Source organism: Toxorhynchites rutilus, chromosome 2 (assembly GCF_029784135.1).
Source record: "Toxorhynchites rutilus septentrionalis strain SRP chromosome 2, ASM2978413v1, whole genome shotgun sequence".
NCBI classification, from domain to species: Eukaryota; Metazoa; Arthropoda; class Insecta; order Diptera; family Culicidae; genus Toxorhynchites; species Toxorhynchites rutilus.
In genome coordinates, this window is record NC_073745.1 from 112530090 (window position 1) to 112674268 (window position 144179).

Below are 144179 nucleotides of genomic sequence, written 5' to 3' on the forward strand. Positions count from 1 at the left end.
TAGGGTTGCTAGTGAACATCGAAAATATCCTTACCTCTTCCCACTAACAACTAAAGGGTGTGTCACATCAAATTGCATCACGGAAAAAACGCTGTAGAAATTTAATTTTTAGGAATTATATCTTCAGCTCTCGCTTATAATCAGATAAGAGTGTATAGATCACGTTGGCCATGCTTCACTGTCAATTTTTCGTAAATTTGGAAAAATGTCGTCGAACGAAAAAGAGCGTCGTGAATTAATCTTGTGCACTCATTTCGAGAATCCGGAGTTGTCACATCGGGACATCGGTAAGATGCTGGGAATCGTCCAATCCACGGTCAGCAGAGTACTAAAACGATACTTCGAGAACCTAACCATCGACCGGAAGGTGAAGAACGGCAAAAATGGATGCTCCGTCAGTGAAAAAGATCACAAGCGCGTAGTTAAGCAGTTTAGACGTGATCCGAGAAGTTCGGTCCGGGATGTCGCCAATAAGCTTAATTTGTCAAGTTCATTCATCCAGCGGACCAAGCAGCGGGAGGGGCTGCGTACATACAAGGTTCAGAAGGCTCCTAACCGCGACGAAAGGCAAAACATGGTGGGGAAGACGCGAGCCCGGAAGCTGTACACCGAAATGCTGACGAAGCCGCATTGCCTGGTAATGGACGACGAAACCTACGTCAAAGCGGACTTTCGTCAGCTGCCGGGCCTGTTGTTCTTCTCCGCAGAGGACAAATTCAGCGTTCCGGAGGAGATTCGCAAGCAGAAACTATCCAAGTTTGCCAAAAAGTACATGGTGTGGCAAGCGATCTGCTCTTGCGGAAAGCGGAGCGCCCCCTTCGTGATGACCGGCACGGTAAACGGTCAGGTTTACCTTAAGGAGTGCCTACAGAAGCGCTTACTACCACTATTGAAGCAGCACGAGGGCCCGACCATCTTCTGGCCGGATCTCGCTTCGTGCCACTATTCAAAGGACGTGTTGGAGTGGTACGAAGCCAACGGGGTCACCTTCGTGCCAAAGGAAATAAACCCGCCCAACGCGCCGCAGCTTCGCCCAATAGAGAAATATTGGGCAATTATGAAGCAGGCCCTCCGGAAGAACCCAAAAGTTGTCAAATCGGAGGCGGACTTCAAGAGAAAATGGATTTCTGTTAAAAAAAACTATGGATGGGTTATACCTATGATATAACCGCAAGGTTGACGTAGGACTTCCGTTGGTGATCATTTGTGTTTTTTAAATTAGCAATAATCGCACTCCGAATGTTCCTCATTAGATAAACTATTGATTAAACTAGTGAATGAATGAAACAATTTACTAATTAAATTGCAAACAAATCCCTATTTAGGTCAATTCATGCATTATAGTAGTGGTTATCGCCGCAAATAGTTATCAACATTTTGCCTTATCATCTAACGGTATGCGTAAAAGTTCAGTGAGCTGGCGACATGAAGAGCCATGCAGTTCTGAATAACCGAGCCAAAGCGTTGCATTGCTACCCGCTTTTGTAGACCGTGTTGGCAAAACGCATTCCGGAGTGTAAAAATGCATGGGGGTATAAAAAGTACTGCCGAGATCTAGAATGCCGATTTTCCCAACTTATTGGTCTCGGAATCTGTGTTGGAAAAACTGTGTTTATGTACTCGCAGCTTGCATCTCATTTGCAATGCCAATTTCCCCAGGCTTCATGGTTCTGAAGTCTGTGTTAGGAGGGAAACATTCCGATTTGCAAAAACGCAAACGAGTACAAAAGTACCCGATGCTTGTATCTATTTTGAAATGCCGATTTCCCTTGGCTCCATGGTTTTGAAGTCTGTGTTAGGGAAACATTCTGATTTGCAAAAGCGCAAACGAGTACAAAAGTACCCGCTGCTTGTATCCATTTTGCAATGTCGATTTCCCCAGGCTTCATGGCTTTGAAGTATGTGTTAGGGAAACATTCCGATTTGAAAAAACGCAAACGAATACAAAAGTACCCGCTGCTTGCATCTATTTTGCCATGCCGGTTTCCCTTGGTTCCATGGTTTTGAAGTCTATATTAGGGAAACATTCCGATTTGTAAAAGCGCAAACGAATACAAAAGTACTCGCTACTTACATCTATTTTGCAATGGCATTTTCTCCAGACTCCATAGTTTTGAAGTCTGTGTTAGGGAAATATTCCGATTTGCAAAAGCGCAAACGAATACAAAAGTACCCGCTGCTAATATCCATTTTGCAATGCCGATTTCCCCAGGCTCCATGGTTTTAAAGTCTGTGTTAGGGAAACATCCATTCATTCCTGCGATGGTACCTCAATCGCTGTTTAATTATAACTGAGTGGATTTCCGAGCGGCGCTCGCTTATATACCGATTGGTGAGTTCAATAGCCTGTTTTGAAAGCAATTTTAAGGCTATTGAAACAAATTTTTGGATCAAAAAGTAACAAGTATATAACGCGTAGACATTTTATGTCTACAACCGAGATACAAGGTTTGTTTTAAATGAATCACGACTTTTGAATTTCTGCGGGTCACGTACAGTTTTTTGGGGTTAAAAAATAAATAATTAAATGCGACTTATATTCATCGTAAAATCGATCCATTTTACTCTCATGTAGTGATAAGAAAAAAATTAAAATCACATTTCTATTTCATGTTTAAAATACAAACCAAAATTCTCCTATTAAGACGTTGCAAAATTGAGTGTAAAGTTCAAGTTTTTCTTATAACGCGAATTGAAATCAGTTCAGAAATGTTAATAGATAACAAAAAATATTCTTCTAGTATTTGGTTGGCCCCCTTTGGCGTCCAGCACTTCCTGCACGCATCGAGGTGAGATTTCTGGTCACTGTAGACGGAAGTACCTCCCAGATCTCCATAATCGTCGTTTTGAGTTCCGCTTCGTTCCCTGAATTTTGATGGATGGATGATTCTTGATTTCCCACCATATATACTAAACAGTGTTCAAGTTCGGTGATTTCGGAGGTGTTTTGAGTTGATTGAGACATAATAGAGCAGGCGTTCCAACACCACGAAGTCAGTTTGCTTCGGGTCATTATTTTGTTAAAAGTAGTAATCACAAGGGAGACCGAATTTCTGAACGGGAGACTGCAGGTTACGTGTCAGGAAGATAAATTAAGCCATCTTGTCCATCGCCGAATCGATAAAAACCATGGCTCCAGTTCCAGAAACCGCCAATGTACCATGCATTATCTGACTACCACCGCCGTGTTTTACTGTGATAACCAAATGCTGAATCTGAAGCACCGATCCTGGTTTCCTCCACGCCATCTATCCTCCGTCCGATTCAAAGAGATTGGTTTTCATCTCATTCGTATAAAGGATCTTGTTCCAGTCGTTTTTTCATATTCATCTTTGAGATGAAAGACTTTTCACGGTCAACACGACCTCTCAGATTGTTCCTGTATGCTACTCTCCGGACAGTGTCTGTGTTGACAGGTCTTCGGCTACTTCGGTAGTCAAATAAGGAATGTTTGTTTCAGGGTTCTTTCAAAATGTTCGCACAATTACTCGTTCATCATCAGAAGAAGGATACTTTTGTGTCTTCTACTCGGGAGATTTTCAATGCTTCCTTCGTATTTCCACTTGTTTATTATTTTCTTTGCTGTACAGTGAATTCTTCCAAGTATAGCTGCTATTTCCTGCAGTGTCCTGCACGACAATTCATACTTATTATCATTGTACGCGTACACGTTTCTTTCCTCTAACTTGCCATTTTGATAAAAACATTTCGAGTCGAGAAAGTTTTCAACATTTCGAGTTTTGTTTGCAACTCAAACCATATCCATAAAACTAATTATTCAAACGTTATGAAATCGGTAAAAATCGTTTGAAAAATCGAGGTAAATCTATTATGTAGTATAGGTCCAAAATAATGAAAATGCAATGTCATAATCATTCAAATTCTCGAGTGCAAATGAAACAATGTCTTCTAGAGACAATATGTATTCAGACCGCTTGAAGTTCTCCAGAATTTGAAGTAAAAGTTGCTTTGTTGGTCAATTCATTCTATATATTTGTGGATTTTCTGCTTGGAAAAGCGAGCGAATGACGCTGAGACAAAAGCTCTACTTCTTTTGACGATAGTTAGAACTTTATGGAAATAATATCTCTCAGATTATTTCATAATGTCTTCAAAATGTCTTCACAAAATCAAATATATTCATAGTAAGTCATATGTCTTCAAAACAAAGACACGTCTTCAAACCTGGCGTCTCTGAACCTGTCATCACATGGTTCACGCACGCCAGCCACACGCCAAAACCACACTCACGACACGTCAGCCTGGTGTGAACACATCGTTAAGAACACATGATTAATCGTAAGCATCACACGCCCCACCCAAGCCACGCTGACGCCCCGCTGCAGTGAGAACACGGCCTTACAGTGACGGAAATTCTTCAGCGATAAAGCGCAAGAAAACGACAAACCTTCATTGCAATATATTGTACATAATGTTGTCAACCAAATGTTTATAAACACTCAGACGTAAACACAACAGCGCGCAAGCACACTGCACCGCGATTTCCAAAAAGTTGCTAGAAGTGGTTATCATTGTTTGATATTATTTGGAAATAAGGTAGAAGTTAGTAGTTGTTATTAGTGATCACAATACAGAAAAACATAAGATAACCACAATGGGCCGGAAATGCTGCGTTCCGGAATGCAACTCGAACTACGACGCGATACGGCGATTAGGACATGCGACTATCAGTACGTTTAAATTTCCCTACGATCCAGAAATTCGAGAGCGCTGGATAAAAGCGGTGAACAGATGCGTCGGATGGAGGCCAAGTCAGACGGCTAGCGTTTGTATTAATCATTTCCGGCCAGAAGATATATTGAAGTACGAAAAACCTGCCAAACTGAAACCTACCGCTGTGCCAACGATCCTTCGAAGAGATCAGAACTCGAATAACACACTGGTTAAACGTGGCAGACCAAAAAAGATCGAATCAATTATAGGAGAACAAGGCAGAGGTCCGCGTATAAATCATATCAAAACACCAGGTAGGGCACAGTTACGAGAACAATGTGTGAAACCGGTGGAAGGAATGATCCTTGGTTTTGAAAGCTTTGTTCAACGACTTTCCGAGAAAAACGACTTCGGCAATTGGCGCTATCATCGAGATCGTAACGTGGTACATTTTTATTACCTTCAAGATCAATCGAATGAAAATGCAATTCGAATAATAAACAGTATCAAAGTTTTCGATGATATGAGAATAAGTTTATTTCTAAAGGAAGTTAAACAGGCTGACAAAGCACTACGATGGGTGCTAGGAGATAATACAAAAATGTATCGTTGGTCACAGTTCGAGACAATTTTACTAAAATATGATGCAAAATCGTGTAGTATGGAAAATGAATATCCACAGAATGCAAACTTGATAGAAAACAAGGATAATTTACAATCTCGAATCGAGGAAGATGACGAAAATGGTTCTTGGCAGAAGTTGGATGTATCAGATAATGAAAGCTATATTACTACGAATGTGCAAGAGACGTTCAATACTAGAAAAGAAATTGAATTTTTAGTTGTACCATCAACTGAAGACTGTAACAACCAAGCAAAACATGAAAAGCAGAAAAAGAATCCTCTACATGGAATTGAAAAACGCGTGACTGCACAATCAGAACACAATGAACGAAGAGAAATGAAAGAAACGATTCGTTCTATAAAGAATACGAAACATAAATGTTTCATCTGTGATCTGGAACATGAATCAAACGAAGCTTTCGAACAGCACATCCCAGAACATATTCCAATGTTACCCTATCGCTGTGATCGCTGTGTCAATAATGAAGTCACCATAAAAACGTTAGCTTCTCTCAACAAACATTTCCTTATGCATCTGAAGCCGTTGAAGTGTGGACTCTGTGACGTGAGATTTTTAAGCTACGGCGCGCGATTGCTGCACGAACAAAATAATCACGAAAATAGCGGGCCTATATCGTGTGAAGTTTGCGGAAAAGCGTTGCGATCACGAAGGGGGTATCAACATCATTTGAAGGTATGTAACTATGAACTATGGACTAAGCATGTCATTTGCAGCAAACACATCATGAATTAAATATAACTATCCGTTGTATATTTTTCAGATACACATCAATCCGGAGGCGATGAAATGTCAACTCTGTCATAAGCAACTATCCTCCGAATACGAACTGAAATTGCATATGCGTATTCATACGAAGGAAAAACCAAACAAATGTCCTTTCTGCACAACTTCGTTCAACAGAATATCAAACTTGGTAGAGCATAAGCGTCGTTTTCATCATAAGTTTAAAACTAATGATGAGTCGCACAAGACTGAAGAAGTCCGCACCATGAAGAAAAAACCAATCCGAATGGTGAACTCGGTATCAATTACAAGTGGACAAATAGAATACCGTTGTAAAATTTGCGACGAACGAATGCAGACCCTATCAAGCTATCATTCACACATGAGAAAACATCGGAAACAATATCAGTGCAGTTATTGTGGCATTCGGTTTGGTCAACTAAGAGATTTCATCGATCATGAAAACACGCATACTGGCAAGCGTCCCTATCAGTGTGAGGTATGCTCGATGAAATTCCGCACTTCCTCCACGTATTACGGCCATCGAGCCGTTCACTCGAAGAAAAAATTCCCGTGCAAAGAGTGTGGTCAACGTTTCAGTCGGCTTCGGCATTTGGTCGTTCATTCCAAAATACATACCACGACGGAAAATGGATAGTCTTCATTCTCATTGTACAGTATGCAATGAATCTACGGTTCCAGTAAATCAGTAGAAATCAATTCTGTTACCGTATAGCCAATCTTATTCATATTTGACTAAAGCGACTTGCTGGATGGATATCCACAGAATGTAGCAAACCGTTTTTAGTGCACAAAACAAATATTCTAAGGCAATTAGGAGCAGAGAACACAAACACTGTTACGCCACAAATAAAGCTCCGTACCGCGGATTCAACTACAGAAATAAAATCGACCGATCATTTCATCATGTTCTTGTTTTTCTTGAACGATACTTTCTTTAACTAGTGGAATTTCGCCTGCAGGAATAATGGAAATTTGTTATAACTGGAGCAATGCGAAGCACGCCCTCAAAGGCATTGGAGGCTATTCTTCACCTTTGAATCAACATGTTCAGCTAGAGGCTAAGAAAAGCGCTCTAAAGCATAAAAGATAGAAAAAAAATACTAGACGGGGACAAAACTTTTCACTTGAGCATCCTGAATCTCTTACTCATTGGACCAGCCTCAAACCAGCCAATGATTGGATGGAACCTAGCACTAATTATGACATCCCATACAGGGTAATTGGGCTTTCTCGTTCAGTATGGGATGAAGGTGGTCCCAATGTTCGTAATGATTCAATCATGTTCTATACCGATGGGTCGAAAATGGGTAACAGAACAGGTGCTGGAGTGTAACTGTATTGGATGTCTGGTCATTGCGGTATAGAGGGAAATGAACAGGCAGATGAACTAGCAAGACGCGGCTCAAGCTCACCCTTCACTGGTCCAGAACCATTCTGTGGGATTTCTGATTGTTTGTTGAAGAGTGAGCTGAAGAAATGGGAAGGCCGGGAAGTGACGACCAACTGGATGGCTGTACAACTTAACCAGTCAAAAAAATGTATCAAGCCGATTATTAAAATTACTCAACAATTGCTGAGTCTTAAAAGAAAGTCTTCAGCACATCCACTGGGCTTATAACAGGACACTGTCCGAGTAAATACCATCTCAAAAACATAGGTTTAGTGCAAAATGATCACCCTTATTCCTGTTTACGACCGTTTTTGGCTTTCGTTCGACGGACTTGATTCGAACAATTTCGAAAAATACATTCTTGTTTTCGCACGAATCTGCTCGAACAAGACCATTTTCGAACCTAAACATGTTGAAGTAATCAGATGCAAGATTTCACGCATCACCCAAATTTCATGCAAAGTTTCATCAAAACAAGGATGAAAGTGTCACCCACACATGGACCGTTCGTTAATTGGACCAGAAAATCAACCCAATTATCGAATTTTACTTTCTAACTGGACTGTAAAACAGCTAGAGCAAAACTTCAAATTGAAGTTAACGTCTATTATTGATACATAACGGCTTTGCAGCCCAGTTAAGGCACATCCTGTTAAAGAGAAGTTTAATTGTAGATAGTCCAGTTAGCGAATGACTGCTGTATATGATGGGGTGACAAACATTCTGCGAGTTACTTATGGGTTGCAATTGTACAGCGAAAAATGATATCAATAATATTAGGCTGTCAAAAAAGTCCTGCGGTATTTCCGCGAGGTGTCGTTGTAAGCGCGTAGTTCTAGTTGTATTCATTGTATCGAGTCATACTAATAGCTTGTTGGAAATGTATTTTTGCGCGCTATAATATAGTCCTTGACAGTGTTTTGTTTGGTTAAGTCGTTCGTGAGTTATAGTGTTGCAAATATGGAGCAAAATAAAGAGAAAATCCGACATATTTTACAGTACTACTATGACAAAGGCAAAAATGCATCTCAAGCTGCCAATAAAATTTGTGCAGTTTATGGACCCGATACAGTTTCCATTTCCAGCGCACAACGATGGTTTCAACGTTTTCGTTCTGGTGTAGAGGTCGTCGAAGATGCGCCACGCTCCGGAAGGCCTGTCGTCGAAAATTGCGACAAAATCGCTGAATTAGCCGAGAAAGACCGGCATAATAGCAGCCGTAGCATCGGCCAAGAGCTGGGGATAAGTCATCAATCCGTTATTAACCATTTGAAGAAGCTTGGATTCACAAAGAAGCTCGATGTATGGGTGCCACACACATTGACGCAAAAAACATCTTTGACCGTATCGACGCATGTGAATCGCTGCTGAATCGCAACAAAATCGACCCGTTTCTGAAGCGGATGGTGACTGGCGATGAAAAGTGGGTCACTTACGACAACGTGAAGCGCAAACGGTCGTGGTCGAAGCCCGCTGAAGCGGCTCAGACGGTGGCCAAGCCCTCATTAACGGCCAGGAAGGTTCTGCTGTGTGTTTGATGGGATTGTCAAGGAATAATCTATTATGAGCTGCTTCCCTATGGCCAAACGCTCAATTCGAACCTGTACTGCCAACAACTGGACCGCTTGAAGGTAGCACTCATGAAGAAGAGGCCATCTTTGATAAACAGAGATCGCATTGTCTTCCATCAGGACAACGCCAGGCCACACACTTCTTAGGTGACGCGCAAGAAGCTCCGGGAGCTCGAATGGGAGGTTCTTTTGCATCCGCCGTATAGTCCGGACCTTGCACCAAGTGACTACCACCTGTTTTTTTCCATGGCGAACGAGCTAGGTAGTCAGAAGTTAGCCACAAAAGAGGCCTTTGAAAATTGTCTATCCGAGTTTTTTGCCAATAAGGAAGCGAGCTTCTATTACAGGGGTATTATGAAGTTGACATCTCGTTGGGAACAAGTCATCGAACAAAACGGCGCATATTTGACTTAAAACAGATGATTGTAACTAATTTTATGAACAAATGAAAATTCAAAAAAAATACCGCAGGACTTTTTTGACAGCCTAATATGAAGATGACAGCGATTATCATTCGAGGACTTACTGACATTACCGGCATCACAAGAATGAAACGAAATGTAATATTAATCATTTTCATGGCTCATATTCATAATTCTCAATGACTCATTTCATTCTATAATAAATTGTGCAGTAGAACCAACACGACTTGTGCTCGTATTATCCGAAAAACGTGAAAACTGATGTAACAAACGAACAGGATTCGCAAGAAAAAAGTTACGTTTGAAAGGCAAATGAAAAAACGTATTCGTACGGAAACTAGAATAAGCGTTTCATTCAAATTGTTCAATTTTCGAAAGTTCAAGTGAATGGATTTGATTCGTACGAAAACAAGAATACAAATGGGACATAATTTCGAATGTTTTCTATTCGTTCGAAAACAAGAATGAGGGTGGATATTTGTCGCTTTTTTAATGCCGAAAACGAAACCTCGGAACATTTGTTCTGCAATTGCGGAGCTCCGCTTGGATGGCACTAGCGTTCCCAGTGAAACTTTGGCCTTCTCAATGGAGGTATTACTTGTGTCATTTGTATTAGTAGTGCTTAGTTAAGATTTGAGAGTGGCAAGCTCTAGAATACGCGTAACCACAGTGCAATTCGGAAGAAATTTCTTTGACGAAAAATCCTCCGGTCAGAACGGGAATCGAACCCGGAGTTCTAACAAGACGCTTAAATACTTTGATATGGAGATGGTATTCATGGCTTCTCTTAAGAGTTCTATAATCTTAGCTTCAGAAAATAAGGAGTTATACCGTGGAAACTCCATGAGATCGTTCGCCATCCGTCATCAAGAAGCATGAGAATCGATTCGCTTGGAGAATCGCTGGAGAAATTCTAATAAAAACATCATGACGATTTATGCAACTATCCAGTCGTGCAACAAACGGAGAAACATCCAGAAGCTTCACCTGGAAAATGTTTTTGATCCATCCATTTTATAGTTACCACCCAAGACTATCGCGCAAGAAACCCAAAAGGGTCACGTTTTAAAATAATTCATTTCTGTAGCTTTTCTGCAAATAAATAAGTTCTTCAATTGTAAAATACTTTTTGGTTGTAAATTGCATCTATCTGAGGAAGTTACATACAAATTCACATTCAATGTAATGTAAATGTAATGTACTAATGCATGTAAATGGGCGCTCAGTGGACCATATTTTTGAGTTATTATAGAATAACTACGCCTACATGAAAATGGAGTTCTTGGAGAAATTTTTTTTGATGCCAAATGTCTTAAAATTGCATGAAACGTCGAGCTCTACTATCAACTCGAGAAAAAAAAATGTCAAAAATCGACATTCGCTCGAATCGCTTTTTCGATGAAAATGATCATCTCGATGAATCATATAGAACATCTTGCGAAATGTTGATTTACACGATAAAATACCCAATACAAAATATTAGCTCAATCGGACTTCATCGCAGACGTTAAAATTTATGTTTTTGGAAAAACCGAAAAATCACCGGAAATCGGAGGTTTAAAAAAAATTCGATGCTAAATGACTTTTAATTTTATTTCATTTATTCATCATTGTATGTCCCTGAGCGTCCGCGGGATAATCGGAGACCGCTCGAAACCGAACGGTGACTGTCTGCTGATAAGATGGCGAAAAATGTGCCAAGTGCCCAGCCCACTTGATCGCTAAACTCAAGGCGCCTCTATATATACCAGGTGAAACAATCATATGAAATGCACTTTCAGCCATATAGGAATTGCTGTCGGTATTGTTTACAAACAACATCAGAACGCTTCCGGCGGCTATCTACAAACTGCTACGACGCTTATTCGAACATTGCCTAATATGTTCGGCATTCGCGAATTTATGTGAAAAAGAAGGGATGATTTTGTGGAATTTCATTCTCATTTCCACTACTCTCGCATGTGAAAATGCAAAAATGGCGTATCCTAGCAATAACAAAACAAACAACCCCCGCTCCACAAACCGTAATCCCCTTCTTATTGAAGTGATGATGTTGCTTCACCTATTATACATTGATATTAGCGTCTTGGCTAAACTGACGATGCCCGTGTTGCCAGAACTGGACATGCCACACGATTAAAAACACATACATACTCGATACAGGTTCGTTATAACCGTAATTTGTGCGAGAGTGAGGGAGACAGAGAAATGTATGAAATTGCAGGTTACGGAGGCGTATGTTAAAATTGGAGAAGATCATCACAATCAATTTTCGAGGAAACCAAATCTGATATGAAGGTTGCCTTCGCTGCATCTCTCCGTAAGCTCAGCAAATCGAGTCCGATCAATTTACAACGATCCTCATAGCTTGATAGATTCAAAAGGTCACTCCAGGGCAAATTACGTAGAGCGAATCGGACGAATTTTTGCTGGATCGCCTCAATTCGATGGACACTATTTTGGTAGTCGGGAGACCATACTGTGCACGCATATTCAAGAGTAGACCGCACTAGAGCACAATAGAGAGCTTTGATACAATATGGGTCTTTGAACAGCTTGGTTATTAGGACGATACCAAGATCCTTGATAGTCATAAGACGGTTCAAAGAAATGTTGTGTATGTTATACGAAAAAATTACGGGCGATTGTTTCCGCTTGAACGATTTGTCTGAACACTTTACCGGATTTAAAACCATTCTATTTGTTTCGCACCATTCAGCAAAAACATCGAGTTGTTGCTGAAGAAATATCGCATCATCGTCACTATTGACTGTGTAGAACAATTCAAAACCGTCCGCATGTACAAGCTTATGACACTTTACACAAAAATTATTGCCACCCGAAAATAAGATGAAACGGTGTCGCCAATTTTCACTGACATCACACAGTCAGTAAGATATAACTGTAACCAGTTCAAAAGAAAACTACTAACTAATCCAATGCGTTGGAGTTTTGCGACGCCTATGTCATGATTTTTCGCTATTCAAACGTTCCAAAAGATTGGCGGATGACAAAAATGTCAGGCCTTTTAGGAACAAATCAATCGATAGCATAGAGGATAACATTAGATAAAAATTGCTTGGCTATCTCGATATCGCAGTCATTAAGAATGTTATCCCAGTTGATACTTGTGAAGAAACGATTAATTGAAGAAAAATTAGCTTTACGATAATCGTAGTAAGTTGACTCGATCGTTCCAACATAAACGAGTGGTGACGATTCAAGCAATTAAACAAGAAGCGCAGGGTGATGATAATATATCTCAACCCTCCTGTACTCGCGTGCAAAATCATAACACGTATACTCGCGCACGGTGTCACAGACCGAAAGTTGAAATTCTCTGTAATGTTGCTATTGCATATTTTCTAGGTTTTATTGGCTTCATTTGAAGAAGAGGGTATAATTGAATGAAAAAAAACTCTAGAAAATATATTTCTTCGTCTTTATTCAGTTTTAATAGTGCCTCCTCAAAAAAGTGTAATTTTCGATACTCCAACACAAATCTCGAAATTCGACTTTTTTTCTGTTATTAATCAAAGGTATTCAACTGAATATAATTCATGAAAGCATAAAAAGCTAGGAAATAACATAGAAACATATTAATCGATTGTGGTTTCCTTTGGGGTGAAAATCAGAAATTACCATAACTGCATGCTCGAGACAAACATATTTCATACTTTTCATGCAGTTGTAGCGTGTTTTTGGGTGTATTTTCGAAAATAAGAATGTATAACGACCTTCTAGATAGTTACAAGATGATAAAGGTTCTGGAATTTCAAGTTTTCATATTTCTAATATTCTTTGGGCCTGATTCTCGAATACACTTCACGGTGGAAACGAAATGAAACGTATCCGCGATGACAACGGTACGGTATCGACATCTGGATACGAGATTAGTTTCCCACTAAACTTATCATTATAATATCAAATTATCTTCAGATGAAATTTTTGTATGAGATTATTATATCACATGATGAAAACACAGTTTTCCACTCACATTGAATACCAGTTTTATACGAAGAAGTTAATTTTCATTAATGATTTTTTATTTGAAAAGTGCTCATTCTGCCTGAAAACTCATAATTATCTTCGACACTTCACTAACTCGTAAAACGTAGTTCAATGGCGTGTCGTTTATTTCGTTTCCACCGTGAAGTGTATTCGAGAATCAAGCCCTTTGTTCTCTGTGTTCTTGGTGAACTTAAAATTAAAAATGTTTTTTTCATGGGGCGCAAAAAGATAATATAAAAGGATTTCTAAGAACATCCTGCGACTTGTTTTCTTGTCGATATTGTTCAATCCATATATTATAAAAAAATATCCCCGAAGCTGTAACTATAAAAATGACCATAAGACACCGATTAGTTTTTAGTTTACAGTTTACAAATCTTCCACAAGTGCATCTCATTCATAATTGTATATATGTATGACCATTGTATTTAGCGGATAACTATACGAAAGTCAAACATTTGTATTTTTCTGTTAAACGTATGAATATAACAACAAATAATATATAAATCCGTTCAACCCGGTGACAAAAAACGTTTAAATCAAATAAAAATAGTCCGGTAATGATCTTATGCATTATATTCAATAAATATTCCACGCCACTAGCACTAATTTATACATTTTATTGGACAATACTCTAAAATAAAATAAAGGGTACTTGTCCAAAAAAGTTTCACCTATACTCGTGTCGGTGTGTAACCAGAAACGTTAAAAAAGTGGCACACGTCCTCTTTGTATCAACACATGCGGTACGTTAAACGATGACGAACAACGAATAACAAAGTTAGAGAGAATCGCAAAGTCGTAATATTGATATTTTCTGAGAAATGAATGAATTATTGATTTCTCGGTCTCACAGACCTCTGCGCGAGTATAAGAGTGTTTTCACTAAAGTGGAAGGAGCTTTGATCACTGTTATGTTGTGGACCATTTCTGAATTGATGAAGCATAGGTCGAGCATACGATTGTTATCGTTGAGGATTCCGTTCATTTAATTGCACGAAACGTCGAAAACGAATTTCAAACCCGATCTTATTCCGAAATAAAGTTGAATAATAACACTTTACTGAAGACAAATATCTATGTGATTGTCTTTGGTTTTAACAACGTGAAATATTGCATGAAACATTTCCATCACTGTCACTACGAATGTTTTGCTCCTCAACTTTATAATATTTTCAATTCTCGTCACAATAAATCAGAATATCAGTGTTTTTTTCGGTAGAAAAATAAAAGGCTTTTCTCTGCAACCATAGAACGGAGAGTCGAATATTAGTTTGTTGAAAAGCTCCACTTTAAACTAAATATCAACGACTGCGCGCTTATTACGGTGGAACACATTCTAGTGAAACCGGCCGGAGTTTCGCGATACCTTCCTATTTATTTCGAATGGATCTTCTACGTTGAATGTCTAGTAACAGATCGAAGGATCCTTGCAAAGTATCAGCCTGTCGGATCCAGACTTGTCTGAAAGGTAAAACTATCGGACAATTATGTGAATTTGAGATGTGTTTTGAAAATATTATATAACCTAACCTAAATCAGCTCAGCTGGTAAGATTCCGAGCATTGCAGTACGAATTTATATAGGCAATCCTGCGACGATGAAGGAATGTCTGCACTGGAAGTAGGCTCGGGATTATTATTCCTATGAATTCACTACAACAATTTCTTTCTGTTCTTTTCTTCATCGGTATTAAAAGTATTGCTTGAGAATTATTTTACTTAACCTTTCCGTCCTGTATCCAACAGAACACAATTTTGACGAAACCCGATGCTATGGAGTGTTGGAGGACATGCGCCAGTGTTGTTTGAAGTGGCACAAAGTATCGCTCTGTTGCTCCGGTATCAAACTGGACCGTGATTATTCTCTGGATCAGGCTGCCGCCGATCGAGAAAGGAAAGAAAAACTGAACAAATAGATACATATACATAACTGAACAAATAGATAAATATACTGGCAATGAACTACGATCCGCGCCGACGAGTTATTGCCCCCAAGCGTAACTGGATTCAACGCAACCCCCGACTGTTCACAAGCATCTTCATCTCATCTGCGCTGTTGGTCTTTTTCTCGAAACCCCTTTACGACGCGTTCCTGGCGGAACAAAGGCCTGCTAGCAGAGAGCTTCGTTCGATACGAATTGGTCCTAAGTAGAGAACGAATTTGGGTGGAAGGATGGAATCGGTGAAGAAGGCTAACCAGAGGTTGAAAAATTATCCTGCTTTGTTGGCCAAGTGTTCGGTTCCTGCTGCTGCTTATGCCGCTTGTGTAACCACGGATCTAAACGTTTCCCACAAGATGTGTGAGAAAGAGTTTCAGTTATTCAAAGAGTGTTTGCAAAAAGCAGCTAGTGAAATGAAGACAAAATTATGACTCTTTCCAAACATGAACAGTGTAATGAACAGGTAGCGAATGTGTGAGGTTCTACTAATCAATTTACATTATAGGTAGTTTTTACTAATGTTACACATCGGAGAAATATAATCATTAAATAGTGAGTCTCTTGATCTATTTTATTTCATTTTAATAGAAGTTGAAATTCGCACATTTCATTTTAGAGTCGACGACTTCAACCATGATGTCCTTCAAGAAGCACCTAATAATCAGCATTGCTATACGGATATTTCTCGTATACTACGGAGAAGTACAGGACAGTCTCTCAGATGTCCAATACACTGATGTCGACTATCGTGTAGTCACAGACGGAGCTAGTCATGTATTAAATTTGAACTCACCATTCAAAAGGCATACCTATCGGTATACCCCTCTACTAGCGTACTTGGTCCTACCAAATTTATTGATTCACCAAAGTTTCGGGAAATTTATCTTCTCTTTGTTTGATTTGTTGATTGGAGTTCTGATCAAATGGATTCTACTAGATTGCTACCGAGGAAACAAAATATCAATAGAAAAAAAGTTACTGAAACTGGAATCCCTAAACAATCGTAACAAATATCTTATCAAACGGAAAAACGAGATCCTGAACAGCAACAATGAATCGCTACCACCAAAATACATACGGATGACCGAACTGAGCGCCTATTTTTGGCTGTACAATCCACTTACGATGGTTATTGCAACCAGAGGAAACGGAGACTGCGTTTCTTGCTCGCTTGTGCTGATTGCTCTGTATTTCATGCTCAGGAATCAACAAACCATAGTTCAATACTTTCTGGCCGGAGTTTTCCTCGGTCTGTCGATCCATTTTCGCCTCTACCCAGTCGGATTCTGTTTAGCCTTCTTTTTGGCCACTTATGATAAACCTCTGGATACAGTCAAGGATTATGTACGAGCACTCTTCAAGCCGAACATACAGCAACTCGCGCTAGCTGTTGGAACCATTGTGGCACTCGCAGCATCAACAGCCTTCTTTTATTTCCTCTACGGATATCAGTTTATCTACGAGTCTATTCTGTATCACCTTGTCCGCAAGGATACCCGTCACAATTTCTCCCTTTACTTCTACCTACAATACCTAAGCTCTAACCACTCAGTTTCCCTGCTGGAGAAAATCTTCACATTCCTACCCCAACTGATCCTGATCGTGATGCTGACCGTCCGCTATGGCAAACATCGCCAAACCTTAGGCTTTTCGCTGTTTACCATCGCGTTTGTGATGGTTACCTACAATCCGGTGGTCACGTCGCAGTACTTTGTGTGGTTCCTATCGTTGCTGCCACTCAGCGTGAAGAACTTCAAGAACATTGGCATACGAAAGGCGGTTTTCATTCCCGTCATGTGGTGTATCTCCCAGGGTGGCTGGCTGCTGCCGGCCTATCTGCTCGAATACAAGGGTTGGAACACGTTTGAGTTTATCTGGATCCAGAGTATTGTGTTTTTCTTCTCCAACATATTGATTCTGCAAGTGTTAATCAGCAACTATGATGTGAGCTATAATTATAAAATTGACTGAGAGCTAGTTGAGGAAAAGGTTTTGTGAATAAAATATTTATAACTTATGTATTTCTTAAGAAACTTATGCTTTTTTTCATACAACAAAGAAAATGAATGTCGATTTCGTAAATAAGATTGTTAAGGTTATTTGAATTTTTTTGGACAACGCGAGCGATGACATATAGCAAAGATACGGGTATCTGTACAGAAAGATGCTAGCTTTAAAGGGTGTCCCACATCTAAATGCTGCAGAAAATTGACTAGTTGACCGATCCTTTTCAAACATTCAGACAATAAAATATAGCCCATTAGTGAACTTTTGACATATTTATTTCATTCAACTTCAATACCATAACCGTATGCTCGCACCTTACGCTTAGCATCACTCATAAGGTTCTATACAATGTCTGGCTGCAGCATCTTCTGTACAGATAACCGCTTTTTCATCATGTATCCCTTAGATTTGACCTCCTTGAGGTGCTTCCGTAGTGGTACCTGCACCATAATAGCCCAGTATTTTTCGATGGGACTTGAGCCCATGAGCAGATCGCTTGCATGTGTTCCTTGGCAAACTTTTAAATCTCTGCTTTCTCATTTACGCCGGAACATCAAACTTGTGCTGGCAGGTGGAGAACAGTAACTCCAGAAGCTGTTCCGATGGAAGAGTTGAGTCGGGAACTAATTGGGGTACAAATTGAAAATCGAAAATCGAGCACATCGTGAAAATTGTCTAATTTCAAACGCTTATTGCTCAGTCATTTCATGATAGATTGATGAAATTTTTGCGTCAATCGATTTCGGCACTCCATACCAATTTTTTATATCGAAGAAAATAATATATGTCATGAAACGAACTATCGAACAATTAAAAAATCTCAACCCCTATCCTAACGGATACCCACTTCTGATTGGTCGAAATTGACGACATATGCGGCGGATCCCTAACAGAGACATCAAAACCAAGCTGCCTGGGGGAAATCGGCATTGCAAATACATGATAGTTGGCAGAGCTTTTGTTCCCACCGAAATGTGTTCCCTAAAGCCGGGTTCAGACGGTGCGAGCAAGCATACGAGTCGGTCTAGTCAGTTACTGCAGTGCAGCTACTCACACCGTGTGAACACATCATGCCAGTTATTGTCATGTGTGATCCGGCGTGCGAGCTACTTCAAAGTTTTTTGAATTTACTCGCACTCGCATGCTTCAAAACGTCAAAAACAGAATTTAGCGTTCGAATCAGGGATGCCAAATGTAAAGAAATGTCTCTATTTTTAAGATATTTGAAAATATGCGAAGATATTTATAGACTTGAAAATTATTGGAAAAACAAATAAAACCCTCATAGTTTCTTAACGAAATCATTGTTATTCTGTTTTGCACGCTGGCGGGGCACGCTTTCTTTTTGAGATAGTTTTCTGGAGAATGTCTAATATAGAATCATTATCAGGCACAATTTTCATTCAAAATTCACTCACAACTTGCGAAAAAAAGTAAGGTTCTAAGAAACAGAATACATATTCGATTTAAAAAAGTACATTTTCATTCATTATTTTAATTTTTGACGCGTGTGAATAAAATTTTAAAAAGTCTTCTAGACTATCATTTAAAGCATCACATACTTCCGGAATTATCTTAGCTATGGATGCTTTCGAGATTCTAAAAAATATCGACAACAATCTGAACAATATTCCAGAAGAAAGGCATATCAATGTCATTTATATTATCACTCTTGCAGGTACAGCATCCTTCATGAGTGTATCTTGGCGTTGTATTTGTGGAGCAATTAAATTCAACAGTTTTTCCACTTGTTCAGGTGTTATTCTCAACACTGCTCTGTAATCTCTATAAAATTGTGTAATGATACATTCAACTGAAAACCTAAGATGAAAACTACCAATAAAGAAGTCGATTTCGGACCAATCATTTGACAAATTCGGACCTGATTGCTGTTTCTGACTATTTGATGGACATTTGAAAAATCGCCTGGCATCCCAGGTAAACCCGTGCCGTAGTATCTAGTTTCTCGCCAGCAGCTCACACTATGTGAACGGACAAGGCGAGTCAACCAATTGTCAAGCGAGTCCACCGGGTCAGTAGCTGCTCATTGTCAAGTCAGCTACTAGCAACGTATAAATGGGCCTTAACAGAGACATCAAAACCAAGCTGCATGAGGGAAATCTGCATTGCAAATAGAGATGTCTAAATTTCTCGTTTATTCGATTATCGATTAACCATGGGGCGGTTTTCAAATATTCGATTCATTCGAATAATAGTCTTTCAGTATTCGATTGATCGAGTGAATATTTATTTCTTGTAATCAAAATGAACAGACATTTATAATAAAAAAGTAACACTTACAGTTATATTAAATATAATTTTAAAATAAACATGATGCAGAATAATGATTTTTGTATATTAATGTATATTAATCAGTATATCAATAAATTTACCATTTCATGATTTTTTGCGGATGATTGAAAAAAGAGCACACCATGAAAATGATGCACAATATTTTCATTGCATCAACATACAATTTTTTTTGTTCAAAATTACCTGTTCTTCGAATGTTATTGATATAGCAGATTTGTTTGAAAATTTCTGCTCAAAAGAAGTTTACTTCTAGAATCAATTCCTTCTCCTTCTTCAATTCCGCCTTTTAACCCTGCAGACGCTGGATTCTTCTTCTCAGTCTCCTCCATCACCAGGGATTTTGTTCTTATGCTTCAACCGTAAATGGTTTAGCATATTCGATGAATTTCGACAAAACACCATGACGGTCAAACAAATTTTGCACTTTTTTTTTGAAAAAATGGTTCCCTTTTTCATTAATTGCGATTACTGTGATATTTTTTTTATCTAAAATATATATTTTTATTAAGGCTCATATGGCGTCAACCTGACGGGGCCGGGAGTTCAATATTTCGACAATGTTTGCCTTATAAATATGTTAGTAATATGTAACCGATTACTCGCGGTTGGCTCGAGGTTAGTATTACAAGTGTTTTCGTAATTGTGAAGTTGCTGTCTCCAATGCTCTGTACGTGTGCTCGACACGGGTTACTTCCTATTGGGATGCAGTTGACCATTAATCAGCAACGCCCCCTAGTCTGTACCCCATATCTAGCGTGGTGCGTTTTCTCGACTCAAGGAATCCAGGATAGAATGGTCACTAGCCAGCGCAATCATCAGCTCGTGTAGAGTTGTCATGAGCGGTACAACCTTTGGCTCTTGTTGAATGATCAGTGGACTGCACAACCTTTGGCCCGTGTATCTGTAAAGAGTTTGTGTAATTATTCGATGTATTCATATTTTAATTTTTCATTATTCGATACAAAATTACAGATATTCGATTATTTGAATTAATCGAACGATTAACCAACGTCTCTAATTGCAAATACATGAGAGTAGGGGCTTTTGTTCCCACCGAAATGTGTCCCCTAACAGAGACATTAAGACCAAATCATTATCGAAGAGTTCAATGTAATTCTTTATTCTTCAAACATATTCAAAATCAACAGATAGCCTACCGGAATCCTACGTCAACAATGCGGTAGTGTCTCGGACACAACTCTCTTGTGACTTTTTTTACAATGTTCGAAAAACTGACAGCGATAAAAATACAATATAAACAATACACTCTAAACTACTTCTATCCAAATTTTCAAAAGAAAATGCCCAATAGGTAATTTTCTACAACGATTTTCCGTGATGCAGGACCTGATTACGAACGCCACTTCACGGTGAAAACGAGATGAAGTGCATATAACCTAGCGTACAAATCGTTTCGTTTTCACCGTGAAGTGACGTTCGTGATCAGGCCCGAAATTCGATGTGGGACACCCTTTATTGGGTAGCTTACCTCACTTTATGACTCCTATTTCATACCCGAATCGATAACAGAAGACAAGACTTCAAATCTCATCTAATGACAATCTATGGTAACGTCATTCCGTTACTGTAGCCATCTCTCGTTGTTCACCGTGCAAAGTAATGGTCATTATGGTTTTAAGAGTATGGATGGTTTTAATAGCTGTAGCTGTAAATAGGGGTTCCATTCAATATCCGCCGATAACGGAACCTATGGAGTTCCAGGGTGTCACCCACGACGGAGACGAACAAAATAGTGGATAAAACGAAGTTTATTCAGGTGAACCATCATCACGTCAAGGGAATAAGCAGGATTCATTCACGAAATTATGGATGTGGCTCTTATCCGAGAGCCACAATGCTTTAATAATGCTAGTATTCGAGGAATCTACACAAAAATGTAGTCATCTCTATGGGCCTGATTCTCGAATACACTTCACGGTGGAAACGAAATAAACGGCACGCCATTGAACTACGTTTTACGAGTTAGTGAAGTGTCGAAGATAATGATGAGTTTTCAGGCAGAATGAGCACTTTTCAAATAAAAAATCATTAATGAAAATTAACCTCTTCGTATCAAACTGGTATTCAATGTGAGTGGAAAACTTTTGTTTTCTTCTTGTGATATAATAATCTCATACAAAAATTTCATCTGAAGATAATTTGATAATATAATGATAAATTTTCAAAATTTCAGATGAAATTTTTGTATGAGATTATTATATCACATGAAGAAAACAATGTTTTCAACTCACATTGAATACCAGTTTGATACGAAGAAGTTAATTTTCATTAATGATTTTTTATTTGAAAAGTGCTCATTATTATCTTCGACACTTCACTAACTCATAAAACGTAGTTCAATGGCGTGCCGTTTATTTCGTATCCACCGTGAAGTGTATTCGAGAATGAGGGCCACAAACTGCACCAAGAATAGCAATCCTTATACGGGATAACATTAGGTATTTACACATCACAGAATTGATCATATCGTGGCAATGCACTGCACTGCAAAAAAAAAACAAACAATTCTCGCGTAACTTTTGAAAAGGTCCAATGTAACATTTTCGTCAACTCGAGAAAAACGAAGTTGAAGACCCGAACATTAATCCGCGAATTGTCTTGAAAGGTATCGATCTCTATCATTACTTTCTCCACTAGCAGTCAAGAATAACTCTGAAAAACGAAACATAACTGTTGTTCTGTGATTTGAGCTTAAATTTGAAGCCTAGGAACGAAAAATGTTACATTGGACGTTTTGACTGCCGCGTTTGCACATTGGACATATTACGTTGCACGATGAGAATCTGAAACTAACTACTAAACAGCAATCCAAATATCAGCATTTCGATCTAAAGACAGATTATTGTTATTACTCACTCGTTGAATTACACTGAAATCGCTAACAACGCCCGTAAGAAACAAAAACTCAAAACGACCAAAGTACGACTTCGTGTTGTTTTGACTGCTTTGCTACTTCGGACGTTTCGAGCGTCGGTGGAAAGTGGCGTCTGAAATAACAGCCGAGTGCTTAAAATACGAATCTGCACATTGGATATTTTGACGTAGGACTACGTCTTTCATTTCTATACCGGGGTGTAAAATCAAAGTTTCGAAAACGAAAGCGTTACGCCGGAGACCGAGATTTTGAGTGTTAATAGCTCCTAAACAACTGAACGAAATGGTATGATAAACACTTCATTCGAAAGATAAAATGTCTACGCGTTATATACTTGTTACTTTTTGATCCAAAAACTTGTTTCAATAGTATTAAATTTGCTTTCAAAACATGCTATTGAAATCACCAATCGGTATATAAGCGAGCGCCGCTCGGAAATCCACTCAGTTCTAATTGAACAGCGATTGGAGCATGTTGTCGCTGTTGTGGTGAAGCTCTTCATTTATCATGAAAGCGCGGATGAACGGTGTCACCAAGAGCCTGTTTGTGCACCTTAGGCCAGAAGGGAATCCATCAGGAGGAGAGTGATGCTACAAACGGTTCCCCGGGAAGATCTCGAAGCAGCCGCTACACACACACACATACACGCACGGAATTCTTTCCGTTTGGATCGAGAAAGAACCGGAAAATAATCTGCCAGTTCCTCTAGGAATTTAAAAATACATTCGTGTGAAAGAGTTTATTTGAATGTTTTCTATCCATGTAACACTGTGACCAAATATGTTTCAATCAAGTGCTATTAACAGATGGTTATCGAGTTAGCATTAACCACTGGTGGGCTTCCAGTATCGAGGAAAATGTGGAAATATTTAATCGTTACTGAAAATAATCTGCCAGTTCCTCTGGGAATTTAAAATTACATTCATATGAAAGAGTTTATTTTAATGTTTTCTATCCATGTAACACTGTGACCAAATACATTAGGTTTTGTGATTTTTCAATCAATCGCAATCAACAGGATATCTTCTGAAGATTATTCTTCCCCATTAGTAGGATATTTCCGTATCCAATATTGGATGCATAAAACCTTGTGCCTCCAACGTAACGCTCTCGTTTTCGAAGTTCTCCAAATATTCATTCATTCAGAATGAATTCAGATTCAACTTCATACAAATGATCTCTAAATCAACGATAGTCCTACGTCACCCTTGCGGTTATACCATAGATATAACCCACTTCCTGTTTTTTGTATCGGCGATAAAAAGATGAAGAAGATAGATACACGAACGATTGTTTTTGTAATGCATTCAATGATCGAAAACTAATAGCGTGCATCCATTAACTCGACAAATTTACTTTTGTTAAATAGGACCTTTTCAAAAGTTAAGCGAGAATTCATCATAGGATGCAAATATTCGCACCTTCTCCCGACTCATGTCCAATCACTGTTCGTTATGCGGGCGCTACACGATTCGTCCAACGTTTCACTCGAATGTTGGACTCAAACATTTGACTCAATGAATCGACAAATATTGTGACGAATGTGCTGCTACACGATGAAGTGAATGTTCGCTTCAATGCAATCGGTCCAAACAATCGGCGAGTATTTGGATCGAATGTTTATTGTTTTTATTAACCATCAAAAACGTTAGGAAACTGGATGACGATGTAAGTATTAAAATTGCTGCCGTAGCAATTGTACTGATATCGGGCTGTAAATTAAAATTGCTTGAAATACACATTATTAAACTGCAATATTTTGTCGAATATATAAATCAATTTCATAGTTACTTCATCTAAAACTTGTAAACAAACCAATCTGTCAAAGATAAATCTGTCAAAGATCAAAGATTCGGACGAATCGTGTAGCGGTGTATCGAATGTCATCGAGCGTCGAATCAACGAATGGCAAAAATCCTTTGACTCGTGCCACTCGCGTTGGAAGGTAATCCACAACGAACGGATTACCTTCAAACGCGAATATTCGACGCTCGACATTGGAGGCTCATAGTTCGTCCATCGACTACACGATGCGTCAAACCAACGAGCGTCCAATATTCGGGGGTGTTCGTAGCATCGTGTGGCGCCGGCTTTAGATGCGCTACTCTTTCGTTTCTTGCCAGCAGCAAGCTTTGCGTCTGTGGCGAAGGTTATCACGACATCAAGCACGTTGTTTGGTCGTGTGATGTGTATCTTGTCGATCGAATTTAGAAAACTCCCTTCGGGCCCATGGAAGATAGCCGGTGAGAGATGTGTTGGCTCGGTTAGACCTTGATCACTTGTCCCAAATATATGCTTTTCTTGAAGCTATCGATCTTCGTGTGTGATTGTCCTCATATCCTTATACCCTCATTTTCTTCCTTTACGAACAAATTGGTCCGCTTGCTATACACAGTAGAATGAATTGAAATGTAAATACACAATAGATATACGAATAGATTAAAGAATTGACGTAATCATCAACATTGTAACAATTCCCTTGTATCCCATCCTTTTCCTGATAAAAATATGCCACCCTTCTAAACTCGAGTCCACCGCGAGTAATCGGTTTTCCACCTTACTATCCATAGAGCTAAGAAAATTGTTTATATATAGTTTTGAAAATATATTTAAGTATTCGGATTCTTTAAACTTATGTAACTGAGGCTGTAAAAATAAACGACTCCATTCGATTCTTTGTTTTAAACGCTTTAAACTGTTCAGTTCAATCGCCTCTAAGCAAAATAAACGTATTTATTGAAAAAATAATCATAGGATGCGACCATACGGTCTGGAGTAGTAGCGACATCAATGTTAGAGGTGAATGTTTGCTTGAATTTAATCTCAAATAATATTTACATTTTTAACCACGGAAACGGCCGAACTTTTGTTAACTCTATTAAACAAGAAGTTTTTGCAGTTCTAGACTATCAGGTATGATAAAAAATTGGCATGTGCAGTGGCGTTGACTGGGGGTGCGGATCACCCCCAGATAAACTTTTTCTAGGGGTGCAGAAATGCCCCTATATTAATCAATACTTCACCATTTGGCATACACCATATACAGATAGCAAAAAGAGAGGGGATGCAACTAGATACTTCCGGGTGCGAAAGCTCCGCTCTACGCAAAAAAAATAAGATCATTACATTTTTACTCCGTGTTTGAAGAACAAACAATTCAGAACCTCCCAGCGTACCAGCATAGACCGCTTCGCTTTGGCCTTCGCACCAACGAGAAAATCGCACCAGGAAAAGAAAGAAGGTCATCGCAATCTGATTTCCCTTAGCGAATGCAAATGCAAATGATTTTAATAGGCAGCGTCGCGGAATATACGGACGCGCCCGCAAACGAAACAACTAGAGCGTTCGCAACAACCCAGCAAACATTAAGTCGTATGAATAGCTACCCAGCAAACATTAAGTCGTATGAATAGCTATAATTGGAGGCGATATACATACAACCAAGACACATTTGTATGATATATGATGCAGATAACTAGCATACCCAGCAAACATTAAATCGTATAATTTTGCACGTGCCAAGTCTTACAAGAAATCCGAATAAATCATAATCGCATATAATATCAATCAAAGTATGTATCATGAATATTTGAAATCGCATAAAATGTAAAAACTCGATTTTATATACCATTATCAAATTAAGTCGCATATCGGTATAATAAACATCAATTTTATGATGTACATTGTCGTAAAATATATTTAATCCGCATCATATGCGTATATTACGCTGATGCAGTTTGTGTGTCGTATAAGCGTATAATTTAAATCGATTCAGTACTGTAGTAATTCGTGTTGCATGCTGAAGAAAATCATGAAACAGTAAATCATATTAGATCCTAATAAAGGGCATATTACATCATATTGAAATGTCAATGAAATGCTGATGCACTCGAAAGTTTTAACCGCTGTTGAATTAAATATCAGATAGCCGCGCGAGATAGCTGGTGGATGATAATCCAGACGACCGGAGTTCGAACCCATATCGGAGCAGTTTTCACCAAACATCAATCTGTGCCATTTTAAACATTCAATTCCACTCCCAACACAAGTCAATCAAACAATTATTATTTCTACAAACATAAATACTCATATATAAAAATGAGGCTATAATAAACATTTCACGAAAATATTTTGCGCCATTTGTTTTTTTTTCTATGTCTGTAATAAATCGTATATGAGTAGGGCACAAGTCGCTATTATAGCCGGTCAAAGTTGCATATTCATCCAAACAAATTCGGTAAGCATTTGCCATGTATGTATATGGCCTCCACTTTTGCATGCATATGCCAGTTAGGCGCATTATATGCCAACCAAATTTTAGGGCATATGATGATATATATACGCTTGTTGTGCGATTTAATGTTTGCTGGGTATACACACAAAAGTGGAGGCGATATACGTATATGCCATATTTTGTACGCATATAAAGCCGTATATAACGATATGCGATGCTTTTTGGACTGATATGCGATTTGATACGACAACGTTACCACTCAATCCATCGATGACATGGAAAATCGTGTTTTTGCATTTTATGCGATTTTAGATATATATGATCGATATTTTGATTGATATTTTATGCGATTGTGATTTGATACGAAATTATATGTGACTTATCATGTGCAAAGTTATACGATTTAATGTTTGCTGGGTATAATCGGAGGCGATATACATACAACCAAGACACATTTGTATGATATATGATGCATATAACTAGCATATACACGCAAAAGTGGAGGCGATATACGTATATGCCATATTTTGTACGCATATAAAGCCGTATATAACGATATGCGATGTTTTCTGGACTGATATGCGATTTGATCCGACAATATTACCACTCAATCCATTGATGACATGGAAAATCGTGTTTTTGCATTTTATGCGAGTTTAGATATACATGATGGATATTTTGATTGATATTTTATGCGATTGTGATTTGATACGAATTTATATGTAACTTATCATGTGCAAAGTTATACGATTTAATGTTTGCTGGGAATACCGATAGAACCAAGACGCCTATAAGTATATCCTAAGGTGGGCCAACTTGCTAAAACCACTTTTCAGCCATCTTGGAAGTCTACTGTGTTTTGTTTGTAAACAATACACAATACGCTTGTGCTCAAGCTCGCTTGTGATCAGTCTGTCTCTTTCACATTTCAAGCAAATAACTCCCCTTCTGCTTTCTTTCGTACTGTTTTCATATACCGCTCCCCTAACCAACTTAGTGACGAAACGGCCTCACCTTAGGATATACTTCTAGGCGCCTTGGATAGAACCACCGCCGGAAAAAAATTCTTTGCTTCGGCGCTCACAGCTTAGCAAGCTACCAGAGGCTCGCACAATACCCACAGCATACAACACTGTTATTTTATCACCACTAGCACTTCTTCCACTCGCGTAGTGGTTCTTCTTTTTCCTCATCGCCGCTTAAAATATACAAAGTTCGGACCACTCAACATATTTCTAAAGTAGTCACTAAACTCTCGTCCGGGTCAAGGAACTTTAACAAATACTTTTCGGACACATATTAGAAATGAGAAGACACGACCAAGGAAAATGAAGTGGAAGGTAAAACGTAATGTCAGAATTGCCGTTCGGACATATCCCGTAAGTTTGAATTTATTTACATAGATGGTATCCAAATGTAACCATACCAACGTAAGTAATAACATAAACAAATCCAAACCATTCCTCATACGTCTTTTCTAAATAGTGTAAATTACGAGCCACCTGTTAACTCCACCTTCTTGGACACGACTAGTTGTTATTCTTTTGATGACGTTTATTGTTAAGCGCAAGATGTATAGAAGTATTACTAAAGTGAGTCCCTAAGTGGTGCGGACTCAATCCACTTCATTTTCAAGCAAATTCATGCATTTTTTCAAGCGATTTCTTGCAATAAATTCTCAGACCACCAGAGATGCCAGATTTACATATATGTTTGTAAATTTACAGACATATCTGTAAAATACTTTTGACATGGGGCTATGTCTTTGATTTTTATATAGGGGGTTCACTCTACAAAAAATATAATGATTCATTAAGTGTTTTCAAACGCATAATACTCAAAATCGTTATTGTGACATATATTGTGTTATATACCATTAAACAGGAAATTTATCCAGTATTTTATTGCTTGAAATAAACAAATATAGCAAAACAATTTGACTATTAAAATGGTTATGTTTTTTCGATTGCACTAACCACTCGCTTTCCTCCCCGACGGCTACATTCGGGCGTTAGCTCACAATGTGAGTCGGGCGTATCACAAGCTATTCTCCATTTTCGAACAAACAGGCATTTATTGTTGGCAGAATCAATGAAAGTATAATCTTGGAAGATAGTTTTACTCTATTATCCTCAAAGTTCAATCAATTCGGGCTCAATTAACGTCTTTATCGTGTAGGTCTTGCTACTAACAATTTATGTGATTGTGGTCAAGGATTTCATAATATCGAGCATGTTGTTTGGTTACGTAAAAAATACAATAAATGAATTTAACTGGCTGATGATTCAGAAATTCGAAAGGGTACACTCACGCATATCAGATTATAACATCTTGAGTAGTCGCGATCGTAATATTATGTTCTCTATATATGTCTTCCTTAGAAGCTCGAATGCACTTGCCCATTCTCCTTTCCCTTTTCTATACTTAAGCAGAACTCAGCATCCAATGAGATCAGTTCACTACAGCAACTACACGAACTTCCCAAGAGAGCACCCAATAGGATACTCAATATACATCACCTGGCCATAATGTTATTACAACCCCCTACAAATAATGGTAACGTGACAACGAAGGAGTAAATGCTATTATTATCCTTAACACATTTTTGTAGTCATAGATTTACTTGGATTAGGCTTATATTTATGAAGATCTTAACTATTTAGACTTGTGTTTAAAAATGATAAATGATGATGTGCACATTATTGAATAGAATGTGGTTTTGGATTCTACCACGTTATCTCATCTAATCCGTAAAGGATACAAGTTCAGTTTCAGGGCTTCCATTTGGTGTATCCAAATAGAAAAAAATACAAATTTTGAACAATAAAAAAAATCAATTCAAATGCAATTACTACACACAAACACAGGCCTATGTCAAGATCCCGTCCGTGCCCCTAGGCTCAGACCCATCAATGTTTTATTTTTGTTGCAGACTTTTTGGATATAACAATATTTCACAGGTTTCTGAAAAATGAGAGGCTCTACCCAGCAAACATTAAATCGTATAATTATGCACGTGCCAAGTCTTACAAGAAATCCGAATAAATCATAATCGCATATAATATCAATCAAAGTATGCATCGTGTATATTTGAAATCGCATAAAATGTAAAAACTCGATTTTATATACCATTATCAAATTAAGTCGCAATTCGCAACATCAATTTTATGATGTACATTGTCGTAAAATATATTTAATCCGCATCATATGCGTATATTACGCTGATGCAGTTTGTGTGTCGTATAAGCGTATAATTTAAATCGATTCAGTACTGTAGTAAATCGTGTTGCATGCTGAAGAAAATCATGAAACAGTAAATCATATTAGATCCTAAGAAAGAACAGTTTACATCATATTTAAATGTCAATGAAATGCTGATGCACTCGAAAGTTTTAACCGCTGTTGAATTAAATTTCAGATAGCCGCGCGATACAGCTGGTGGATGATAATTCAGACGACCGGAGTTCGAACCCACATCGGAGCAGTTTTCACCAAACATCAATCTGTGCCATTTTAAACATTCATATTCTACTCCCAACACAAGTCAATCAAATAATTATTATTTCTACAAACATAAATACTCATATATAAAAATGGCGATTTGTGAGGCTATAATAAACATTTCACGAAAATATTTTGGGCCATTTGTTTTTGTTTCTATGTCTTTAATAAATCGTATATGAGTATGGCAAAAGTCGTATTTGGTGCTTTGACAATTCATGAATATATTCATACTAGATCGCAATTCAATTTCAACATAATCGCTATTATAGCCGGTCAAAGTTGCATATTCATCCAAACAAATTCGGTGAGCATTTGTCATGTATGTATATGGCCTCCACTTTTGCATGCATATGCCAACCAAATTTTAGGGCATATGATGTTATATATACGCTTGTTATGCGATTTAATGTTTGCTAGGTATTCATCAAATCACAATATTTTACTCACTGTATGACATTTTTCATAGTTTTAATACATAAAAAGTTTTTATATTCAGTTTATATCAATACACATGACGTTAGTCCTATTTTTTGAGTCATTCATTATCATTTTGCCGCCCGGCGTAACGACAGTGGTTATGTGCTCAAAATAGGTCGCACCGCAGTGATGTCGTGAGCATAGCATCGCTCAGTGGCCGATGACAGTACTTCGTATCTTTTGCATTCTGTTGGTGTTTTGTTCGGTAACAATAGCCTGTACACGTCCTTGTACACAAACCAAGTAAACCGAATTAGCGCTGCCGGCGCCCAGCAAATCATTTTCTAGCAAATATGCGGATGGCACATGTTGCTAATTTCCTTAAAAATGACTCTCCTAGAGGGGTATCTTTTGAGCAAACGACAATGAGTTGATTCTCAAAGCCCTAACTGAACATCTTTGAGAAATATTAAGATTGACTACATCCAAGCGATAACGGAGACCGTTTCTTTCCAGTCCTTAAGCATCCCTTCAACCTCGCACTGTTAGCCTATATCTATCTATATAAATAAAAATGGAGGCCAAATCTATTCGTAAGCGGAAAACCCGAAAAAGGGATGGTCCGATTTTAGCCTTTATTTTTTTGTATTCATCTCTTCCCGTAGATCAATATAGTGGAGAGCAAAATCGGAAAATTTTCGGAAAAATCTGAAGGAATGTCGGAAAATTGAATTCCCATATGACCGAAAATTACAGCGTGATAAGCGTTGTTAGTCCATTCGATATTTGCGCTAGCGAAGTTGATCTTTGTTCAAAAGTGGAAATGGTTTTTCAGGCAAAACAACGAATTCCCATATCTTCTATCTATCCATATATCTATATAAATAAAAATGGAAGGCCAAGTGTGTTGTTAATCGCCAATTCCGATTAAGGAAAGGTCCCTTTTGAGTCGTCCCGACATTTTGTTGTATTTGTTGTATTCTGCCCATAGAACAATGCTATGATAAGAAAAAGTTTAGGAATTCGTTTTAACGAATTCATATCAAAACAATAATGTTGTGTGGGACGAAGTTAGCCGGGTCAGCTAGTATACATACAGCCATTCCATGTCAAATCGATAAAGTGGTTCTCAATGGGAAACATGATTTTTCGGACCACCGGTTAACTTTGAAAAACTATATCTCAAAAATGAAAAAATATTGTCTCTGAAACCGAAATATGTCATGTAAAACATCCTCAGCTTTCTAGAAAAATATGAAAAAATATAGAACCCTCTAGTCCAAAGCCACGAAAACAGTAAAAAACAACTACAATCGATCATTACGAAAATAAAATCCATTTTTTTGCGAGTTCAATATTTTTTTAATAAAGAGCTAGCTAATTGGCTTCAATTAGATGTGTCGATAATCGGTTCAGTGGGGAAAAACAAAAGATTTTTCGGACCACCCTAAAATGGAAATGGTCATCCTAACGAAAAAATTAAAAAATACGGGTCTAATATTTTGCGATAAAGAACAAAACTACCACTTTTCATCATAATCTGAGAACCACTATATCGATTTGACATGGAATGGCTGTATATATGCAAAATACACATATACAAAGTATACAAGAATATACAAAAAACAATCTTACGTGCATTGCGATGTACAAAGTATTAATGAATCTGTGAGAATCAACGTTAAGAGACATTTCTACAGATCCGTAACTTTAACAGACATTTCCACATTTTTAACAGACTTTCACATATGTTTACAGATATTTTTTTAAAAATCATCTGGCATCTCTTCGTTCCACTTTTCATCGAATGTTTTCAAAACGCAGGAGTAAACATTTACGTGACTTTGACTTCGTTTGTTTTTATTTCGTTCGGAAAAATATTATACCTGGGAAAGTGGACATTAAAAATGCGTTACTCAGTGAAGGCTGCCTGAATACGAGTGAAACGTTTTTACAAACGCGTTCAGAAACGTTTTTACAGACGCGCTGGGTCGATTTTTGCGGAGATGACAAACTAGTTCCGAATAATGGTTCCCGTATCTGTGGAGTAAGTACGATATTTGAATTATTGAAAACCAAAAGTGTAGCAAACCTTTCGTACATATTTTCAGGATTATTTTGATACAAATACATCGTTACATTTCAACCGGAAAGGAAACCTCGTGAGAAACCGTAATGCCTTCTCCACTATTAAGCCGGTAGTTGACTCAGAAGATTAAGTCCATCATCAACACGAAGCGCAGATTGCTTCACCGTTACATTAATCACCAGCACTAGCGGATCATAATTACGTGGATTTCATTTGGCCAGCTTCATTAGCAAAGCTGTTTTCACCGACGTTAGAAAAAAAACGTCCCCAAAACATTTCACTATTGATATGTATGTATGTATCAAAACTCGCCAATGTCGAATTTGGCTCCCACATTAAAATCTTGGAGTGAACTAAGCGTTATTCGTAGGTTATGATATTATATCAAGTTCTGATGCCTTGCAATATGAGATGCTCTTTCAGAAATGCAATGGTCGATTAAACAATTGACGGAAAAATGTAATTCGTTCATCTTAAAAGTTTAATTATTTTTGCCTTTGATAACAATACCTTTTTTATAGTGTTGATTATCATAAGAAAAATAACACTCCTGATCGTTGGATCTTTTTTGACATTTCAATTGGATCTTTTTTGACAGCCGTTTTGATTCAGTCCGCACTACCTAGGTGAGTCCGTATCTTCAGTAAGTTGGCGAGGAGAGTGGTGAGAAGCGAGGAGTATGAGAGGGGATTGTTTACAAAAAAAAGCGGGAGGGGGATTGCTGATTCGTAAGTGCATACATACTGTCACAAGCGTTTGAAATTTTGTACCTTTCAATTTTCAAAGCGTTTGATTTTGTTAAGTATGCAAACTCTAGATATTCTCTGATATGCCCCCACTTTATGTACCGCTCATGCAACTGTCATTATTGACTTCCTGTTTATTTTCTCCTTTTGTCATTCCAAACGTAACCGCTAATAATAAAGCACGTTGTTAGTTTTTCTCTGAGTATACTCATCGTGTTCGTGTTTATTTATCCCGATCCGAAAGTCCATCCGCCGGATAATTTCAGGTTACGGTGCCCAGTAACGTTAACCGCGAGTGCTAAGTGAAATTATGGCAGATGAAGAGAAGACCGAGCGGTTTATGCTCCCGCTTTTCGACGGGTCAAACTTTACCGCATGGAAGTTCCGGATGCGTGTATTGTTGGAGGAGTATGATCTCCTCGAGTGCGTGGAATCGAAGGCCGCTGATTTGGAGGAACTGCAGGATGCAGTGGGCGATAGCAACGACGTAAAAATTGCGAAGCAGGCGAAGCGCGAGAAACGGGCGAAGAGGGACAAAAAGTGCAAATCATTGTTGGTGTCTCGCATACACGATTCCCAGTTGGAATACGTGCAGGAGAAGCGAACACCGAAGGAGATTTGGGACGCTTTGGTCCGCGTCTTCGAGCGGAAAAGCATCGCCAGCCGGATGCACTTAAAACGACAGATGCTATCGTTGCGGTTGGGAAACGGTTGCCTAAAAGATCATTTTCTCCGGTTCGATCGCCTGGTGAGGGAGTACCGAGGTACGGGCGCTACCATCGACGAAGTGGATGTGATTTGCCACTTGCTTGTAACGCTGGGGCCAGCTTATTCTACCGTTGTGACGGCACTGGAGACAATGCTAGAAGATAATTTGTCCCTCGAATTCGTTAAGTGCCGTCTCTTAGACGAAGAAATAAAGCAGTGCGGTGCAAGCGCAGGTGTAGAATTGTTCACACCAAAAGTAGAGGTGGCAGCTTTTTCGGGATCGAAGAAGAAAAGTGACAATAAGAAGAAGCCGTTTAAATGCTTTGGTTGTCACGAAGAAGGACACAAGCTTTCAGAGTGCCCGAAAAATAAGAAGAAGAATGCGACGCGTAAACAGTCGACTGCAAATTTGGCAGACGGTGAAGCAGTTTTGTTTGTGACTATGAGGAAAAGTGATGACGATGTCTGTCCGAATCGGCAACCAGTGCAGTGGTTCGTAGACTCCGGGTGCTCGGACCACTTGGTGAAGGACAAGGAACTGTTCGAAGAGTTGAAACCTCTGAAGAAGCCGGTGGAAATCGCGGTGGCGAAGGATGGCCAGTCACTCGTGGCACATCACTCCGGCACGGTAAAACTGCAGTCCGTCGTAAACGGTAAGCGAATTCCGTGTATTGTTACAAATGTGCTGTACGTTCCGTCGTTGCGGTTCAATCTTTTTTCGGTGCTGAACGTTGAAAAACGAGGAATGCGAGTTGTGTTTGAAAAGGGCCGAGTGAATATCTACAACGGGTCCGAAATCGTAGCTACTGGTGCGCGACGAGGTAAGCTATACGAGCTTGACCTATACCAGGTCGAAGATGGTAACTGTAAAAGTGGTTCGATGTTGGCGTGTGGTCGAATAACTAAAGGCCTAGAGCTGTGGCATCGTAGGTTTGGCCACTTGAACGTGAAGCAGCTTGAACAGCTTATTAATAAAGGCATGGTTGACGGTTTGCGCCCCGTGAATGGCAATTTATCGGACAAAGGTGAGGTGTTTTGTGAGCCGTGTATTGTCGCAAAACAAACGCGAAAACCATTTCCCCCGCGTGAAGGCAGACGATCATCGCGAATGTTGGAAGTTGTCCACTCCGATGTGTGTGGATCGGTGACACCGGTTGGTCGGAACGGTGAACGGTTTTCCGTAACATTCATTGACGATTGGAGTCATTTTGTAATGATTTTCCCGATGCAATCGAAAGACGAGGTGTTCGATCGGTTTGTGCATTATGAAGCGTTGGTCACAGCGAAATTTGGTTCGCGGATTTCTCGGTTCGTGTGTGATAACGGAGGGGAATATAAAAACAAGGCATTCCAATCGTTTTGCCGGAAAAAGGGAATTCAAATTCAGTGGACGGTTCCATATACCCCTGAGCTCAATGGAACCAGTGAACGGATGAACCGTACCGTCATCGAGAGGGCTCGTGCGATGCTTGAAGATGCTAAACTAGACAAGTCATTCTGGGTTCAGGCTGTTCAAACTGCTGCGTATCTAGTGAACAGATCACCTACTAGTGCGATTGATTCGGATAAGACGCCTTCTGAGCTTTGGGAAGGTAAGCGACCGGATGTATCCAAACTTCGGAAATTTGGATGTGCTGTTTATGTGCACGTTCCGCAGGAGCGCCGCAAGAAACTAGACGCGAAGGCGTGGAAGGGCTTTTTCGTGGGGTACGCGGTCAATGGGTATCTGGTGTGGGATCCTAATGAAGAATCGATCGTGGTGGCCCGCGATGTCGATTTTCTGGAGCAGCAGGCATTCGGAGAAAAGAATGCGAAGAAACCGAAAGCCAAGTCGAAAGGTGTGTCAGTGATTCGTGTCAGTGGACTAGAAATTGATAACAGTGAAAAACACGATGTGGTCGAGGCCGAGTCAAGAGCCGTGACCTTGGGTGAAGCGGACAGTGAATACGACGGAGAAGAACGTTTTACGAGTTGTTCCGAAGATGAAGATAGTGTTCCGGATGATGAAAATGAAAGTTTATCGGATGGGCGACCAACCTGAAACCGTAATGCGCCATCGTGGCATAGCGACTATGAAGTGGACTACGCCGGTTTCGCGTTGAATGCAGTGTCGTATGTTGAGAATCTACCGGAATCAGTGTCGGAACTACGGAAGAGAGAAGATTGGCCTTTATGGAAGAAGGCCATGCAAGAAGAGATGGACTCGTTGGCGAAAAATGAGACATGGACCTTAGTGAATCTTCCGAAGGGACGAAGTGCCGTGTCGTGTAAATGGGTTTTTAAAGTGAAGCAAAGCGACGAGAACGAGATACCAAGGTACAAGGTAAGATTGGTTGCCAGAGGGTTCAGCCAAAAGCACGGGTTTGATTACACCGAAACGTATTCTCCCGTTGCTCGGATGGATACGTTGCGTACGGTTTTGGCATTGGCGAATCACGAAGAATGGGTCGTCCATCAAATGGACGTTAAGACGGCCTTCCTCAACGGCGATCTATCTGAAGAAATCTACATGCGTCAACCGGAGGAGTTCAGCGAGGAGAACGGTCTCGTGTGCCGTTTAAATAAATCGTTATACGGATTGAAGCAGGCGGCAAGGTGGAACGACCGTTTTCATAAGTTCGTCGTGCGTTTGGGTTTCGTGAGAAGCCAGAACGATCTCTGTTTGTACCGCCAGGAATCAGGACGGAAGCAAGTCATCTTGGTCATCTACGTGGATGACGTACTTGTCGCTAGTGCGTCAGAGGAGCTGATCGGCAAAATCAAGGGCTGCCTCTCAACCGAATTCGAGATGACAGACGTTGGCGAAGTGAAGAATTTCCTCGGCATGCGGATTGACCGGAATCTGCGACAGAAGATAACACGTATCAGTCAGTGTCGCTACTTGGAGAACCTGCTAGACCGGTTCCAAATGCAGGACTGCCGACCAATCGCAACGCCGATGGAGCATCGGCTGAAGCTACCGAAGGGAATAGAGTCGAAGAAGACCGACAAACCGTACCGTGAGCTATTTGGCTGTGTCATGTATGTCGCACTGACGTCTCGGCCAGACTTAGCGGTTTCAGCGAACTATTTTAGCCAGTTCCAAGCGTGTCCTAACGAGGAACATTGGGTCCATCTTCGACGGGTCCTACGCTATATTAAAGGGACACTGGATCTCGGATTGGTCTTCCAGGACAGCGAAGCAGAGCCACTGCTGGAAGCGTTTACGGACGCCGACTGGGCGAATGATGTCACCGATCGCCGGTCTGTATCGGGCGCTCTCTTTAAGGTTTATGGTGCAACGGTCAGCTGGAGTGCGAAGAAGCAAGCTACAGTGTCTCTCTCGTCCACCGAGGCCGAGCTAATCGCGCTTTGTGCAGCTGCCTGTCATGGCCAGTGGATGGTCAGAATACTCGAAGATCTTGGATTCAAGCCGGTGGGACCGATTGCCTATTATGAGGACAATCAATCAACGATCAAGATCGCGTCGAACCCGAAGGATTCCGGACGTCTGAAACATCTGGATGTAAAGCATTTCTTCGTTCGTGAGTTGCTGGAGGCTAATCATATTTGGGTCGATTATGTTCCAACGTCGAAGCAACAAGCAGATTTTCTGACCAAGAGCCTCCCTGCACTAGCATTCAGGAAGTTTCGAGACTGCCTCGGACTAACAGATTGCAGCGTTTGAGCGGGCGTGTTAAGTATGCAAACTCTACAATATCTACGTCTCTGATATGCCCCCACTTTATGTACCGCTCATGCAACTGTCATTATTGACTTCCTGTTTATTTTCTCCTTTTGTCATTCCAAACGTAACCGCTATTAATAAAACACGTTGTTAGTTTTTCTCTGAGTATACTCATCGTGTTCGTGTTTATTTATCCCGATCCGAAAGTCCATCCGCCGGATAATTTCAGATTTTAACAAAAATAAACGTTTCTGGGTGTTTAACATTTTTATTTATTTGTTGTGCCTGGTGCTTGGGTGTTCATTTTTATAATTCTGTTTTACAAGCACTGATTTACGAGGTAAGTTGTTCAATATTCTAAGATGTGCACTATTTGGAAAGCTTATGTTTTCTTCATAGATGGCTTACTGTGCTGGTCATGGTTGCGGAACACCACGTTCGCAAAACAATAGAACAGCGCGAACTCGTCCAAATATACACCCAACATCCTTCATCACAGTTCATAGCCGCTTCATGATCACGAGGTACACCAAGCTTAGTTTTATTGCCAACAGACCTTAGTTCATTAGGCAGACGGTTAGGTTCAGAGAGCCAGCTAACATCATCGAATTCAACGCACTACAGGCATGGAGAACAATTAAGTTCTGGTAAATCGAAGCTATTTGACATTTTCCTACAATGTAAGTACTAATCAGCTTTTGTACACATTTTGTAGATGACGCACATCACACCGTTCAGCTCTTTCCAGTGCATCGGTTTTGCTGAATAAACTCAACCGCCTATCGAATATGCTTCAAGTAAAATACTTCACTACTTACCAGGGAAGACACAGATTTTTGTGTTTTAAATTCCATCTCTATTCCAATGAACCTGTTATATCTGTTCCAGTTGGAGCGTCTGATAGAATAAAAATCTTTTGGTAAGTATTTGGATCGGTAAACTGAGCAAATTTTAGATTTTTTTCTACTTGCAGTAGGAGCAGCCGAAAACTTGTCAAGACATACCACCAACATCTGGACAACACGAATTGTTCATCGCTACTTTATGAACACGAGCCACACAGCTAGGTTTTTTTTGCCAACAATCCGCAGTTCATGATGCAGACCATTAAAGACCCAGCTAGCATCATGCATTCTGAAGGGAAAACACAATCTAGTTTATGTAAATCAAAGCTCTTCGACATTTTCCCTACTTTTCCCACAATGTAAGCACTAATCAGTTATTGTACATATTTAGTAGATGCCGCTAGTTCCATTACTTTCGAACCAGCTAACGTCGCCAATGATCGTATCGCAACACGATGGTAAAGCAGCAGATTCATCCAACCCATAACCGTAGCGTGTACTTCAACAAATTTCCCAAGAAGCTCTCATGCTGCAACAAAGAATCAACGTGCAAATAGCCTGCTAACATAAACAAATTCGACGCACTTTTTCTTCTGTGAAAGCATTGAACCACTGCGACTACTATTTTGATCTATTGTGATTGTTCCGTCCAAGAAACGTACGGAAGGGAAAACGCATCCAATCGCAAGTACCACCCCTTCTCATTCGGCACGAAGCGAAGGAGAGTCAAAGAAGCCATCCGAACGCGCGAAGATCAGTCTATTTTCAACCGTAATGCAAGCCACATCAGTAGCAGCAAGTGCAGCAGCATAGTATCAACATCGATAGCAGCAACACTACCAGAAGAATAGTGGCGCATTCGCATGCGCATCAATGTATACAACTGTAAAAGTGTAAATAAGAAATGTGAGTGAATTCGAATATTAAATGATGTACAAAATGTAAATAGTAATTAACCATCATGTTTTCACTTCGCACTATTCAAACCCTTTCCAAAGCACATCCCAAAATGTTAGGGCTTTCACAGCACGGAGCGGAGCCACAGGGGCTCCCACCCGTCAAATAAAGCGTGAGGAACAGGAATGTTCCTTCCACGCACCCGTTGCCTCCATAAGTGGAGCAACATATCAAATTATAGTCCACCCCACAGTTCCCAGCAGACGGAACAGTGATGATTCAAGGCACTTATATAAAATGTAAATTGTCGCTATTCGATAATATCTTCCAATTTAAGCATTAATCATTTTTTAAAAATATTTTGTAGCTAACGCATGTTTCTTGCTACCGAATCTGCGATACATCCACCGCACAACCACAAGATATGCATCAACAAGTTCGCTCCCTTATGCCATGTCTTGGCGATTTCACCTTTAACTACAACATACTGGACTAGTCTTGAAGCGTTGGACATTCTTTTGACGTGGGACTACGCTAACCGGAAGATATAGGGGGTGAAATGGAAATCTAGGCACTGAACAAGTAGGGAAAAATGCAAGATTTGGAACGCTTATAACTCTAGCATTTCTCGATAGATCGCAAAGGTTTTTGCATCAATTGATAGGAAATATATCTACGCATCTATCATAACGAATAACATTTCATTTTTCATGAGATAAATAATTGAATAATTGTGAAATATCAAGCATTGTCAAAATGCACTATGTGCCCATTTTTGATTGGTCCATTTTGTGCTCCTCAAATCGTACCGACCAAAACGGGCAACCAGAGCAGCAGCGAAATAGAATGAAGAACGATTGGAAAGGAAAAAGAAAAAAAAGACGGGTGGGTAATGTCGGGGACATAACCGGAGTGACGTAGGACTATACAAAGGGGACAGCTTTTGCTAAATATATATTTCGAATATATTTTTTATTTTCTTCTCCTACGTGAATACCTACCTATCTACCTGAAAAATGGATTAGTTTACTGTTTACTTTTCATGAACATGTTGGGGGTTCTGAAAAGAACCTTTGGTGTTGTGTTTTTGCGTTTTTCTTACAAACTTGATTCTTGTTTTTTCTGAAGGCTTTGTACTTATTAAATGTTCAACGGCGGGCATCTTTCGGCCTATACACATATCGTACAATAAAAATGATGGCTGTGATAGGGAATGCATAGATGGTTATCAGCTCATTCACTATCATTTATTTCACTATTGAGCACATTACCGTACCTTAAACTGTGGTTTCGGAGACGAATGAATTGTAAGATTTGTAGTCTCCGCAAACAAAGTAAATAAAAATGAAAAAGAACTGAGGTTTTGGAGACGAACTCTACGATCTGTCGAGAAATAAACGAGCTAGAAGCGTTCTGAAAAACCAACAATAAATACAGGGACGGATGACCTTCGGATTAAAGTCCTTTAAAATAAGAACAGAGCAGCAGGAAATACATAGCTCATCATGTTGCTCCTTAGTTAATTTTCTATACAATGCAGATGTAACGTCAGTCAATTTTCAACATCAGTTATCAACCAAAGAAAGCAGTTCTTGCTACCGAGAAAATTCGTTAATGCCATGCTGCATACAATGTGTTGTAATTTGAAGCCACTTTTAATTCGGAAACCAAGCATGGGTTTGTGAAAACTGAATGATCAATTTAAAAGGCCCCAACCACCAATCAAGAACAAGCATAAACAAAATAAATCAGTTTATATTATATGTCATATTATGTCACTTTAGAATGCATTGGTATTGTGAATAACTTTTAATAACTTTTCTTTGAATGGTTTAATGGTCCTGAAAAGCGCGGTGTTTTACGGTGGCTGGTTTTGTCACTAAAGCAGTCTGTATAAACAAACTTTTTCCTTCATCTACCTGCTGCCGTTTTGCGATTGCGTTTGCCACTCGCTGAAACTAGTTGTTGCCTCCGAACCGAATGTGCTCTGTTCTGTAGGCGGGTTTTCTTATTGTCGTGAGCAGCTTTGCAAACCAACTCGAGCACTCCGGCGGCCGAAATTCTATAACCGCTATTAGGTATACTGGTGCTCCGGCACCAATCCGTTGCGATGTGATGTGAAATGATGCCATACATCCACACTGATTTACGGTTTGAAAGAGAATGATATATTTTTCAGCGGATCCGCGCGTTTTGTACTTTAGCGGTACACGCTCACAGGATAGAGACAAATCGGCAGACTCAGCCAAAGGGGCGTGCTCCCGTGGCCGAGTGGTTAGCGTCATAACTAACATGCCGGGTGTTCGGGTTCGATTCCCGTTCTGGTCGGGGGAATTTTTCGTCAAAGAAATTTCCTCCGACTTGCACTGTGATCACGCGTATTCTAGAGCTTGCCACTCAGAATGCATTCAAGGCGTGTTATTTGGCATAGAAATCTCAACTAAGTACTAATAAAAATGACGCAAGTAATACTACGTTGAGACGGCGAAGTTCCTCTGGGAACGTTAGTGCCATTGAAGAAGAAGAAGAAGAAGCCAAAGGGGCGAGTCCAACGAGACGAACGAAAGAGCGTTAAAAGGCAGCGATGGCAAAAAAATACATTCATTACGATTTGTTCGCTCGTTGGATTCACATGAAGGCTAAAAAGGGTCCTTTTCACAAAATTATCTTCAATCTCAAGAGTTTATTGTTTTGTTATCACTCGATATCCCCATCTTGTTCGGCTAAACTTTCTGTTTAGCGATTGCGTTTGCCACTCGCCACAGCTTTCACAGTTGGAAAATTTCTTCCCATCCAGCTTGTGAAATATTGTACAGTAAATTACATTCAATGGCACGTCGCATTACCACCACTCAGTGTCGGATTGGAGGTAATTTTAACCTGTAATTGAACATTTGCGATAACAGTGGTACAGTGTCGACTTTCAATGTGGGGTCATAATTTGGACCCCGAACTCTATGTTTACAAAAATGTCCGACTAAATATGTCGCATTACATGTCCGTCTAATTAGCTAAATGTCGAGATAAGTGTAAATTACTGTACTTTCAATCTGGAAACAATTTAAGAATTGGTGAAAATTGAATAATCAGGAAAGTCCCCAACTATCAATAAGCTCAGAACAACTGCCAAATTCACATACTCATCAGATCCTGGCAAACAAATTATGAGAAAATCAATTTGTGTTTTATTATTATTTTGGATATTATTTTAGAAAGCACTGTATTTCGTAAACTCTTTTTTGAAAGGTTTAATGGCCCTGATAAGCGCCTTGTTTTATGGAATGGTTCCAATTTAGAAAACTTTGTACTCGTGGTTTTGAAAAAACCATTTCGAACGCCCTCGATGCCGTCTTGTTCTGGATTTGCCACCAAAGTAAAAAGAAAACCTTTTTTCTTCTGCTACCTGCTGCCGTTTTGCGATTGCGTTTGCCACTCGCCACTCGCTGCAACTGCCTGTTGTCTTGATGTCCACCGAATGTGTTCTGATCCGAATGCAGTTTTTCTTATCGTCGCGAGCAGCTTTGCCAGCTAACTCGATCACTTCGGCGGCCGAAACTAAACACGGTTCGAGCGGGATTATTCCTTTCCCTTCACTTTTCCTCCTTTACCATGTCCAGACATGGCTGCTTGGTTGGTTTGTTGATGTGTTGTGATGCGAACTGATGTGGTGTATGGTTTGAATGAGAATGATCGTAACGGCAGCGGAGCGGGGATTTTTAAGCTGACTGGCTGGCTCGAGAATTACGCATGTGTGAGACTGCGACCAATGTTTCGTTCATTTTTTTTTCTTTTTCCTTTCCAATCGTGCTTCATTCTATTTCGCTGCTGCTCTGGTTGCCCGTTTTGGTCGGTACGATTTGAGGAGCACAAAATGGACCAATCAAAAATGGGCACATAGTGCATTTGGACAATGCTTGATATTTCACAATTATTCAATTATTTATCTCAAGAAAAATGAAATGTTATTTGTTATGATAAATGCGTAGATATATTTCCTATCAATTGATGCAAAAACCTTTGCGATCTATTGAGAAATGCCCGAGTTATAAGCGTTACAAATCTTGCATTTTTTCCTACTTGTTCAGTGCCTAGATTTCCATTTCACCCCCTATATCTTCCGGTTAGACGTAGTCCTACGTCAAAATGAACGAAACATTGGTCGCAGTCTCACACATGCGTAATTCTCGAGCCAGCCAGTCAGCTTAAAAATCCCCGCTCCGCTGCCGTAACGATCATTCTCATTCAAACCGTACACCACATCGGTTCGCATCACAACACATCAACAAACCAACCCAAGCAGCCATGTCTGGACATGGTAAAGGAGGAAAAGTAAAGGGAAAAGCAAAATCCCGCTCGAACCGTGTTGATCTGGAGTTCCCCGCAAGGGTAGCTAGGACGAGCGCGTTAGTACCAGTGCACCAGTCCACCTAGCCGGCGTTATATAGTTTCGGCCGCCGAAGTGATCGAGTTAGCTGGCAAAGCTGCTCGCGACGATAAGAAAACCCGCATTCGGAACAGAACACATTCGGTTCGGTGGACATCATGACAACAACAGGCAGTTGCAACGAGTGGCGAGTGGCAAACGCAATCGCAAAACGGCAGCTGGTAGCAGAAGAAAAAAGTTTGATCTTTATACAAACTGCTTTGGTGGCAAATCCAGAACAAGGCGGCATCGAGGGCGTTCGAAATGGCTTTTTTCAAAACCACGAGTACTAAGTTTTCTAAATTGGAACCATTCCATAAAGCAAGGCGCTTTTCAGAGCCATTAAACCTTCCAAGAAAGAGTTTAGGAAATACAGTTCAATGCTTTCTAAAACATTATCCAAAATAATAATAAAACACAAATTGATTTTTTCATAATTTGTTTGCCAGGATATGATGAGTATGTGAATTTGGCAGTTGTTCTGAGCTTATTGATAGTTGGGGACTTTCCTCATTATACAATTTTCATCAATTCTTAAATTGTTTCCAGATTGAAAGTACAGTAATTTATAATTAGTTCGACATTTAGCTAATTGGACGGACATGTAATGCGACTTATTTAGTTGGACATTTTTGTAAACATAGAGATCCAAATTATGACCCCACATTGAAAGTCGACACTGTACCACTGTCATCGCAAATGTTCAATTACAGGTTAAAATCGCCTCCAATGCGACACTGAGTGGCGCTTCGGCACGTCGCATTGAATGTAATTTACTGTACAACATGTCACAAAGCTGGATAGGAAGAAATTTTCCAACTGTGAAAGCTGTGGCGAGTGGCAACAAATCGCTAAACAGGAAGGTTTAGCCGAACAAAATGGGGATATCGAGTGATAACAAAACAATAAACTCTTTAGATTGAAGATAATTTTGTGATCCTGAAAAGGACCCTTTTTAGCCTGCATGTGAATCCAACGAGCGAACAAATCGTAATGAATGTATTTTTTTGCCATCGCTCCCTTTTAACGCTCATTCGTTCGTCTCGTTAGACTCGCCCCTCTGGCTGAGTCTGCCGATTTGTCTCTATCCTGTGAGTGTGTACCGCTAGAGTATAAAACACGCGGACCCCAAATAAATATCTTATTTTCTTTCAAACCGTAAACCCGTGTGGTTGTACGGCATCGGCATCGTGGACGTAACAAAGGAGGACAAGTTAAGGGAAAGGCAAAGTCTCACTCGAACCGTGCAAGTCTCCAGTTCCCTGTTGGTCGCATTCACTGATTGCTCCGCAAGGGTAACTAGGCCGAACGGATTGGTGCCGGAGCATCAGTATACCTAACAGCGATTATAGAGTTTCGGCCGTCGGAGTGCTCGAGTTGGCTTTCAAAGCTGCTCACGACAATCAGAAAACCCGCATCAAGAACAGAGCAGCTTCGGTTCGGCGCTCATCAAGGCAACAATTAGTTTCAGTGAGTGGCAAAGTGTTTCTCCGGCACGTCGCATTAAATGTAATTTACTGAACAACATGTCACAAGCTGAATGGGAAGAAATTTTCCAACTGTGAAAGCTGTGGCGAGTGGCAAACGCAAGAGCTAAACAGGAAGGTTTAGCCGAACAAGATGGGAATATCGAGTGATAACAAAAACACAACACCAAAGGTTCTTTTCAGAACCCCCAACATTTTCATAAAGAGTAAACAGTAAACTAATCCATTTTTCAGGTAGATAGGTAGGTATTCACGTAGGAGACGAAAATAAAACAATATATTTAAAATATATATTTAACAAAAGCTGTCTCCTTTGTATAGTCCTACGTCACTCCGGTTATGTCCCCGACATTACCCACCCGTCTTTTTTAGTTTATTACTGACCAATCGATCAATGTATTTATTTATTAATATAATTATGTTTATTTATTTATGATGTTTCGCAAAATACTGAAATAAATCAACATGTTGTTCATATATTTTTTACTTCAATTTGTGTGTGTAAAATTTGGAAATTGTATATCTCTGCTCTTTTCCATCTAAACAGCAGCTCAATTATAATTTTTGTTCATACCGCTAATTGTGTAGGTAGTCGTGGATAGGTAGGTTGTTCGCTTTCCAGTGATTACAAATGCAGTCTCCTTCATAGTCATCAGCATCACTTCCAGAAAGTCTGGAAGGATCTCCTGTGGCATGTAACCCAGCATGCCGCACATTCTATGCCGGCGATAAGCGAAGAACCACTTGAAATTGGAGAATTTCACAATGTCATTGTCCGTCAGTGGAATTTTCTCCGGTTTCAGAACGCGATGAAGACAGTTATTTGGGTAGGAATGAATAGTTCAGAGAAATAAAGGAAAAAAAATAGTTCAGAGCATCCGCACTCAGTGAAAATATTTTCTCGCTTTTATCTCCTCAGATAGTCCACCGGGGGATTGTTTCCAATAATGGTGCAAGCTGCGTCATTATTTGCGCATTCATGTGCATCCATTCGAAATGAAATACATATCCGCGGAGGTTTGGACGGATCTGTGGACGATTTTATTTACTAACTTTTTAACATCAGATACAATCGATACCATACCCGTAGCAAGGTTTTCTTCCACTGTTTTCTGAGTGCCGGTTTGGCCGCAGCTTGTCGTAGAGACTGAGTCTGAGTGTTATCTAGAATAACATTCACGCCGAGAGTAAATTTTTTGAATTTGTTCACAGACAATAAGGAGCATAACACTCTTTCCTTAAGTTTACCTCAAGTGAAACCGGCTCCATAGTAGTCCAGCTTATTTATGCTGGTATTTATGGTGCTGTTGTTGTAGATACCGAATTGCTAATCTGTCCAGACTGTACCTTTAAAATTATTATCCATATTATTTCCTCCAATTATATTATTAGTCGAAATGTTAACAATGTCGTTATTGTTAATTGATAAATTTCTCGAACAGTAAATAAGAAAAATAAGAAATTTATGGTATTATTAGAATGATAATGATTCAAGGATTATTATATCAACTTTAGAATATCGGTTGAAACTTTACAGTTTCAAACTCACATTTCGCTGTTTTACACTATTCGAAGGTGCGTTCGTTATCAGTTATCGTCACTGACAGTGCGATCGTTCGATTGTTCGATACATAGCCTATGACCCGGTGTACTAGGGGTGAGAGTAACGGCTCTCGGTAGTGAAGAGAGACATTGTGATATTGATAGGCGATCCACTGCATTCTTTGGTGTCATACTGAATGACCCTTTCGGTAGGGCGGCTGGTATCGAAGCTAGAGTGTTGTTCATGTTTGTATTACTTGGAGCCACAATCAAATTTTCTTTCATCATTACTGTTTCTACTTCTTCAATAGCACCAATTCAGTTTCTTCGTTGCGGAGTTCTTCCCGAAGTTTTCTCAAACGTTACTGATTCCAAACTTCTGCGACTATCAATTATGATAGGATATACTGGTCATCCTCATATTTGGACAGTCCTGTGGCTGGGGCAGCAATAGCAGCTGCGGCAGCAGTTCCATTGAACGAACGATCGGTAGCTTTAATTTATAGGAACACTATCTGGAATTTCTGAGTATGATTTGGACTCAGTACAGAGATGCAACACCCGTCTTCCGGGGATCGGAGAGGTATTGCCACATGTGGGTGGTGAGGTCACGGAGGTTGGAAGTGCCGGTGTAATCCAATGCAATATTTTCCGTTTAAACACGCAGATTCCGAGCCGTTACGAGGATTATTGTAAATAGGTAGAAGCTTCAAATAGATGCACCACTCGTTGTGAAACCAGGTATAGAAACGAATGTGAAGATGCCTGCAAGGTAAACAAATGTAAACATTACAAACCTTAACGAAGATGGCCAATAGCTACTTACTTCAACCGGGATTATATCTCCAATTTCCAGTGAATCTGTTTCTCTATCCGTGCTTGTGTCGTCGCGCGTCGAAAATGCCCGATAAATAAAATAAAGTTCAACGAGATCAATTTGTACTCACTGAAGAGACGTCTGTAATGCAAATGGCCGTATCGTATGGCAATTTGCTTATGAGAAGCGTATTGTGTTTTGTTTGTAAACAGAGCACAGTAGATTTTCAAGATGGCTGCAGAGTGGTTTTAGCCAAGGCGCCTAGAAGTATATACTAAGGTGGGCCAACTTGCTAAAACAACTCTTCAGCCATCTTGGAAGTCTACTGTGTTTTGTTTGTAAACAAAACACAATACGCTATTGCCGAAGCTCGCTCGTGATCAGTCTGTCTCTTTCACGCTACAAGCAAATAATTCCCCTTCTACTCTCTTCCGTGTTGTTTTCATATACCGCTCCCCTAACCAACTTAGTGACGAAACGGCCTCACCTAGTACCATAGACCCGTCTTGGTTTTAGCCAAGACGGGTCTATGGTACTAGGTGAGGCCGTTTCGTCACTAAGTTGGTTAGGGGAGCGGTATATGAAAACAGTACGGAAGAAAGCAGAAGGGGAATTATTTGCTTGTAGCGTGAAAGAGACAGACTGATCACGAGCGAGCTTCGCCACTAGTGTATTGTGTATTGTTTACAAACAAAACACAGTAGACTTCCAAGATGGCTGAAGAGTCGTTTTAGCAAGTTGGCCCACCTTAGGATATACTTCTAGGCGCCTTGGGTTTTAGCAGATTGGCCCACCTAGTAGTAATACTTCTATACATCTTGGTTAAGCGCAAGGAGCTGGAATTGCCAGGTGGTTCGTTTTCGACAGTCTGAGGATTAGGCATGGAAGATGCGAGAGGGGATGAAAAATGACAGCGACTATTTTTGTTTATAAACAAACCAGGTCCAATTTGTATGCTACATAGCGTTTCCTGCACACAATTACCTAGGCTGGGCCGGTTTCAATCGAACTAGCTATTGTGCCCACAACCCGTACGATCAGTTGAGTCTCTAGCTGAAGCAGCAGTCGCCGGGAAACGACATGCCTGGATATCCACAGCGTACCGCTGCGCTCACTCAATCGTAATGGGTCGTCAACGACTAAAGTGATCAAAGCGAATGGAACTAAGAGCAGTACGGTACAAGCCCGCCGGTTTCATATACCCACTAGCACAGCTCCCACAATCGCTGAATTACCAATCCCAGCAGCAACGGCAACAACCCTCAAGTCCCGTAAAACAGCAATGAAGACAATAACTTGCAGCAGTCACCGAAACACAACAATGATACCAACAGCGTAAACATGCAAATACATAGCGGTATGCACTCCTCGATTGCATGCCATTTGTAATCCTCTTTCTCGGAAACTCTAGCCGTTTATTTGGCCGCTGTCAATTCGAACTCAAGTAATGGCTGAACAGCAATTCTGACATAACGTTCCACCTTATTATACCGCCTTGGTTAAGCGTTGGTACACGCTGCATCCAAGATGTGTGGAATAAAGGTGTGACCGTGTCGTCAATAAGTGGGCGAGGGGAAACGGTATAAATATACAGAGGACTGTGGAAAGGGATTTGACTGCAAATAGAGATGTGTAAATTTTCGTTTATTCAATTGTCGATTAATCGTGGGGTCATTTTTAAATATTCGATTCATTCGAATAATTGTTTTTCAGTATTCGATTAACCGAGCGAATATTTATTTCTTGTAATCAAAAAGAACAGACATATTTGTAATAAAAAAGTATGATGTCATAATTTTAAAAGTTCCATTAAATATAATTTTGAAATAAACATGGTGCAGAATAATTGTTTTTGAATGAAATGGTATTTTAGTATATTGATAATTTTACCATTTCATGATTTTTTGAGGACGATTGAAAAAAAAAGTACGCAATGAGAATGATGCACAATATTATTATTGTACCAACATAAATTTTTTTCTGTTCAAAATTACCTGTTCTTTGAATTTTGAATGAAATAGCTGGTTTGTTTGAATATTTCTGCTTGGTTCTTATAGCTACTAGTTCAAAAAAGGTACATTTATAGAATCATTGATGGTATTTTTTCCTCGGCACGTTGAATTTGAATACTACTATTTTAGAACGGGAGCTGAGACCACCTTCTTTAAGTCCGCATTTTACTCCTGCAGACCCTGAATTCTTCTTCCCAGGAGGAGCTCCACCACCAGGGAATCATTTTTATGGTTCAACCGTAAATGATTTAGCATATCCGAAGAATTTCGACGAAACACCATGACGGTTAACACTCCTATACTCGCGCATAGGTCTGAGAGACCAAGAAATCAATAATTCGTTCATTGCGATTCATTGCGACTTTGCGATTCTCTCTAGCTTCGTCATTCGTTGTTCATCATCGTTTAGCGTATCGTATAAGTTGGTACGAAGGGGACGTATATCACTTTTTCACCACCTTCGGTCTGAGACACCGACGCGCGTACAGGAGTAACTTTTTTGGACAGGTGACTTTTTTTCCTATTTTAGAATATTGTTCAATGAAATGTATAAATAATGTCTGTGGCGTGGAATATTTATTAAATATAATGCATAATATCATTTTCGGACTATTCTTATTTGATTTTAGTCCTTTTGTCACCGGATTGAACGGATTCATATATTATTCGTCGATATACTCGTCGTTAGATTCATACGTGCAAAAGTAAAGTACAAATGTTTGACATTCGTATAGCTGTTCACTAAATATAATGGTCACGCATATACACGCTTGTGAAATAAATGCACTTGCGGAAGAATTGTAAACTGTAAATTATAAATTAATCGGTGGCTTATGGTTATTTTTACAGTTACAGCTTCGGGTTTTTTTTCTATAATATATGAGCTGAACAGTTCCTGAAGTTCCTAAAAATCCTTTTATATCATCTTTTTATGCCCCATCAAAAACAGGCATTAGGTTTTTGTTAACCAAGAACACAGAAACAAAGAATATTAGATATAGGAAAACTTGAAATTCCAGAAACCTTACAATCGAATAATTAACCGACGTCTCTAACTGCAAAACGCGGGAAAAATACCTCCATCACCGACCGACACCGAAAGTCGATTTATTCTCTTGAGCAGAAACATATAAGATAGAGTATATTACAAATCTAACTTTAACCGTAAAAAACTTACCTTTCAACTTTTCAATGCTCTTATTCCCACAAAAACAATACCACACACAAAGAGCAAAAAAAAAAAGATATTGCAAAATATTGCAGATTGTTTACAAAATCCAAGATGGCTGTCATACAAAATCCAAGATGGCTGAAGGCCTTTCTCATAAGTCGCGCTACCGTATTGTATCTATCGTGCGCTGCATCCAGAGTGGTCACAACAGCAAGGAGATCCGTAGACGCATTCAAGGTTCCCCTTAGATCGAATCGGGTGCGCCACCGCACGAAGTTGAAGCTGTACAAAACATTGATTAGGCCGATGGTTCTCTATGGGCTTGAAACGACCACATTGCTCGCTGATGACCTAAGCGCACTTGGAGTCTTTAAGCAAAAAATGTTGCGAACTATCTACGGACCGGACACGTCGCAAGGATACCCGACTACAATTTGGTTAAAAAGCACCTTATCAGCAACCCCACCGACACCAGGCACGATGGCACGATGGTTCGATCAGATCGAAAATGACTTGAGACGCCCATAGCTCTCGTCTGGTAGGTAAGGTAAGCAAAGATTTCATCAGAAAAAAATAGATCGACCGCATATAACAGATATTCCGAGTTCTCAACACGTCTCTGGTAAGCACATAGGATTGTCTCCTGTGGGCACCAAGGGCATTAAAAATGTGCTTTTTAGCGGCGCTTCATCTTCTTGAATGGCACTAACGTTTCTAGAAAAACTTCGCCGTCTCAACGTAGTATTACTTGCGTCATTTTTATTAGTACAGTAATTTGCATTTAATGCGACAGATAGCTAATTGGACAGACCTGTAACGCGACACGTTTATTTAGACATTTTTACTACATTTATAGTTCTTATAGTTTATAAAGGGTGTGTCACATCAAATTGCATCACGGAAAAAACGCTGTAGAAATTCGCCCAGTAGACCGATCCTTTTGAAAATATTAGACAGTAAAATAAAAACTATTAAACAACTTTTGGCATTTTCTTTTTATTCATACTTCGAGCCCAAGCCCGTATGCTCGCACCTTCCTCTTTACCCCGTCCATAAGGTTCTGTACAACGTCAGGTTGTAGTTTTTTTTGAACAGAAATCCATTTTCTCTTGAAGTCCGCCTCCGATTTGACAACTTTTGGGTTCTTCCGGAGGGCCTGCTTCATAATCGCCCAATATTTCTCTATTGGGCGAAGCTCCGGCGCGTTGGGCGGGTTCATTTCCTTTGGCACGAAGGTGGCTTCGTACCACACCAACACGTCCTTTGAATAGTGGCACGAAGCGAGATCCGGCCAGAAGATGGTCGGGCCCTCGTGCTGCTTCAATAGTGGTAGTAAGCGCTTCTGTAGGCACTCCTTAAGGTAAACCAGCCCGTTTACCGTGCCGGTCATCACGAAGGGGGCGCTTCGCTTTCCGCAAGAGCAGATCGCTTGCCACACCATGTACTTTTTGGCAAACTTAGATAGTTTCTGCTTGCGAATCTCCTCCGGAACGCTGAATTTGTCCTCTGCGGAGAAGAACAACAGGCTCGGCAGCTGACGAAAGTCCGTTTTGACGTAGGTTTCGTCGTCCATTACCAGGCAATGCGGCATCTTCAGCATTTCGGTGTACAGCTTCCGGGCTCGCGTCTTCCCCACCATGTTTTGCCTTTCGTCGCGGTTAGGAGCCTTCTGAACCTTGTATGTACGCAAGCCCTCCCGCTGCTTGGTCCGCTGGACGAATGAACTTGACAAATTCAGCTTATTGGCGACATCCCGGACCGAACTTCTCGGATCACGTCTAAACTGCTTAACTACGCGCTTGTGATCTTTTTCACTGACGGAGCATCCATTTTTGCCGTTCTTCACCTTCCGGTCGATGGTTAGGTTCTCGAAGTATCGTTTTAGTACTCTGCTGACCGTGGATTGGACGATTCCCAGCATCTTACCGATGTCCCGATGTGACAACTCCGGATTCTCGAAATAAGTGCACAGGATTAATTCACGACGCTCTTTTTCGTTCGACGACATTTTTCCAAATTTACGAAAAATTGACAGTGAAGCATGGCCAACGTGATCTATACACTCTTATCTGATTATAAGCGAAAGCTGAAGATATAATTCCGAAAAATTAAATTTCTACAGCGTTTTTTCCGTGATGCAATTTGATGTGACACACCCTTTAGTTCCCGTGAACGTAAACTTGAACAGGTGGTGGAATAGTACGATCATTTCACGGTGAACTACATTGCGAACAAACAACTCAAAAAATTGTGATAAATAGAATGATTTTGTTCACGTTTACGTTCATATTAAAAGTTCGGCAGCAGACGTGAAGTAAATAAACATCGATCTTCAATAAAGTAATTGGAATAAAATATACGGTTGTTCACGAATCAACCCGAAGATACGAAGTTTTTCAATGCGCGCAGAGATCCGATTGAATGAAATTGTATCCATATCAAAATTTTCATTGAAAACTCGAGAATTGCTCGAGAATTGAAAACTCGAGAACAGTTCACGGTGAAATAATTTTCAGAATGCCTTGGGACATTCGAACGTGAACATGAACGGGGAAATATTTTGACGTATATATTCACCACTGGTTTCACGTTCACGTTCACCGAAGTCGGTGAACTATGGTGAGTTCGCCAACATCTCGATTCCACGTTGGAAATTCAGAATCGTTGTGAAATATTGAATTATTCCACTTTTATCAATATGAATTGTGTTTAAACATGTTTTTCAACTAGAAAATGTTTCTTCCTATCGTTTCAAGATGTTTTCCTCGCGTTTTATATATGGACTGATGAATTATTAACAAAAAAAGTGTTTGTCCGCGTTCACGTTCACGAGAACTCTACCTTTAAGGTAGGTTTAGAGATCCCGTGAACGTGAACGCGGAGAAACACTTTTTTGTTAATAATTCATCAGTTCATACATAAAACGCGAGGAAAACATATTAAAACGATAGGAAGAAACATTTTCTAGTTCAAAAACATGTTTAAACACAATTCATATTGTTAAAAATGGATTAATTCAATATTTCACAACGATTCTGAATTTCCACCGTGGAATCGAGATGCTGGTGAACTCACCATAGTTCACCAACTTCGATGAACGTACGTGAAAACAGTGGTGAATATATACGTCAAAATATTTCCCCGTTCATGTTCACGTTCGAATGTCCCAAGGCATTCTGAAAATTATTTCACCGTGAATTGTAAAAGGATATGTTTAGCAATTCTCGAGTTTTCAATGAAAATTTCAATATGGATGCAGTTTCATTCAATCGGATCTCTGCACGGGTTGAAAAACTTCGTTGCTTCGGGTTGATTCGTAAACAACTGTATATTTTATACGAATTACTTTACTGAAGCTCGATGTTTTTTTACTTCACGTTTATTGGCGAACTTTTAATATGAAGGTGAACGTGAACAAAAACAATTTCGATTTTTTGAGTTGTTTTTTCGCAATGTAGTTCACCGTGAAATGATCATACTATTCCACCACCTGTTCGTGTTCACGTTCACGGGGACTCTAAACCAACCTTTAAGTGCGATTCATACACAACATCCACGTCACGTTCACGTCCCGTCACGACACGTTACGTCAATTATTCTACCATGAAATTCTTATGAAAACATTCATATACACCGGCAGTGTAACAACCCGTCAGCGACTGTCATCGAATACGACCGGCATAATTTGTAGAAAAGAATATTTGACGGAGACAGACGGTTCGTTGGGGTTTTGTCTAAGCTTTTGTTTTGATTATGATTGTATACTTTATGCCAACATATCTCTTAATTCCAAATTTCGGAGTCAAAATCGTTCGCGACTAGCTGAAAAAAATAGTCTATATATTATTATGGTTGAATAAGGGTCGGGACTACGCGGTTTAACCATTTAAATAATATAATTCAATGATTTTCATTGAATTTTTCTAAATTTAGTACTGGTTCTAGGCATGTTGATTCGAAAGAGGGCATTGCAATATAAAACTGTTGTAGGTGGCGACCATGAATAATATTAAATAAATCATTCGTTTGACATTTGACGTGACGGTGCTGCTGCAATCTAGACGGCATGTGTGAATTGGTCGAGACGGTGACGGAACGTAGACGTTCTTTTCCGTAACGTTCTATGTGAATCGCACATTACTGGGCAACAGTTCATATGAACATTTTACAAAGTTCAGTACGAACTGTGTAAGAAGACCACTGTGTCACTCCTTTGCGGGTAATTCGTCCCCTTGCTATAAATAGTAGAATAAGTTGAAATGTAAATACACTATAGATATACGAATAGATTTAAGAAATGAGTGTTCATCAACATTGTTACAATTTCCTTATATCCCATCCTTCTCCTAAAAATATGTCACCCTCCTAAACTCGAGTACACCGCGAGTAATCGGTTTTCCACCTTACTAACCATAGATCTAAGAAAATTGTTTATATATATAGTTTTAAAATTATATTTAAGAATTCGGCTCCTTTAAACTTAAGTAACTGAGCCTGTAAAAATAAACGAATTAATAAAAAAAAAACCACTGTGTCACAACCCCTCGGTGTTGTGTCGCTCCTCAGATATCCGTGCCCCCAGTCAAAACCGCACGCCCATGCCGTAGAATGATAGTTGGATAGGCGAACAACGAACTATTGGTTACAGAAAACATGAATAGATGTGATTTCCATGTGTAGAACGTGCAGTGCATTGTAGTTGAATTGCTTATTTCTAAATTTTCTAAAGTAAAACTAATTTCTTAAAACTATTGAGTATATCACAGTAAGAAAAATGAGTTAAAAATCGTTCGCCTATTGTAATCAAAATTTAAAATTCTATTTTAGATTATATATTAATTAAGACTATTGTTTGAGCTTAACCTAAAATTCTCATATACTACGAATCGAACAAAAGGTAAAAAGAATTATAATTTTGCTAATTAAAACCTTTAATTACGGAATATTAATCTCCTAGGACTAGTAGTAGAGTGAATATAGGAGTAAAGGAAGGGAAAACGGAGAAGAAAAACTAAACGTAAGTCACATGAAATATAAATTGTGAACGAAACTTATATTTTGTTTGTCACAGGATATTAAAATACACATTATTTGAAATCTCGGAACATCTTTATTCTTCTCCATCGGCGAAAAGTAACACACTGAATGAGCTGTGTATACAGTTCTGTTCAGAACGAACTGTGTACGGTGATCGGTTTATAAAAGGAATGCAATCGAACGAGTGATAGATGAATGGTGCTGCAAGGTAAATAGTCCTCAAATCAACGAATAGAAACAATCGATAGCTCCATGAAAAAACAAAAATAAGATGTCGATATTGTCGTTTTCATTCTAAAACGCAACGGGCCTGATTCTCGAATACACTACGAATACACTTCACGGTGGAAACGGAATGAAACGTATTCGCGATGACAACGGTACGGTGTCGACATCTGAATACGAGATTAGTTTCCCACTAAACTTATCATTGTAATATCAAAGTATCTTCAGATGAAATTTTTGTATGAGATTATTATAACACATAAAGAAAACAAAGTTTTCCATTCACATTGAATACCAGTTTGATACGAAGAAGTTAATTTTCATTAATGATTTTTTATTTGAAAAGTGCTCTTCTTCTTCTTCTTCAATGACACTAACGTTCCTAGAGGAACTTCGTCGTCTCAACGTAGTATTACTTGCGTCATTTTTATTAGTACTTAGTTGAGATTTCTATGCCAAATAACACGCCTTGAATGCATTCTGAGTGGCAAGCTCTAGAATACGCGTGATCACAGTGCAAGTCGGAGGAAATTTCTTTGACGAAAAATTCCCCCGACCAGAACGGGAATCGAACCCGAACACCCGGCATGTTAGTTATGACGCTAACCACTCGGCCAAGGGAGCACAACTACTTGAAAAGTGCTCATTCTGCCTGAAAACTCATCATTATCTTCGTCACTTCACTAACTCGTAAAACGTAGTTCAATGGCGTTCCGTTTATTTCGTTTCCACCGTGAAGTGTATTCGAGAATCAGACCCAACATTTCAAGACACGATGGTTTTTAAATTGGATTGTTTGATTATTTACCAAATAAAACTTTATTTTCGTATTTAGGATGAATATTTCAGTAATATGAAATGAAATACTAGCATACCATAAAAATACAATTGAAAGCGAAACGATTCAAACAGTCTTACTAAACTGTAAATAAATATTCGCGTCGCTGATATGAAATATTTTTTTATATTATATCATACCGTGCTCGATAATTTTGAGATAGACGTTCGCGTTTCGGTACAGCTTTGCTATAGCAGCTATTGCAAAACATCGTAAGAAAAGCAGCGCAAATCTAATTTTGCTGGAACAAAATAATCACGGTTCAAACTAAATTAAAATTTCAAAATCAAAGTTTGATTTTCTATTGTGCTATGATATTTTTCATAAAATTCGGACGAATAATGATTTGTTAACAAATAGCATTTTATGAATAAACATGACAGTCCTACATAACATCCCACACTTTTTTATACTTGCTTTGACATATCCCTATACTGTACGAAAGAGTGAGTGAACTGCTCAAAATAACTAATTATGTAACAAATAACTACTTAAGTGAACTGTTGGTCTTCGAACGGTTCATTAAGGTGTAGGTGGAAGGAAGGCATTGTGTGGCGCTTCACTGACACGAGTCATAGAATACATTTGAAAAATAGAATTGTAAGGGGTTGTACCGCATATTTACGACGTAGAACTACGCAATTTTATTATGCAATCCACTTGTTGATCACTTCGAATATTATTTAAGAATGTTTCGAAATTTTTGTAATAGATTATGTTCTTCGTTACAAATAAATTTGTTGATCGTTCTTTTACGTTTGATATGTAACCGTTCGGTTTCATAATTGAATGATCATATACACAATAGACACACTACAGCTACCACACACCACACTGTGAATAGTGCATCAGCATGTCAGCCCCCTGCTCATTAGCTCCGAAAAGCTAAGCTGGTTTGAGCTATTGTGTCTCCCCGTTTAAAGTGCGATTCATATACAACATCCACGTTACGTTCACGTTGCGTCAATTATTCTTCCAAGCAGTTGTTATGCAAACATTCACATTCACCGGCAATGGCAACTTCGACTTGCCGTTGCTGGTGTATGTGAATGCTTCAAAAGGAATTGCATGGAAGAATAAAGGCCCATTTATACGTTGCTAGTAGCTGGCTTCACAATGAGCAGCTACTGACCCGGTGAACTCGCTTGACAAATGGTTGACTCGCCTTGTCCGTTCACACAATGTGAGCTGCTGGCAAGAAACTAGATACTACGGCACAGGTTTTCCAGAGATGCCAGGCGGTTTTTCAAATGTCCATCAAATCGTCAGAAACAGCAATCAGATCCGAATTTGTCAGATGATTGATCCGAAATCGACTTCTTTATTGGCAGTTTTCGTCTTAGATTTTCAGTTGAATTTATCATTACACAATTTTATCGCTAAACACACACTGGCCGTGTTTAAAAATACTTTGTGCTGAATTTCTTTGAACTGAAGGTACTATCCGGAAAAAGCAGAAAGAAAAAAGGATTCGGTCCAGGAATTGGATGCAAAAAAAAGGAGCAACAAATACAATATTGAAGTAACTCTACGATGATGATCCCCGAGAGTACAGAGCAGTGTTGAGAATAACACCTGAAAAAGTGAAAAAAACTGTTGGATTTAATTGCTCCACAAATACAACGCAAGATACACTCATGAGGGATGCTATACCTACATAAGTGAAACTAGAAATGTTGTACCTTTCTTCTGGAATATCGTTCAGATTATTGTCGATATTTTTTTAGAATCTCGAAAGCATCCATAGCTAAAATAATTCCGAAAGTATGTAGTGCTACAAATGGCAGTCTAAAAGATTTTTCAAATTTTGAATTATTTCGCCTTGACAGCAGCTTCGTGTACCAATTTGTGAAATGAAAATGATAGTAGATTTGCAGGAGGAATGAATACGCCTCAAAAACTAAAATAATGAATGAAAATCTACTTTTTTAAATGGAATATGTATTCTGTTTTTTAGAACAATACTTTTTTTGGAAGTTGTGAGTGAATTTCGAATGAAAATTGTGCCCGATAATGATTTTATATTTAGAATCCCAAGAAAACTATCTCAAAAAGAAAACGTGCCCCACCAGCGTGCAAAACAAAATAAAATGAGTAAAAAAACTTTTTAAGTTAAACGGTTTATTTGTGATTAAACATAATAATGTACTAAAAGCTAGAGAAAATAATTAGGCAAGTTGCAGTTAGTAGTTATCACACCTCTCCTTCATTAGTCTAGGGCATTGATAAGACTAAAATAAAATAGTGGGACATATGATGAAATCACTAATTGTGGATAATGAAAATGAATGGATTTTATAATTTAAAAAGTTTTTGTTTACTCATTTTATTTTCTAGTTTTTAGTACATTATCTGTTTCATTAGAATATTTCTCTACAATAAAGGCATTGTACTGTATTCTATCAGTCAAAAAATTTCATTTGATACCGATATTGAGTAGATTGCAGAAAATACATAGTGTGTTCTCCAAGTCAAGTTCGTTGGTTTGATACACATATCTCAATCAACCTTTTTTTTTGAGATGATATGGAATCAGCGATTTTGAGCGGAGGCCAAATTGGATTTTTCAAGATAAGCAGTTTTAAAATGACAGCAGTTCCTATCCGGTCAGTTCCTATTGGTCAAATTTCTATTACTGTGGGACAATCCTACAGACATACATACATACATACGAACAGTTCAAGCTAAATAAAACCGTTTAATAAAGTATATTGCTATTTTGTGATTGCGGCCATCTTGGATTTTAATTTTTCATGATCTACTGTGATCTACTATTCAAGCCCTTTCATTTGATACCCATATTAATGGTGTTTTGACATAATATGTAGTCCGCCATTTGGTAGAATTTTGATGGATTTGCATTTTTCATAAATAACCGTGTTCTGCTAGTCAATCCCTTTCATTTGATACCCATTGTTACGGGGGTTTCGGAGGTTCTATTCAGCACGCGTTTTTATCAATGTATAGCGAGCTCAAAGCTGTATTTATTAAGAGAAACAATAATTAAACAAGAACTTTACATTATTAGGTTTTACCTACATTTGATCTCCTCGTTTTAAATTCAAAGCACGACAGGATGATTCAATTATTTAACAATTTGGGAATTCAACTTTATTTTGGGTTCTATCTCTACTCCTTTTTTGTGATTAGCAAAGAATGTGTGGTACGAGAGAAGTTTTCAGAATGACAGTGATGACAGCTAGCTGTCAATGATTGTCTGGGTGCGTCATGGAGTGGCACCGTCCGGATGCGCAGGTTCAGATCAAGTCATCAGTGGCGTAGTTTGCTTCCCCCCAACACCCATATTAATGAAGTTTTGGGAAACTATGTAGTCCGCCATTTAGTAGTGGCAGCCATCTTGGATTTGCATTTTTCTTAAAAAACTGTATTCTGCTAGTCAAGCCCTTTCATTTGATACCCATATTGATGGGGTTTTGGAAAACCCACATTGATGAGGTTTTGAGGAAGAAAGGGATCCGCCATTTTGTAGCGGCCTCTATCTTGGATTTACAAGATAATGAAATACGCAGTTTTGTAATGACTACAGAGATAAAGGTGTGTTCCAAATTTCAGATCAATCGGTCAACAAGAAGGGGGTCAAATTTCTACTAATGTGGGACATGTTACAAACATACAAACAGATTACAGGGCAAGCTAAATAAAACCGTTTAATAACAACGATTCCGCTTAGAAACTATGAGGGTTTTATTTGTTTTTTCAATAATTTTCAAGTCTATAATAATCTTCGCATATTTTCAAATATCTTAAAAATAGAGACATGTAAAGACAATGTAAAGATTTGGCATCCCTGATTCGAGCGCTAAATTCTGTTTTTGACGTTTTGAGGGATGCGAGTGCGAGTAAATTCAAAAAAATTTGAAGTAGCTCGCACGCCGAATCACACATGACACTAACTGGCATGATGTGTTCACACGGTGTGAGTAGCTGTACTGCAGTAACTGACTAGACCGACTCGTATGCTTACTCGCACCGTCTGAACCCGGCTTAATTGACGCAACGTGACGTGACGGAACGTGAACGTGACGTGGATGTTGTATGTGAATCGCACTTAAATGTTCTACACAAAGCTTTATGAGCAGGGTTCTCAACCATAAGCAGATGTCAAAACCTGACTGTCGGAGTTTGGTTTTTCCTGTTCATCCTGACAGAGACAGACTTGGCGGATTGCGATATCCGGTCTTTCTGTCTAGAGCTTTAATCGGGAGTAGAAATGCGCGTCGTGTGAAATTCAAAAGAGTAATTGTTCTTTGTGCTTTTTGTACTTATTAGTTTTAATAGTAGAAGTTTCGTTCTAGGTATAATATATGTGATAATCTATGTGTTGCATGTTAGATACCTACCTCAGAAATTAAATGATGTATTCGCCCGCAACCTGAAAAGAAAAAAGAATATAAAAAAAATACTTACCAGTGTAACGCAAACGTACCTAAAAATGTGTTTAAAAACCTGAAAGGTAGAATATTTAATAGAAAAGGTAAGAGAAGAGTACATTGAGCATGTGGTCAGCATATAGCGGTATTTCAATCCATTCTAACCTGAACTGTGCAGGTCTGCACAGTGGACCTTTTCTCTTTACACGCAAATTCGTGAACAGAACATCTGGACAGAAAGGAAAAGGACATCATCACAAGTCACAGAACACACGTGGATAGTAAAAGACGAACCACCGCCACCGAGGAATACTCGAAATCCCAACCCTAACCACATTGCTCAAAACTTGCGCAAATATAAAAGAAAGATGTGACGTCACAAGTAGGATTAGATTGAAATAGAAAAGTGAGGAGAAAATACACGTTCGAACACATATCAAACACTTATAATAAAACACATATACTTTCCTTCGAATTGACCTTCTTCGTTAGAGCTATCATTTCCCTATAACTCGAACTCAAAAAGGAGTTACCAAGCCTCGCCCGATACAGGGAGAAAGAGGGACCATCGTAGCCTTTGAGATCAGGTTAGGAGGAGGTTGAGGGCCCTTACACTGAGAAGTGTGTACAACTCATTATAACATTCCCATCAGCTCCCAACTGATGTCTAGTAGTTTACGGTGAGCGTTGGGGTAACGACCCTGCTGAATGAGCTAGTCGTGCATAAAGTAAAACCAAAATTACAGATGTGATGTCTAGGACTATCAAAATATGTGAACGGAAGAATTGTCAAACGATCATTGTATTCTACATTTCCCTCTAAAAATATTGCACATCTCATGTTTACGTAGTTCTCGAACCGCGAAAGTTCAATCACCTCTAGTATCTGAAATGACGATTTTCCCAGGCTTCTCATTTTAAAAGTATATTTTAGAGAAACATATTCCTGTCTGCACAACGACAAGCGAGTACAAAAGTACAAAACACCAAAAAATATCCCCGACTTGCATATATTTGCAAAGCGGATTCCCCAGGCACATTAATTTTGAAGTCCGTGTTAGGAAAACACAGCTCGGTGGGAACAAAAATACCCTCGACTTGCATGTATATTTGCAGAGCGAATTTCCACAGGTACATCGATTTAAAAGTCTGCGTTGGGGAAACCGTAAATCGGGCCAATCAAAACTTGGCAGTTAGGACGTTTAAATAACGCTTGACATTTTACACTTATTCAATTGTTCATCTCATGAAAAATCAGATTTTATTAATTGTGATAGACGCGTAGAAATATTTCCTATCAATTGATGCAAACATTATTCCGATCTGTTAAGAAATGTTCGAGTTATAAGCATTCGAAATACGGGTAGGGTCAGCACACAAATCGGCAGGACAAAGGTGTGGAAAAAAGGAAGTTCTTCCAGTTTTCATGAATTTAAACTGTTTAGAGATTAGCGAATTGTAATGTATAGCATATCAAACAAATCTTAGAGAATTTCCGATTCGATTGGTGTGCAAATCATGAGAATTCGTTCACAGTGAAAATAGTTATTAACGTTAACTTTATTTCATAAAAACGTGACCTGTTTTCTGATTTGGCACCTGTAGGCTGTTGGGAAACAAAACCGACACTCCCGGACAGATTGCAAGGTGGACAACACTCCGACGGCCAAGCACAAAACGACGGGACTTTTCGGATACCGCGTGGGCCGGTGTAAAAAACAGAGCACATAGAAAACACGTCGTTTATTTGTACGGTATGGTTTGTAACTGATATTATGTGAAACAAAGTTCATACAGTTGAAAGGTATGCATTTTTTCTTTTCGCCTCGCCACACTTTCGCCACGACATAGACTCGAGGGAAAGATATCGCACTTCTACACTCCTCCTCGATATCTTTAGCGGTTATCAGACTTCGTTAAGCCCAACATCTCCGAAAACTGCTTCTGTTTAACACAACCCAATGGCTTGGTCAGAATGTCGGCGATCATCGATTTCGACGGACAATATTCTACTGCTACGATGCCTTTCTCCGACAAATCCTTCGCGAAATGTAGACGAGTGTCAATGTGCTTTGATCGTCTTGAAGAACGGTCGATTGCGACGAAGTCGATACAGCTGATGTTATCTTCCAGCACAGTGGTCGGTCCCTCCTGTGTTTCCTCGAAATCCGCAAGTAGCTTTCGTAACCACAAAATTTCTCTGCAAGCCTCGGATAAGGCTATATATTCGGCCTCCATACTCGATAGAGACACTGAAGTTTGCTTGCGGCTGATCCATCCAATTGTCGCTTGCCCAAGCTGGAACACGTTTCCGGTGTTAGACTTGCGATCATCCGTATCACTACTCCAATCGGCGTCACTGTACCCGATTAACGTAAGTGACTCTTCTCTCTTGCTGATCAGTTGAAGTACGTAATCGCTGGTGGATACGAGATACCTAACCACTCTTTTCAACTCCACCCAATCTGCTTCCGTTGGAGCACTTACTCTCCTGCTCAAAATCGCAACGCTTGCTGATACATCTGGTCTTGTATTGACAGCCACGTAAAGCAACGCACCGATTAGACATTGATATTGTTTATTATCAGACATCACCTTGCTGCCTTCCCTGCTGCGGTAGTAGCCTGTATCTAGTGGAATTTTCGATCCTTTAGCACGGTCAAGATTAAAATGGTTAGCAACCCTCATAATATAACCTTGCTGATCCATCGAGTAATAGCCATTTAAATCTTTCCTGATCCTGATACTCAGGAAGTAACTAACGTCCCCCAGTGACGATAGAGTCAACTTTTTCTTCAGCTCATCCTCCAGTTTCGTTATTTCTTCCCTCGACTGACAGGCTACCAGAATATCGTCCACGTAAATAAGCAAATACATCAAACCATCAGGAGTTCGTTTCGTGTACAAACAAGGATCTGCACTTGATTGCTCGAAGTCCATCTCTTCGAGGATTCCACGAATCGTCTCATTCCACACTCGCGCTCCTTGCTTCAATCCGTAAAGACTGCGTTGTAGCTTACAGACCAGTCTCTCATCGCCAGATTGCTGGAAACCTCTTGGTTGCTGCATGTATAACTCCTCTTTCAATCGGCCGTGTAAGTATGCACCTTTAACGTCAAGATGATGGATCTTCATCTGCTTATGACCAGCTATAGTCAACAAAACCTTCAACGTAGTTTGAGCAGCTACTGGCGCGAAAACGGAATCGTAGTCTACTCCAAACTGTTGCGAGTATCCCTGGGCTACTAAGCGAGCCTTGTATCTGGTGACATTTCCAGCACTATCTTCCTTTTTCTTGAATACCCATTTGCTCCCGATCGGTTTCCGACCAGCGGGAAGCTCGACAAGCTTCCATGTATCATTCTGCATCAAATTGTCATACTCTTCTTTCATCGCTGCTTGCCATAAATCCCGCTCAGGTCCTTGAACAGCTTCATCATAACAGGTTGGCTCACCTTCAACAACCAAAGCCACATAATCGTGTAGTCTTCGCGGAAGTACTCCTCGCGTCGACCGTTTGTCACTATTCTGCATCTCGTCCGACGCTAAAACCTCTGCTCCATCTGCGACTCGTTCATCAGTTTGCTCTTGCTCTTCCAAATCATAAAATTCCACATCCGAATCGTGATCTGGAACCTGATGCTCCTCCTGAACGCATTTTTCTTCCTGAAGACCTGTCTCCTCCTGCAACGCTTCAGTTTCAGGCCAGTCAAAATCAGCTTCAGTTTCTCCCGATGCTTGGGATTTTGACTTTATCATGCGAGGGCTGTCCTCCAGTTCAATAAAGCGCGCGTCACGACTGATCGTGATTCTGTCCGTCTCAGGGTCAAGGAATCTAAATGCTTTACGATCCTCGCAATAGCCGACAAAAGTTAATTTTTGCGCTTTGCAGTCGAATTTATTTCTTTTAACTTCCGGAATATGTACATAGGCCGAACACCCGAACACTCGTAAATGACCTAGCTTTGGAACCTTTCCAAACCATTTCTCGTATGGTGTCTTGTCAACCACACGCGAAGGTAAACGATTCTGTACGTATGCAGCGGTCATAACCGCCTCACCCCAGTACTGCTTTCCGAGTCCTGCGTCGAGCAACATACATGTTGCCATCTCTTGCAACGTACGGTTTTTCCGCTCGGCTACACCGTTCTGCTGCGGGCTATAGGCAGCAGTGTACTGAGCTTGAATACCTTCCTGCTCGTAGAACGTCTTCAGTTCGTTGTTGACATATTCTCTGCCCCCGTCGGACCTAATTATACATGGAACTCTCCCGAATCGCGTCTTAACGTGAGCTACGTAACGTTTTATACAACCAGCTACATCTGATTTCCGTCGCAACAAACATACAACGGTATAGCGACTAAAATCGTCAATGAGGGTCATCAAGTACCTGCATCCTCCTGGGGTCACGTTGATCATCGGACCGCAAACATCCGTATGAATCAAGTCGAGTACTCTAGTGGCTCTGCTCTCAGATGTTTTGGGAAAAGAAGTACGTGAGAGCTTCCCTTTCAAACAGTCTTCGCAAACCTGCCGCAGACCGCAATCCTCCATCTTGAATCCGAAACTGAGATTACCTGCTTTCAGTTTCTCCAGCACTACCGGATCCCGATGTCCGAACCGCCGATGCCACACATGTTGGCAGTTTGATAAATGATGCTGCTCCTTGCTCATATTCGCATAGTCCACTGTTTTCAACACAAACAATTTTCCATTTAGTTCTCCCAACGCCACAGTTTTACCGGCGGTGCTCACTACCGAACATGATGACCCAACGAAGTTCACTTGAAAACCCTTCGTCGTCAGCTTACGCACCGAGATTAATCCACTGTCCAGCGCTGGTATGAAAATCACTTCCGTTAATTTAACTTTTTGCACATCACCGTCTTTATCCACGCATTTTATGAATCCTTCCCCGATTCCGCGCGACTTTGACACCGAGCCATCAGCGAGCACTACCTGCACTTGCTTGTTTTCATCCAATTTCGTAAAGAAAGCGCGATCGTTGGTCATATGACTCGAGCAGCCACTGTCAATGTACCAACATCCCTTTCGACGAGCACTCCCGACCGTAAAACAAATCGGAACATCCTTTTCAGCCGTTAGTTTGGCTTTCACATCACTTTTCTTCGCTGTTTGTTTTCCTGCCTTCGCACTCACTGGTTCCCCGTCACTCTTCTTCTGTTGTTGCAGCCACTGCCGGCAATCCTTTCGAAAGTGACCGGGCTTCTGACAGTGAAAACACAATCGTTTCTTCTGCCCACTCTGTTGCAGCTTCATGGCTTTTTCTCCCGACTCTGGATTCCGCTCAATTCGCCGTTGATATTCGTCCAACAACTTTTGCTTGACGAACGACATCGTCAGATCTGCCTCTGGCCGGCTTTCTAAAGCCGTAACTAAACCACCATATGAGTCCGGCAGACTCCGCAATATCATTGCAATCTGTAATGGTTCTTCGAGCGCCTGGCCCGCACACGCGAGACGAATAAAAAGCTCTTCGAGATCAAACAAATGTTTTTCTAAATCTTCACCGTCAGCCATGTTCAAGTTGCAAATTTTCTTCAGTAAAGACACTCGCGAAGTCATGGTAGTTTTCTCATGATATCGCTTCAAACAGTCCCACAGTTCCTTGGCGGATTTAGCATCCTTCACCAAATTCAGTTGGCTGTCTTCCACGTATAAAACAATTATCGCGTGACACTTCGAATCGTCTTTCTTCCACGCTTCCGTGACTGGCTCAGGTTTTGCACTGTCAATCACATACCACCGCTCTTCACGCTTCAAAAACATCTCCATTCTCGTCTTCCAAATCGAATAATTTTGATTATTCAACCGGGCGAACAAGTATTTCTCAGCCATCATCTCCTATTCACTGAAACGCACTGCAAGAAAATACTTTCACTGTGGACTAACTGTTCCCGTACAGCCACACAACCGAATGAAACACGCGCACACACGTCGAAATCGATTCACACCGTTTAACGTAACGTTGTTCGAGAATGTTCTTCGAGCTTCCGCTCACACACCGGGCAATCAATTTTGCTGTCTCACTAATACAGCCACCCGAGATCCGCTGCTGCCTTGCAGCGACGAACAGCACGCCAAGAAGAATCAAAATGGCTTCGCTCGAACAATCGAGAAAATTATTTTTCCAAATGGAATTTTCACTTCACTGTTTTTTCACCACCGAGCTGGGCCCATAACCTGTAGGCTGTTGGGAAACAAAACCGACACTCCCGGACAGATTGCAAGGTGGACAACACTCCGACGGCCAAGCACAAAACGACGGGACTTTTCGGATACCGCGTGGGCCGGTGTAAAAAACAGAGCACATAGAAAACACGTCGTTTATTTGTACGGTATGGTTTGTAACTGATATTATGTGAAACAAAGTTCATACAGTTGAAAGGTATGCATTTTTTCTTTTCGCCTCGCCACACTTTCGCCACGACATAGACTCGAGGGAAAGATATCGCACTTCTACAGCACCCTTCCTGAAAGACGTAGTTCTACGTCAAAATGCTAATTCCCTCAGGTACCTTCGTTTTGATGGATGTATTAGGGAAACCATAAATCGAGCTAATCAAAACGTGGCATTTAGGGCGTTTAAATAGCGCTTTACATTTTACAGTTATTCAACCACTTATATCAGGAAAAATAACATTTTATTAATTGCGATAGATGCGCAGAAATATTTTTGATGCAAATATCTTTTCGATCTATTAAGAAATGTTCGAATTATAAGCATTCTTTGGTAAAAGAAGTTGGCCCGGCTCATGAGTTGTTGAGTCTGATAGGTAGGAACAGGTGGAGTCGCTTCCCTGATGTCGGTGATTGGCACTAAAGTGGCGGAAATAGGCCGACGAAAAATAAGCGGAGATAAAAAAAAAAAAAAAAAAATTATAAGCATTCGAAATCTTTCATTCTTTCCTGCATGTTCTGTGTTAGTTTTCATTTTACCTCCCATATATCCCGGTTAGACGTAGTCCCACCTCAAAAATAGTGCTACAATATAGGGGAATAATGGGGAAAGTAAAACATCTGTCAGCGGATTAGATACTCTATATTCGGTTGGCAGTTCGACTACATTGTACAACAAAACATTTAACTAAGCTCCATGTTTGATTAAAACGTCCAAGAACATCAGCTACAGCAGTATCCATAGCTGACAACCATCGCAAATGCCCCAGATTGATTTAGGTTACTCCGCGAGCCATGTAGTGTCTTGTAGTGCGTCACAGCTGTCCGAACGACAGCTCGATTCACATGGATGGTGATAGGTTCGCTTAGATTTGCGTTGAATTGCCGTTACCTTGGTACGAGAAAAAAAAGTGAGTGATATGATCATTATAGTTTCAAAGTTCAATCGACTGCTGTACCATTTTCAGGTATCATAACATCTTCGCTATCTGCCACAGTTACACTGAATGATTTATTTCTATACTCATAGTCAATTTGCAACAATTTATCCTCCCCAAAGCACGGATCGTAGAAACCTGGAAGTTCGCTCTGGAACAAAAAAAATATGGTGTGATAAACGTTCAAACGATGAAACTATGCTCTCCACGACTTACCTTCGTGGAGCCGTACAACGTTAATCGGGAATCCTTCACCAGACACTGCAGCGGAATTTTCACATCGATCACGTTTTGTTTGTGCTGAATGAAACCCATCTCATCTCGTTGCTCGATGGATACTTTTTCGTTCTCGGTAAATTTGCCGTAAAGAGCCGTCACTATAATGAGACCTTTACGTTTCTGCTCCTCGTTGCGAACACGCTCGTACATAGCGCCCATCAGTGCAATTGCCGATTCCGCTTCACGTCGTTTTTCTGCCATCCTGTAACGAAATATAGTAAAGTCATATGAACAGCTTTTTTTTTATTGCATTTGATACGCACCGTGTGCGATTCGTTTCTTTTACTTTCTCAATATTTCGCTGTTTAGATGCCTCATTCATCGGATCAATTATGGTCTTCTTCAACACAAAGTACGTTAGAAGAGGCGTGATGGTGGCGTAGAATATCGCAGCTGGAATAATCTCCTCACTCAAATGTATGGGAAACAAGAAAGTCTGCGATGATCGTATGATTCTGAAATAAAACATGTTCTGCACGAATCATTCCTTAGGAACATACCAACACCCTTACTTGATTTTCAGAATTACTCCGGTGGGAACACCCATACTCACAGTAGCCATGACCGAACTGTATTTGGAGACCTTTTTCTCAGCGCCATATTCTGCTAGAAATCCGAAGGTTCCTCCCCTGAAAATAGTACTTAATAAACTAACAAGCCAAAGAGAACGTTCTAAATAAAATTTACTTCAATGCCACACGAAGTTTCATCTCCTGTTCAACCATTTTTCGCGTATAGCTGGCGGTAATGTAGCAATGCGGAATCCCTAATGTAGCACTTAAGTTATAGTGATACCTATCGGTATTATGTTCGATTGAGGTAGACATCGAACTCTGTAGGCCAGCGTTGTACGTCAAATAGCCGACCGTATGTTTGTCTAATTGCATTGCCAAAGCTAGAAAAAAAAGAATCCTAGATTATAATCCTCTCGATACGGCGGTTTCCCGCAACTTACTTCCAGCAATTCCAGGAATGATTGCATTTTGCCTAAAATTAACTGTCGTTCCTCCACTCAGGAATAGTCGATTGGTTAAATTGCGCGAACCCTTCAATCCAAGCACCGGTCCGCTACCTGCGCCACAGTCCACCTCGAACCAACCCTTGTTGATCAGTCTTCTCCCCGAAAGCATAAAGTTTCCACCACCTACCCCGTTTTGGAGGTGCAAATTGCCAGCCAGCATGACCGTGTCCGTTCGCGACATTGGCGCCTCAATCGATTGCGACATGCTCATCCCGGAAACTTCAATCGCCGGGAACAACCCACCCTCGTCGTAATCGTCCTCAGATTTGCTGAAAATTTCCGTCGCATTAATCTGCACCGTAAGATTTCCCCGCGGATTGGTTTTCTGCTGTAACCGCCGTTCTTCACGTTCTCTGGCGAGACGCTCGTATTCCTCGCGAATCTCAGCTGGCGTCCTCGTGCGGTGAACCAGTTCCCAGCCTTCCGCATGGAGGCCTTTATTTCCCAGCGAATCGTAGATTGCTCGCTGATGTGGATCCGAGAGTATCTCGTACGCTCGTTTTGTCCGGTTGAACATTGTTTCGGCCTTTCCCTTATTACTGACGTCGACATGCTTATCCGGGTGGTAGATCCGACTAAAATTTCTATAGGCACTGATGATTTCTTCCTGTGAGGCCTGCAAAATAAGTAAACACCGACAATAAAGTACCACATTTGGATACTCATGTAATCAAAGGTTTGGATTACGAAACCAAAAAAGGGATTCGCGAGAATGTGAATGAAAAATTTGCTCACATTGCGTGGCACGTTCAAAAACGCGTAGTAATCCTCCTCGACGTATTCCAGGTCCTCGTTGTCATCCATGTCGACGAATATTTTTACGCAAAACCTGCAAGAATGTTAGCTCACACTTCAGCAATATCACTCCCGATTGCTGGTGTGTTGCGTGTTTTCATTATTTACTACTTTTCAAATCGTTCTCCTGTGTGCGCCGAGGATGTTTTGTGTCAAAGTGGCATGCCCAGCGAGGTTGTGAAGCTGTGGGACGAAAACACTTTCTCGCATTCTACACATTTGCAACATTTCTCGCGTAACTTTTGAAAAGTTCCTATGTAACATTCACACCAACTCGAGAAAAACGAAGTTAAAGACCGGAACATTGTTCCGCGAATTGTTTCAAAAGGAATCGATTTATCACTTCTTTTACTACTAGCAGCCAATAATAACGTTGAAACCCCAATCGCAACTGTTGTAATGTGATTTTAGTTTGAAATTGAAGCCTCCGAGTGAAAAATGTTACATTGTACGTTTTAACTGACGGCTTTGTACATTGGACGAATTACGTTGCACAATGAAAATTTGAAAATAACTACTGAACAACGATCCAAACACTTGCACTTCGTACTAAAAGCAGATCTTTATTGTTATCACTCGTAGAATTGCACTAAAAACGGTATCTACACCCGAAAATAACAAAAACTCAAAATGTCCAAAGTGTGACTTCGTGTTGTTTTGATTTCTTTGTTACCGTCAAAGGAAAGTGGCGTCCGAGGTAACAGTTGAGTGCTTAAAATTAGAATCTGTACATTGGACATATTTTGTATCGGTGATAGAAAGGTGAAAAGGATAGATACTTGAACGGTTGTTTACGCAATGCGTTCAATGATTGAGAGCTAATGGTGTGCATCCATTAACTCGATTTTCATTTTTAACCTTTTCAAAAGTTACGCGAGATTAGCACTTTTTAATGGTTACTACGTTAGTAAAACACGTCTGGTTATGACTAGTTGTACAGACGGAATGAACATTTTATTTAAAATCTAATTCATGGCTTACTAATATCAACATCCCCTCCTTAACCATGAATTTGTTGAATTCCAAGATTCTTCACTGCTTCAGTATGACGGCCTACCGGAATGGGTTTGGTAAGAACATCCGCCTTCTGGAGCTCGGACTTCACGTGATGCAACGAGATCGCCTTGGATTCCAGTTGTTCGCGTACAAAGTGGTGCCTTAGATCGATGTGTTTGCTTCGAGGTGAATAACCGATCTCCTTTTCCGCCAAGCAGATTGCGCTTTGATTATCGCAGAAGATCGGGACAGTAACATCAATCTGAAACATCTCGTTGAGAAAAACCACGCCACCAAACAGCTTCCTGTGTTGCACCTGATAGAGCCATGTATTCCGCTTCAGTTGTGGACAAAGCCACTGTTGGTTGTCGCCTACAACTCCACGCCACTGATCCGCCACCGTACTGAAAGGTATACCCTGTGACAGAACGACGAGTTTCCAAATCCTTGCCCCAATCCGCGTCACTATATCCTTCGAACGATGGTTCAGCTTGCTTGTGGAAAGTCAGCTTCTTGGATTTTGTGCCCTTCAGGTACCGGAGAATTCTTTTAGCCGCTGCCCAGTGTATCTCGTTAGGATCACTGTTGAAACTGCTCACTGCGTTTACGGCATAAGCGATATCCGGCCGTGTGCAGTGCGCCAAAAACTGCAATCCTCCCACAAATTCACGAAACGGAACCTTTTCCATTTGTTGCTTCTGTTCTTCCATTCTTGGTCCTGCTTTCGTCAATCGCTGATGTGGGTCCATGGGTATCGACACTGTGTTGCAATTGGTCATGTTGAATTGCTCCAGTAGTTCCTCCACATACTTTTCTTGATCCAGCATAACAGCGTCCTTACTTCTAGTGATTCGCATGCCTAGAACCCGCTTGGCCTCTCCTAGGTCTTTCATGTGGAACTTCGTCATCAGTTGCTTCTTCACGGTGTCGATCCAATCTTGATCCGTCGAGAACAGCAAGAAATCGTCCACGTATACAGCGACCACCAGAATAGTATTTCCTTCGATCTTGAAGTATACGCACGGATCGAAGCTAGATCGCTTCAAACCCATACGCTTCAGCTCCGCATCCAATTTCGTGTTCCAGACACGACTCGCTTGCTTCAATCCATACAGAGCCTTCAGCAGACGACAAACTTTCTTCGGAGACTTCCTATCAACGAATCCTTCAGGTTGCTCCATATAGATTTCTTCGTCGGACAACTCTCCCTGAAGAAACGCTGTAACGGCATCCATTTGGTGTATACGCATATCCTGCTGCGCTGACAGTGCCAACAGAAATCGAATGCTTGCGAGTCTCACCACTGGTGAATACGTCTCGTTATAGTCGACTCCCTTGACTTGCGAGAACCTTTTGATGACGAGCCTTGCCTTATACTTCTGCACAGATCCGTCCGAGTTGAATTTCCGCTTGAAGACCCACTTGCACTTCAAAACTTTTCTTCCCGCTGGTAGCTCTGTTAACTTCCACGTCTTGTTGCTTCTCAACGCCTGCATCTCAGCTTTCATAGCCTCACGCCACAGCTCATGATCGTCGGCCTCCATTGCTTGACCGACCGTCTGCGGCTTGGTTTCCCGCTCATTGCCGATTACCTGAGATTCAACAAACGTTTCAGGAAGTACACTATAAGTCAAATCGAAATTATAGTACTTGCCTGGAATACGGCGCTCCCGCTCGCTGCGCCTGACAGCATATCGCTGCTCTTCTTGTTGCGAGGGGAGCGCAGGTGATGCTGTCCGAATTGTCTCGATACTATCATTCGCGCTGTCGTAATCCGTCTCGTCCTCCGATGACAGGTCTTTTTGATTTTCATCATTGCCTTCGGTGGAACCAGTTGGCAAGCCGATAGCTTCATTACCTTCAACGATCTCTTCACTCATTAATTCCATCATTTCATTCAAAGGTTCAGCTTCCGACATCTGCATGGCATTTCCGCTAGCTTCGCTCACGAAGACGACGTCACGAGACACAAATACTTTTCCAGTCCTAGGATTGAACACTCGCAGGCCCTTCGAATTCTCGGAATATCCAACAAATATGCCATCTTCGGATTTTGCATCCCACTTCAATCGCTTCGCCTTCGGAACATGGCACATTACTTTTGCTCCAAACACACGTAATTTGGACAGGTCTACATGACGTTAGACCAGCGATACTCAACCTGCGGCCCGGCAGTCCTTCTGGTTGGCCCATCTGGTGTGTATGAAGTTTGGAACTCATACACATAAGTACTTTTGCCTTGACATCATTGCAGACGAAAGAGAGGATACGGTTATTCACAATTAATGAAAAATTGCATTCTCTGCAGGTAAGGAAAAATTTTGAACGAAAATTGTCTCTGATAATTATTTTCTGTTCTAGATAAGATTGTTTTGCTGAAATGCAAGGAGATTTATTGAAAAATAGTTAAGTTAGGGCCAGGACTATGTCTTCTAAGTATTTAAACAACATCGAATAAAAATTTTCATTCTATTTTCAACAACTTACATTTGCTTTCGGGTCTGCTTATGACGAAATATGGGTTACTGATCGATATTGTTACGACAGACATGGTTCATGGCCGTGTGGTGATCTAAAACTTGTATAGCCTTGCATGGCGGATGGAAAATATACACTGCATTTTTTTATAAATTTCATCAACGACAAGACCGCAAGCCTTGGTGGATGTGCAATATATCAACGGAGAAATACTGTTTTTAATAAAAATTAACAATGCGTATGTATGTGTATGTATGTATGTGTAGATCGTTGGAACATTTAAACACACATACAGCACATAAGTTATTAAGTGGTCCAAAAAATCATTTTTTTCCACTTTTTCCCAAAAATGACAAATGAAAATTAATAACTTTTGAATCACTGAATCGATTTAGATGATCGACATATAAAATTGACCTAGCCTTTTATCAAAAAATATTTAACTTGCGAAAAAAATAATCATATTTTAGTAATTATTGATTGTAGTCGTTTTTTATTTTTTTATGACTTTGGACTAGAGGGCGCTATATTTTTTTATATTTTTTCTTGAAAGCTGAGGATTTTTTACACAACATATCTCGATATCAGGGTTGCTATTTTTTCGTTTTTTAGATATGGTTTTTAAAAAAATCATTTTTCCCCATTTGTCCAAAAATTACTTTCTGCAAAAAATCATAACATTTGAACTACTGAACCTATTTAGATGATCGATATATTAAATTGAAGCCAATAAGCAAAATTCACACTTGCGGGAAGATTGGATTCTAGTAGCATAGGTCTAGTTTAGTCACATATGAATATTGATCGAAGACTTAAAACATGTTAAATTTACAAAATTCTAACTTAAAAACGATAATTATAGCATCTCTGATATCGAGATATGTTAGATAAATAATCCTCAGCTTTCCAAAAAAAAAAAAATATATAGCGCTCCTATCTTTAACCGAGAAAACTATGAAAAAATAACTCAATCAATAATTACAAAAACAAAATTCAATTTTTTCGCAAAAGTAATATTTTTTCAAAGAAAAATAACTCGTAAGCTTAAATTTGATATGTCGATGATATGAATCGGTCCAATAGTTCGAAAGTTATAACTTTTTGTAGTGGGAAAAATGGGGAAAATTTGTTTTTCGAACCATCGATTAGTTTTGAAAAATCATATTTCAAAAACGAAAAAAATAGCATCTCTGATATCGAGATATTTTATTTAAAAAATACTCAGCTTTCAATCCATATTAAAGATAGGATCCATATTATATGCAAGGTAAATATTTCTCAATTAAAGCTCATTGGCTTAAATTTGATATGTCGATCATCTAAATCGGTTGAGTGGTTCGAAAGTTATAAATTTTTGAAAAAAGTCATTTTGGGAAAAAGTGGAAAAAATGATTTTTGGGATCACCCTAAAATGGAAATGGGCACCCTAATGACAAATTAAAAAAAAATACGAGTTTAATGTTTTGCGATAAAGGACAAAATTACCACTTTTGACGAAGATCTGAGAACCACTATATTAGTTTGGCATGGAATGGCTATATATATACAGAATACAATCTTACGTGCATCGTGATGTACAAAGTATTAATGAATATGTGAAAATTAACGTTGAAAGACATTTCTATAGATCTGCACACTTTTACAGACTTTTCCACATTTTTAACAGACATTCACATGTTTTTACAGACTTTTTTTAAAAATCATCTGGCAGTTCTTCCTTCCACTTTTTATCGAATATTTCCAAATCGCAGGAGTAAACATTTACGTGACTCTGACTTTGTTTGTTTTTATTACGTTCGGAAAAACGTTATGACAAAGAGAGGGGACATTAAAAATGCGTTGCTCAGTGAAAGGCTGAGATGCTCTTTCAGAGATGCAATGGTTAATTAAACAATTGACGGAAAAATGTAGTTCGTTCATTTTATAATTTTACTTATTTTTGCCCTTGACAACAATACCTTATTCATAGTGATGATTATCATAAGAAAAATAACACTCCTGATTGTTGGATCTCTTTTGACATTTCAATTGGATCTTTCTTGACAGCCGTTTTGATTCAGTCCGCACTACCTAGGTGGCAACTAAACTGTCACCCGTAGATGCGCGCAACAGCAATATAAACAAAACAACAATTTACGATTCAGATAGAACGTCACGGAAAGGATCATCCACGTACCGTCAACGTAACCATCAATTCACAGATGCAGTCTATGCTTGCAGCAGCATCGTTGCGTCAAATGTCGACGAATGAACTACCCAATCACCTTTGTTACGCGCGGCGAATAACGTGTAATGGCTCAAATCACTGTATTCTATAGGCGAATGGCGTGACTATAGTTTATCACTAGGTGAGATGCCTAGACAAAAATGTAAATGATGTACATTATGTACACGGCCACCCCAACACCCTCAATGAACACCGGGTAACCAACCTCGGACCGATCTTGGTCGAATGATGCTGACAGTTAAGGGGGCTTATCTGAGCCTCTGTTCATCATGAAGGTGCTTTTTGACAGATAGAGTTTGGTTTGGAATTTGTATAAACACTATTTTGTTTGTCACACTTCAATCATCAACAATGGTAAACAATATCAAACATCGAACATGGAAAAAATCGTCTGAAATAGTTAAGGTAACCTAACCAGTCGGTACAGGTTTGACGAACAGACCGAAAAAATATTTTAGGCATCCTATAACTGAATATTTGATTGTCGTGTTTTGCGTCGAATATATTTGATCAGTACACGTTGATAGAATTGTATCGGTCAAAAAGAGTGAAATTTTTGACTTCGGTCAAACCGTGTACAGTTATTTACATTTAAGGTGAAGGTGGAAGCTAGCCATTGTAGTAGTATAGGTAAACCCACGTGTAAAAATGGGGAAATAGTGTTTGTGAGAGAAGAGCAAAGCACACGTAAATAGATCAATTCACTTATCAGACTGTGTGACGCTTCATTGACACGAGTCTTTGAATACATTTGAAAAAAAAAATAACAATTCAATACTAAAGTAAAATGTATGAACGAAATGTTCCGATGAACAATTGCAAAAATAAATACATATAGAAGGTGCATTTGCAAATGAAGTGAAATTCTGATTATACGCGAGCGTAACATGGGCAAATTCATAACACATGCGAATTGGGGCTCTTTTGGTATTAACAAGTTCTTCCGCATAGTAACTCGATGTTGATAATTCCTTAATATTTTCCTTCATTGATCGTATTGTTTTCACATATTCACGTTGGAGAACCTTAACCCTTCTCTTCGTTGGCCGAAGCATTTTGATTGAACGTAATACTTTTCCGTTTACTGTTTTTGAAAGCATAGGCAGCTGTGGCAGTGTTCCGAGCTCTGCCATACAATTTTCTTACCCAATGTTAAAGTTGCTAAAACTTACATTATAGACCCATTAAACGTTGAAATAATAATTGTATTAATATCAACACAATTTTACTCTATTGATTTTCATGACATGAAACGCTATGACTAAGGAATAACATTTTATTGAGTGGTTTTTATAGCTGTTTCGATGATGTTGTCTGGCATCAGTGTCGAAAAAATAACGATGCTTTCACCAGTACAAACAAAACCATTGCCGAAGATTGAAAAATGAAAATTTAATTTTAAATTAATTTTAATATAAGCACTAACTCGAGTTTTCCGACGTTGTTCACTATACAGTGCGATAGCAGATGAAAATTTATTATCTTGTGAATAATCGATTAGAGTTTGGTTGATATTACTTGATGGGAAGTGTGCGAAAACGATCATTTTCTTCACACTGTTTCGCAAAATTATTGATTTTCGTGCGAGGGGTGAGGGAGGGAGATAAAAGAAATGAGCGCCATTGTGGCAGCCATATGTGGGTAGCTTCCACCTTCACCTTAATGCGATATGCCGAGGCATCACTGTAATTGGACATTGGCGATGAGAGTGGTATAGTGTCGACGTCTGGTGGCGACTTTCAATGTATTGCCATAATTTGGGCCCCGAGCTCGATGTGTACAAAAATGTCCAATTGGAGGTAAAACTGTCCAATTAAACGTGTCGCATTACAGGTCTGTCCCTGTCTGTCCATTAAGGCCATCTACACACTAGGCAACCTAAGTTGGAAAGCAACTTAACGAATATGACAAATAAGATGAGAGCATGTGTAATCAAATGAGAGCATACACACTAGGCAACTGGCAACTTAGGTCGGACCAACTTTTTCGATTCAACCTAGCATGTCGAGTCGCGCGCGATTTGTGTCGACAACTTTTTCGTTCAATTGCTGTTGACGTTTTGATTTCTGCGTTCATTGAATTTCAATATCTGTCAGTGGTGATGCAAAACAGTGTTTACAATATTGGCGCATCTGTTTCTATGAACGAACGAGATGTAAGTATTTTGCTACTTTGGTTTAGTTTATATATAATATATATTCGTTTGACGTTAGGAAATGCCATGAATATGCAAGTTCTCTTGATATACCGTCCGGAAAGAGTGCTGTATTGGTCAAGGATGCGTATAATATTGGAGATTGAGCAAGAAGCACAGAATCCGCTGGATGTGTTTTTTCCAAGTTAACAGCAATTGTTGCTGTCTGTTGTTATCAGCGAGCCGAAATAAGTATGTTAGGTAAATATGTCACCTTTAGCTTGATGCCGTCGGTTATAATAATGATTCAACAAATACCAACAGATAGCCTAAGATTGGATAATTCTGGTCAGATTTCCCGGGAAACCGTTATCATCCCTGATTCTCGATTGTACCATGTGCGAAGGTGTGGTCTGCGAATATGTGACCCCTAGGAGAATTTTTCATATTTAGCGTTAGTGTATACATAAATCATTCTTTAGAAGAATTGTTGAAAAATTTTCTGTTTTCTTTATATAATTCTTTTCGGCTGTATTTTTATTTCAATGATTTTTTTTATGTTTGTAAATATTGTTTGCTGGTTTGTGGTATTACTCCAACGAAAAATAAATATATACATCTATTTTTTAGAAATATTTAGAATTTAGAAAAAAAGCAGAACCCAAAAGAAATTCTGAAATCTATTGTACACACGAAGGAATATTAACACAACGGTACATTTTTAAAATAAAAATGGTATTATTGTTTGATATATGAGATGAAACACCTTCGAAAAAGTACATCCAGGAATGCCAGATAAGCAGATTTTTTTTCTGCTATAGTGTAAATTGTATTTCAAATGTGCCCTTTTGATTCTATTGTAGTTTTAAGAAGCCGCGTATGCATTCAATTTGATTCGATGATTTGTGAAATTAAGTTTTTATTTATTTTTTCTTTGCCTGGTGTCAAGAAAAATCCCAAGTAAAGTAGTTTTTTTCAAACCAATTTTTCATAATTTGCTCTCCGTATGATTTTTCCGGCAGTTAAATAAATGGCATCTCTGCCAGCGATTAGGCAGTTTATGATGACGGATAAAAACTTAACGAATTCATCGCGTTCGAGTTGTCTCAATGTGCAGAGCTGAGTTGGCGATGCGATTGACATCGCCAACATAGATCGGGTTGCTGTTGCCTAATGTGTAGACGGCCTAACAAAACGTCGCATTATTTTTCAATTTGCATCACCACAATTTCCGTGTTTCAAAGTATTGCAAATTTCCCTCGGTGTATTACAAAGGCTGTCAAAACATTAGCTGATGCTATCGGTCGAATCACGTTGTTTTGTTTTGCGCTGAGACGTTTAGCGCGGCGCGATCAATAGAAAATAACAATTAATTTGGAGACTGGGAACCAGGAGACCCTGAATATTCAGGTAAATTTCCCGTGTTTCGTTTATTTTTTATTGTCTTCATTCTTCAATACATATAAATTATTCTAGTGATTGCAACTTATTCGAGATCCATGTAAACTCCTATCAAAGTATCATCATTTCCATATCCTGCTTTTGTTGTCAGTCAAGCTTTCACGATTCTATCTGTTTTGAACCGAAATAACAATGGTGTGGTTTCCGGCGAGATGTGCATCACGCATTTGCAGCCCACTTCGTATGTAAATTTCGTCTGTGTTTCACGGATCATAATCAGAGATTGCTACACTTGGAGAAAATTCTAACAAAAAATTAAGTTCGCGTTCAATTTTCCTTGTCAAATGTGTTTCTGAATGACTGACCGTAAAAAGTTAACTAATGAAGAATTTCAACCCTTTTTCAGTTTATCAATCGTCGAAAAGGAGAATGAACAATTCGACACCCAAACCACCATCGAAGCATAATCTCGTCTGGATAGATCTAGAAATGACGGGGTTGGACTTGGAAAAACATCGAATAGTCGAAATTGCATGCTTAGTGACAAACAAGAACTTGGAAGTTGTCGAGCCAGGGAAAGATATTGTCATTCACCATCCAGAAGAAGTACTGCAGGAAATGACCGACTGGTGCCGAGATGTTCACACGCAAACGGGCCTTACTCAGGCGGTGCGAGATTCGAAGGTTGACATCGAAGAAGCTGAACGGATAGTGCTGGAATACGTTAAAAGACACTGTCCCGAAAGGAGTTGTCCTCTGGCAGGAAACACCATTTACATGGACAGGATGTTCCTCTATCGGTATATGCCGACATTGAACGAATATTTACACTATCGTGTGGTGGATGTCAGCTCAATGAAGGAACTTTGCAAACGTTGGAATGGTGAAATTTTTAGCAAAGCTCCCCCGAAATCTTTGAAACATCGTGCATTGCAGGATATCGAGGAGAGTATTGGGGAACTAAAATATTACAAACAATACATGTTCGCAACGCATTCGAATTGTTGAGAGAAAGTTTATCTGCTAGAAATCAAAATATCAACAATCAACAATATCTTAACGCCAGATTGAGGATTCTTTTTAGTATTTATATTCTCATAAACAATTATATTGTGTTAAAATCTGCACTAGAAAATTTATTTATGGTAGGCTCATCAACTATTCATGCAATCAATGGTATAAAATTACGAAGGAAAAATACTAAACAATTAGCTGGATATCGCAATTTTCTATGTTTATTTTACACATAACATCCAAATAAATATTAATGAACTTTACCAACTTATTCCCAAAATACAAGCCATACCAGATCTGTACTTCTGTCTAATTTGATCACCTACAGAAAGGTGAGCGCAGCGGCCAGCACACCAGAGATCAGCAGCATTGCGTAACCAGTGGAATAAACTTCCTTGATGGTCAAAAATTTGCCCATATCCCAGAACAGATGACGCACTCCATTGACCGCATGAAACGAGAATGGATAGGCCAGGGTGAATTTGAGTGCCATCAACGTTGGCGCATTGAGGCCTTCAAGCATGGTGAGGTAATGGGTGGCGTCGTGAGGCAAAGCCAAAGCGCCTAAACCCAACATCGCTGCGTATCCAGCCAAAGCCATACCGGTCATACGATGCGTGATGGAAAGCATGCTTGTCAATTGGGGAGCATAAATTGTCAGATGCGGCGATTGTGGGCGCTTCAAGCGAGCATTTCGATCATCATGTGATTCGCCCGGACGCTCATCCGACCGGACGACCTTCAGCACCACAGTTCGAACTCCATATAGCGGGGCAAAGCTGTTTTGTCCTTGCAGCAGTGTGCGTCCGCAGACATTTCTGTCAAATGATTTATATTGTTGTGAATTATGTAATCCTTGTATATGAGCAATAAAGGAACTAATTGGAATTTGTCCAGCCAAATATGTTTATTATGTACCTCAGAATGAATCCTGCCATTTTTCGGTATACTTGAGGTAAACAGTTTAAACACAACACTGTTTTTATCCAAAAAATTATTCGTTCAATCAACACGATTTTTCGTAAGTTGTCGAATGACAGAAGGACATTCATCAAGGCATACAAAACAAGGTCACAGATAGTCACTCACGACAGTGAACAACTGGTTCGAGTTTATACATAGACGTCATGACTATCTATTTGAACGTATCATATAAAAAATCCTTTACTTCCAGAATAAAATTATTTCATGCGTACAATAAATTGAATCGCCCGAACATGCCCATTCCCTGTGTCCACATACCACTAAAATTTCCGTTCTTCGAAGAATATTGTAGCTCAACTTATTGTAGTTTAAAATAGTAAGCATTTTTCATTATTAAAAAAAGGTTGAAAAATCGAACTTTTTTTTAGTGAGGAAGTGAAGTGGTCACCTGTGGGGGGCAAAGTGGTCACTCGCACATATAACGGTAGAAGAGATAGATTTATGCGTGTTTTCTTTGTCAGATTTGTTTAAATAATTATTGAAATAGTAGGTACATGTATGAAATGAGCTAGGCCTATTCAAACGTAGAAGGAAACATAACGTTTTTTAAAATGAGGCTTGATTTTGGTTGGGGTGGCATATTTTTCCTGGGTGAAAACCACAAAAGGGTCCCCTTTAAGAGCAGAAGGTGATAAGGTATATCAGCTTTTGAAAACAGAACATTGCCAGTAGTAATCCTTCACTGACCGCTTTGCCCCCCATACAACGAAATGCGAAATATGCGAAATAATCGCTGAAATAGAACAAAATATATATTCACCACCCTAGAACATGTGAACAGTGCTCCAAACTTTTGATTTGTCGCAAATATCAGGTCAAATAAAACAAATTTCACTAGAAATTCCTTAAATTCGAAACGCACAAAACTACGGCCGAATGGCTACCAAGAGAGCGTTTTTTGTTTTTATTTATGTCTTGGCATGCGACAGCTCCACTGCAGTACAGGGTGACTTAAAAGTCAAATTCTTCAAACATAAGATGAATATCAATACAGTGTCAATAGTCAATAGTTATACTACCAAGCAACCACATTACCCCCACTACCCCTACTATTAAAGTTCAAAGTAGTTGTTGACCAAGGCGCTTATATCAATGTATAACAGGTGAAACAACATCATCACTTCAATAAGAAGGGGATTACGGTTTGTGAAGCGAGGGTTGTTTGTTTTGTTATTGCTAGGATACGCCATTTTTGCATTTTTACATGCGAGAGTAGTGGAAATGAGAATGAAATTCTACAAAATCATCCCTTCTTTTTCACATAAATTCGCGAAAGCGGAACATAGTGGGCCTGATTGCGAACGTCACTTCATGGTGAAAACAGAATGGAATGCATACAAATTGCATACAATTCATTTCGTGAAGTGACGTTCGTGATAAGGCACAGTAGACATCGTTCGAATAAGCGTCGTAGCAGTTTCTAGAGAGCCGCCGGCAGCGTTCTGATGCTGTTTGTAAACAATACCGACAGCAATTCCAATATGGCTAAAAGTGCATTTCATATGATTGTTTCACCTGGTATGTATAGAGGCGTCTTGGTTGTTGACGATACCGATACAAATTGCGTAACCGCGCAAGTGCTATTTTCAGAATATATCACCTTATGATTGTTAACCGTGGGTATTTATTATTTTTGCAAATTGCTTCGAATTTTCTAAGCAAAATCAGGGGAATTCATCGAGGGGTTGTATCATTGATGATGTACTAGATTTCGTTGTATGATAAACATTATTTGGCTGAACAATTATTGCGCTCTGGGATTTTAATTATTTTTGTTCCGACTTTTTTGTAATTTTGTATTTTTGTTCCGACTGAAATGTGTTTGTCTAACACAGACTTCAAAACCAAGGTATCTGGGAAATCAGCTTTGCAAATAAATGCAAACTGTCATTAAATTTACTTGTATCGAAGAACATAATGTATCACAATGCATGAATTGATTTTACATGGTATTTATTCAAACTCTTTACTCACAAATATATTGAATTCAATTGAATTCGGAAATTGTCTCATTCACTCAAAAATTTAATCAACTCAAACAAATGATTGCTAAGCTCGGGTAGTCCCACGTCAACTTTGCGCTTATATCATAGATATAACCCACCCATTTTTTAACATCAATCCATATATATTCGCCATCACTACTTGTCGAGGATTTTCGTAGGAATATTTTATTGTTATGTTGCTCGAATTCATTCCTCCGAAATGTTTCAGCTTTCGTAAATATTCGGTCCCTACATGGTCATTAGGAACTGAGTAAACGCTTTGCACAAACCAGAGATCGAAATACTCGCTCGGTTGCGTGATACGTATTCAGTCAATCAATCTAGTTTTCGATGAGTCGTGTAATGTTGGAATTTTCATCTTCCTTTTCATCGAAAATTCTTTTTCAGAGAGAAAGAGATGTGGGACAATCTCTATCTCTGAAGTTCAACGAGAATGCTTTTTCGTCTCTCATTTAAAACTGAAATGTGGAGCAAAAAATCAAATCTGTATTTACCAACGTTAGCCTGTTTAGACAGCGTCTAAATGACCTGCATTTGGATTGCATCTGCTTTGTACAGATATTAACCCATATCTTGTTCACTTCACGATGAAACCCAATATTACTGTATTGTTTCATGTAATGTTTTCAGCTGTACTAAACAAGTGAAAACCCATTATCGGCATCAAAAGGTCACTGAAAATAAAATCATTTTTCGGCAATCATAACTCGCCGAAAAATGGAAATCAGCATTGCGTTTTTCGCGAAAATGGAGGTGAGAGTATAACATGCTCACCTTTTTTTTGTCTGTGGCTGGAAACGGATGTTTTTCCTCTCAAATCGGCGAGCATTTCGATCTCTGGCACAAACTACCCAGCAAACATTAAATCGCATAACAAGCGTATATATATAACATCATATGCCCTAAAATTTGGTTGGCATATAATGCGCCTAACTGGCATATGCATGCAAAAGTGGAGGCCATATACATACATGGCAAATGCTTACCGAATTTGTTGGATGAATATGCAACCTTGACCGGCTATAACAGCGATTATGTTGAAATTGAATTTCGATCTAATATGAATATATTCATGAATTGTCAAAGCACCAAATACGACTTTTGCCATACTCATATACGATTTATTACAGACATGAAAAAAACAACAAATGGCGCAAAATATTTTCGTGAAATGTTTATTATAGCCTCACGAATCGCCATTTTTATATATGAGTATTTATGTTTGTAGAAATTGATTGACTTGTGTTGGGAGTGGAATATGAATGTTTAAAATGGCACAGATTGATGTTTGGTGAAAACTGCTCCGATGTGGGTTCGAACTCCGGTCGTCTGGATTATAATCCACCAGCTATCTCGCGCGGCTATCTGAAATTTAATTCAACAGCGGTTAAGACTTTCGAGTGCATCAGCATTTCATTAACATTTCAATATGATGTTATATGTTCTTTATTAGGATATAATATGATTTACTGTTTCATGATTTTCTTCAGCATGCAACATGATTTACTACAGTACTGAATCGATTTAAATTATACGCTTATACGACACACAAACTGCATCAACGTAATATTCGCATATGATGCGGATTAAATATATTTTACGACAATGTACATCATAAAATTGATGTTTGTTATACCGAATTGCGACTTAATTTGATAATGGTATATAAAATCGAGTTTTTACATTTTATGCGATTTCAAATATACACGATACATACTTTGATTTATTCGGATTTCTTGTAAGACTTGGCACGTGCAAAATTATATATTTAATGTTTGCTGGGTAAATGAGCAATGTGGCCATTCAGTAGTTTTTTTTCTAAAGTAATTTTTAGATTGAAAGTGTTTAAACTCACCCAAATCGTTCATAATTCGTGAAAAACGAAACAAGAATGAAAAAAATTGGAGGATGGTGTCCAAGTGTCATGACAGCATTGTTAACGTTGGACTACGAACTTGTTGCATTTCACCCGCCTTTAATCCAATTATCACTTCCGATATTAAGCGAAATTTAATGATACATTGTTTAGTAGAATTTTTCGATGGCTCTGATTTGTAATTTTGTTGTAACTTCCCAGCAAACATTAAATCGCATAACAAGCGTATATATAACATCATATGCCCTAAAATTTGGTTGGCATATAATGCGCCTAACTGGCATATGCATGCAAAAGTGGAGGCCATATACATACATGGCAAATGCTTACCTAATTTGTTTGGATGAATATGCAACTTTGACCGGCTATAATAGCGATTATGTTGGAATTGAATTGCGATCTAATATGAATATATTCATGAATTGTCAAAGCACCAAAAACAACTTTTGCCATACTTATATACGATTTATTACAGACATAGAAAAAAACAAATGGCGCAAAATATTTTCGTGAAATGTTTATTACAACCTCACGAATCGCCATTTTTATATATGAGTATTTATGTTTGTAGAAATTGATTGACTTGTGTTGGGAGTGGAATATGAATGTTTAAAATGCCACAGATTGATGTTTGGTGGAAACTGCTCCGATGTGGGTTCGAACTCCGGTCGTCTGGATTATCATCCACCAGCTATCTCGCGCGGCTATCTGAAATTTAATTCAACAGCGGTTAAAACTTTCGATTGCATCATTGACATTTCAATATGATGTAATGTGTTCTTTATTAGGATCTAATATGATTTACTGTTTCATGATTTTCTTCAGCATGCAACACGATTTACTACAGTACTGAATCGATTTAAATTATACGCTTATACGACACACAAACTGCATCAGCGTAATATACGCATATGATGCGGATTAAATATATTTTACGACAATGTACATCATAAAACTGATGTTTATTATACCGAATTGCGACTTAATTTGATAATGGTATATAAAATCGAGTTTTTACATTTTATGCGATTTCAAATATACACGATACATACACTGAGAGAAATAATTAGTAATTATACGAATTTTTTGGTAAATACTACCAATCTATAGTCATTTTCGACCGTACTAATAAACACATATGTCAAGCAGAACCATGATTCGGAAGCCCAATATCGGCTACATTTTCTCGCCGAAAATGCACGTATCAGAATTATATCCACTCTTTTCTCACCAATTTTCAGATATGACAATATCCAAGCTTACTAATGTTATCGAGTAAAATATACTAATCTCTGGTAGGGATGCGGGTTTGTTGACAATATGTACAAAAAAATTGTACATTCTACTAATTTTGCATTACCAAATGTATTTAGTAGTTTTCGACCGAGGATTTTTCTAAGGGTACTTTGATTGATATTATGTGCGATTCTGATTTATTCGGATTTCTTGTAAGACTTGGCACGTGCAAAATTATACGATTTAATGTTTGCTGGGTTTATCGTAGCCTTCAAAAACAGATTCCAATTTTTATATTAAGTCTCAGCCTCAACATATAGCATTGTCTAATTGCTGTGAAAATGAAACTTAGAAAAAGAAAACCACTGTGTCAAATAATATATACATCTCGTCTGATGCAATGATACATACTATGCTTTTTTTCCTTTGTATATTTTATAGAGGCTTTCAACTTAAAAGTTCGCAACGAGACATGTGCGCTGACCTAAGAAACAAACGTAAATGTATGAAATTTTTGATTCAGAAAAAAAAACATATAATAGTGAGTTCATGACTATTTCCAAATTCTCAAAAACACAGCCGTCGAGAAGTCGACTGGCAATGGGAGAGAAGTATGATCTCAAGATATTTCCTTTCTTCCATCTAACATCATCTGTTGGTCTAAACACCAGTTCCATATATAGACAGTTGGGATATATAAGAAACATTAATCCAACCCATCTTCACAAAATTAAAAACACTACATTTCCTTGGTTCGACCAAAATAACAGTCGATGAAGACTGAAACACTCCTACACAGAATAACCTCTATGTTCTTGCAATGCGGCCCCATACCCGAGAGTTGTTTTTTTGCTAGATAGTCAGCAAACCTAACGGTGGGTTTAGACTAGGGATATATTCATGTGAAGAAATATGATGAGATTTATATAACGAATACATTCATGAATTCCTTCATGTGATTTCAACTCGTGATAAATGTACGACCCGTTCACATATGCATATATATATATATATATATATATAAATTATGCCGTGACTTAACTCGCGGTTTAAAAAAAACTTTTATTTAATTTCTAATTACCCTTTTTATTCGTTTATAACACTTTACATTCGGTTCATAAACCTTTATGCCCGTATTCAACTCGGCTACGCTCAAGACTAAATTCTATAATCGTATTACAAGGCTTAAATAGACTACATCTGCTGATCTCATTATTTCCGTCGGTGGTTCGAACCTGATCGAACCTTTGTTCGCGTCGTTCGATTGATTTCCGCGGCGTCGGCAAATGTTGGTTTACACGCGCGGTGTAACTTTGACGCCTCTGTCTGTTGCTATGGGTCTCGGCTGGGCTTTTGCTGACGTCTTGACTTCTGGGACGCCTTGGTCGGTCGGTTGTGGTGTAACGCCTCCCCCCTTAGATTCTCGTCCGTCCTCGGACGATCTTTCGAAAAGGACGAGACTCGGTAATGGTCCAACTTCTCCTTTTCCAATGGTTTGTTTAAGTTCCGTGGTGGTTCCAACATGGCTTCGAATTTCCAGAGTTGCTCTTTCCTTCGCTTTGAATCTTCTGTCGATGATATAAATGGTAAAAGAACAGATAATGATTAGCATGAGGAGGACTCCTCCTCCGATGGTTGTTGTCCTTTTTGAACGATGCAGGTCTAACTTTATGTCCTGCAGACTGTTAAGGTTTTCCAATTTGAGGTGGTTGATTTCATTATTCTCCTCTGTATAGTTTAATTGTATCAACTTATTTCCGTATATTGGGAGAAGGTATTCTTCACTATTTCCAAAAGTTACTTGGTTATTGAAGGTGATGTTCATCACTTTGATTGTACAGTTGTTTGTTTCGATGATTGTCGGGGTGTTGATCAGTCTGGAATTGTTGCATGAATCAGAGATCAATACATTTTTGTTTGTGTCAACAAGTATGACTCCTTTCTTAATTTCTTCGACACGGATGGGTTGTCTGACGGGTTTTATGATACATTTTGGTGTTTGGTGATTCAGAAGGTTATAGATGCAATCATCTTCGAGAAGGGTTGTAGCTTCGCAAATGTCGCAAAGTTCGCTTTGTCTGTAAATGATGTCTCCATGCTTTGCCACCAGTTTTACGTCTGTGCTGATTCGTGTACTGTTTATGTTGAGCGTCTGAATGTTGATCAGGTCGAACTCGTTGTCCCCGAGGATGGGTATTTTCACCAGTATTATAATTTCACCTTGGCTTACAATAACGCTTCCTGAGCTGTACTGGAATATTTGATCTAAATAGTCTAGCTTTAGCTTTTGAGCATTGAGTCTGTTGAAAATGTACTTCTTCTCTTCAAATGAAAATAAATTTCTGTTTAAAATGTTGAGTTTAGCAAACTCGATTTGTTCTTCAATATTTCCGAGAATCTGAATTATAGAGTCAAGGTTTACAATCATGTTGATATATTCCAAATCTGCTCTGGTTACCAAAGAATTGTTCCTCTGTTCCACAATCTGTTTATTGATCTTTTTGAGTACGTCTGTTATGTTATTAATTTTGTTTTGTATTTTTTCGTTAATGATTATTTGTCTTGATATAGATTTCGATAGTAAATTTTCCTGTTTCTCTAAAGTTCCCAAACTATGGTTTATAATTTCTAAATCGTCATTATCAGGGTTTCCTGCTATTAATTTTATTGCTGTTCCTAATGCGTTTACTAATGCTCTTTTACTTCTGTGGGAATACAAGCTCATCAATTTACCTTTTGAGTTTTGTATTTTGAAATCTAAAGTACTTCTTAAGTGGTCTATAACTTTAATATTTCCTGCGATTTTTTCAATGTAATTGATATTATGTTCGATAGAGTGGATATTAATCTTTTGGATAATTCTCTCGAATCCTATCCTAATCCTGACTTGTTTTAATTTTATGGCAATTATACCATTGTTGTGAGATAGATCTTTAAGTTTTGTGCAATTTATTATGACGATGCATGAAAATCTGCAACGAGAGTTAAATAATTGATTTATCGGTTATTTCTTTATTCTATTTTTGTGGATTTTAATATTATTGACGTCTTCAAATGTTAGTTCGTTGTTGTGTTTAATCGTTGTTATTTTAAACGGATCTTTGTCCTTTGTTAAACGTTGAGAGTTTTTTATGTATTTAATTTCGCCTGGTTGAAGATCTTCAGGTTTTTCGTTATTCATATTTTGTTGTTCGTATTTATCTTTTCGTCTATTTAGTTCGATTTTAACTGCAGATTGCAGGTTTTTAGATTTTTCAGATATTTCTTCCATATTCGTAGATCCAGAGTTATTAAAAATCAAATTTCGCGGTTGGGTTTTTATTACTGAGTGGAAACTATTATTGTAAATGTCGATGGCGATATTTACTTGCTCGTTTAATGTTAAATCTTTAAATTTTGCTTTGTTTGTGCGGAAGGTTTCAATTAAAGTGGAGTGGAAACGTTCCACGATACCATTTGAATTGGATCCACTTGCGAGGTGTATCTCTATATTGAGATCATTTAGGAATCCCATAAAGTCTATGGACCTGAAAGATGGCTCTTGGTCACTCACTATAGTTTGAGGTCTTCCAAAATTTCGAATGTGTTCGGTTATTGCGGTTTTGATATCAACTATTGTTCTTGTGCTTAATGGAATCGCGTTTGCAAATTTTGAAAATGAATCAACTATGGTGAGCCACTTTTGACCTTTTAGGAAGAAAATGTCAATGTGGACTCTGTCGAAAGGTTTCTGTCCAAATGTGCTTTTTCTAATTAGTTTGGGTGGATTTCTGTCATATTTGGCTTTTTTGCAAATATCACAGGAATCGACATAAATTTTGACCTTTCGATCGAGTTGCGGGAAAAAGTGTGTTTGTAGAATCTGGTTCCGGTTTTCTTTGATTCCTCTGTGTCCGTATTGGTGAATTCTTCTTATGATCTCGTCTTGCTCGACTTCCATTCTGATGTCCTCCAACATGGTCTCTGAAATAAATACTTTGTAAATAATATTTGAGGAAAAATGTTTTTTATACGTCTCCTGCACTAGTTGTGCTAATGAGATAGGTACTTTTATACAACTCAAACCCTTCGGATTCAGGGTCCGTTTCAACGTTTCAACTATGTCTTCTTCGGTGTATGTTCTTTTTACTATTGTGTGTCTGTGATATTTTGGAAAAATTTGTTCGTAGGCTGCAAGTTCTACATTTCCTATTTTGAATATGACTTGTGTCCGAAAAACGTTGATAGGTCTCTCAGTATACCGAATAAAGTAGTCATCACTCGTATCCGCTGAGTGTACTGTCGTTCCGTCACTTTCGTCGTCTGAAGGTTCGTTTCCTCGCTCAGAAGGTTCAACATTTAGGGAAAGCGATGATTGCGAGTGTGCGTTCAGGTGTTTTTCTATGTTTACGCGCGACAGCGCGTCGGCGACAACGTTTTGTTTTCCCGGTTTGTAGATTAGTTCGTAATCGAATTCCTCTAAAGCCAGCTTTCCTCTAATTATTCTGTGGTTAGCGTTCGTGAAAGAAAATGTTAGTGGTTGGTGGTCGGTGAACATTTTAAACTTTCTACCATAGAGGTATGGTCTGAAATGTTTCACTGCCCATACTATCGCGAGAAACTCCTTTTCGGTAGTGGAATATCGTTCTTCCGTTTTATTCAAAGTACGTGAGGCGTATGCGATGGGTCGGTCGTTACCTGCTGGCCCTTGTGACAACACTGCACCAATAGCGTGGTCACTCGCATCCGTTGTTAGTGAAAATTCTTTGCTAAAATCAGGGTAAATTAATACCGGGTCGATCGTCAGAAGTTGCTTACACTTTTCGAAGCATGTTACTACTTCTGGTGTAATTTCGAATTCAATATCCTTTCGGAGAAGTGCTGTTAACGGCTTTACAATTTTTGCGAAATCCTTAATAAATCGCCTGTAGTAGCCAAGCATTCCTAGGAATTGTCTCACTTCTTTTTCGCTTTTAGGTATTGGCCATTGCCTTATTGCATCAATTTTGTCGCTGTTTGGTCGTACTCCCTCTTCAGAGACTGTATGACCTAAAAATTGCGTTTCTTTCCTAAAGAACTCGCATTTGTCCAGCTGAATTTTTAGTCTTGCTTCTTTCAATTTTGCGAAGACTTGCGACAAATTTTTCAAGTGCTCTTGAAGCGAGCTGGAGAAGATGATGATATCGTCCATATAGACGAAACAACATACTCCTACTAAATCTCTCAGAATGCAATCCATGACTCTTTGAAAAGTCGCTGGGGCATTCTTCAAGCCAAATGGCATACGAGTAAACTCATATTTGCCACCGTTTACGGAAAAAGCAGTTTTTTCTGTATCTTCCTCCGCTAATTGAATTTGGTGGAAGCCAGAAACTAAATCGATTGTTGAAAAATATTTCGCCTTTCCTAATTTATCCAGAATATCCGTAATTTCTGGTATAGGGTATTTGTCATTAATTGTTTTCTCGTTTAGTTTTCGGTAATCGATCACTAAACGGAATTTTTTTCGTCCAGATGCATCGGACTTTTTAGGAACCACCCACACAGGTGACGTGTAAGGCGAGATTGACTCTTTTATGATTCCGTCTTTCAGCATCTTTTTAACTTGCTCCTGCACCTCGCTTTCGTACACGTAGGGGTACTTATACGATTTGGAGTGTATCGGAATACTGTCCACGGTGCGTATTTTATGTTTAATTTTATGGGTGAATGATAACTTATCACTTTCCACATATAAAACGTCGTTGTATTTCCTGATCAATTTCCTGAGGGTATATTTCTCCTCCTCATTCATATGATCGTCTCTTATGGTGTAATTTTCAGAGTCAACCTTTTTCGGTAGCTCTGTCAGCTCGAATGGGTCAACCTCTGTATCCAAGTCATTGCAAAGCTTGATCTCGTTCGAATTGATTTCCATCGATTTTTTTGTATAATTTTGCACTGCTACAAAGGCTGTGTTATTAGCACTTCTGTAGAGGCCTGGCAAGATAGAAAATTTTCCGTGAGGCTTTTCTTCCTCTATAAGAAAATCTCCATTTTTCTTGGTTTTCAATTTTATGAACTGATATTCTTGTTCATTTAAATTGATTTTATGTTTCTCGGGAAATCTCTTTTTCATTGCGAAAGTTTTTCTCCCGATCCTCAATGTATTTTTACTGACGTCGATTTTAGCATTTAAATTTCTCAATGACTCGTATCCGATGAGTCCATCGAAAAATTTATGAAATTTGAAAATGAAAAATTTCAGTTTTTTATTTATAAGAAATGGGTCGAAGGAAGCGGATTTATCGATTGTAAAGGTTCCCTTAATGTTGGTTACTTTTGAAATCGGTTCTGTTTTGCAGTTTTCTATGTTTACATGCTCGGGTGATATGTAATTTTTGTTCGCTCCTGTGTCGATCAAAAATTTCATCTCGCCTTTGGATGTTGCAATGGTGATGTAGGGAATAAAGTTATTATCGTTCATTATTTTTCTTTTTGTAGCGCCTCGGCCACGTGAAAATTTAGTTCATCGTTGACGAAATAATCGTCATCTTCCGAATCGAGGACGGATTCGTCCAGCTGTTCCGAAGTGTCAGGTTCTGTTTGATGATTTTTGCTGTGTTCTGCTGTTTCGTGGCTGTTAACCTCTGCCCGCGATTTCGCTGTCCTCATCGAGACATCGTCATCTGGCGGTGGAGCTCTAGCTTTGAATTTCGCAGACCCGTATGGTTTTTGATTATGCAAGTTATTGTTAGAATTTGAGGTGGATGGCTTCGCGTTAAAGTGATTGCCATTACTATTGGGGTTGGGAGACGGTTTCGAATTATGTGAACCGTTACTATTGTTGGATCTGATATTTTTATTTGTGTCAGATGGTTTTTGGTTTAACTTCTGCCTATATGCAGCGTTGGCATATTGTATGGTGATTGCATACGCTTCCTCCAGACTTTTAGGTCTGTAGCTTCGCACGTGCATAGACAATTCCTCTGTGAGCCCATCTATGAATCTAGTGAGAGTCATAAGGCTCACTAGATTATTTATTGCTCTTGTAGAGTTGTTATAATCATCCATTGTCGCTGCTGTGGATTTAATAGCAGTGTCTATGGTTTTGATTCGGTTGTAGTATTCAGTGATGGATTTTTTTCCTTGGTTTATATAAAACAACGATTGGATATGAGATGTCAAATCTCTCCTATCGCCGTATGAATTTAGAATAATTTCTTTGATTTCTGCCCAACTGTTCGGGTTGCCGGCAGCAATCAAAATTTCTTTGGCCTCTCCCACGATTTTATTCTTTACCGCTCTGACCAATTGGCTGTAGACCGGATCATCTCTGTATCTTTCAAAAAGATGCAGGGTGTTTTCGGCGTCTTCAAGCCATGCGTTTGTTTCCCGTTTGTTTCCGGAGAATGTTGGTAAATTCTTAATAGGATCCGGAGTTCTAAACTGCATAAACGGATCCTCCGCTTTTGCTTTAAGTGTTCTCAATTGCCCAATCAGTTCGTTCTGATTGTGAGTTAGGCTCCTTATGTGTTGGAGTAACCCTTGAATTGTTATTTCTTGTTGCGGAATTGGTGCATGATCATCCAATTCCGGGGCCAGAAGTTCCGGAGAAATCATTTGCTCCCGCTCGGCCATTTTAATAAATTTGTTTTTTCAAAAGAGTTTGTTCTTTTTTTTTTTAAAAAACAATCTTACGTACTTTATACGCGCGAGAAAATGTGTTGTTCTACACTTCACTTGTTAATGAATTAGTTATTCACTTTGTGATATATCAAGTGTCCGCTTACCACTGGTGGGGGCTCGCACTTCTGAATTAGTATTTTGTTGTGTTAGGTTTAGATAATTGTTCGTGTTTACTTACAGGAAGATTACTGCTTTCATCTCCTGGAGTCTGGGTAGGTTGAATCGGTTTCCTCGTAGATCGTTCGTTCCAGGTGGCGGGATTAGTTTTCCTAACGGCAGCGAGTCCTTGATTTTCGCTCAGGGGGTCCTCTCGCTTGTTCGTTTGGTTTCTTCAGTAGATGTAAACTTCTCCTCTTTAACTCGGTGGCGGTGCTTCCAGATATCCGCTCTATAAACACTACTCACTTCGTTGTACCACTTGGCCAATGACTGCGCCAATTATGCCGTGACTTAACTCGCGGTTTAAAAAAAACTTTTATTTAATTTCTAATTACCCTTTTTATTCGTTTATAACACTTTACATTCGGTTCATAAACCTTTATGCCCGTATTCAACTCGGCTACGCTCAAGACTAAATTCTATAATCGTATTACAAGGCTTAAATAGACTACATCTGCTGATCTCATTATTTCCGTCGGTGGTTCGAGCCTGATCGAACCTTTGTTCGCGTCGTTCGATTGATTTCCGCGGCGTCGGCAAATGTTGGTTTACACGCGCGGTGTAACTTTGACGCCTCTGTCTGTTGCTATGGGTCTCGGCTGGGCTTTTGCTGACGTCTTGACTTCTGGGACGCCTTGGTCGGTCGGTTGTGGTGTAACGTATATATATATATATATATATATATATATATATATATATATATATATATATATATATATATATATATATATATATATATATATATATATCTTGTGCCGTGGATATTTTCCCTCATTCTTTTTCGTTTCTCTCCGCAGACACACCTTTAATGCTAGTTGTTGACTTCTGATTGATGTGATGACATCGAAACGCAAAATTGCCGCTTGTGTGATTATTTTAAAAATGCTGGAGAGGAAGAAAACACGTTCTGTGTGGATTCGAGATTGGATTCTGAAACGTGAGAGATATGGTGCCTGCAGTCAGTTGATGTCTGAGCTCTATATCGAGGATCCAGCTCAGTTTTCCAACTTCCTGAGAGTCAACCCAACCAATTTTGAGAAGCTTATCTGTAGAATTGGTCCTTTGGTATCGAAACAAGATACCAGATTCAGAAAAGCTATTGATGTAACAACACGGCTTGCTGTTACATTGCGTTTCTTAGCAACAGGTGAGCAGAATTTTGCTGTATTATACTACTTAATGATAAATAATTACACATTATAATTTCAGGTGATTCATACGCTAGTTTGAGCTATTTGTTCAGGGTACCAAAATGTACAATTAGCATAATTGTTCCAGAAGTATGCAGAGCAATATATTCAGCACTGAAAGACGATTACATTAAGGTAATTTCTATATATATATATATATATATATATATATATATATATATATATATATATATATATATATATATATATATATATATATATATATATATATATATATATATATATATATATATATATATATATTTTTTTTTTTTTAATTAATTGTCGTCAGTTCTCACAGTTTCAGTTTATATATCAATCAACATTTGTGGCGAGGGTACGTTTTCATAATACTGCAAATGGTTTGATGAGTCGGTACGTCTATTTACGGAATTCGTATAGTTGCTACTTGTAGAAGCGGAAGCACTCTGCGTAAATGGTCTGAAGAGAGATTTCTCATCTCAGATGCAACGAATTTCCCGAAAACATCAAATTGATCCTCTTCTTCATTTAACGTTTGTAGAGCTTTTGTAGAATTGAATTGTCTGATGCGTCAATTTTCCGTTTCTTCCTGGGATTTTGGTCTCGAGATATTGGTGTTGAGTCAGGCGGGTTTATGTCCTCAGAATGTTGAAATATGTTATCGTTACAGCTAGCCTCCTCCAATGTAGAATACTAGTATAAATATAAGAAAATTAAATAAGTATTATATATTACCTAATAATTGACCAATCTCATGCCAACTCGACTGGTCTTTGGCAGCAAGATCTCAGGTTGCAGTGAAACGTTGTGAGTGTAGAGACATTGGTCATTTAAACAACTTTGCATACTTGAAATCTTCAAAAGAAGATTAGACTACTTTTTGAAAAGTGTCGAAACAATTTTCTTTATTTTTTACAAAAAATTATGACTCAAAACTATAACATCTACAAAACAAAACAAAACTAACATCAAACTACAACTATTTAAAGGATGAAATGTAGGAAATTGTTTATGTTTTCATTAAAAATATCAAACAAATTTAAAAAAAAAATATTGTCAAAATTAAAATTATTTTTTTCTCAAAAATATGTTTTTTCAAAAATCTGAAAAAATAGATATGAATAGCCCATTCAATTAACAACAGGTCACTCATACATCGGAAGATGAGTGCCTTTACAGAGAAAAAGTTTTTCTGACATACAACTTTTTTATGTTTTTTTTTTTTGAAAAATCACTATAAATGTTAAACTCGTAATATTTTTTATGTATAAAGAATCACTATTTACATGTTCTGCAAACTTTTTTCTATTTGAAAACATTTCAAGAACATGTCAAACACGAAAATTGACACACAAAAATGTTTTGAGCAAAAAAAAAAACAAAAGAGTCTCCATACAAAAATGCCTTATATGTATTCCAGAAATTATAAAATATAGGAAGTTGACGTCTTCGACAATAGTTCACATTTTAATAAGATTTAAAGCTTCATCGAACACACTATCTTGACTTTAAACAAAATTAGGATTAGTTGTAATTTTTGCAAAGAAAACATGAAAAAGTAGTACTTTTTCCCTGTAGAAGTGCCCATCTTCTGATGTATGGACGACTTGTTGAAAATTGTAAGGGAAATTCACATTTTTTTTGAGAATTTAAAATTTAATTGAAATTTAAATTTTAATTGAAAAAAAATTTAGGCAAGTAGGCAAGCAAAAAGTAGTCTAATTCTTCTTTGAATATTTCAAGTATGCGAAATTGCTCAAAAGACACATGTGTTTAAACCTACAACGTTTCACTGCTATCTGAGATGGTACTGCCAACTCCTAAGACGAGTTGGTATGAAATCCGTCAATTAAAATAAATACAAATATAGATAGTGTTAACTATTTCGTTTGTTTGTTTTTTTAGGTGCCGTCTACATCAGATGACTGGAACAATATCGCCCTCAAGTTTCATTCAAAATGGAACTTCCCCAAATGTTTAGGTGCTATCGATGGAAAACACATACTCGTCCAGGCGCCGGAGCATAGCGGAAGCTACTACTATAATTATAAGGGACAGCACAGTATTGTCTTGATGGCTAGTGTTGATGCGGAATACAAATTTACCATCATCACAGTTGGCAGCAATGGAAGAGTGTCAGATGGAGGTGTTTTCAGAGCTACCGGTGTTGCTGATTATATCAAGAATGCAGTAGTTGGTCTCGAGAAGATGCCTCTCCCAGGAAGAACATTATATGTCCCATATGTTTTCGTCTCAGATGACGCTTTTCCTCTGCAACCACACATAATGAAGCCATACCCATTCAATTGCCAGGGTTCTATGAGAATATTTAATTACAGACTTTCTAGAGCAAGGAGAATTGTTGAAAACGCATTTGGTATCATGTCGAGCGTGTTCAGGGTTCTAAGAAAACCACTTTTAATTACTCCTGAACGCGTTGAAGCAATAGTGTTAGCCACGTGCACTTTGCATAATTTCTTATTGTCAGGGAAATCTGCTACGAATGTATACGCTCCTGAGGGTACGTTTGATCGTGAAGCTTCAGAAACAGGCGAAATTATTCAGGGAACCTGGCGAAGTGAAAATATGCCAGCAGATAATTTGTTCCACTGGCACAACAAGGCAGCAATAATTACTCGAACAATGCTAAAGAAATACGGGAAGAGTTTAGAGAGTATTTTATAAGCAATCAGGGTGAAGTTCCATGGCAAAATAGATTTATATAGTTAAAAAAAAAACAAATATATGTGAAGAAATAATTAAAAATTTATTTTCGTTCTTATTACTCTTGATTTATATCCCTATGTATAGTCTCATGAACACTAGACTATTGCCCCAGATGGATGAGATATAGATTCTGATACATACACTCTTACATTTTTTTCATAGTAAATAGTCCAAGTTTAAATTAATATATTGAACAAAATCAGTGAAATACACATGTTATCACTCAAAGGTCATTATGATAATTACTTACGTACTTCACGAAAGCCTTTATAAACCAGCATGTGAGCAAAAAAACAACTAGCAATGTAATGTTACATTATTACATATAAAACGAAAGCTTGTGGCGGAATTCATACATGGGAATAAATAATAAAAATGATTAAATAGAAAAAATAATTCCAATCACAATAATCATCAATTTGTTTCTGAAAAAAAATAATAATAGTAATAATAATAGCAATTTCTTCTGTTACCATTGCTATATTTCCTATCGCTGGTCTGCAGTCAAATGATCCTTGCATAAATTTTAATGAATTGTGGTACGGCCACTGCGACACATACAATTCATCAGTGCCCTGGAGAGACTTTGTTGTTCTGCTCTTCTTCAATTCAGGATTAAATTGATTTCGCAGGTTGTGGAGCTTCTTCCGAATCGCTTCCACCGTTGTGTTGAATTTTTCAGTCATTTCTTTATAATCACTAATTTTCTTTAGCCTATCTTTATATTCAACACTGGTAACGTCCCACAGTTCGACTTTACTACAATATAAACATATCAGCTCTTCTATTTCTCCTTTCATCCACTCTTTTTTGTTGCTTTTATTGGCCATAATAACAAAAAACAAAAACACAACCCACGAAATAAAAACAAATCAAACAGCAAAATAACTAGACTCAACGATATCCGAATCAATATATATTCATTGTTTACATTTGCAAACAGAGAAAGAGAAAGAGCACGGATGGTCTCACTCTTTTTCGGTGATTTATTCACCAAAAGTAGACTGGCTGTCAACTTGAGCGAATTCTCACCAGTGAGAAATTCATCAGTGTTTACATCTACTGACGTTTTGCTTATATAATTGACTTCATATTTGTATGAGATATAAATTCAAGCCCGTTTACATCTATTTTCTAGTGAATAAATCCATCTATAGCTATAGATCTCCCTAGTCTAAACGTACCATTAGGGTGCTTTTGAGGAATACATGGGATGGGGATGGAAATGCCTTATTAATGTATCCAAGTAGGTTTGAATGGATTTGGCTACGTGAGACCGAGTGTTGTAATGCTGTAGAATCACTACAGCATAGCAATGCTCGACCACATTTTGCATTCTCGACCACATTTTCGGGTTCAATTCCCTTTTTGTCGAAGAAATTTCTTCGGATTTGCGTATTCTTTTTACTTTTTACTTTGCTTTTTACTCAGAATACATTCGAGGCATATTATTGACCATAGAAACCTTAACTAAGTACTAATAAAAAATGACGCTGTTTATATTACGTTGAGAGCGCGAAGTACCTCTAGGGTGAAACGTTAGTGCCATTGACGAAGATGAAAGACGGAAATTAGTTATGCATCTAAAATATAACCAAGGGGTCTTCGTAGCCTAATTGGTTGCGTGTCCGCTACTAAGCGAACGATCATTAGCTCATAACTCAGGGCCCCTCAACTGACCATCTTAGTGTGTTTTTCTAGCTACTATGTCCACGCAACAATCATCATGTGTCGGTAATCCCAGTCCCTTACCGCTCACATTTTCGGTCTGCTGCATCGGTAATTGGCACTATCAATAACGCAACAAAGGAAGCCTCGTATCAACAGTCCCGCTGTGAACAGCCCAACTATGAACATTCGAACAAAAGCAATATTCTTACGCCGAAAAAAAAGGTGACATGTGTTGTGCATCGATAGAATAGGAATTCTCTTGCGCCTAAACGGCTACTGCGTTTATAGATAAAACAAATGTTTATCGATAGATAGCGATACTCTTACACCTCAAAGTGGTAACAGTGTAATATACAACAAAAGTTATCTTAAGATAAAAATGTACACGAATGAATTCGGCTCTGTTACAGCTGAATTGCTAAGTGAGCCTAATGAAATAAACTGTTGGAAAATAAAAAAATATATAACCACCGTGTCCCCCAGTATCGTTTGGTATTCTTTAATGGCGGCTCTGTTTTAGAAGCGTACTATTTACAGACCAAGAAATCGTTATGATTCAATCAAAATGCAAATCATCAAAATCCATTCGCAACACATGAAGTTATGAATGCTAGAACTATTTCTTAAGCCATCACCGACCAACATATTTTTTCAACCTTGTTGAAGTTTAGTACACAAATTACGATAGTTCAAATTACGTTCAATTTTTCAATTGTTCGTTTTTCATTTCAAACGTTACGTTTCGAACATTAAAAACAATTCTATCGGTAAAATTGTGATGGGTTAACCCTTTCCCGTACAATATCGAGTCTCACTCATGGTTACTTGAATAACATAGGGCGCTAGAACGCTCAGCAGGCTAGTGAAATCATTTGATGTGTGACGTATTAAATAATACGGGAAGGAGTTAAATTGAAAATGCGATAATCATTAGATAATTATTCACGTGAAGAAATATTATGAAATTGCACCAACCGTTCGCACTAGCGTGATATTTATGTCCATGGATTCCTTCATGCAATTTGAGTTTATGATAAATGTACGACCCGTTTAAACACACACCTACTTATTTCGAGTTGTGCATCATCTTACCACTCAAAGAATCAGTAATGAAGGACCATTTGGAATTTTTTCATTGATTTCATCATTTTTTTTTTCTGAACCTTCTTATCGGTCATGACAACAAGTTGACCATCGATGACATAATCAAAATAAAAACACTTTGGATTTTCAAACGACCGTTGTTTACATCTAGTGAGCACAAACACGTTCAATTACCCATGAATTCGAGAAAGAAAGAGTGGATGAGTCGTCTCACTATTTTTCGGTGAATTCATTCATCTTAAGCAGAACTGCGGCCAACTTGAAGGATATCTCACCAATGAGAAATTCATCAGCGTAATAATATTCAGCGTTGCTGAATTTATTCTATTCATAGCAGAACATCACCCGTTTGCATCTATTTACATGTCAAAAAATCCATCTATAGCCATATATATCCCTAATGTATACGCACCATTAGGTTGGGAAGAACATATTCAGTTTTCGCGCGCGTTATCTCGCTTGCATAAATGCATAAATTAGGATTACGCAATATAATATTATAAAGATAAGACTTAGTACTAAACGGTGTATCTTTGTTCTAACTTGAAATATTATATGTTGAATAGTCTTTAATTTTATTTTCAATCTGGCATGATCAATCTAGATTCTAACCTTTGATATTCCTATCCCTCGACATTGGCGGCTGAAGTTTGTATTTTTACATCCCCTTTTTTTGTTTTCATTCGTGCTCCCTTCCATTTTCATTCGTACCAAAAACTGCGCTCGCTGTATTTATTTAGTACTGTTACAGTGTTTGGTTTGATTTTCGATGCTGAAGTATAAGAAAAACATTGATTAGCGTCACTAAGTTGCATCGACCTTTGAAAACTTATTCGATGATAACGGTTTGTCGCAAAAGATTTCGAAATTTTGAATGAGAGCTCAATCGGTCCACAGGATGATGACCAGGAGAAAATCGGAACACGAGTCACAGGTCGTGCAGCAGAAAAGGGAAGAGCCTGGAAATCAGTTGCATCAGCAGAACAGAGCGGAAGTGTCCGAGGCTTCAAAAACAGTCAGCCAAAGTCAGTGTTTCGCATTGTTCGCTTTCATATTATTACTGCTACGGAGCTCATTTGACTATTTGCCTTTTAGAATCAGTTCAACAGAAGAAAGCTTCACGAATCAACCAACGAAGAGTATCGGAAGCGGCACCAGGTGTACTGCAAAACGGTTCCCAACAGGCCAACAGTGTTCAAAATGGAATGGATACCGAAGGCATTCCGAAATTCAAAGGGTATCGTATTATAGAAATCGACCATTTTCTCCAGTGGGCAGCATATTCACAATTTATGCACTCCAAACACTGTCCGGGTGGGCTGTTAAAACCCTATCAGGAATATGTTAGTGGTTGCTATTCAACGTTCGCAATGAAGTGCAGCAAATGCTCGGCGATAATAACACGGTCTTCGGAAAACTATATACACCACAATAAACTAATGAACCGGCTAGTGAAGGGAACCGTTCAGATGGGTAAAGACTACGAAGAGATGGGCAGTTTTATGGAATCGCTGGAGATTCCATTTGTCACTAAGGAAGAATTCGGAACGATCAAATCCCAGATGCAGCTCAACTCTTCGCTAGAGGATCAATCTTCGTTGCAGAAGGCGGTGGAGGAACTGGAAATGGCATCGGTCGCTTCGAAGCGAAAACGACACGGAAGTTGCAAATATCATTACGAAGTTTTGAAAGTTTACTTGAACAAAAAAATGCGCAAGATAGAGGAAAATCTGCAGTTGTCGGTGAATGATTCCGTGGCATTAGCAGTAAATGCTCACTTGAAAAATGTCGCCCATGTACAATTACTGTAAGTGTTTAATCATAATTTTGAAGGAGACATCTATCTTCATTCAAAAATTTCAGATCCACTAGTCCCAGCAATCAAACTTCCGGTGGAAGCAGCACAAGCATGACCGTTACTAGTCAAACTAATCGATTCGGAGCGGGCTATTCGAATGGGCCTCCTCCAGCGAAGGGTACCACAGCTCATAACAATTAGGGATTCTGTCGATTTTCCTGACAGTTGTTTACCAGTGTATAAAGTCGGCATGTACAAACCACGTCTGTTAAAAGTGTTCATACGGATCAGGTATTTGTTGTTTTTATGTCTCCTTTTATTTGTGATCTCAACTAATTGATGTGTAAAATTCTGTCATCCCAATCGAGAATCCCAGTGTTACGTTTTAGATTTCACAATTCCTCAGGACATGCTTCCAAAAATACCTTTAGATTTTAAGAAAAAATGAAATGGAACGATTAAAATAAGTTATCGAGAAAGCATTTACTTTCGGTCCTGCCATACCTCGTTGTGTTGTAATGTAGTTACGGTATTGTAGACAGAACTAGACATTTAATAAAAAAAAACGTAGAGCAAAGAAATTATTTTATTTGATTGGATGATAATTTACCGTGGTTTTGAGTCGAATTTGTGATCACATCGCTGGATTTCTAAACACCACAAAAAATCAATAAACAAAACAAGATCATCAACGTCATCCAGAGAGATTGTACCATTGACTTAGTAATCATTTGTTTATATTGATTAAATTATTGATTGAATGAAACGCTTTTCGAATTAAATTGAATTGACCATATTTCCATTTTTTTTATCCCATCTGTTAATTATTTTAGGCTCATTTAGAAATTCAGCTGTAACAAAGCCGAATTTATTCGTGTACATTTTTATCTTGCCACAATTTGTTGTATATTACATAGGCTGACCAAATAGTTCCGGAATAAAAACGGGACACGTAAGCCAAAAAAACACAAAAACCTATTGCTTCTAAAAATATTATTAAGTAAATGAAACCGATAATGAAACCCAACAATTGAACTTTCTTGTGTTGACCCTAGGTGCCAATGAATGTATGGGAAAAAATCGACCCTCAAATTTCGAAAAATTACCCTATACAAAATGTTCACCACCTCGAAAAAACACCTTATACAAAATTTCAGCTCAATCGGACTTAAAGGAGAGTGGCGCAAAGCGGTCAAAGTTTGAGTTTTTTTAAAATCGAAAGATCACCCAAGGGGGGGGGGTAAACGAAATCGGAGTTTTCGAAAATAAAATTTGATGTCAAATGTCTTAAAATTAAAACGTCGAGATCGACTATCATCTTTGATTTCTATATAGAGGGTCACTCTACGAAAAATGTAACGTTTATTAAGAGTTTTCAAATGCATATTACACAGAATGGTTCTTATGATATATGTTATAATATGTACCATTAGATTTATCCAGCATTGTTTCGTCTGGGACATCAAGTCGAAATAATAAAACAAGTGAGCAATTTAACAAACAAAAGAGGTATGTTTTGCGAGCGGATGCGAAGGTAAAACATATATTATGCATTCTTCCTTTCAACCTCGTTAGCGTCTCACATTATCATGCCGGGTGTTCGGGTTCGTTTCTCATTCTGGTCGGGGGATTTTTTCGATAAAGAAATTTTCTTCGACTTGAACTGTGATCACGCGTATTCTAGAGTTTGCCTCTCGGAATACATTCAAGGTGTGTTATTCGGCTTAAGAAATCTCAACTAAGTATTAATAAATGACGCTAGTTGATGCATACGTTGAGACGGCAAAAGTTCCACAGGGAACGTTGACGCCATTCAAGAAGAATTCGATCTATTAAACAAATTAGCAAGACCTTTTTCGAATGTTGAAGTAATCAGATGCAAGATTTCATGCATCAACCAAATGTCATGCAAGATTTCATCAAAGGAACGAGGAAAGTGTCACCCATACATATATGACGGGATGACAAACATCTTAAGCCTGTCCTCCGGGTTGCGAAAACATTGGCAATTGCGAAAACTGATAGCAATACTAGGAGTAGGGCCCGAAATTTTCGACGGTGAAAAATGAAGACCGACTCTACTCCCAGTAGCTCCGCTTCGACTAAAGGGTGTGTCACATCAAATTGCATCACGGAAAATACGCTGTAGAAATTCGCCCAGTAGACCGATCCTTTTGAAAATTTTAGACAGTAAAATAAAAACTATTAAACAACTTTTGGCATTTTCTTTTTATTCATACTTCGAGCCCAAGCCCGTATGCTCGCACCTTCCTCTTTACCCCGTCCATAAGGTTCTGTACAACGTCAGGTTGTAGTTTTTTTTGAACAGAAATCCATTTTCTCTTGAAGTCCGCCTCCGGTTTGACAACTTTTGGGTTCTTCCGGAGGGCCTGCTTCATAATCGCCCAATATTTCTCTATTGGGCGAAGCTCCGGCGCGTTGGGCGGGTTCATTTCCTTTGGCACGAAGGTGACCCCGTTGGCTTCGTACCACTCCAACACGTCCTTTGAATAGTGGCACGAAGCGAGATCCGGCCAGAAGATGGTCGGGCCCTCGTGCTGCTTCAATAGTGGTAGTAAGCGCTTCTGTAGGCACTCCTTAAGGTAAACCTGCCCGTTTACCGTGCCGGTCATTACGAAGGGGCGCTCCGCTTTCCGCAAGAGCAGATCGCTTGCCACACCATGTACTTTTTGGCAAACTTGGATAGTTTCTGCTTGCGAATCTCCTCCGGAACGCTGAATTTGTCCTCTGCGGAGAAGAACAACAGGCCCGGCAGCTGACGAAAGTCCGCTTTGACGTAGGTTTCGTCGTCCATTACAAGGCAATGCGGCCTCGTCAGCATTTCGGTGTACAGCTTCCGGGCTCGCGTCTTCCCCACCATGTTTTGCCTTTCGTCGCGGTTAGGAGCCTTCTGAATCTTGTATGTACGCAGGCCCTCCCGCTGCTTGATCCGCTGGACGAATGAACTTGACAAATTCAGCTTATTGGCGACATCCCGGACCGAACTTCTCGGATCACGTCTAAACTGCTTAACTACGCGCTTGTGATCTTTTTCACTGACTGAGCATCCATTTCAGCCGTTCTTCACCTTCCGGTCGATGGTTAGGTTCTCGAAGTATCGTTTCAGTACTCTGCTGACCGTGGATTGGACGATTCCCAGCATCTTACCGATGTCCCGATGTGACAACTCCGGATTCTCGAAATGAGTGCACATGATTAATTCACGACGCTCTTTTTCGTTCGACGACATTTTTCCAAATTTACGAAAAATTGACAGTGAAGCATGGCCAACGTGATCTATACACTCTTATCTGATTATAAGCGAAAGCTGAAGATATAATTCCTAAAAATTAAATTTCTACAGCGTTTTTTCCGTGATGCAATTTGATGTGACACACCCTTTAGAGCTGCTTCGGCAGTCACCGCCAACAAAAAAATTAATTGACTAGCGTTGACTAGCGAGGATGACTGGTTATTTTAACTGATTCGACTAATGAATACAAATCTGCCTCTTCATTCAACTGATTTCAATCCACATTTCCATTTTCCCCTAACACTAATTTTGTACCCCCGTATGTAATCTTATTGTACGTCCATATAAAAAGGAACGAAAAATTGATTCCTGATGCAAAAAAGTAGTTACCCCATCAATGGACGGTGAAAAATTTCTCTATGTTCAAAGAAAAATTTTAACGCTTTCGCGTGAGTTCTGTTACATACTAATCTTTATTCAAAATTTGTACAATATATATACATGGTTCCTTAAACTAAGATTGACGAGGAATATCTCCTCTTTCTCTCTTGAAACCGATAACATATCGGTTTCGTTTAGATTATTCTATTTTCCTTTCCCTCTCTCCATCATAATCGTAACATGCAGTCTGAGACGGCTGCACTGTCCTAAACAAACACATTAAGTTTATAGCACCCCGTTGGTGCGCCTAGTGCTTATCGCGCTGCGCATGATGGAGAGGGTGATAATTGCATCTCAAGTGGTGCATATATATTTACATCTGTTTACAAGACGCAATCTGTATGCTGCGCCTTGTTTTAATTCAAACTAAGTTGTTGACTTTTTCCCTTTTGGGATTTATGATAACCAATAGCTTCGTTGGTGGGTTACAAGCATTTTAACTTAATTATACAACGTAGACAAATATTTGTGTTTGCCTTGGTCTTACATATAGTTTGTCCTCAACTTCGCTGGGGTCTTTTCTAAATATAATTTCAAAGATTGCTTATGTTATGGATCTGTCACTCGATCCGCGATAAGCCTCAGCTGACCGTAACATTCCGGACTCCGTAAATCTACTACATAGATTTACTCAATTATAGACAACTATCACGGTTTAAAATCATAGGAATACTTCTTGATTCTTCCTGAATTCTATTTAGCCGTATCATGTCTAATAACGAAGGCGGATCATCATTTCTTCTATTATTTGGTCTATTACTTCTTTTCTTTAGTTTTATGTATACATAAATTCCTACTACTATAATCATTGAAATAACAGTTATGGTACCTCCAAATGTATATACGTGTTTTTTTTGGATAAAATCGTCTTCAGGTGTTACTGTATCCTTTATATCTACCTTTTCATATGGATTTCTACTCGAGATAGTTGTATTCAAATTTTCATTTATGTTTGGTTTTTCTAGTACATATGGTAGTTTCTGTATAGGTTTAAAAAATACTCTAGCTTCTCCGTTATGTCCAGATATTTGGGCATAACGAATAGTTTTTTCTGTTAGGATCTTACAATCTGAGGACAGTTCTATGATCGCGTTCTTATAAGGCGGCGACATGGCTACATTATCGCAATGGATTATTATCTTGCTAGGGTCGCTCGTTGTGTACAATATAGAGTTGATCTTATTCATTTTTGTTAACATGGTGTATGGTTCTTCCATCGTCTTTGTTGAGCATTTTTGTTTTATCGTTTCATGAAGTAATGCTCCAGCTATGCAATCTGGAACTCTGGTTAATTCTGGTTGATTTACCACATAATGACTTTCATTAAGCTTTATTAAATTTCCATCTGGGTAAAAAAATTCATGTTTATTATTGATTGCTATTACATGGTGATCTATTTTTATAACACTTCCATTTTCAGGAATAGGGATTACATTGAATACTTCGAAGTTTTCCTTATTAATAATTACATTTTCCATTATTATATTTACTGTTCCATTTTCAATTTTAATGTTGTATTTAACTGAAAGTGGGCCTCTAAGGATTGAGTATCCTTCTGGTAATTGCTTCTTTATATTTTGAATTGCCTTTTGCATTTCATTCTCGGCTAATGGGTGAGTCTTAATTATCCTGTATTTTCGAGCTATGCCATCAATCAATTGCAAAGCTAACGTTGTGGTCTCAAAACATTTTCTTGCGAATATATTAGTTCTCTCTTCGGAATACCTTCCCTTCAAAGATAACATTCCTTCATTTAGGCTACGAATTCGTACGCTTAATTCATCTCCCATATTTTTGCTTCTTTGATTCAATAGTCTCATTGTTTGTGAGATATCATGAAGTTTTAGCAAAGACTGTACTTCGTCTTCCACATCATTACTCCCAAATAAAAGGTCTTTCAAAAACCCAAGTATTCCACGACTCCTCTTTGATCGTGATAAAAAATTTATTTCTTGTTTTGCATGGTTACATTGTCGTTCTATCGACATTACAAGTTCTGTCAAAGCGTTGTCTTGAGTTACATTCCCCATGAACTTCAAGGTTCTTTCTAGGTTCGAATGAATAGAGTCTAGCATAGAAATATCGTCGTTAGGAATTAAATTGTATACAATATTTGTCCTCCAAATTCCTCGCTTTACTATACATGACTCAAAATGATCAAACATTAAACCCCCTTCCTCAATAGGCTGGATGTTGACGGCATTTGTCAAATTCACCAATGCTAGAATTGCCATTGCGGTTACGATAGCCTTTTGTATCGTGCCGGTATATGATCTTATTTTACCTATGACTTTCTTTTTTGTTTGTGGCTTTGGTTTCAATTTTGACGCCAATTCTTTTACATGCTCGATGTTAACCGTTTTTCTTACTCCCCATTCTTGAATATTTCGTGGTTCCTTAATTTCCTCTTTACTCCCTGGGGCACTTTTAATTACTCCAACAAAGTTAAGAGGTGGTGAGGAAATAGTGGTATCTTTTGAGCTCTCGATTTCATCGTTCTTACTTACATCTAATACTGCTAATTTTACAGCTGGTCTAGTAATTTCACCTTTAATTGTTTTTACGATAGCGGATCTAACTTGCCCATCCATATTAGTTGTTGTTCTTATCACCTTGCCCTTATGCCATTTACCTTTCTTTTCTTCATCGGCAAAAACCACAATATCCCCTACCTTTATAGGGTTAGTCTTCTCCAACCATTTATTTCTTTTAGTTAAGGTTGGAAGGTATTCTTTTATCCACCGATTCCAATATCCCTTGACAATTGATTGCGCTCTTTTCCAGTGTTGACGAGTTGCTTCTGCATTGGAAACGTCATCAATCGTAACGACAGCTTCACCAGCGCAACCTAACAGAAAGTGATTAGGGGTTAAGACCTCATCGTCTTCTGTATCTAAAGGAATATGCGTTAACGGGCGATTGTTAATGAGGAATTCAACTTCGGTTAGTATGGTTCTAAGTTCATACTCTGGTATGGTTTCTTGTTTATGAGGTAAAAGGCTTTTAACTTCTCTCACCATTCGTTCCCATACTCCACCAAAATGCGGTGAAGCGGGAGGATTAAAATGCCATTTGACCCCGTCGTCTGATAGCCTTCTAAGAATTTTCTCAAATTCGTTTCTTGCTCCAATGAAATTAGTTCCATTGTCGCTGAACAACTCTTGCACTTTACCTCTACGATATTGTAGATTTCGGAAACATATAATAAAGGAATCTGAGCTCATATCTTGTGCTAATTCGAGATGTACTGCTCTTGTTGTTAGACAAGTAAACAAACATCCCCAACGTTTTTCAGTGCGTCTCCCAATAGACACGCCATAAGGGCCGAAATAATCTGTGCCTGTATACGTGAATGGCTTACAATATGGTATAGTTCTAGAAGGTGGTAGGGCTGCCATCATTGGAGGAATTGGCTCCGCAGACATATTTTTACAAAATTGGCAATTCCTTCTAACAGTCTTAATAGCAACTCTGACGTTTGTTATCCAGAATTTTTGTCGCACTGCCGCTATGGCAGTCTCCATGTTTTTATGTCGATATTTTTCGTGATAATGACGTAATATCAAAGTGCTCACATAATGTTTGTAGGACAGAATGATAGGTGTTCTGGCTGAAGTTGGTAAACAGTTAGCATTCTCAATGCGTCCCTTTGATCTCATTATTCCATCCGTGCAAATTTCCGGGCTAAGTGTTCGAATTTCACTTCCCTTATGAATTTTCATTTTATTTTGTAAGAGTTCCATTTCTTTGGAATATGACTCCCATTGAGCCTTATGCATTAAAACGAGCTCAGCATAATCCAGGTCCTCCTTGTCAATATTTTTATTGAAGCTTTGGTTCCTGCATTTTGATTTCAGCCAATCGATATATTTGAATGCAATTGCAACAGAACGCTTCAATCTCACAAAATCCGAACACCAATTTATGTGAATGCTTTTCAGACCACTAAATTCTTTCGATTTAATAATGTGCAGTGGTCTTAGTTCTTCGTCAGTGTCGCTTCTCTGAACTTCATTTGGCCAGTTTTCTTCATTATCATATAAGAACTGTGGGCCTGTAAACCAGATTGAATTGTTATTTGATAATTTCGTAGCTTCATCCGCTGGATTATTCCTACTATTCACCCATTTCCACTGGTTTACGTATGTGGTTTCTAATATTTCTCCTATCCGCAAGGCAACAAACTGCTTGTACTTGCGTGGTTCTGAACGAATCCATGCTAATACAGTTTTGGAATCCGACCAAAATACTACTCTATCTATTGATAGACGTAGCTCGTCTTTTACTGTCTTAGCCAATCTGCTTCCTAATACAGCGGCTTGTAATTCGAGTCGTGGTATGGAAAGAATTTTAGTTGGTGCGACTCTTGCCTTGGCAGCCATGATATTGACATCAATGTGTGACTCATATACACTCCTTAAGTATACTGCTGCTGCATAAGCATTCTCGGATGCATCAACGAAGACATGTAGTTCTCGTTCTTTTGGATGAGAAGAATTGGCATATGAACGTGGTATTCTTATTGCTCTTGCCTCTTCCAGTTTTGCGTGCCAGTTCTCCCAATTTTTCTTTAGTGCTGGGTTTAATTGTTCATCCCATGTTATTCCGCTTTTCCAGAGCTCTTGCATTAGAATTCGAGATTGAATTGTTATATGTGATAATAAACCAAGTGGATCGTAAACACTCATGCTTTGTGAAAGCAGTTTTCGTTTCGTAAACTCCTGTGTAACAGGAATATCCACCTTGTAGCGAATACAATCCTTTTTTGTATCCCAATACACTCCGAGTACTTTTTCATATGATTCCTCAGAATTTCCTAATAAGTCTTCTTTAACTTCCGTTCTATTTTCTTCCGGGATTTGTCCCAAGAGCTCATTACTGTTAGATATAAAATTTCTGATATTGAAGTGCCCATATTTGTGAATGGTAATAACTTCGTTCACAATTTTGGAGGCCTCACTTAAATCGTCGAAACTATCTAGGTAGTCATCCACGTAATGGTTGTTTTGTATGGCCTTTACCGCCTGAGGCTGACTTTCTTTGAATTTCTCCGCATTTGTGTTTTTAACAAACTGTGCACATGCGGGTGAGCAGGTAGCTCCAAAGGTCATCACTTGCATCACATACACATCGGGATCTTCGTCAAAATTTTCCCTAAATAAAAACCTTTGGGCATTTTGATCCTCTTTCCTTATTTTTACTTGATGAAACATTTCCTTGATGTCTCCAGTTATCGCAAATTTTCCTTCTCTAAATCGTATTAACACTCCAAATAGCGACGTCGTTGCGTCTGGGCCTGATAACAATTTTGTGTTTAGAGATTCTCCCTTAACCTTAGCGGCGGCATCAAAAACAAGCCGTGGTTTTATGGGCTGTTTATTTAGGTTCACAACTGTAAAGTGTGGCAAGTAAAATATTTTTGGATCACGTTGCTGTTGTTCTGTGGGAGTGAGTTTTCTAGCGTATCCCTTGGTTTCATATTCCTTTATTTTCTCAACATACCATTTTCGTAGGTTTTGATTTTTACGCATCCTTGCTTCTTGTCCCCATAATCTGTTCATGGCTGATTGATAGCTGTTCGGAAATTGTACATCATCCTGTTTCCAAAGCAGCCCAATTTCATAAATTCCTTCTTGATATTTCAAAGTGGAATTCATGATATCAATCGATCTTTTTTCATCGTTAGACATCAAACTTTTTACAGGTGCTTTTATCCCGAAATCTTCTAGACTAAAATAATTTTCCATCATTTTATTGAAATAATCTGATGAATCAATTTCGTTGTTCATCAGCACGTGTCCTTTCAATTTTTTATGTTCGTTAGTTTGCCCGAACAAAACCCATCCGAGTTTAGTGTTCTGTGCGACTGGTTCATTAAATTTACCTGATCGCGTCTCCCTACCGCTTATCAAAAACGAATGCGGTAAACCTAACAGTATTTTTGGCATAGCATTTTCATATCCTTCGAGAGTTATATCTTCTAAGTGATTGTATTCTCGTTGTAATTCATGAATATTTATTGACTGTGAGGGAAGAGATAATTCCGACACAGTCCTCAGATTCTGTATGTAAAAACGTTGATTGTTGTATATACTTAAGGAAATCTCTTCACTATCTAGTTCTTGCTGCGTTTCGCCATTAGTCCAAACCAGCGTTAAGGGGTTGTTACGCCCTTGTGTACCAAGTTTATTTTTAATATCAGCGTGAATCAAACTTACTGATGACCCAGGGTCTAAAAATGCGAAAGTTTTAATTTCCTTTTTTCCGCAGCCCACCGTAACTGGAAGGATTTGATACAGTATTTTGTTCTCTTTATTTACATGACAATTAACGTTTTCTGTATTATTAATATTAGCATCTCTCTGAGTCGCTCTATGCAGTAATGCGTGGTGTCTAAGTTTGCATCCATCGATTCCACAAGGCTTTGCGATCCTGCAATCTTTTGCCATGTGGTTTGTATAATTACAACATGCTAAACATAGCCTGTGTTTAAAAATAAATTAACTCCTTTGTTGAACGTTCATATTTCTAAAATTTGGACATTCTGATGTTTTATGCTCGTTTCGGCATGCGAAACACTTTGGTAGGCGCTTCGGCCTATATTTTTGTTCCTTAACAGCATGTGTATTCAAATATCCGCTCTTATGAGGCTTTTCTTTCCTCTCCGACTGTAGCATCGTGGCCAACTCTTCTTGAGGTTTTAACCAATTATAAAAGAGATGACGGCGCCAGTGGTTGTATGGTTAGCGTAACAGCCTCACAATCCGATCGGCCTGGGTTCATTCCCAGCTGGCGTCGTTGGGATTTTCTGAGGCGAAAAATCTCTGGTTACGTCTTCCTTCGGAGCGGAAGTAAAAGAAGTTGGCCCGGCTCATGAGTTGTTGAGTCTGATAGGTAGGAACAGGTGGAGTCGCCTCCCTGATGTCGGTGATTGGCACTAAAGTGGCGGAAATAGGCCGACGAAAAATAAGCGAAGATAAAAAAAAAAAAAAATTATAAAAGTCCTCTAGAGTTGGTATAAATGGATTAATTATATCTCTTGTTTTCTTTGTATCAGCTACAAACTTGATCCATTGATGATGCAAGTCGTTTGGAAGTTTTAAAACTAAATCACGAATCAATCTAAGATCATTGAGATATTCATCGTGTTTTAGTATTTTTATATTTGTCACGAAACAATCAAGCGATGTTACAAAATCAATCATTGTTTGGGGTGATCCAAAATGTGGATTCCTCGCATTTAGCATTTCCTTCAATAAATTCGAATAAATGGTTTCAGGGTTTCCGAACCGTAGATTTAGTTTTTCCATTATTTTTGGAACATTAGCTTTATCGATTAGAAGAGCGCTCACTAATTTCAGCGCGTCTCCTTTAAGATATTTCTGTAAACGATTTATATTTTCTAAATCGGAAAAATTTCCTTGAAGGGTAGTTTCTTCGAACGTTATTTTAAATCTAGGCCATATCTTATATGAACCATCAAAATAGGGGAGGTCTAAGAGAGATTGCCGGAGTAACAGTCTATTTGAATCAGGGGTTTTTTCTCTACCCTCGTTCTTAATTTTAAGAGTTTCCACTAGAGCTCGCATAGATTCTCTATGGATACTCATCATCTCTTCTATTGGTATTGGTTGTCTTTTTTGAAGTCTTAACAATTCGTTCTCTATGGTCTTGCATTTGGGGCATATCCATCTTTCTGTTTCTGTAGGTTTTTTATTTAGGCCTGCGCACGTCAAATGGAACCATCGGTCACATTCATCGCACGCGACTAAATCGTCCCTAGAATCAGGCTCATTGCACAAGCGGCAATTGCCATTCCTATTCGTAATGAATTGATAAGACATGACTAAACTAAAATGGAAAAATCACACCTTTTTTTGTTGATCCGGTCCTATCTCCGTCTTTCCGTGTTGGTGCTTGGGCGATCCTCTCCTTGTCCTGGGTGGCCTTCTGGCTCGGATGTTGTTGTCACCTCTGATGGTGCTGCTGCATCTACTGTTGCTGCTGCTTCCTCTACTGCTGCTTACGGTTTCTACCGGTTTCTTGTGGTTAATCCACTTATATTTATTTCAGTTGAAAGAAACACTTTTGGCATCCACTGCCGGTTTCTTAATTAATTCACTACTTATGAATTCGCGATTAGCTAGTGGCATTCACTGCCGCTATAGAGTTCGCGATTAGCTAGTGGCATCCACTGCCGTACAAGACTTTTTAAAAGACACTTTGCCTTCAATTCGCGATTAACTAGTGGCATCCACTGCCGTACAAGACTTTTTGAAAAGACACTTTTTGAAAAGACACTTTGCCTTCAATTCGCGATTAACTAGTGGCATCCACTGCCGTACAAGACTTTTTGAAAAGACACTTTGCCTTCACTTCGCGATTAACTAGTGGCATCCACTGCCGTACAAGACTTTTTGAAAAGACACTTTGCCTTCACTTCGCGATTAACTAGTGGCATCCACTGCCGTACAAGACTTTTTGAAAAGACACTTTGCCTTCAATTCGCGATTAACTAGTGGCATCCACTGCCGTACAAGACTTTTTGAAAAGACACTTTGTCGACTTTTTTAATCTTCACTGCTCCTCTCTGGAGCCACCATGAAAAATTTCTCTATGTTCAAAGAAAAATTTTAACGCTTTCGCGTGAGTTCTGTTACATACTAATCTTTATTCAAAATTTGTACAATATATATACATGGTTCCTTAAACTAAGATTGACGAGGAATATCTCCTCTTTCTCTCTTGAAACCGATAACATATCGGTTTCGTTTAGATTATTCTATTTTCCTTTCCCTCTCTCCATCATAATCGTAACATGCAGTCTGAGACGGCTGCACTGTCCTAAATAAACACATTAAGTTTATAGCACCCCGTTGGTGCGCCTAGTGCTTATCGCGCTGCGCATGATGGAGAGGGTGATAATTGCATCTCAAGTGGTGCATATATATTTACATCTGTTTACAAGACGCAATCTGTATGCTGCGCCTTGTTTTAATTCAAACTAAGTTGTTGACTTTTTCCCTTTTGGGATTTATGATAACCAATAGCTTCGTTGGTGGGTTACAAGTATTTTAACTTAATTATACAAAGCAGACAAATATTTGTGTTTGCCTTGGTCTTACATATAGTTTGTCCTCAACTTCGCTGGGGTCTTTTCTAAATATAATTTCAAAGATTGCTTATCTTATGGATCTGTCACTCGATCCGCGATAAGCCTCAGCTGACCGTAACAGACGGTTTATTTTCTACCCATCGTGAACTTAAACCAACGAACTTATTTTTCAAGTATGCTATAAAGGTCCTCGCCTTAGTATTAGTTAGTATTAGGCGTGCAAAATAGCTCACACACAGCACAGCAGTGAGTAATTTTCGTGTACGATACAAAAAAAATCTAGCTCACCTGTAGCGTTTGTCAAACCACGGTGAACTCAAACATCGATGCATGCATAAAGATACATGGGAAAGAGAGAGAGGAATTCTTTCTGGGGGGAGTCACTTCAAAATGCAATGAGGACAATTTGACTGGGAAGAATGAATTGATATAATCGAGTCGGTAGTGGGAGATAGCGACTAAACGCCCGACTGACTGTTTGACGGAGAAACTGCGTGAAGAAGCCAAAAGCCATTACTAACTGACTACGGATATAGTCAGTCGGTTAGTCAGCCGACTATCCTCAGTTGACTATGACTATGCTGAGCCCTGACTAGGAGGATGACAGCGATTATAATGTGAGGACTTATTGAGATCGGCATTACATCGCATCACAAAAATGAAACGAAATAAAATATAATAATCTTCATGACTCATATTCATAATTCTCAATGACTTAATTTCTTCTATGATAGATTGAACAGTAGAACCAATACGACTTGATTGTGATAGTCTGCAAACGAACATTGTTTCACCGAAAAAGCTTCTGCTAATAATAAGAATAACACAATAAAAATAAACAACAATATCACCATTTTCAATAAAGCGACTTCATGATTTCATGTGTATTTTACCTCAAAATATCACGAAATCGTAAATTTTTTTTTTTTATTATCTGTATTATAGTGACTTTCAACTCATTTGGCTGGTTCGTCACTTTTACTTCCATTTTTTGGAAGAATGTCGGGAGTGAGAATTGAACTCGTGACCTTTAGCGTGAGAGGCATGGATGTTACCACTACGCCAGATCGCCTCCACACGAAATCGTAAATATTTTCAACTTGTTTTTTTTTGTTTCTTCCCCATAAACTTCATATTCAATGTAATCAATGACGATATATATTTTTTTCGCATTTACCACCCTATTATCTCGCCATTCCACACTGTTATGTGTCAGACAGATATTTATTAATCATTTTCAGTTAAAAACTTCCTACCAGAAGCTGATTTTCTTTTTTGGTCGTTACAAACTGTTTGACGGTTATGAGTGCATGTAACAAACGGTCCTTTCCATGGCTACTATTTGGAGTTTCAAAAAACTTAAACTAACAGATTTCTGAACAATGAAAAGAATTACATTAAAACAAAACAACTGTTCTGAACAATCACAGTCGTATGGTTTTGGGAGCCAATAAAAATAGTTCTCTCGATTTTTCATTCGGAAATTGCCGCGAAATGTTGATTTGCACAATAATATACCCTATGCAAAATATTAGCCCATTCGGATTTCATTTATTAGTGTCGCAGACGTTGAAATTTGAGTTTTTTGAAAACCGAAAAATCACCGAAAATCGGGGTTTTCAAAAAGTACTTTTGATGCCAAATGTCTTAAAATTGCATGACACGTCGAGATTTACAGTTATCTTAAAGGGTGTGTCACATCAAATTGCATCACGGAAAAAACGCTGTAGAAATTCGCCCAGTAGACCGATCCTTCTGAAAATTTTAGACAGTAAAATAAAAACTATTAAACAACTTTTGGCATTTTCCTTTTATTCATACTTCGAGCCCAAGCCCGTATGCTCGCACCTTCCTCTTTACCCCGTCCATAAGGTTCTGTACAACGTCAGGTTGTAGTTTTTTTTGAACAGAAATCCATTTTCTCTTGAAGTCCGCCTCCGATTTGACAACTTTTGGGTTCTTCCGGAGGGCCTGCTTCATAATCGCCCAATATTTCTCTATTGGGCGAAGCTCCGGCGCGTTGGGCGGGTTCATTTCCTTTGGCACGAAGGTGACCCCGTTGGCTTCGTACCACTCCAACACGTCCTTTGAATAGTGGCACAAAGCGAAATCCGGCCAGAAGATGATCGGGCCCTCGTGCTGCTTCAATAGTGGTAGTAAGCGCTTCTGTAGGCACTCCTTAAGGTAAACCTACCCGTTTACCGTGCCGATCATCACGAAGGGGGCGCTCCGCTTTCCGCAAGAGCAGATCGCTTGCCACACCATGTACTTTTTGGCAAAGTTGGATAGTTTCTGCTTGCAAATCTCCTCCGAAACGCTGAATTTGTCCTCTGCGGAGAAGAACAACAGGCCCGGCAGCTGACGAAAGTCCGCTTTGATGTAGGTTTCGTCGTCCATTACCAGGCAATGCGGCTTCGTCAGCATTTCGGTGTACAGCTTCCGGGCTCGCGTATTCCCCACCATGTTTTGCCTTTCGTCGCGGTTAGGAGCCTTCTGAACCTTGTATGTACGCAGGCCCTCCCGCTGCTTGGTCCGCTGGACAAATGAACTTGACAAATTCAGCTTATTGGCGATATCCCGGACCGAACTTCTCGGATCACGTCTAAACTGCTTAACTACGCGCTTGTGATCTTTTTCACTGATGGAGCATCCATTTTTGCCGTTCTTCACCTTCCGGTCGGTGGTTAGGTTCTCGAAGTATCGTTTTAGTACTCTGCTGACCGTGGAATGGACGATTCCCAGCATCTTACCGATGTCCCGATGTGACAACTCCGGATGCTCGAAATGAGTGCACAGGATTAATTCACGACGCTCTTTTTCGTTCGACGACATTTTTCCAAATTTACGAAAAATTGACAGTGAAGCATGGCCAACGTGATCTATACACTCTTATCTGATTATAAGCGAAAGCTGAAGATATAATTCCTATAAATTAAATTTCTACAGCGTTTTTTCCGTGATGCAATTTGATGTGACACACCCTTTAAAATTTTTTTGTTAAAAATAAACTTTTCAGACGGAAAATCGACCAAGTGCCAATAAAAAAAGACGGGTGGGTAATGTCGGGGACATAACCGGAGTGACGTAGGACTAAACAAAGGGGACAGTTTTTTCTAAACATATATTTTAAATATATTGTTTTATTTTCTTCTCCTACGTGAATACCTTCCTATCTACCTGAAATATGGATTAGTTTACTGTTTACTCTTTATGAACATGTTGGGAGTTCTGAAAAGAGTCTTTGGTGTTGTGTTTTTGCGTTTTTTTACAAATTTTCTAATTCTTTTCTCACTGTCTTATAGTTGATTCTTGATTTTTTTCTGAAGGCTTTGTACTTATTAAATGTTTAACGCCGGTCATCTTTTTGCGTATACACATATCGTACAATCAAAATGATGGCTGTGATAGGGAATGCATAGGTGGTCATCAGCTCATTCACTATCATATATTTCACTAGCACATTACCGTACCTTAAACTGTGGTTTCGGAGACGAATGAATTGTAAGATTTGTAGTCTCCGCAAACAAAGTAAATAAAAATGAAAAAACTGAGGTTTTGGAGACGAACTCTACGATATGTCGAGAAACAGACGAGTTATAAGCGTTCTGAAAAACCAACAGTGAATAAAGGGCGGAGGACCTTCGGATTGAAGTCCTTTAAAATACGAACAGAGCAGCAAGAAATGCATAGCTCATCATATTGCTCCTTAGTTATGTTTCTATACAATGCAGATGTAACGTCAGTCAATTTTCAACATCAGTTATCAACCTAAGAAAGCAGTTCTTGCTACCGAGAAAATTCGTTAATGCCATCCTGCATACAATGTGTTGTAATTTGAAGCCACTTTTGATTCGGAGACCATACATGGGTTTGTGAAAACTGAATGATTAATTTCAAAGACCTCAACCACCAATAAGTTCAAAAACAAGCATAAACTAAATAATTCAGTTCATATTATATGTCATATTATGTCACTTTAGAATGCATTGGTATTGTGAATAACTTTTAATAACTCTTCTTTGAATGGTTTAATGGCCCTGAAAAGCGCCGTGTTTTACGTTGGCTGGTTTTGCCACCAAAGCAGTCTGTATAAACAAACTTTTTTCTTCTGCTACCTGCTGCCGTTTTGCGAATGCGTTTGCCACTCGCTGCAACTGCCTGTTGCTGTCTTGATGTCCACCGAACCGAATGTGTTCTGTTCTGAATGCGGGTTTTCTTATCGTCGCGAGCAGCTTTGCCAGCTAACTCGATCACTTCGGCGGCCGAAACTATAACATTGGTCGCAGTCTCACACATGCGTGATTCTCAAGCCAGCCAGTCAGCTTAAAAATCCCCGCTCCGCTGCCGTAACGATCATTCTCATTCAAACCGTACACCACATCAGTTCGCATCACAACACATCAACAAACCAACCCAAGCAGCCATGTCTGGACATGGCAAAGGAGGAAAAGTGAAGGGAAAGGCAAAACCCGCTCGAACCGTGTCGTTCTGGAGTTCCCCGCAAGGGTAGCTAGGCCGAGCGCGTTAGTACCAGTGCACCAGTCCATCTAGCCGCCGTTATATAGTTTCGGCCGCCGAAGTGATCGAGTTAGCTGGCAAAGCTGCTCGCGACGATAAGAAAACCCGCATTCAGAACAGAACACATTCGGTTCGGTGGACATCAAGACAACAGGCAGTTGCAGCGAGTGGCGAGTGGCAAACGCAATCGCAAAACGGCAGCTGGTAGCAGAAGAAAAAAGTTTGTTCTTTATACAAACTGCTTTGGTGGCAAATCCAGAACAAGGCGGCATCGAGGGCGTTCGAAATGGTACAAAGTTTTCTAAATTGGAACCATTCCATAAAACAAGGCCCTTATCAGGGCCATTAAACCTTTCAAAAAAGAGTTTACGAAATACAGTTCAATGCTTTCTAAAATAATATCCAAAATAATAATAAAACACAAATTGATTTTTTCATAATTTGTTTGCCAGGATCTGATGAGTATGTGAATTTGGCAGTTGTTCTGAGCTTATTGATAGTTGGGGAATTGCCTGATTATTCGATTTTCACCAATTCTTAAATTGTTTCCAGATTGAAAGTACAGTAATTTGCAATTAGTTCGACATTTAGCTAATTGGACGGACATGTAGTGCGACATATTTAGTTGGACATTTTTGTAAACATAGAGATCCAAATTATGACCCCACATTGAAAGTCGACACTGTACCACTGTCATCGCAAATGTTCAATTACAGGTTAAAATCGCCTCCAATGCGACACTGAGTGGTGCTTCGGCACGTCGCATTGAATGTAATTTACTGTACAACATGTCACAAAGATGGATGGGAAGAAATTTTCCAACTGTGAAAGCTGTGGCGAGTGGCAACAAATCGCTAAATAGGAAGGTTTAGCCGAACAAGATGGGGATATCGAGTGATAACAAAACAATAAACTCTTTACATTGAAGATAATTTTGTGATCCTGAAAAGGACCCTTTTTAGCCTGCATGTGAATCCACCGAGCGAACAAATCGTAATGAATGTATTTTTCTTTCTTTCTTTCTTTGTTTTTAAGAGGCTTTAAACTTTGCAGTTCATTCGCCTCTAGCCCCGTGAAGAGCCACAATAAAACCAGCCCAGAGGGGACTGGCGAAAGGAAAACCAACAAAATCACTCATCAGATCCGTCCGCTCGACTCTCGGTTAAAGAAGAAGGTAGGAAGGGATCCTATGCTTCATAAGATATTTAATATATGCTGTAAAGAAAAGTAAAAATTTACTGATCCGAGGACCAAAGCAGTGACGAAGCACAAGTGACCCAGCGAAAGGCGTGTTCCAAAGCCAAAAAACAAAAAGGCCCTTCTCAGGAGGATAGGAAGGAAAGGAGTGGAAAGGATTTGGGTGGGATTAGTGGAGTGGTATGGGAAGGAAAGAGGGGAGGAGTGGGTGTGGGGTGGGGTGAAATGAAATGAAATACAGTTTGAATAGATAATAAAATATAGTGGTTTTGAATTTAATGGTATATAGTAGAGCTGAAAAATGGAGAGGTTTATTTAATGAATTTATCCTCCTTGGTGAGTGTGGCTGTAAAGTTAGGAAATCAGTTAAGTAATTTAATAAATGGAATATATATGTGAGAATATGTATTAATAGATGCGTGTATATATATGTATGTAGTTACATACATGTATATACACACATGAACACGCATACATGACCGTGAAGTGGCGAACTGTAATAAATAAACAATTTCAAAAGTACTTAGTATTTCGATTTAGATTTTACCAAAGAAGTCGGTTTCTTTCAGAAACGCAATAAGATTGGTTTCTTGGGTCTCGTCTCTACTGAGGATATCTCGGAGACTCTGACCTATATTGTGTCGGGCTCGAGCATCTTTGGTATGTTGGCATTCTAATAGAAGATAGCTAACGGAAACGGGTGCTACGTTGCAAGCACATTGGGGTTTTTCGGCTCTGTAGAACAAGTGTGAGTGGGTGAAGTTAGTGTGCCCAATTCGAAGACGGGTAAGGACTTGCCTTTCCCTACTATTGAGACGGTCCTCCCAAGGGAGAGTGGAATTTTTGATTTGATGAAGATGAGTGGGACGGCTGTTTATCCAGTCGATGTCCCAACTTTCACGGACTTGCTGTTTTACCCAGCGGACAATGTCAGATGGAGGACAGGTCATGTCTGGGGGTTCCATTTTGCTGCCCTTGCCGGCCAATATGTCGGCGGCTGTGTTTCCGCGGATTCCTGAGTGACCAGGAACCCAGCAGAAGGAGATGTTTTTATCTGAAGCAGCCTCTTCTGTTTGTATTATCCATGGGTGTTTGCTGTTTCCACTTAGAAGGTCATGGAGACAGCTAGCTGAGTCGGAAAATATTGTGGGAGGAAGGAAATCATGGGTGCATTCTTGGGTAGCTATTAAAAGAGCGAAAGCTTCCGCACTGAAGATGGAGCATTGCGGTGGAAGAGAAAAGCTACCTATGTATCTACTCTCAAAAATTCCACATCCAACTCCATCGGCATTGACTGAACCATCTGTGTATACCTGGTGATTGATTTGGAAATTGGATGCAACGAGGTTATTGAAGCAGGCTTTGACTTTTGTAGAAGGGTCTCCCGCCCGAACTGCCTTGAGAAGTTCAAGGTTAATGTTCGGCGGTTTGACGTTCCAATTTCTTCCCGTAGCAGATGGCCGTTCACAAATATTGGGGAGGTCTTTGTTTGTGAGGTTGTTGAATGATGTTTTGGCCCTGCGTATTAGTGGGACATTGTGGTCACTGTCGGGAAGTGACAGGTGACGGATGGCTTTATTTGTGATGGCTTTTGTCGCCAGGTGTTTGAAGGGAAGTTGACCACTTTCAGCCATTACGGCAAGAGTGGGGCTAGTGGGAAAAGCTCCGATTGCAATCCTGACTGCTTTATTGTAAACTGGTTGAATGGTGTTTAACACACCGTCCCCTCCGCGGCTGAAGGTGCCTATTCCGTATAGGATTTTTGGGACCAACCAAACGTTTACAATATTCAGCAGTGTTTTTCTGTGACCAGAGGCTAGGTTGCCTGCAATAGCCTTGATGATGTTCAGCTTCATTCTGGTGGCTATTTTGGTCTTTTGGGAATGTGGTAAGAAGTTGAGTTTCTTATCAAAAGTAACTCCTAGTATTTTCAATGTCCTCGTTGTGGGGATCGGGATTTTGTTAAGTTGAAGATAGGTTCTCCTACTGAGATGTTTTCCAATGTACATGTGCTTGGATTTCTCCGGGGAAATTTTAAAACCTGTTTTTAGAGCCCAGTTTTGGATGGAGTCTAAGGTTTTTTGAAGCCTCTTTCTCTGATTTAAGCCGAAGCAGCTCGTAGAGATAAGAGTTATGTCATCTGCATAGACTATGATCTTTATGTGATCGGGAATTAGTTCGAAGATGGATTGCATAGCAATGTTGAAGAGGGTAGGTGAAAGTGCTGAGCCTTGGGGGAAACCGTTTTCAGGGATTTTTAAAGAAGACCTATGGTTGTTGATGATGGTTTTGAAAGACCGGTTTTCAAGGAAACTTTTTATGAAGAGGCCTAACCTCCCACGAATCCCCCAGTTGAAAAGGCTTTTCAGCACTGGGTATCTCCATGCCCGATCGAAGGCCTTGGATAGGTCAAGTGAAACGATATCTATGTTCTATGTTCTATGTTTCAGTTGCGTCGTCTAGGATTTTTTCGATTGCTACGAGGCAATCTTCTGTACCTTTTCCCGGGCGGAATGCGAATTGTCTGGAATCAATCAGCTTATTTGACTCGAGAAAGGTCGTTAAGCGTCGATTTATTATTTTTTCCATGACTTTCCCAACACAACTTAGAAGAGTGATGGGGCGGAAATTGTCGAGAAGATGATTGTTCATGTCTGGTTTCGGGATACAGATCATTAAACCCTCTTTCCAGCAACTGGGGAGGGTTCCACTGTCCCAGACTTTGTTGAGGAGCTTCAGAAGTGCTTTTTTCCCGAGATGAGGTAGTTTCTTTAGCATCGGGTAGCTGATGTCATCGGGTCCGGTGGATCCTTGTTTGACTTTGTTCAGTACCCAATCGAGCTCTTTGAGGGAGAGGTTTTTATTGAAGTCAAATTCCACATCGGTATGAAAATCGATGGGAATTTTTTCGCATTCCGTTTTGTGGGTTTGAAAGGTTTGGTCGTAATTTTGATTGGAGGAGGCAGATGCAAAGAAATCTCCGAACGCCTCGGCGATGATTTTCCGGTCATTGGTGTATTGACCGTTAATAAGAAGATTATACTCTTTGCTTCTTTTCTTGCCATGAAGCCTACCAATCTTACTCCATAACTCCTTTGTCGACGTGTTAGGGTTAATTTCGCTGACGAATTTAGCCCAACTATTGTGTTTGGCTGAATTAATGGCAGTTCGAGCTTCGTTGCGAGCCCTTTGGAACTCTGTGAGCAGAGTGGGCTTATGGGGGTTATCCGGATGGGCCTTTCTGAGTTTGCGTAAGGCCTTACGTCGACCTTTGATCGCTGCCTTCAACTCAGGCGACCACCATGGGACGCATTTCCTGTCAGGGATGCCACTGGTTCTAGGGATGTGCAACATTGCAACCTCAAGGACAACTTTGGAGAATTCCTCGGCTGTCCAGTCTTGTTTAGCGGAAAGGCGGTTTTCAATATCAAATTGATAGCCAGCCCAGTCAGCATATTCAAATTTCCATCTTGGCCTTGTTGGAAACTCTGGAGAAGGTTGGCCGAAGGAGATGAGAATTGGAAAATGATCGCTGCCGCAGGTATCATCGTGAATGTTCCATGAAAGTTTTGAAGAGAGTTTGTGTGATACCATAGTAAGATCAATGGCCCAAGTAGTACCAGTATGATGAATTCTGGTGTGTTGGCCGTTGTTTAGAAGGAGTAGGGAATGGTCGGAGATAAAATCTTCGATTATAGATCCTTTTTGATCGAGGTATGCGCCTCCCCAGGCGTATGAGTGGGCGTTGAAATCACCCATAAGTATGATTGGGGCGGGAAGTTGGGAGAACAGATGGTCCAGTTGGCCTCGTAGAGTGGCCGGATTAGAATTATTAGTGATGTAGATGCTGACGACGGTGATTGGAAAGGGGTGTTTAATGCGTACTACCACTGCCTGAAGGTCGGTGGTAATTGCAAGAAGATCATGTGGAGTGCCATCCTTGATTGCGATTGCAACTCCGTGCTTTGAGGGGTTGGGACCCTCTTTGAAGTATGTGATGTACTTTGGGATGAAGTGTTTGTTGAAATTGTTTGGTGTCATAGTTTCTTGAAGGGCTATGACTGTGGGATTAGAGCTCGAAATAAGAATTTTTAGTTCTAAAATATTTTGTCGGATACTTCTGATGTTCCATTGTATCCCGAATTTCTGTATTGGAGTGAATGTGTTGGTGTTTTTAACTCTAATTCCTAAGTCTTGATTGTGTGTATGTTTGAACTATTCAAAGAGAATTAGTTCGTTCCGCAATTTCTGCAAAGCGGGTTATCGCGTTTGCATCGTTTGCTTGTATGCCCAAATTTGTAGCATTTAAAGCATTGCATTGGGTTGGGATAGAAATTTCTAGTCCCAGCCCGAATAAATCCGAAATTAATAAAGTCTGGAACAACAGTTCCACGAATAGTTAAAATGAGAGTGGCAGTTGGCACAACAATATTATTCTCCTTCCTGGTTATGCGCTTGACATCGATCACACCTTGATCGGAAAGCTCTGTAACCAGTTCGGATTCCTTAATGTCCATGACATCACGGCAAGTAACAACGCATTTACGTTGATTTAGAGTAGGGTGGTAAATTACTTCGATAGGGGTTTCATCAATCAGTTGATTAATTAAAAGGAGCTTACCGATGATATCCTCATCCTTGGCCGTAAGGATATATTGAGTCCTCTTCTTGTCGTCTCGTTGCGGTCGCGCTGTGTAATATTTTTTTCCTACAGCGTTAGCGATCGTCTTGCTTACTATGAACGGATTAGTCGGGATTATGTTCTCTCCTGTTGCACGAAGTAGCAGGATTTGAAGATTTCCGTTTAGTGGGTCGGCCCACCTTGGAGCGGTACGTTGGGTAGGTTTACCCTCGTACATGTTTGTAGCTCGGCCTCCCGGATGCCCGGAGCTAATTGAAGCCATGCTGTTGTCTGGCTACACCCTAGGTATAGCCGATGACTGGGGTTTTCTTCGGGTTAAAACACTATATAATATTTATGGGGGCTTTACACTTAGGGAAATGTGCCCAGAAATTCACACTTTTTCAACCAGAGCACTTGTAAAACCACCAATATCGCGTATAAGCTTTAGAAATTGTGTTCACCAGTCACTTCACTGTCCGTAAGCGCACGTCTTCTTTTTAAATTATATTTTAAATTTAAAATCACTAATCGCTACAAATAAACTGCCAACACTGCCCAAAAGAAAAAAGGGGGCGTGGCGTTGGTGACGCCGAAAAGCGCATGCTTTTCCGGCACGCCGGTAAGCACCGCTCACTGCGGTCGAAGTAAACGGATGTCGTCTGCTGCAGCAAATCTGTAAACTAAAACTATATTGAGGACTAACTTAGCCTTCAGAAAGGCTGCTAGAAGCAAAAGTTAGTTTTTTAGGTGTGAAACAGGTAAAATCTGCAAACTCCTTCCAAGGCGCCAGAGGGTGACGTTCCAGTCCGAGATCCAAGAGCGCCGTGATGTATTTTTTTGCCATCGCTGCCTTTTAACGCTCATTCGTTCGTCTCGTTGGACTCGCCCCTTTGGCTGAGTCTGCCGATTTGTCTCTATCCTGTGAGTGTGTACCGCTAGAGTATAAAACACGCGGACCCCAAAAAAATATGTTATTTTCTTTCAAACCGTAAACCCGTGTGGTTGTACGGCATCGTTTAACATCGCATCGCATCACATCGACAAAGCAACACAAGCTGCAACGTGGACGTGTGGACGTGACAAAGGAGGACAAGTTAAGGGAAAGGCAAAGTCCCACTCGAACCGTGCAAGTGTGCAGTTCCCCGTAGGTGTATTCGCCAATTGCTCCGCCGAGCGAATTAGTACCAGTGCACCAGTCTACCTAGCCGGCGTTATATAGTTTCGGCCGCCGAAGTGATCGAGTTGGCTGGTAAAGCTGCTCGCGACGATAAGAAAACCCGCATTCATAACAGAACACATTCGGTTCGGTGGACATCAAGACAGCAACAGGCAGTTGCAGCGAGTGGCAAACGCATTCGCAAAACGGCAGCAGGTAGCAGAAGAAAAAAGTTTGTTTATACAACCTGCTTTGGTGGCAAAACCAGCCTCCGTAAAACACGGCGCTTTTCAGGGCCATTAAACCATTCAAAGAAGAGTTATTAAAAGTTATTTACAATACCAATGCATTCTAAAGTGACATAATATGACATATAATATGAACTGAATTATTTTGTTTATGCGTGTTTTTGAACTTATTGATGGTTGGGGTCTTTTAAATTGATCATTCAGTTTTCACAAACCCATGCATGGTTTCCGAATTAAAAGTGGCTTCAAATTACAACACATTGTATGCAGGATGGCATTAACGAATTTTCTCGGTAGCAAGAACTGCTTTCTTAGGTTGATAACTGATGTTGAAAATTGACTGACGTTACATCTGCATTGTATAGAAACATAACTAAGGAGCAATATGATGAGCTATGCATTTCTTGCTGCTCTGTTCGTATTTTAAAGGACTTCAATCCGAAGGTCCTCCGCGATTTATTCACTGTTGGTTTTTCAGAACGCTTATAACTCGTCTGTTTCTCGACATAACGTAGAGTTCGTCTCCAAAACCTCAGTTTTTTATTTTGTAGATAAAACGGATTACATATTTGATTAATTCAATTCTGTGTGGTTACGTTCTTCGTTGCGAATAAATGTAATGAAATAGTATGGACGTATGATATTCATGTATCGTGGACTTCCGACATATGTGGCAGTAGATTTATCGAACGATTAATTTTTTTTTATATCCCTTAAAACTTGTTGCATCTCTCAAGTGTACATACTGCTTTGACCGCAGATTTGCATGGTTGAATCTGGTTAATTTCAGGTATTCAGTCTTCATATTGTCGAATGAATACTGTTGGAACAATAGGTATCGCAGCAAATGATTATCAACATCCTACCTTATCATCAAACGGTATACGAAGAATTTCAGTGAACTGACGGCATTGGAATATATGCTTTGTTAGGACCACTCAATTACTATCAGAGCGAATAAACGTCCGACTGGAAGTCATGAACATCAATTCAATGTGCCCAAGATAAATTTATCCTTTGAAGGTCATTAACCTTTCTAAAGATGATCAGATGGAATATATTCCAATGTTGTCTGGAATAACCTGTCCAACACCTTATGATCGTAATATTGTTTTTGCTATTATTCTGATGTTTCATAACACGGCACTCTATTGATTATTCGCCGAAAATGAATAAAAAATATCCTTGAAGTTAGCCTACGGTTTTAGTAGCAGTGCAATATGGTGAGCCAGTCTCAGGATAAGAAAACATTTAAAAATAAAGCTTTTTTTTTTAATGAATCAATAGTAAAACAAAACGTCAAAAAATTTCTCAGCTTTGTGATAGCAGATAATCATTATCCATTTGAGTTGTATGAGTATTGCATCCCCCCACAAACTGTGGATAGTCTATCTGCATACAAATTATGTAGAGTGCCACAATCCAAAAAAAATATGAGCAAATATTTACGTGCTTACACAAAAAAACAAATGTTGACATATTTGCGCTAATTTATGTTTTTTCATTAATTCAAGGTAATCAAGGTCTTTTCTAGACACCAGTTTACTCGGCCCCGAAAAAAAGTGGTCTGTATTTGGGCAGACGGAAAAATATATCTCGCAAGACCACGTATTCGGTGTCGTAATAGCCTCGGCCAATAACGCATTTACATTAACTCATAAAATTAGTGATTTGAGGGGGATTATTGTTTGTAGTCTCTTGATTAATTTAAACACCATCTGAGAAATTCTCTGTGAAACATGAAACATTAAAGTCGTCCTATCTGCTGTAGCGCATTTTTTATTTTACCCAGTTTCATCGAAGTAAACGCGCTCGGAAAGGAAAATTGAACGCCCGGACGAGAGAGCGAGAATCGTACGTCATAGAGACACTCATTCCCATGGAGCAAATTCTTGTTAGGAGTTGAAAACAAAACGAGGAAGGAGAGTAACTCAATTATTCGAACTAGTTTCAGTCTAGCAATGCTTTGGTCAACTCAGAGTTACCGAGAGAAAATCATTTGGTTATGATGGGTGAGGATTAATAGTTAGTCGCAGTTTGCACAGATTGCGATCTGTGCAGTTTGCGATTAATCGTAAATCACATCATGCTCCCTTGTTTTCCATCCTTGTTCACAATACTTTACCAAAAAAAAAAACAAAAAATTAAGGCGTTACCACGGTTTGTCTGGGATGGACCAAGATTCAAGAGTGGCACCCACTCAATGCACACTCTTAAAACTCTCATACGCCTTCAATACGGGGCAATTTGCAACACATGAAATTCGAGCACGGTAGTAGATTATCTCGATTCACAAAATACGAACTTTTGCTCGAACTTAGTGTGTGATAGTGATTGTATCGAATTCTCAATTCGATTTATATATTAGTGCGCAGTGTTGTGATCGACGAATTTGTCTACCTTGGCTCGTTGATAACAACCGGCAACAACAGCCGAGAAATTCGAAGATGCATAGTCAACGGAAGTAGTGCCTAGCATCGGCTTCACAAACCCCTATTGAAGTATAATTTGCGTAATTTCATTTAGCAATGTAACGTGTATCCCTCCTATATATTCTCTCGTGCTTCTCATGGCATCCATTTTTATTTCTCACCCTGTAACTGAACTTCGAGCAATAAAAACGTGTGTGATATAACTGACGAGTTGTCTGTCTTTATCCGAAATATCCGGTTGTCCCAAAACCCCCAAGGTCCAAAAAAATCGACCCCGTATGAAGTGTACCATGTATAAATCCCCGATTCCATCGGTTGTTCTCTACTGACACGAAGCATAAACGATTGCTCCCACAACGACGTGTTTTCGATTATTTTGTGAGACTAATACACTGCGTTTCACAACTATAGAACCACTCATTTTTTCTGAGTTTCCAAAGATATGTAAGAAGCTGTTTGAATTGAGGTATATAGTGTAGAATACAATAACTATCTTCATTTATGAGACTGGCCATTTCAACTTTATTGTTGTGTCCAGACGCGAAACATTCAAAAAACTAAAATTCCAGTGTTTCATAACCAGAGTTGCAAAATCTCACACTCACTTTACTGACAGCGCAAGATATTGAGACAACATCAAAATCAACCACCAATGCCCCTGCAGTTCATGACAAATGAACCAAACTTAATTACATGCAACCGACACTCCGTCACGTGGAACATTTGGTTTTTGCATTATTCCCCACACTCATTCGTTCCACTGTCTCACTGAAAATTTACGCCCGAAATTTTCATACGCATCTTCGATCAGCTGACAGTGGCAGGGAACAAAATTCCATACAAGGAAATATCATCTCACTGACACCGCGTCAGACGTTTAAACGCGTGTTCGTGTGTATGTTTTCCTGGTATGTTTCTAGCCCCGGTCCCATTTTTGTGCCGCTTATTGGTCCTCTTCTTTTCATTCTGTACGTTAATGACATCTCCTTCGTTCTCAAGCGTATCAATGTACTTGTGTATGCCGACGACATGAAGCTTTTCGCGGAAATTGGAAATGAAAACGACATCGAAGCATTTCGAAACGAAATACATGTATTCCATACTTGGTGTGATAAAAATCTACTAACACTGAATGTGAAAAAGTGCAACTCTATAACATTTAGCAGAAAAAAACATGTACCAAATATTGTAATATGTCTTGGAAATCAAAATGTAGAAAAATGTGAAATAGTTAGAGATCTAGGCGTCGTCCTGGACTGTAAACTCACATTCATAGAACACTACAACTCTGTAATAAATAAGGCGAATAGTGTGTTAAGTTTTGTCAAACGCTTCTCACATAACTTCCAGGACCCATACACAATAAAGCTTTTATATATTACATATGTAAGGCTTATTCTGGAATACTGTAACATCGTTTGGAACCCGTATATGGTCGTACATGAAGAACGCATTGAGTCAGTCCAGAAACATTTTCTTCTATTTGCACTTCGTAAACTCAACTGGACCTCATTTCCACTTCCTTCATATGAAGCACGTTGCATGCTCATAAACATACAAACACTAAAAGAACGCCGTGAATTTGCAATGCTTTCTTTTGTTAATGACCTAATTTCGCAACGAGTACAGTCAGCTAAATTACTAGAAAAATTAAATTTCTATGTACCTTGGCGTCAACTAAGAACGCGAAATTTGTTTCTAACCAAAACATCCAGAACAAATTATGCAAAAAACGCCCCTATCAATCGCATGATGCGTATATACAATCAGCACTGCGAAATAATTGACACAACAATGAATAAAAAACAGCTAAAAAGAAACATGTACCGCAAAAATTATTTTTAACCTAAGAAAACATTGTAACATTAGTGTATAAGTGTGTAGTCTACATTTGTTTGACGAAAATGAATAAATAAATAAATTGCACACACATCGATGGGCAACGGCACATTTGAGTGCTGAGTTTATGGGTGTATGACCAACGAAAATTTCACCAGGACGCAATGAAAGGTGATATTTTCGGCTTGAGAATTCACTGACATCGAGAATGAACTGATATTTCTGTTGATGGAACGAAAACTATATCAAAACAAACGAGATGGTGAGCCAGCGGTCATAGGCACAGCGGCACCGCGATAGAAAGAAGTGAAGAGTGTCGGTAGAGATATTTTGCACTGATAAAAATTGCTTTTCGATTTCAACATGTTCTTTCGAAATTTTGCATCCTTGAATCATAACTATAGAACCAGATGGAAACACTCTCACTCCTTTATAAAATTAACGTCAATTCCACATGAGTTACGATAAGTTTCTAATTCGTAGGTCATCTTTAGTTCTCAATCAGTTCAAATAACCCATGCAGTATGAGTGTAGATGCAGCTTACAAGCAGTATGAGTGATTTAAAGAGCTTAAACGAACAGTATCCTCTGCGTAGAATGAGATACACACTACAATATGGCGCAGCTTGGTCAAAACAACCCCAAATGGGTTATTTGAATTGATTGAGAACTAAAGATTACCTACGAATTAGAAACCTATTGAAATTCATGTGAAATTAACGTTAGTTTTGTAGAGGAGTAAGAGTTTTTCCATCTGGTTCTATAATTATGAAACACTGGAATTTCCGTTTTTTGAATGTTTCGCAGCTGAACACAACAATAGAGTTCAAATAGCCAGTCTTTTAAATTAAAATAGTTGTTCTATCCTACACTATATACTTCAATTCAACTGACTTCTTACATATCTCTGGAAACTCAGAAAAAATTAGTGGTTCTATAGTTGTGAAACGCAGTGTAGTAGATGGAGATGCGATCCATTGTGTGGAAAGCATCAATCGTAACGATTTATGTGCCGTTAGCTCTGCAATATATCCGAATAATAAAATTAAATAGAAAACGTAAACAGTTTTATATACATTGTTATTATCAACATTTATTCATATCTAACCCTAATCGCACCATGAATTATGCAAAGTTATTTAAACACTCGCTGAAGCTTACCCGCATTCGGAATAAGGGTTAAATCTATACATACTGTCATAAATATAAAATACAAAAATGTACAGTCTTTAGAGAGCGCATATTGTATCGAAGGTGCTGTATTATTATATTATTGTAAGTCTTTCGCGAGTTTCAGCCAATGCCAATGCTTACACCGCTGATAAACAAATTAACTAAAAATAAGCGTTTTTCTCTTGCGTAACTAAATCATCATCATCATTAGGAGAGCATATCATAGAAACTAGAACAAACTGAGCGCAAAAGCCGAAATAACGATATCGAGTGCGTTAGTAGTCTTATGAGGCGGAGCACTCCGATGAATGCTGCTCACGTGAGATAATTGTAGGCAACATAGTGAACGAATAACAGTAAAAAAAGTATTGCCAAGTTGAAACAATCGTTAAACGAAATGTTGGGTTGGTTTTGATTTGCAATCAATATCTTTGTTGTTTCAGTCACCCTATCACCCCTGATTCCCTAGAAGATGATTGGGCAGTTTTTCGAGGCCGGAATAAGCTTTTTTCCGCTTGCGGTCATATTGGCCGATGGTGATCGCAGGGTGGTCGCGAGCATTGTGGAAGACGCTGCCGGATTACGGAATGTTATTTTGGACGGTGTACTCAACGCGGTGTTGACAGTGGAACTGACCGCGGTTCCATTGTAGCGCAGATTTCGTCGCGGATTGGCTCGTGTTCCGGCGCCGGTGGCAGCGGCTGCTGTTGTGGCTTTCATTCCTCGCTCAGGCATAAGTGATGACCGGTTTGGAGTGTTGTGTTCAAAAAAATTCTGAAGAGGAAAATATGTTAGTGCTGAAAATTCGAATTTGCAGGAATTTACGGAGTTTTACCTCGAAATTCTCGTACGAAGATGTTTCCGAGTGCATAGTGCTGTTAGTGCTTGAAGTAACCACAATATCTGGCCTAGGCTTTGACGCACTGCGGCGAGCTTTGCCGCTCTTCGATTTCCGTCGCGAGCGCTGAAATCAGCAGAATAGCGTCATTGTACTTTATTTAAGATTCGTTTATTCTTGCAGGCTCAGTTACATAAGTTTAATGGAGCAGAACTATATTTTTATCAGTATATTTGAAAATATTTTTCTTTAATTCTAAGCTTAATAAGATAGAAAACCGATTACTCGAGGTCGACTCGAGTTTAGAAGGGTGACATATTTTCTTCAGAAAAAGGATGGGACATAAGGAGATTGTAATAATGATCCTATATTCTTAAATCTATTCTTATATCTATTGCGTATTTACATTTCATTTTTTCTATTGTTAGTAGGAAGGGAGCCGATTGCTCGCGAAGGAAGAAAAGGAGGGTAAAAGGATCATAATTTCACACGAAGATCGCTTTAAGGAAAACATATATTTGGGACATGTACATGAGTTTTCTAAATTCGACCTGGCGACAAGATATACCTTGCATGACCAAACAACGTGTTCTATATTGCGGTAACCGTGTCCACAAACGTTAAGATTGTTGCTGGCAAGATTGATATGGAAGGGGCTGTTTACATACCACGTGGACAACTGTGGGGGGGGGGGGGGTTTGGTAGGGTTTACGAAAATGTCCTCGCTTGTCCACGGTGGGGAGGGAAGGGGTATCGATAATTTCCACGTATACACGTTAAATGAATATTTCGAAAAAATATATATCTGTATTCAACAATATATGAAAACTATTATGAATTTCCAAGAAACTTATCCCTATTTATCAATAAAAAAAGTTGAGCTGTCTGATAGTGCTGCCAGGTCGAATATCTTTATTTTCTTTATTCCGTTGAACTTTCTTGCTGAGATTTGTATTCTGAGAATAACGTACATGAACTGAGAGCAATCGATTTATTTTCATTGGATTTGAAGAAGCAGGTATTCCGGCAGGAAGAATGCGCTAACGAAACGTATTTGAATTTTGTAACATCCTGTTTTGTAAGAACTTCCAAGGTTTAGAGGAAATGAACCACGAACAACAAATTCTTTCATAGGCAGTTTACTAAGCAGCTATGTACGTCTTTTTAAATGTAATATTTTCTGGAACACACTTCTATTGGGTTGAGCTTGAGCTTGAGTTTGGGTAGACTGTAGAATTCATAGTTGCTCTCCGTGATTGACCTGAACCAACCAAATTGCACAAAGAACACACAGAATGACACTTCCAAATCACGCTGACGCTAGCAAATCATTCTCGTTGTGCAATTTTCGGTGATTCGAGCCCTAAATGGTCAAAAACGACGCCGGCCACGTCCTTACAGTCACCAGGGGAAGGAAAGGAATGTAAGTATGGTATTCGAATGAATGAAACACAAATTTCTGCATTACTCGAGAATTAATCAAGAAAATGAAACAAAATTTGGCATGGAGGTTTTAGGGTGCAATAGATGTTTCTATGGTGGTTAGACACTCCTCCCTCCTCTGTAAGGGGGGGTCTGCCATACAAATGAAACACAAATGTCTGCATTACTCGAGAATTAATCAAGCAAATGAAACCAAATTAGGCATATAGAGGTTTTGGGGTGCAATAAATGTTTCTATGGTGGGGTTACACTACTCCCCCCGCTCTGCTGCCATACAAATGAAACACAAATTTCTGCATAACTCGAGAATTAATCAAGAAAATGAAACCAAATTTGGCATGTTCAGGCTGCAATAAATGTTTTTACGGTGGTCAGACACTCCACCCCCTCTCTAAGGGGGAACTGCCATACAAATGAAAGACTAATTTCTGTATAACTCGAAAACTAATCAAGAAAACTAAACACGAAACGTTTCTATGGTGAATAGACACTCCTCCCCTCTCTCTGAGGGGAGGTGGGGGACTGCCATACAAATGAAGCATACATTTCTGCATAATTCAAGAATGGGATAGGCTAGAGGGTAAGAAACATTTCTAGGGTGGTTCAACACTCTTCCCATCTTACTTACAAAGGGGGGGGGGATGGCTTAGTGGGTTCTGCCATAGAAATGAAACACATTTGCTATACTCGACGACGGAGAATCCATGAGACCTTGAGAAGGTCACCGGAGAAAAAAAAGGTCACCAGAGAAAAATGTTTATACTCAACGATGAAGGGTCCAGGGGATGAATTTTTATAATATTTTTATACCAAACAAAAGAAGTCCACTATAACTTGAGAAGCTCACTGTGAAACAGCTCTACGCTAAAGCAAACGTTAAAAATGGGAGAAAAAGAAAGAAAACTTAGCTTATGTAGCTTCTCGTTGAACACAGGTTGGCAGCGTCTCGTTGTGAGCAGGTACCATAAAAAACATTCCAGACACATTTACGCTCGTTGGAACAGGGGAGAACACGAATAAACACGAGTAAGCATCGGGTAGAAGATGCGAGGTACGTACAGTTATGAAAAGAAATTGTGACCCTGGAACACACTTCTATTAGGTTGTCCAGAAAGTTCGTACCGCCACTGATGCTTGCCAAAAATATTTCTCAATCACGCCACATCAATTCATTACGATTCATTACGACTATCTATGTTCATGAGCACCTGGTGGAACTTGGTTACGTAAAACGCTACAATGTATGGGTTCTACATTATTGACCCTAAAACATTGAATGGATCGTTCCTCAATCAATCAAATACGCTAAACAGGAAGCTTTATGAACGCAACTAAAAATTCGCAGGTTTGAAGCAAATCGTGGCTGGTGATAAAAGTATTAACCACAAATGATGAGCGAAAAGAAAAATCTTTGGAAGAGCGAAATGTGTTTGTTTACCAAACTACCAGTCGATAAATTTCTACAAGTAGAGTTAAAAGCTTAACGAATTAACGATGACCATACAAAATTGACCAAATTGACGTCCTCTTCCACTAGAATAATGTTAACCCTCATGTCTCTTTGACAGCTAGGTAAAAATTCTTGGAGCTATTCCACCCTCTATTAACAGATATTGTCATTTGTTCAGTCGTCTGAGAAAAAAAAAATCAAAGGCAACAACTCAAGGACTTTCAACTCATTGAATACCATAAAAATACGTTGCCCCTTGTTTTGACGTGAAAATAAAAAAGTTTTTCGTTGATGATTTTTTTTTTCGTGAAGAATGATGAAATAGTGTGGAATAAAACTGTGCATATATAATCAAATAAATTCATGCTCTTGATTTTTTGACGTAGGACTACGTCTAAGCGGAAGATATAGGGGGTGAAATGAAAATCTAGGCACTGAACAAGTAGGAAAAAATGCAAGATTTGGAACGCTTATAACTCGAGCATTTCTCAATAGATCGCAAAGGTTTTTGCATCAATTGATAGGAAATATATCTACGCATCTATCATAACGAATAACATTTCATTTTTCTTGAGATAAATAATTAAATAATTGTGAAATATCAAGCATTGTCCAAATGCACTATGTGCCCATTTTTGATTGGTCCATTTTGTGCTCCTCAAATCGTACCGTCCAAAACGGGCAACCAGAGCAGCAGCAAAATACAATGAAGCACGATTGGAAAGGAAAAAGAAAAAAAATGAACGAAACATTGGTCGCAGTCTCACACATGCATAATTCTCGAGCCAGCCAGTCAGCTTAAAAATCCCCGCTCCGCTGCCGTAACGATCATTCTCATTCAAACCGTACACCACATCGGTTCGCATCACATCACATCAACAAACCAACACAAGCAGCCATGTCTGGACATGGCAAAGAAGGAAAAGTGAAGAGAAAGGCAAAATCCCGCTCGAAACGTGTTGGTTTGCAATTCCCCGTAGGTGTATTCACCAATTGCTCCACAAGGGTAGCTAGGCCGAGCGCGTTAGTACCAGTCCACCTAGCCGCCGTTATATAGTTCCGGCCGCCGAAGTGATCGAGTTGGCTGGCAAAGCTGCTCGCGACGATAAGAAAACTCGCATTCAGAACAGAACACATTCGGTTCGGTGGACATCAAGACAACAACAGGCAGTTGCAGCGAGTGGCGAGTGGCAAACGCAATCGCAAAACGGCAGCAGGTAGCAGAAGAAAAAAGTTTGTTCTTTATATAAACTGCTTTGGTGGCAAATCCAGAACAAGGCGGCATCGAGGGCGTTCGAAATGGTTTTTTTCAAAACCACGAGTACTAAGTTTTCTAAATTGGAACCATTCCATAAAACATGGCGCTTTTCAGGGCCATTAAACCTTCCAAAAAAGAGTTTACGAAATACAGTTCAATGCTTTCTAAAACAATATCCCAAATAATAATAAAACACAAATTGATTTTTTCATAATTTGTTTGCCAGGAGATAATTTGTTTGAGTATGAGAATTTGGCAGTTGTTCTGAGCTTATTGATGGTTGGGGACTTTCCCGATTATTCAATTTTCACCAATTCTTAAAGTGATTTTAGATTGAAAGTACAGTCATTTACATTTAGCTCGACATTTAGCTAATTGGACGGACCTGTAATGCGACATATTTATTTGGACATTTTTGTAAATATAGAGTTCGGGGTCCAAATTTTGACCCCACATTAAAAGTGGACACTGTACCACTGTCATCGCAAATGTTCAATTACAGGTTAAAATCGCCTCCAATGCGACACTGAGTGGTGTTTCGGCACGTCGCATTAAATATAATTTATGTTGTACAGTAACTCACAGTCACAGTCACAAGCTGGATGGGAAGAAATTTTCTAACTGTGAAAGCTGTGGCGAGTGGCAAACGCAATCGCTAAACAGGAAGGTTTAGCCGAACAAGATGGGGATATCGAGTGATAACAAAACAATAAACTCTTTAGATTAATGATAATTTTGTGATCCTGAAAAGGACTTTTTTTAGCCTGCATCTGAATCCCACGAGCGAATAAATCGTAATGAATGTATTTTCTTCTTCTTCTTTTTCGCTTTAAGAGGGTTTAAACTTTTCACTTCATTCGCCTCTATGAATGTATTTTTTTTGCCATCGCTGCCTTTTAACGCTCATTCGTTCGTCTCGTTGGACTCGCCCCTTTGGCTGAGTCTGCCGATTTGTCTCTATTCTGTGAGCATGTACCGCTTAAGTACAAAACGCGCGGATCCGCTGAAAAATATATCATTCTCTTTCAAACCGTAAATCAGTGTGGTTGTATGGCATCATTTCACATCTCACCACATCAACGGATTGGTGCCGTAGCACCAGTATACCTAATAGCGGTTATAGAATTTCTGCGAGTTGAGCACATTCGGTTCGGTGGCAACAACTAGTTTCAGCGAGTGGCAAACGCAATCGCAAAACGGCAGCAGGTAGAAGAAGGAAAAAGTTTGTTTATACAACCTGCTTTGGTGGCAAAACCAGCCTCCGTAAAACACGGCGCTTTTCAGGGCCATTAAACCATTCAAAGAAGAGTTATTAAAAGTTATTTACAATACCAATGCATTCTAAAGTGACATAATATGACATATAATATGAACTGAATTATTTTGTTTATGCGTGTTTTTGAACTTATTGATGGTTGGGGTCTTTTAAATTGATCATTCAGTTTTCACAAACCCATTCATGGTTTCCGAATTAAAAGTGGCTTCAAATTACAACACATTGTATGCAGGATGGCATTAACGAATTTTCTCGGTAGCAAGAACTGCTTTCTTTGGTTGATAACTGATGTTGAAAATAGACTGACGTTACATCTGCATTGTATAGAAAAATAACTAAGGAGCAACATGATGAGCTATGTATTTCCTGCTGCTCTGTTCTTATTTTAAAGGACTTTAATCCGAAGGTCATCCGTCCCTGTATTTACTGTTGGTTTTTCAGAACGCTTATAGCTCGTTTATTTCTTGACAGATCGTAGAGTTCGTCTCCAAAACCTCAGTTCTTTTTAATTTTTATTTACTTTGTTTGCGGAGACTACAAATCTTACAATTCATTCGTCTCCGAAACCACAGTTTAAGGTACGGTAATGTGCTCAATAGTGAAATATATGATAGTGAATGAGCTGATGACCACCTATGCATTCCCTATCACAGCCATCATTTTGATTATACGATATGTGCATACGCCAAAAGAAGTTTGTAAAAAAAACGCAAAAACACAACACCAAAGGTTCTTTTATGAACCCCCAACATGTTCATAAAGAGTAAACAGTAAACTAATCCATTTTTCAGGTAGATAAGTAGGTATTCACGTAGGAGAAGAAAATAAAACAATATATTTAAAATATATATTTAGCAAAAGCTGTCCCCTTTGTATGGTCCTACGTCACTCCGGTTATGTCCCCGACATTACCCACCCGTCTTTTTTTCTTCGGAAAATCGACACGATTATTCCGAACAACCCATTATTTCCCAAGATTTTAGAAGTTGTACGGAAAGATAGTTGTATGATGAAATGTATCCCTGATCCCTTTGCGGAAATAAACCACGAATATATCCAATTTTTGGCTTCATCAAAATTGGAGAAGTGCTGGTCAACCAGACGATGTTGCATCGATCGAAAAAGGTAGTTACCGCACGGAGCAATGTTTGGAGAATATGGCGGGTGGGATAGGACCTCTCATTTCAGCGTTTCCAAATATGTTTTGACCGGTTTCGCGACATGCGGTCAAGCATTGTCGTGCTGCAGAGTAACTTTATCGTGTCTTTGCTCGTATTGTGGCAGTTTTTGCTTCAGTGCACGGCTCAAACGCATCAATTGTCGTCGGTAGAGGTAGAGTTGGAGCATGGTCACCATAAGCTTCCACCAAAATGCGATGACTTTTCGCAGCTTTTTTCTTTATATTGAAGTAATGAAGTAACATTCAAAAACATTCTCGTTGGTACGAAATTCGACATATTTGAAGTGGCAAAAAACTATGTTGTTTACTCTCTTTCAACTTTTTGGCATATACTGAAAAAGACGCGCAATGACAGTAGCTTTCCAACGAATGTCTGGATATTTGATCCACTGGAATAATAATCAAGGTACGCTATCTGTTGTAAAACCGAAGAAACTTATCGGTACACCTGATAATAGCGAAATCCTTGATTTCATTGTCTTATTTTTTAAAAAACAGTTCAGCCAGTTTACATCGGTTTATGGTAGAAAATGTCCGAAATGGTTCGAGATGTTTTGATATAACGTTATAACGGAAATGGAATTTAGAAGAAACCAAACAGCGATACAAATAATTTCACGGGTTGGGGAACAAATCAAAGGATTAGTAATAAATATCTATTATTAATAAAGCAAACATTCCAATCAATGCAAAAACATAAAATAAAGAAAACTCAAAGTAGGATTTAAGCGTAATTCAACCATATCCCCGCTTTTTTTTGCCAAAAAAGGAGAAATGTTCACGCTTGTCCATGAAGGGAGAAGGGGGTGTCTAAAATCGTGCTTTTTATGTCCACGTGGTATGTGGACAGTAGAGTGCCAAATAAGTGGCCATCTAGAATTTTCAAAGCGAACTTGATTAAAAATGTTGATTTCCACGAAAAACTACCCTGTGCAAAATATCAGCTCAGTCCGACTTCATTTACTAGTGTCGCACAGCGGTCAAAGTTTGAGTTTTTTGAAAACCGAAAAATCACCCAAGGGGGGAGTAAAGGAAATCAGGGTTTTCTAAAAAAATATTTGATGTCAAATGTTTTCAAATCGCATGAAACGTTGAGATCTACTGTGATCTCGATTTTTTTTTGGTCAAAAATCGACATTCTGGGACGTCGTTTTTTCGGAATACGAAGCAAAATGTATGACGGTCCTTCCCGGGTTGGAAATTCCTTCAACATATCATGGAATAAATATTTTAGATAACTGTGTGTTTTTAATTTAGTGTGCTCACTGGTTAGTATGATGTAATAAATAATTACAGTAATAGACTATTATTAATAAGATAACTCGTTCCACTCAAATCTTTGTAAGAGAATTCAAAGTATCTTGTGAGCTTCCTTGCCGATCGGAGTCTTTTGATCCTATGACAAATACCACTCCATAATTTGCAAGTGGTCTTAGACTGCAATTATGGGACCTATTCCAGAAAACGAGACTAGAAGACGAGCGCTCGTCTCGCTTGTTTCCATATTTCGTGAGCCCTGGGGGAGGCCCATGTAGGAAACCTGACTTACTGCCAAATCTCCGTGAGAAAAATTCAAAATTTTCTCCCAAAGCATGTTATACAACATATTATTCAATGGAGGCGGCAGACCCCGAGAGTGTAATTTATCTGACAGGATCTCTATTGAAACTGCATCGAAGGCCCCCTTTATGTCTAAGAAGACTAAAGCCTTGTTTTTTTTATGTGAGCCATTTGAATTTCTGCCCCTGCAGAACCCATGAATTGAAGTCGAACGCGGCTTTTCCGGGTTTTCGAATACAACTAATACTTGTCTCGAATCATTCGAAACATTATACTCCAGAAACTGGTTGAATAAATTCAACAAGCGATATTTCGCCATTTCGTGGAGAGTTTTAAGCAAGTTGATCTTAATTCTATTCTATCTTGGAGCAGAATTGTTACAAGAAAGGAGAGCAAAAGAGAAATCTACCATCGAAGACTCGGAGTCAAGAATCATTGTACTTAATGTTAAAAAAAAATCAACAAAACTTACCCTCTTCTGAGCCGGCATCAGACCGCCCTTCGTATCGTATATCTTGATAGCGGCAATCTTTCCTGGCGATTTCGAAAGCAGTCGACTTTTATTCGTCGACAGCGGAGCTACCGGTTTTAAAAAAGACTTCGGACTGTTCAAATCTTTAAGCAATGATCTTTTGGCGGCACTCGCTCTGGGTGAGGCCATCTTTCGCTTTAACATACCCGACAAAGATGCCTGTTTGTTGGCGGAGCATTTGAGTGATGCCTCTGGAACTGCCAGCCGAGTACGGCTGCTAATACTGGTATGCTTCGACATTGTATCCGCGGTTTTGGGTGTTTTAACCAGCGCAGCGGTTCTGTTCACCGTGGTTGGCGTGCCCAGATTTGCCTTCTTGCGTGCGCTGGAGATCTTGAGCTTTCCTTCCTCCCGCTTATTCCACTGCTCCCGGATCACCTCTTCGATACACTCGCCAAAGACTGTGAACTTACGTTTATTTTCATCCTCGTAACGTTTGCATGCTTCCAGCAGACGAGCCTCAATCTTGGGCAACTGAATGCTTATTCGCTTGCGTTCCTTTTCCTCTTCCAGTAGCTTCCCTCCTCGATTGTTGTAACGCGAAGGATCGTGCGATTTTTGCTCGAGCATGGTCATCTTTTCCCACATTTCGCGGCGCTGTTCAACCAGTTGGAAAATTGACTCGTTATTCCGATAATATTCCTTCAGATCGTTCAATTCCATTTCGTGTAGCGTCAGCAGATCTTCGTTGTACACATCGCTGTTGAACGTTGAGAATCTCGATCGCTCTTCCTCCGATTTCAAACATTTGTCCCACCATTGTACGATTTCCACACGAGTCCTGTCTACAAAAGCTTGAATATTCTCCCGTCGCAATGTCTCACAGCGATCCAGTTCGGCGAACAGTTTATCATATGTTGTTTGCGTATAATCGTGATATTTCTCGTACCGTTT

General features: G+C 39.2%; 11 protein-coding genes and 4 long non-coding RNA genes across 17 annotated transcripts in view; 9 read left to right on the forward strand and 6 right to left on the reverse strand.

Annotated features, from left to right (window-relative positions):
* Nucleotides 1-4471: 4471 nt before the first annotated feature.
* Nucleotides 4472-6971, forward strand: LOC129768394 (zinc finger protein 724-like). The gene is made up of 2 exons (XM_055770028.1): nt 4472-5992; nt 6081-6971. The coding sequence occupies exons 1-2, from the start codon at nt 4616-4618 to the stop codon at nt 6699-6701; spliced, it is 1998 nt and encodes a 665-aa protein (XP_055626003.1). The 5' UTR covers nt 4472-4615; the 3' UTR covers nt 6702-6971.
* Nucleotides 6972-14599: 7628 nt separating this feature from the next.
* Nucleotides 14600-15522, forward strand: LOC129765471 (cx9C motif-containing protein 4). Its single transcript, XM_055765830.1, has 2 exons — nt 14600-14932; nt 15210-15522. Exons 1-2 carry the CDS (start codon nt 14866-14868, stop codon nt 15377-15379), a joined length of 237 nt encoding a protein of 78 aa, XP_055621805.1. The 5' UTR covers nt 14600-14865; the 3' UTR covers nt 15380-15522.
* LOC129765472 (NADH dehydrogenase [ubiquinone] 1 alpha subcomplex assembly factor 8) lies at nt 15502-16113 on the forward strand. The gene is made up of 3 exons (XM_055765831.1): nt 15502-15855; nt 15909-15955; nt 16020-16113. Exon 1 carries the CDS (start codon nt 15637-15639, stop codon nt 15832-15834), a length of 198 nt encoding a protein of 65 aa, XP_055621806.1. The 5' UTR covers nt 15502-15636; the 3' UTR covers nt 15835-15855; nt 15909-15955; nt 16020-16113.
* LOC129765469 (GPI mannosyltransferase 1) lies at nt 15761-17436 on the forward strand. Its single transcript, XM_055765829.1, has 3 exons — nt 15761-15855; nt 15909-15955; nt 16020-17436. Exon 3 carries the CDS (start codon nt 16037-16039, stop codon nt 17372-17374), a length of 1338 nt encoding a protein of 445 aa, XP_055621804.1. The 5' UTR covers nt 15761-15855; nt 15909-15955; nt 16020-16036; the 3' UTR covers nt 17375-17436.
* Nucleotides 17437-38121: 20685 nt separating this feature from the next.
* Nucleotides 38122-39692, forward strand: LOC129770951 (uncharacterized). Its single transcript, XR_008742242.1, has 4 exons — nt 38122-38324; nt 38384-38631; nt 38700-38903; nt 38958-39692. It is a non-coding gene; the product is annotated as an uncharacterized LOC129770951 (long non-coding RNA).
* Nucleotides 39693-46365: 6673 nt separating this feature from the next.
* On the reverse strand, nt 46366-48157 carry LOC129771290 (uncharacterized). Its single transcript, XR_008742328.1, has 5 exons — nt 48005-48157; nt 47186-47943; nt 46885-46983; nt 46721-46800; nt 46366-46665 (listed from the first exon to the last, which is right to left on the reverse strand). It is a non-coding gene; the product is annotated as an uncharacterized LOC129771290 (long non-coding RNA).
* A 7692-nt stretch (nt 48158-55849) lies between these two features.
* LOC129771284 (oligoribonuclease) lies at nt 55850-81635 on the forward strand. 3 transcript variants are annotated; one of them, XM_055774772.1, is made up of 5 exons: nt 55850-55943; nt 56006-56075; nt 56136-56195; nt 56250-56423; nt 80765-81635. In XM_055774772.1, exons 4-5 carry the CDS (start codon nt 56411-56413, stop codon nt 81364-81366), a joined length of 615 nt encoding a protein of 204 aa, XP_055630747.1. In that variant the 5' UTR covers nt 55850-55943; nt 56006-56075; nt 56136-56195; nt 56250-56410; the 3' UTR covers nt 81367-81635. The 3 variants fall into 3 exon arrangements, with proteins under 3 accessions (XP_055630747.1, XP_055630746.1, XP_055630748.1); XM_055774771.1 differs by lacking the exons at nt 55850-55943; nt 56006-56075; nt 56136-56195; nt 56250-56423 and adding exons at nt 80140-80367; nt 80434-80599; XM_055774773.1 differs by lacking the exons at nt 55850-55943; nt 56006-56075; nt 56136-56195; nt 56250-56423 and adding an exon at nt 80154-80367.
* On the reverse strand, nt 59676-60693 carry LOC129771288 (uncharacterized). Its single transcript, XR_008742326.1, has 2 exons — nt 60318-60693; nt 59676-60256 (listed from the first exon to the last, which is right to left on the reverse strand). It is a non-coding gene; the product is annotated as an uncharacterized LOC129771288 (long non-coding RNA).
* Nucleotides 61427-62119, forward strand: LOC129771289 (uncharacterized). Its single transcript, XR_008742327.1, has 3 exons — nt 61427-61535; nt 61595-61773; nt 61848-62119. It is a non-coding gene; the product is annotated as an uncharacterized LOC129771289 (long non-coding RNA).
* Nucleotides 68714-71292, reverse strand: LOC129771281 (dnaJ homolog subfamily C member 11). Its single transcript, XM_055774768.1, has 8 exons — nt 71063-71292; nt 70262-70943; nt 69994-70201; nt 69819-69935; nt 69570-69761; nt 69244-69508; nt 69049-69178; nt 68714-68981 (listed from the first exon to the last, which is right to left on the reverse strand). The coding sequence occupies exons 1-8, from the start codon at nt 71129-71131 to the stop codon at nt 68956-68958; spliced, it is 1689 nt and encodes a 562-aa protein (XP_055630743.1). The 5' UTR covers nt 71132-71292; the 3' UTR covers nt 68714-68955.
* Nucleotides 81464-82429, reverse strand: LOC129771286 (succinate dehydrogenase cytochrome b560 subunit, mitochondrial-like). The gene is made up of 2 exons (XM_055774774.1): nt 82291-82429; nt 81464-82190 (listed from the first exon to the last, which is right to left on the reverse strand). The coding sequence occupies exons 1-2, from the start codon at nt 82422-82424 to the stop codon at nt 81695-81697; spliced, it is 630 nt and encodes a 209-aa protein (XP_055630749.1). The 5' UTR covers nt 82425-82429; the 3' UTR covers nt 81464-81694.
* Nucleotides 82430-86439: 4010 nt separating this feature from the next.
* On the reverse strand, nt 86440-100113 carry LOC129771287 (uncharacterized). The gene is made up of 2 exons (XM_055774775.1): nt 99653-100113; nt 86440-86946 (listed from the first exon to the last, which is right to left on the reverse strand). The coding sequence occupies exons 1-2, from the start codon at nt 100007-100009 to the stop codon at nt 86848-86850; spliced, it is 456 nt and encodes a 151-aa protein (XP_055630750.1). The 5' UTR covers nt 100010-100113; the 3' UTR covers nt 86440-86847.
* LOC129771282 (uncharacterized) lies at nt 96110-99200 on the forward strand. The gene is made up of 3 exons (XM_055774769.1): nt 96110-96427; nt 96490-96605; nt 98358-99200. Exons 1-3 carry the CDS (start codon nt 96118-96120, stop codon nt 99135-99137), a joined length of 1206 nt encoding a protein of 401 aa, XP_055630744.1. The 5' UTR covers nt 96110-96117; the 3' UTR covers nt 99138-99200.
* Nucleotides 100114-102631: 2518 nt separating the features above from the next.
* LOC129771283 (uncharacterized) lies at nt 102632-104518 on the forward strand. Its single transcript, XM_055774770.1, has 3 exons — nt 102632-102979; nt 103050-103761; nt 103818-104518. The coding sequence occupies exons 1-3, from the start codon at nt 102829-102831 to the stop codon at nt 103951-103953; spliced, it is 999 nt and encodes a 332-aa protein (XP_055630745.1). The 5' UTR covers nt 102632-102828; the 3' UTR covers nt 103954-104518.
* A 29123-nt stretch (nt 104519-133641) lies between these two features.
* Nucleotides 133642-144179, reverse strand: part of LOC129771280 (protein regulator of cytokinesis 1-like) — an 11674-nt gene continuing 1136 nt past the window's right edge. The window contains exons 3-5 of the mRNA XM_055774767.1: nt 143226-144179; nt 134584-134712; nt 133642-134522 (exon numbers count right to left, since the gene is read on the reverse strand). The exon at nt 143226-144179 is cut by the window's right edge and continues 365 nt beyond it. Coding sequence (XP_055630742.1) covers nt 134214-134522; nt 134584-134712; nt 143226-144179 — 1392 coding nt within the window. The 3' untranslated portion in view covers nt 133642-134213. The remainder of the gene's footprint in view (nt 134523-134583; nt 134713-143225) is intronic.

Bases quoted from the DNA above. Each gene is read 5' to 3' on its own strand.
- LOC129768394 (XM_055770028.1), top strand. From the start codon at position 4,616: ATGGGCCGGAAATGCTGCGTTCCGGAATGCAACTCGAACTACGACGCG. The intron at 5,993-6,080 runs GTATGTAACTAT...TATATTTTTCAG, and splicing joins GGTATCAACATCATTTGAAG to ATACACATCAATCCGGAGGC.
- LOC129765471 (XM_055765830.1), top strand. From the start codon at position 14,866: ATGTCTAGTAACAGATCGAAGGATCCTTGCAAAGTATCAGCCTGTCGG. The intron at 14,933-15,209 runs GTAAAACTATCG...TGTATCCAACAG, and splicing joins GATCCAGACTTGTCTGAAAG to AACACAATTTTGACGAAACC.
- LOC129765472 (XM_055765831.1), top strand. From the start codon at position 15,637: ATGGAATCGGTGAAGAAGGCTAACCAGAGGTTGAAAAATTATCCTGCT.
- LOC129765469 (XM_055765829.1), top strand. From the start codon at position 16,037: ATGATGTCCTTCAAGAAGCACCTAATAATCAGCATTGCTATACGGATA.
- LOC129771281 (XM_055774768.1), bottom strand. From the start codon at position 71,131: ATGGATGACAACGAGGACCTGGAATACGTCGAGGAGGATTACTACGCG. The intron at 69,179-69,243 runs GTAAGTCGTGGA...TTTTTGTTCCAG, and splicing joins CGTTGTACGGCTCCACGAAG to AGCGAACTTCCAGGTTTCTA. The intron at 68,982-69,048 runs GTACAGCAGTCG...TCTCGTACCAAG, and splicing joins TGTTATGATACCTGAAAATG to GTAACGGCAATTCAACGCAA.
- LOC129771284 (XM_055774771.1), top strand. From the start codon at position 80,551: ATGGTGTGGTTTCCGGCGAGATGTGCATCACGCATTTGCAGCCCACTT. The intron at 80,600-80,764 runs GTATGTAAATTT...ACCCTTTTTCAG, and splicing joins ACGCATTTGCAGCCCACTTC to TTTATCAATCGTCGAAAAGG.
- LOC129771286 (XM_055774774.1), bottom strand. From the start codon at position 82,424: ATGAATGTCCTTCTGTCATTCGACAACTTACGAAAAATCGTGTTGATT. The intron at 82,191-82,290 runs GTACATAATAAA...ATCATTTGACAG, and splicing joins ATGGCAGGATTCATTCTGAG to AAATGTCTGCGGACGCACAC.
- LOC129771282 (XM_055774769.1), top strand. From the start codon at position 96,118: ATGACATCGAAACGCAAAATTGCCGCTTGTGTGATTATTTTAAAAATG. The intron at 96,428-96,489 runs GTGAGCAGAATT...TTATAATTTCAG, and splicing joins ATTGCGTTTCTTAGCAACAG to GTGATTCATACGCTAGTTTG. The intron at 96,606-98,357 runs GTAATTTCTATA...TTGTTTTTTTAG, and splicing joins TGAAAGACGATTACATTAAG to GTGCCGTCTACATCAGATGA.
- LOC129771287 (XM_055774775.1), bottom strand. From the start codon at position 100,009: ATGGCCAATAAAAGCAACAAAAAAGAGTGGATGAAAGGAGAAATAGAA. The intron at 86,947-99,652 runs GTAACAGAAGAA...ATTAAATTTCAG, and splicing joins CGATAGGAAATATAGCAATG to ATAGCCGCGCGAGATAGCTG.
- LOC129771283 (XM_055774770.1), top strand. From the start codon at position 102,829: ATGAGAGCTCAATCGGTCCACAGGATGATGACCAGGAGAAAATCGGAA. The intron at 102,980-103,049 runs GTCAGTGTTTCG...TTTGCCTTTTAG, and splicing joins TTCAAAAACAGTCAGCCAAA to AATCAGTTCAACAGAAGAAA. The intron at 103,762-103,817 runs GTAAGTGTTTAA...CAAAAATTTCAG, and splicing joins GTCGCCCATGTACAATTACT to ATCCACTAGTCCCAGCAATC.